This window comes from Miniopterus schreibersii (assembly GCF_964146895.1).
Source record: "Miniopterus schreibersii genome assembly, chromosome: X".
In the NCBI taxonomy this organism is placed as follows: domain Eukaryota; kingdom Metazoa; phylum Chordata; class Mammalia; order Chiroptera; family Miniopteridae; genus Miniopterus; species Miniopterus schreibersii.
Genome location: NC_138104.1, coordinates 16,406,061 through 16,548,804, shown reverse-complemented (window position 1 = coordinate 16,548,804; position 142,744 = coordinate 16,406,061). Strand labels below are relative to the sequence as shown.

Here is a 142,744-nt window from a genome sequence, read left to right as displayed (position 1 = left end):
AAGCTTGAAATCATTCCCAAATAAGAAATGAAAAAAAATAATTTAGAACGAATAACTGCCTTCTGGAGACTCCTTCTCTCCTATGAGCATTTCTGGCTGGGAAGGGGAGGGTAACTCTGTGACAAATGGGTAGGGGTGCTTCCTGGGGGCAACTGAAGCCTGAGTCCTCTTTGCTGCTATGAGTTCATCTCCACCGCATACTGTAGGTTTCTAGATAAATCCGATATTAATCAATATAGGTCTTACTGCCAGGTTGGGACAGTGGTTTATAGCCGGGGCAGAAACCTCCCAGATATGTGACTACTCTCTAGAAGTGCCACCCTCTGATTTGCCCCCATCCCCACTGTCTGAGAGAGGTGCACGTCCCTGTACGGGTCCAACTCCAGTCTGTCCTCAACACAGCAGCTGAGGGACCTTTTCAAAGCACAGGTGTGTCACTCCTCTATGAAAAACCCCGCAGTCACCTTATCTCCTCATTGCCTTGCCATGGCATTCCAGCCTCTGTATGATCAGCCCACGCTCACCCTTCTGGTGCTTTCTCCTGGCAATGCCAGCCTTGCCCAGGAGAACAGAACTACCCCAGCTCCCCCACGTTTGGTGCAGTTTCACACATCTGTGCCATTGCTCATGTGCTTTCTTCTACTTTTTGGGGTTTTGTTTTTTGTTTTTTATGCACATGGAGTCTCTGCAGGCTTTGATGCCTGGCCCTGGTCACATGGATATTAGGGTGTCAAACCCACTTTTTCTGACCTCTGTGTCTCCTGCACATCCTGCTCTCTCTCTCTCTCTTTTTAATGTTTTTATTGATTTCCGAGAGAGGAAGGGAGAGGGAGAGGAAGGGAGAGGGAAAGAGATAGAAGCATCAGTGATGAGAGAGAGTCATTGATCGGCTGCCTCCTACACACCCCCTACTAACCAGGAATCCAATCCCAATCTCCTGGTTCATGGATCCACGCCCAACCACTGAGCCACTCTGGCCAGGCTTCCTTCTACTTTGAAAACCCTTTCTTCGTAGTTGCCTACTGCCGATTGCTTGCTTAGGTCCCACTCATTCTTTGGGACTGGGTTCAAGTGCACTTCCCCTCCACCTACAGTCTGTGCCAGGGCCCCTCCTCTGTGCTCCTATGGCACCAGCGCTTATGGCTCTCAGGAGCTCTTCATGTTGCCCTGAATTTCCTATTTGTCTGTCTCCCCTGCTAGAGGGCAAGGATCGCGTCAATCCTAGTCACCATGGGGTCCCCAGAGCCAGCACAGTGCCTGCCACACAGTGCAGGGTGTGCTCAGTAAACAGCCAGTAAACAGAACTAAACTAGTGAGTGTGAAGCAAACTGAGTCTCCCAGTGGACACGTGCGTTTACTCTGACACCGCAACCACTCACTGTCAATATGCAGTTGGCTTTCCTTTTCTTTTTTTTTAAAGTGATTTCAGAGAGAGGAAGGGAGAGGGAGAGAGAGACAGAAGCGTCAATAATGAGAGTCACTGATCGGCTGTCTCCTGCACACCCTCTACTGGGGATCGAGCCTGCAACCCGGGCATGTGCCCTGACTGGGAATCAAACTCATGATCTCCTGGATCCTACTAGGTCAATACTCAACCGCTGAGCCACACTGGCAGGGTATTGGCTTTCTGACCTTACCCCTAATTAAAGTAGACTGGGGCCTGGCCGGGTGTGGCTCAGCGGTTGAGCGTCGACCTAGGATCCAGGCGATCAGGGTTCGATTCCCGGTCAGGGCACATGCCCGGGTTGCGGGCTCGATCAATGACTCTCTCATCATTGATGTTTCTTCTCTCTCTCTCTCCCTCTCCTTTCCTCTCTCTGAAATCAATAAAGATATATTTATAAATAAATAAATAAATAAATAAATAAAGTAGACTGAGGACCTGGGGTATGATTTGAGTCATACCTGAAAGAGTCCCCCATCTCCAACGTAGCTCCCATCTCCCTACATGGCTAAAAGGGGACTGTTTCCACTCCTCTAATGCAAATGCCCCCGGGAGAGGTAACACATTTAACTGGTATTTAGTCCTTGATCCCCATATGTGACTCCATTTACCAACTCAGTTCTTCTTCCTGATAGAAACAGCGCAAAATAGCTTGGCTCCCAGGTGGTAGATGCTATGGTAGAGGTTCCTAAAAAAGAAAGAGATTCATTTTTATTCCTTCATTCTACAGATATTTATCAAGAAGCCGCTATGTAGTCAGCAGTGTGCTGGGAACTGAGGACACAGCTGAGAGAAGGGCTGACACCATCCAGCCCTCATGGAGCTCACAGTCTAATAGAAGTCAAGAGTTAAGAATTGCATATAGCCTGGCTGGTGTGGCTCAGTGGTTGAGCAGCGTCGACCTAGGATCCCGGAGATCGCAGTTTGATCCCTGGTCAGGGCACATGCCTGGGTTGCAGGCTCGATCCCCAGTAGGGGGTGTGCAGGAGGCAGCCGATCAATGACTTTCATTATTGATGCTTCTGTCTCTCTCTCCCTCTCCCTTCCTGTCTCTGAAATCAATATATATTTTTTTTAAAAAAAGAAGAAGAATCACATGCAGCCAGTTTGGCTCAGTGGTTAGATTGTCAGCCCCTGGTTGCAGATTCCCCACCCTGGTCTGGGCGCATGTGTGAGGCAACCAATCCATGTGTCTCTCTCACATCGATGTTTCTCTCTCTCTCTTCCTCCCTCCCTTCCACTCTCTCTAAAATATAGATGGAAAAAATATCCTCTGGTGAGGATTTTAAAAAATTTATTTTTCTCGGGACATTTACAACTAGCCTACTATAGTTGGGCAAAATCATCTGACACAAATATATCATGTAATTTATCATGTGTATTGCTTTCACACCATCGTCAATTTAAAAAATCGTAGGTCGAACCATCATAAGTCGGGGACCGTCTGTATAAATAACCTAAAAAGTGCATTATGATGGGAAAGAGGGGAAGTAGCAGTGGCTGGAAAGGGGTGTAGTGGAGTCGAAGCGGGGATGGTTTGTTTTTTCATGAGAATTCTGAGCAGGCTGTGATGCAAGCTCACTTGGAAGCAGCACTGGATGGTGGAAAAGGCTTGGGCTGAACCTCGGTTTATATCTCATCTCTACCAGATGGAATGAAAGTTAGAGCTTAGGCTTGGAAACTAGACTGCCTCAGCTCTAACCCCAGCTCCATACTTAGACTTCACGCTGGGGCTGTGGGCCAGTTACTTGTTGTGCCTTGGTTTCCCTTTCTGTCAAATGGGCATAATAATAGTACCCACTCCATAGGATTGCTATAAGAAATGAGATAATTCATGTGAAGCGCTTACAGCATGGAGTGCCTGGTACATAGTTAGTGCTTGCTATGCATTAGCTGCTATTTTTGTTGCTATTTGGCAATGGCTATGTCATTTAACCTCTCATCTGTCAATCAACCTCCCATTTAACTTATCAGTCCTCATTTGATTGCTCTAAGAGTTCAAAGTGCCTGGCACATAATAGGCATTTAGTAACAGTCAGTTTCCTTGGTTGTTTTTATACTAATACTAATATTTAACATATGAATGTCTACTATATGCTGAGCATTTAACCTATTACTTTAATTATCTCAATTATCAAGACAACCATAAGAGAAAGGTGTGAAAATGGGAAGCAAGTATCCTTAGTTTACAGATGAGGAACTTAAGGGTCAAATACATTGCAACTGGCCCAAGGGCATTTACTAAGCGGCTAAGCTGAGATTTAAACTCCTGTTTCTTTTTCAAATATTGATGCTGGAGTGGGTGGTGGCCAGTTGTTTGTGAATTCAATGGCTGATCCCTTATTGCTATGTGGCTTAAGACTGATTTTTCCTCACTGGCTGGAAAGGCTTTCTTGGTTTCCTCTAGGAGTAGGAACACTTTGCTGCCCCCTTGTGACCCATCAAGTTCTTACCTCCAGGTTCTACTTTATTGGGGAGAAAACACACAAAACTAACTGTCTTTTCTATTACAATAATTTCACTCTAGGAAAAGGGGTTGCCTTCGGAGAGGCAAGGAAAACAGATGATTAGGCTTGCCTTTTGTTATTTATTTAGCTTTTTTTAATGCAGAGAAGAAAATGTCAGTGTCTCTCAACCAAGCAAGGTGGTGTCCCAGGCATATCTTTCCCCCAGGAAAAAAGCAAGACAGCAGCTAACATTGCTGGAGAGGGACGTTCTGATGGTCAGTTCAGGGTGGATTTCTCCAGGCAGGACTCCCAGTTTCTATCCCTGTGGAAATGTCTTCTCCCTCCATCACCATGTCTCAGCTCCCCGGAAAGCTGATACTGGTGCCCCATCTGCTCTCGACCCTCACAGGCAGGATCTGGGGGATAGATGGGAGGGCTGCCCCAGCTCCTGGTTCTGCCACCATTGCCTTATTTACCTATAGGGGACCCTGGCCTGCTGGGCACATTTGCACTTCTGAGAACCTGCTTGTGGATGGGGGCAGCATGGGGGATTAAGCAGAGCCAAGCTTTCTAGGGTGTCTGGCGTGGGCACCCCACTGTCAGCCATTCATGGAATTAAGACAGTGGGCAGGTGGCTGCTACAGTGTGAAGATCCACTGGTATGAAATGGAAGGAGCAGCATGATTTCATTCATGTATTTTACATATGCACAGTTATATATTATGTTTCATATACACACATGCATGTGTATTGATGACATGTACATACCAGAGGAAATTATGTCAAAACATTAACAGTGTTTAGCATCTAGGATGTAGGATCGTGGATGGGTTTTCTCTGCACTCGCCAGTATAGTATTTTCTAAATATCCTCTAGTAAATATATGTCTGATTCTTGGTCCCATTCACCTTAACAGAAACCTGAGCAGCCAAAGGGCTTACAAGTGATAGATTTAAAAAATTCAGTCCTGTTATCTCTAAAACACATGATTAAACTAATCAGATCATGGCTACTAATTTTGGAGTTTGTGACCAAGAAGTTAGCACCTGTTTCTAGAAAGTATGGATGAGGGGACAAGATGTTGAGGTCAGTCTAGAGAAAAGAGGAACATCCCCAGTGAGGGGCATCCTGAGGACATCTACAGGGAAAGAGATGGTTCCCTCTTTCCCTCCTTTCTACTTCCATCCTTCATCTGCTGGTTCATTTACCCATTCAATCAGCAATCATTTACCAAATACTGTGCAGGCGCTGAGCTAGGCCTTAGGGAAACAGGATGAGAAGACATGGTATCTGTCCTCAGGAAAATCACATAGAGTCAAGCATTAATTGAGGCATGTACAGGATGCTTCAGGGTCACCAAGGGACAACTGGCTAACTCTACCTAGGGACATGGGGGCTTCACAAAGGTGAAGACAGTTGGGACAGGTCTTGAAGGATGAGTAAGAGTTTTCCAGGCAGACTAGGAGGAGGAAGGGCCTTCCAAGCAGAGGGCGTAGCACGGGCAAAGGTACAGAGATGTGAGGGAGCACTGTAGGATTTTTAGCTGGGAGAGCAGCATGATCAGATTGATTCATTCTTTGACCCAACATATGAGTGCTATGCACTACCCTGGGTGGTGGGGATGACAGCAGTGAAAAAACCAAATCCCTTAACTCATGGAGCTTACATTCTAGTTGGAGGATCACAAAGAGCCAAGGGATAAAAATCAAGCAGGGGAAGATAACAGAGAGGGAGCAGAGGGTGGTTTTAGACAAGGGTGGTCAGAGAAGGCCCTCCTGACCAAGTGACATTTGAGCAGGACTTAATGAAGCGAGGGAGCAGGCCTGGCTAATGAGTGGGGAAAGGTAACACCAGGCAGAGGGAACTGCAGGTGCAAAGGCCCTGGGGTGGGAACATGTTTGGTGTGATCGAAGAACAAGCAGGTGGGATTGGGGAGTACTGGAGCAGCATGAAGGGTTTGGGGTGGGGGATGAAGTTGGTAAGAGATGGGATTAGTGAGGTAGAGAAGGACCCGATCATGTAGGGGTATGTGGGCCACAGTGAGGGGTGGACATCTCATTCTAAATGGGGTGGGAAGTGTTTGCTGAGACTGCATGTTATGGTATGAGAGGAAAGTGAGGTGTCGGGATGATGCAAGGGCTTTCACCCAAGCAACTGGAAGGATGGAGATACTGTTAAGCGAGGCAAAGGACACTGGAAGGAAGCTCAGGAGGACTTCAGTTTGGACGTGCTACGTTTGAGAGACCCATTAGATCTCTCATGCTGAGGCTGTTGAGAAAGCAGCTGGATCTGTCTGTATGAAACCCAGAAGAGAGGTCAGGGCAGCAGGTGTCCATGCTGAGGGGCATTTAAAGACCTAAAATGAGATGAGATCCTCGAGAGAGTGACTACATAGAATTGGTCCAAGACCCAAGCCCTGTGACTCTCCAACCTTCACATTCTAGAAGATGATGAAGAGAGGAGGAGCCAGCAGGAGGCACTGAGGACTGACTGACTAGCTAGTGAGATCAAAGGAAAACCAGCAGATCCAAGGAAAGAGAGTTGTAAGGAGCACAGAGTGATCAACTATATAAAATACTGCTGAGAGATCCAGTTAGGTAAGGACTCAGAACTCACCACTGGATTTGACAGCAGGAAGGGAAGACATGGATGACCTTGGCATGCTCCCATTTTATGGGCATGCAACCTGTGCAGTCAAGCAGGGCCCTCGTGTCAGCAGGGTCCTGTGCTGATCTACTGCTCTTCTGTGACCATCTTAAAATTCATTTACTCTCTCTCTCTCTCTCTCTCTCTATATATATATATATATGTGTGTGTGTGTGTGTGTGTGTGTGTGTGTAATAAATGAATTTTATACACACACACATATATATCTCTATTGATTTCAGAGAGAGGAAGGGAGAGAGAGAAAGAGAGATAGAAACATCAGTGATGAGAGAGAAACATCATCGATCAGCTGCCTCCTGCACGGCCCCTGCTGGAGATCAAGCCTGCAACCCAGATATATGCCCTGAACAGGAATCAAACCTCTACCTCCTGGATCATAGGTCGATGCTCAACTGCTGAGCCAGACTGGCCGGGCTTAAAATTCTTAAATAACTTTTTGTAGTGAGTTGAATGATGAGCCTTCTCCTAAAAATATATCCACACAAAATGTGACCTTATTTGTAAAAGGGGTCTTTGAAAATGTAATTAAGGTAAAGATATTAAGATGAGATCGTATTGGATTAGGATAGATCCCAAATTCCAATTACAAGTATCGCAATGAGAGAAGAGTGCAAAAAACTCAAAGAGAAGGTGATGTGAAGATGGAAGCAGAGATAGGAGTGATGTGAGGGGAGCAGAGTTTTGCCACCCCAAAATATGCTTTTTGAGGATATTATTTTCAGCTGGTTATTTTTAAGAAACAAAAGACTCAGAAAAGAACCTTTGACCTTCCCCTAAATGCATAAAAGAATTTAGATAGAGAACCTGCTCCAGGAAGAAAGCTATCTTCGTAAATAACTACCGTTTAATATGAACCAGTGTGTGATAGACAGGAAACAACCCAGCAAAGCTGGTTTGATTAAAGTCACCTCTGTGTCCCATTGTTAAAGATGGCCTAGCAAACGTTCATTTACCAAACATTTGCTTTTTCACCTCCATGCGAATTGCCTTTCTGCCCTTTGAAGTTCCAAACCACTAACCCCCCCCCCTTTCTCCTTAGCTCAAGATGGTATATACGATCTAATTGCCCAATTTGTCCCAGGGTCTCATATTCTTCAAACTATTTTTTTAATTTTTTTTTTTTTTTAATTCATATCCACTGATTTGAGAGAGAGAGAGAGAGAGAAACTTTTGTTGCTCCACTCATCCATGCATTCAATGGTTGCCTCCTGTATGTGCCCCAACCAGGGATCAAACCCACGAGCCTGGCATATTGGGAGGACACTCCAACCAACTGAGCCACTTGACCAGGACCAGGGTTTCATATTCTTATGGAGCCCTGTGTGTACATACGGAATAAATTTGGTCATTTTCTCGTGCTAGCTTGTCTCATGTCAACTTGATTATTAGACCAGCCAGAAGGACTTAAAAGAATAGAAGAAAATTTATTTTTCCTCCCCCACAGATTGCATCTATAAACCAAGAATTGCCTGTGGCCGTGAGAAGTTAGGAGAGAGTCATGGAACAGATTCCTTTTCAAAGCCTCCAGAAGGAACCCACCCTGATGACCCCATGACTTTAGACTTCCAGCCTCCAGAACTGTGAGAGAATAAATTTCTGTTCTTTTTAAGCCACTCAGTTTGTGGTAATTTGTTACAATAACTCTAGGAAACAAATACACTTTTGAACAAGCCCCCCTCCCCCCATTTTCACTTTGCAGTGGGCCCTGCAAATTATGTAGTCAGTCCTGCCTTGGCAAGTGTGGATTTCGAGGCTTGGTGGATGTGAACTTGATTGGAATGTGTTCAAGAAACAATGGGAGGTAAGGAAGTAGAGACTGCCAGAAAAGACAACTTGAATTCCAGGGAGTCTTGCTGCAAAGGAGAGCACAGAAGTGGGTGGTGGATACTTGGGGAGATTGGATCAAGAAGGTTGTGGTCTTCTTAAAGAGAGGAAACATTACAGCATGCTTCAATAGGGATGGCAGTGCTCCGTAGGTGGGGAAAGGGGTTAGTGAAGCAGGAACAGGAGGGAACACTTGCTCAAGCAAAGTTCTTCCAAGGGAAATAATTGACACATTTTATCTTTTTCCCAAAAAATCAGTGTTTTGTGTCTTAGTTGAAATTCTGCACCCACACCTCACACAGCAACAGTAGTATCTCTTGTCAGCAGTATGTTTACCAAGAGTGTTCACATCAGTGATCTCATTTGATCCTAACAAAAGGCCCATGAGGTAATGAAGTAACTCCTTTCATGTCCATTTTTCAGATGAGAAATAGAGACTCAGAGAGGCCTAGAGCTCTAATCACAATAAGGTCTTTCCCTCTCTCCTTGGCTGCCCACTTAAGCCAGTTTTCAAAGTGCAAGGAGTGGTGGAGGCATGTCCACTCATGAGTGTGGAAGCCAGGATCACTATTGCAGGTGTTGGCTGCTTCTCTCACAACAGTGATGCAGGCCAGCCCTTGGCAGGACTCCTTTCCCAGAGTCAGTCTTAGAGTGGGCCAGCGGGCAGGCAGCCAAGCTCATGGAGAGCACCCACTTGGAGCCAAGAGGCCTGTGAAGGGCACTGCAGGGACATGGGGTCCAACAAGCTCAGGCTGTGTGCTTCTGCCCCAGAGAAGACAAGGGCACTGAGAGGGGACAGAGGCCACAGTCAAGGGCCACCTTGAGAACCACTCGAATTCTCCATGTGGCTGCTGAGCAGCTGAGCAGGGACAGGCAACGGCCGCAGATTGAAGAGCGCCCAGGGGCAGTGGCTGTCGAATTGAGGCTGGATCAGGATGGCAGTTTGAGGTGCCCGTTGAAGGAGGGAAGTGACAAGCTGGGCTGAGTGGCAGGAGTGGGTGGGAGGGCAGTCCAGGCTCTGGAGAAAACAGCACATGAACTTTCCGTTGTGACAGTACACTGATCAGAGAAATGTCACTCAAGGGCCTGGAAATGGCGAGGGAGGCACAAAAGTGATTCTTGCTGCAGCCCCTTCTTCACTCCAGAGCTGAGGCTGCAGAGCAAAGTAGGTAGACTTGTGCCATCTCAGCAACGTTGTCACATTCAATGTTTAGTCACCAAAGTCAGGACCCAGATGCTAAGAGGGGGGCCAAAGGATGGGCAGGGCCAGCAGGTGCCCTGCAGGGCACTTGCCACAGCCAGTCAGGCAGGAGCCCAGGGGAGTAAGGGGGCTGAGCGGCTCCATTTGCAGGAGCGGAGGGCCAGATACTGCTCTCTGCATGACCCATAAAGAAAACAAGCTCCAGGAAGAAGAAAAGGGCCCAAGGCCAGTCAGGGAGGCCACAGCCGAATCAGGATCACAAAACAACACTAAATCCAGCTCTCACTCACTGAGGCTTGCCGCTTGCCAGGCATGTGCTACATGCTGTCTTTGGAAGAGCTACTTCAATTCTGAGGACACTACTGGGAGGCAGGTGTAGCTAATATGACCCCCACTTTAGAGATGAAGAAGCTGAGGCTCAGTGCAGTGCCTTCAAAAGTCACATAGTTAACTCTCCAAGCTGGGATTCAAACCAGGTCTTTCTGACTCCAAAGCCCATTCTGTTAAGTCTCCCCTGCAGGGCTGTAATAACCATTCAATGAGATAAAATATGATATCAATAAGAGTAAAAATAATTGTCTCCTATTGAGGACCTACCATGTGTTAGACATTGTTCTAAGCTTTTACAGGCAATAAAGGACCCATCTAATTGTCACTGCAACCTCAAAAGGAGGTGTTATCATTGTTATCACCCCCCTCAACAAATGAGGAAATCTATTTGCATACAATGAGGCAGAGGGCCCAGTTTTTGCAAATTGCCCAAGGGCTTCTGGATGGGGGCTGATCACCAGAAGGACAAAACCATGATTAGAAACTAAATTTTCAGCTTCACCCTTCATTCTCCAGAGAGGGGCTGGAAATGGAGTTAATAATTGATCATGCCTATATGAAGAAGTCTCCATAAAATCCCAATGGTGGGGGGTTTGGAGAGCTTCCAGGCTAGTGAACACGTCCACACCGGATGACACACCTCAACTCCGTGGAGACAGAAGCTCCCGCACTCAGGACCCTCCCAGACCTGGCCCTATGTATCTCTTTGTCTAGTTGTTCATCTGTATCCTTTATCATACCTTTTAATAAACTGGTAAACCTAAATAAGTGTTTCCCTCAGTTCTGTGAGCCGCTCTAGCAAATTAATTCAACCCAAGGAGGGTGTCGTTGGAACCTCTGAGGTAGTCAGAAGGAAGAGTGATAACCTGGGTTTGTAACTGGTGTCTGAACTGGGAGGGATGGCAGTCTTGTGGGACTGAGCCCTTAACCTTTGAGATCTGATGCTATTTCTGGGTAGACAGTGTGAGAATTGAGTTGAATTTTTGAACAGCCTGCTCGTGTCCCAGAATTGCTTGTTGGAGTGGCAGAAAACCTCCACACATTTGGCAACCAGAGCGTCAGAAAGGGAGTGTTCTCTGTAAAGGTAAAGGCAACACACAGGGAAGGAACACACAGTAGAGAAGAACTGGGTTTTTCCCTACATAGGAAGGAAAAAAATAGGTTTTTCTCTACATCAGCTTACATGCTGCCGAATCCAAGGATCAATTTTTTCCCTCCTCCTCTGACTTGTCTCATCTCATAAGTGATAAAGTTAACCTCCCCCTTCTCCTCCAGAACACCACACTCTCTTGGCTTTTCTCCTATCTCACTGGTTCTCCGTCTCCTTGGTTTCTCCTCAGCTCCCAACTCCTAAATGGTGGAATGCCCCAGGGTTGTGTCCTCAGATCTCTTTTCTTTCCTAGTGTTTCTTAGTGGCCTCATCCAGACCTGTGGCTTGAAATACTGGGCATGGCTCTTGTCCCTGTATACTAGACAACTCCCACATTCATATCTCCAGCCAGCACCTCTGTCTTAAACCCACATGTGTATACCCAATGGCCTCCTTGACATCCCCACCTGGATGTCTAATTACCTCGTCAGATTTAGCAGGCTTAACACCAAATCCCAGATGCCTTCCTCCCAAATCTGCTCTGCCCACAATCTCCCTCATTTCAGAAATGGTGACTTCATGCTTTCAGTCACTCAGGCCAAAACCTTGGGGTCATCTCGCACTCCACATTCAATTCATCAGAAAATCCCATCCGTACTCTTTATTTTAATCCTCACTGGAGGACATTTTCATTGATTTTTAGAGAGATGGGAAGGGAAAGAGAGAGATGGAAACACCTAAGTGAGAGAGAAACATCGCTTGCCTCCCACATGTGCCCAGACTGGGCCAGGGATTGAACCCAAAACCTAGGCAGGTGTCCTGACCTGTGATCGAACCAGCCACCTTTCAGTGTTTGGGATGATGCTCCAACCAACTGAACCATGGTGGCCAGGGCTTCAAGCACTCTTTTATAGACCTCCTCTCATTGAATCCTCACAATAGCACAGTGAGGAAGTTATTATCCTCTCCACTGCACTGGTGAAGAAACTGAGGCTCAGGGAGATTGACTTACCAAAGAGAGCAGGCTGAGTAAATTGCAGAACTATGAATTCAGTAAAAGTTCCTGGTTCCATAACCCACACTTTCTACTCCTCCACTCTGCCTCGAGTCCCCTCCCTCTCTCCCACAGGCCAGCCCTTCAGTTTTTAAAAAATATGTTCTTATTGATTTTAGAGTGAGGAAGGGAGAGGGAGAGAGAGAGAGAAACATCGGTCAGCTGCCTCCTGCATGCCCCCTACTAAGGATTGGGCCTGCAAGCTGGGCATGTGCCCCAACTGGGAATCAAACCAGTGACCTGTTGGTGCATGGGACCACACTTAACCATCTGAGCCACACTGACAAGGGCCCCTTCGGTTTTTTAAAGACAACTGTCATTTCCCCATGAACCTTCTCCTCCTCCAGTTAAGCATTCCCACTTCTTTCAGCCATTTCTCATCAGCTGTCCCTTCACTCCTCGTCACTCCTACAGACGGGCACCAAAACCTCAGCACAAGACTCAAGGTGTGGTCTGGCATGTCCTGTCATGCAGAGCAGGCGCCTTGTGCCCTCACTCACTTTGGTCTGAACACTGTCCTGCCATTCCCGTAGCCTCACATCAGATTCCTGTCTTGGTAATGAAGTCTCATCAGTTTGTTGTCTTACTCGTTTTTCACTCATAAATATGAATAATTTCCATATGTGTTTTGGTCTGTTTTATTCCTTTACAAATCTTCAGTCCCCAGGAGCCCTGAGGAAACAAGCATTATACGAACACAGAAGGAGATGCGTGAGGCAGCCCTGACATTTAATTATACTTTAAACAGTGTGGAGAAGTGGGAAACCTACCCGACTGGCTAGATTAGGCATGCGGACCCTATCTGTCTTTGGAAGGAGTGTGTCCTCCCTCTGGATCTCGATGAATGAAACCATGTCGACTTATTGCATCCGTGTGGATTTCCTGCAGCTCAGAGCTTCTGGCAGACAGGAAACTAATCAAATGACTATTCTTCCCAGCCCGCTCTTGCCAAACTGGCTGCCAGGGGACCCTAAGAACAGAACTTCTGATGATGCCAGCTGGCCAACTGGAATGGGTGATTAAACAGGGGCAGATTTTTCCTTGTGACTTCAGGGAGCAACCAAATTTCCAAAAGCATGGAAGTCATCCTGTGATAGGTAATACTGAGCTGTAGACTTCAGGGGCCTAGAGCACCCAGAAGGCAGCTGACCCTGATCCCTTCACTGTCTTGGCAGGGACAGGCAGAATCCTTTTTCTTCAAGGGGTTGATAATCTGAGCAAGATGCCAAAGATGGCACACAAATCCATTAGCAATGGCACTGGGACCAGCTGCAGTGCTCTTTCCCTCTCCCTTTCCCTGTTGTTTGTGGGCACCGCTAGCCACCCATTGGAAGAGCGGACCTAGGCACACTGTCTTCTCTTGAGAGCCTGTGCCCAGCTTGAGGTCCTCCTTGCCCCCTCTACTAACCTGGACCAAACCTCCAGCACATCAAAGGGATCATGCTTGTCCCGGCCGATGTGGCTCAGTTGGTTGGGCATCATTCTGTGCACCAAAAGGTGGTTCGACTCCCTGTCAGGACACATGCCCAGGTTGCAGGCTCAATCCCCAATTGGGGGGCATGCAGGAGGCAGCCAATCGATGTTTCTCTCTCTCCCTCTTGCTTCCTTTCCCTCTAAAAATCAATTTAAAAATCTTTAAAAGGTGGGGGGGAGTTCCTGCTCTTAGAGATCAATTGTGAGTCACTTCCCACTCTTGCCCTGACAGATGAAAGCAAAGAAAGAGTGTGATTTCCCCAAGGCCACAGAATGCACAGATGACAATGACAGACAGCATCAGTAAAGTCACAGGTCCTAGTTTTTTGATCTCCAAAAACAGAATGAATGACAATGAGGTGCAATACAAAATACCACCAAAAATTCTTCAAGTTGCCGGGCCAGCATGGCTCAGTTGTTGAGCGTTGACCCGTGAACCAGGAGATCGAGGTTTGATTCCCAGTCAGGGCACATGCTCAATCTCCAGTAGGGGGTGTGTAGGAGGCAGCTAATCAATGACTCTCATCATTGATGTTTCTATCTTTCTCTCCCTCTCCCTTCCTTTCTCCGAAATTAATGAAAACATGTTTTTAAAAAAATGCTTCAAGTTGAGATCTCACCAGGTTCTGCTCATTCTAGTTGGAACAATGTTCAAATGAACTCAACCCATATAAGGACCACTGAAACACTAAAGCCAAGGCCTGGAGGCTTGGATCATTTACAAAGATGCTGAAAACACAAGCAGGGGACTATCTTCTCTCATTTATTTCATACAAGTGGCAGGACGAGCTGCTGTGAAACAAGGCTCGGATGGCAGAGTTGAGTATGCCTCCAGGAAAGAGCTCCAAGACCAGAATTCTTTCCTCTCTCATGCTCCCCCTTGTCTGAAATCTCCACCTTTAGAGCCACTCCTCCAGGTTAAGGCATTTAAGGTCCCTATCACAAGGCAAATACAGGGTTGGGAAACGTAGGTTTACAGTTATGAGTACGTGAAACACAGAGTTTATTCTTGTATTATTTATTAATTATTGTATTATTTTCCATATGAACAACTGTAAACTTACGTTTGCCCCACTCTGTATTTCAGAGTATAGGCTACTGGCTAAACATCTGCCCCTTTGAGCCACACTGCCTGGGTTTGAATCCCAACTCCACCACATATTAGCTGTGCAATCTTGGATGAGTCAGTTAAGCTCATAATTGCTCTGTACCTCAATTTCCTCATCTATAAAATGGGGGTAATACTGAAACTCATAAGGTTAGTTTGAGGATTCAATGAGTTAATACACATAAACTTGGAGCCGTGGCTGGCACATAAAAAGTGCTCACCAGATGTTAACTGTTGTCATTATGATGGGGTCAGATTGTGAAAGGCTTTGGATTCCAGGTGAACGAACTTTGAGGGCTCAGGTCCTGCCTGGTTCCGAGCCTCTGCTCCTCCTCCGTCCATGGCTGGAGCCACTTTCTGAGTATCAACAAATCCTCTTGCTACAAACTCAGCCCTGCCCAAGGCTCTAGGCCAGAGAGACATCAGCATCTCTAGCCAATCACTCTGGGATTCTGCCTGGGGTCACCCTTGATGCCTCAGTTCTGACTGCTAAATCCTTGCCTTTTCCCCTGTGTTTCCTTTGGGGACCTTTAACCTAGATGGGAAATTGAGACATCATCATCTGAGAGCCACTCAGGATACTATATGATAGTGTTGAGTTGGGTGTTACAGACTACAAGGATTCTGTGGAGAGAATGATTGGGTTTAGAGGAGTCAGGCAGACCTGCCTGGAGGAAACAAAGCTGGAATAAGTAGCATTTGCTTTGGTAGAAGGTGGGAGGGAAAAAGTAGAGTCTGGTCACCTGCCTAGACCTTTAGCTTAGCCTTCTGAAACTCATAACCTAGTTCCACTTCCCACTCCTCACTGTCTATCCTGTCCCACAGCAGTTAGCTAGGTCATGTCCCAATGTATCTGGGAAGATGGCAATGCGTGCCGAAACCGAGGACAGCAGTGGCATCTCTGGATGGATGGAACAGCAAGCACATCGATGTCCTCTGTTGATGGGCGGTTGGGGTTCCTTGATGAAGCCCTTGAAATAAAACTGGCGCTGGGTCTTTAAAGCCAGTATCATTATCATTTAAAGCCAACTGCATCATTCTTCTCAGGGACTCCCAAGAGGAACAAGATGAGGCCTTTATTGTCTTTCACAAACCCTCAGCATCAAGTTCAACTTGGAGTGAATCAAGTTGTTCCCATAATCCTCCGGAAACCAGCTCACCACTCCTCTAGCTTGGAGTTGACCACTCCTGCCCTCAGACGACAGGTCATGGGTGACAGATCATGGGCATGGATAATAGACAGAATTCGTCTGTACCAGTGCTTCTCAAACTATCTGCAGTGGATGATAGGTTCCTTTTTTTTTTTTTTTACAGTGAAACATTTTTATATTTAGAATTAGCCAGCTGGACTCAGCTTAGATGATCCCAATTTTGTTGGCAACGTCCAAAGCATCATAGTCGGGAGCCAGTCGAACATATGCCTTCTTCTCTCCATCAGGCCTGATCAGGGTGTTGACCTTGGCCACGTTAATGTCATAGAGCTTCTTTTTTCTGAAAAATGTGTTTTTATTAATTTCAGAGAGAGGGAGAGAGAGATAGAAACATCAATGATGAGAGAGAGTCATTGATCGGCTGCCTCCTACACGCCCCTCACTGGGGATTGAGCCTGCAATCTGGGTATGTGCCCTGACGGGGAATCAAACCATGACCTCCTGGTTCATAGGTTGATGCTCAACCACTGAGCCACACCGGCTGGGCTCATAGAGCTTCTTCACAGCCTGTTTGATCTGGTGCTGTTGGCCTTGACATCCACAGTGAACACAGGTGTATTGTTGTCTTCTGTCTTCTCATGGCTGACTTGGTGGTGAGGGGAACTTGACGATGGCATAGTGGTCAAGCTTGTTTCTCCTGGGTGCACTAGTATATTTAGGCTGCCTTCGAAGCCTCAGTGTCTTTGGCCACCGGAAGGTGGGTGACGTGTTGATCTTCATTTTTGTGGCTGTGGATGCCTTTCTGCTCTGCTTTCTCTGCCTTCAAAGCCTTTGCTTTGGCTTCAGCTTTGGGAGGGGCAGGGGCTTCCATCTTTGCTTTGGGTGCCATCTTCCTGAAAAGGAGGCTATTTCTTTTTGAAATTTACAATCTGGCCGATTGAGAGAAACAAGATGGCGGCGCAGGTAACAGCTGCACCCGCCGCCTCCCGCAACCACATCAGAATTACAACTAAAATACAGAACCACCAGCATTCAGAGCCTCCTGAGATCTGGCTGAACAGGAGCCCCACAACCAGGGACCTGAAGAAGCACCGAAACCGGTAGGAGGGGCGGAGATGCGGGCAGATCGGGGCTGAATCGGAGACGTGGCTGCGGGCCTACACCCGGTGCCGCGGGGTAAACCCGGGAGGGAATCTCGGCGGTGGGGGTTTCCTGGAGGAGCAGGGCCCCCAGCTCAAGGTCCCAGGGCCGGGAAGAGACGTCCCCACAACTCCAGGCTGTGAAACCAGCGGGGACTGTCCCTGAGGGTCGCAGAGGCTGCGGGAGCCCCAGCAGCTCCTCTAAAGGGCCCGGCACGGACTCACTCGGACGCTCCCTCTGAGCCCAGCACCGGGCAGCAGCCTGAAAGGACCCGGGACACTCGGGGAGGAACTAACCTGCCTGAGATCCCGGCGAGAGGCGGAGGGCGGCTTCCTCCCAGGCAGAGGGGCTGGCAGAGGCCATGGCTCCTGTGGCGAGTTCTCCCTGCACACAGCCGGCAGGCAGGCGCCATGTTTGAATGGCCAGCATCTGACTCCCACCTTTGGCCCCGCCCCGTGATTCCCGGAGGCCCCGCCCCTCCCCACCTGCAGGCTCACCCAGGCCATTTCCAGGGGCTTTTCTGTGCAAGTGGCCTCTCCAGCCCCATGCTTAGGACTTTCCTAAAATCTCTCAAACAAGCAGCAGCTGCCCCATGCGGCTTGATAAGTGCCCCAGGCCTGGCACTAGCGGCAGCTGCATTGGCTCATAGCTTGGCCTCTCCTGGGCACCACCAAGCCCAGCACAAGTAGCAGGCAACTACGGTTTGCTGTGTAGCTCATGCTGGGTGTCCCTGGGCAAGGCACTGGCACAGGCTGACTTTGCACCTCCAGGGAGGCCCCAGAGACAGTGCACCTGGTGGTCGGACTGGACCACGCCGGATTACAACCCTACCACATCCAAGAGCGACACACTCAAGGGGCGCACTTGGTGAACACCAAAGCTCCACTGAAGTAAATCCTGCTCCATAGGGATGTCTCCAGCACAGCAGCTCTTTGGCTGTAGTTGCAGCTGGTCCTCACAGCTGATTGGCCTGGCGTCCTCCCAGTGATGCCAACAGCAACCAAGGCTCAACTACAACAGGACAGTGCACACAGCCCACACAGGGGAGCACCTAGAAGGCCCACCTCAGGTGACTGGGGAGGCTGAGCCATTGGACCCTACAGGACACCTACTACACAAAGCCACTCTACAAATTCCAGGAGTCATAGCAGCTCTACCTACTACATAAAAACAAACACCTGGAAGCAGCCAAAATGTGGAGGCAAATAAACATGTCACAAAGGAAAGAACAGAAGAAATCTCTAGAAGAGGAACTAAATGAAATAGATCCAAGCAAGCTAACATATAGGGAGTTCAGAATTTTGGTTATAAGGATGTTTAAGCAGACTATTAGGGAAATAACTGAGAAAATCGATAACATAATAAAGTACCAATTTGAAATGAAGGCTACAGGAATTGAAATGAAGAATAATTTGCAGGGAATCAACAGTAGAGTAGAGGACTCTGAGAATCAAATCAGCAATTTGGAACATGAGGAAACAAAAAACACCCAACCAGAAGAGCAAAAAGAAAAACGAATCCAGAAATATGAAGATAGCATAAGGAGCCTCTGGGACAACTTCAAGAGGCCCAACATTCATATTATTGGAGTGCCAGAAGGGGCAGAAAGAGACCAAGGAATTGAAAACCTATTTGAAAAAATAATTACAGAAAACTTCCCCTACCTGGGGAAAGAAATCGACTTACAAGCAGAGAGGGTCCCAAACAAGAGGAACCCAAAGAGGCTCACAGCAAGACACATCATAATTAAAATGCCAAAGGTTAAAGATAAAGAGAGAATCTTAAAAGCAGCAAGAGAAAAGCAATTAGTTACAAGGGAGCACCCATATGACTGTCAGCTGATTTCTCAAAAGAAATTTTGCAAGCCAGAAGGGAGTGGCAAGAAATATTCAAAGTGGCGAAAAACATGGAACTACAACCAAGATTGCTCTACCCAGCAAAGCTGTCATTTAGAATTGAAGGTCAAATAAAGAGCTTCACAGATAAGAAAAAGCTAAAGGAGTTCATCACCACCAGACCAGCACTACAGGAAAAGTTGAAGGGTCTTCTTTAAAAAGAAGCTAATGAACAAAAGAATCTGACCAACTAAATAGATCCAGAGACATTGACGCATGCAACAGACGATCATATTTCAGAGGAAAGAGGGAAGGGGGGTGGAGGGTGGGAAGGGATTAACCAAAGAAATTATATGCATATATACATAACCCATGGACATAGTCAATAAGGGGGTGAAGGTCTGGGAAGGGGGTGGGAGCGAAGTGGAGGGGGTCATTTGGGGAGGGGAAATGGGATACCTGTAATACTCTCAACAATAAAGATAAATTTAAAAAAATTAAAAATAAGAAAGACAACAGCTAACAAACAACAAAAAAAGAAATTTACAATCTGTCATGAACATATACTTTTGTAAAATTTAAAAGTCATACACTTGGATGCTGCAGCAATATCAAAATACTATGAACATTTCTAAACACTCAATTTCTTTTCTTACTTCATTGGACTGGCACTAGTCCACAGGCTGGCACCATTCTAGGCCTCTCTGGTCTCCATCTGCTCAGTGAGGAGAGGCTGACAGCATGGAGAGTGGTCTCCATGAGAAAGGCTGGCTCTGCTGAGATTCTGTCCATTTCCTTCCCAATGCAATGATGGAAGAGATGTCAGACTGGTGGAAGATCTGCCACTTGCTAGCAGCCAGGTGACCTTGAATAAGTTACCTGACCTCTCTGAGCCTAAGCTTCTTCATCTATAAAAAGAGGATAATGTCTAATATAATAGCCCCCCCTTCTTCACTGGGGATACATTCCAAGACCCTCTGTGGATGCCTGAAACTGTGCATAGTACCGAACCCTATATATACTATGTTTTTTCCTATATATCCATATCTATGATAAAGCTTAATTTATAATTAAGCACAGTAAGAGATCAAAAACAATAATAGCCCACCCAGCATGGCTCAGTGGTTGAGCATCGACCTATGAACCAGTAGATCACGGTTTGATTCCCAGTCAGGGCACATGCCCACGTTGCAGGCTCAATCCCCAGTAGGGGGGTGTGCAGGAGGCAGCCCATCGATGATGTTTCTCTCTTGTCATTGATATTTCTATCTCTCTCTCCCTCTCCCTTCCTCTCTCTGAAATCAATAAAAAAGATATAAAAATATTGTCTTTTCTATTTACCTCACAGGCTTGCTACCTGGGTCAAAGAGATAATTTAAAAATATAAAAGCACTTTGAAAACCATAAGCGCCCTAGCCGGTTTGGCTCTGTGGTTAGAGCGCTGGCTCTCAGACTGAAGGGTCCCGGGTTCGATCCCAGCCAAGGTCATGTACCTCCGTTGCAGGCTTGATCCCAAGCCCCGGTCAGGGTACATGTGGGAAGCAACCAATCGATGTCTCTCTCTCACATCCATGTTTTTTTCTCTCTCTCTCTCCTCCCCCTCCCTCCCTTCCATTCTCTCTGAAAAGCAATGGAAAAAATATCCTCAGGTGAGGATTAAAAAAAAACCAAAAAATACCCAAGGGATTATTATTCCCGGCCTTACATATTACAGACTCCAACTCCTCTTGACTAAAGTAAGGAAACACGTTCTGCTCACCATCCTCCTTCTCTCTCCAGATTGCCCACATTCTCTTCAAGATGACACCCTGGATGGCCAGCGTGGCTCAGCAGTTGAGCATCGACCTAGGATCCAGGAAATCAGGGTTCGATTCCCGGTCAGGGCACATGCCCGGGTTGTGGGCTCCATCTCCAGCGTGGGACATGCAGGAGGCAGCCGATCAATGACTCATCCTCATTGATGTTTCTATCTCTCTCCCTCTCCCTTCCTCTCTCTGAAATCAATAAAGATAGATTAAAAAAAAGAAAAAAAGAAATGACACCTTGGCCTTATCACCGCAGCCCCTGATGCTAGTACCTCCTTCCTTGCATCTACTTATGGACCAAGGGTGAGCAGCCCCATCTTGGCTAAAAACCTGAATTCATACCAACAAAGGGTCTGCAATGGCTTTCCTCCCACCTTGAAATCTGTATGCCTTCTGGTTTTCTCATTCTCTAGTTGTTTGGAGCGCCCTCGTGTGTCTCCTCATGGTAATACTTGAGGTCTTTTCCAGGACGTGACATTCTTTTCATCACAGTATCAATAAAAAGTGTAATGGAAATTTTTGTTCTTGTCACACTTCAGGGCCCATGCTTGACACTCGGACTCCAGTTAAGCCATTGCATCTCGAGCTTTTGGCAGGTTTCCTGCTTGCACTCAGGCCTGAAGATTTTTTTCTGCTCCATGCACACCCCTTTCTCCTTAGTCGTTTTGAGAAACCTTCGTCTTGTGGTTCACAGATGCCCACTTGTTCCTGCCACCGCTATTATTCCAAGCTTACCCAGTTCCCAAAGTAAGATCATAACTTTTTTTCTAAAAAGTACATCACGCTTTACTGAAGGGCTGGGAGAAAAAGTAATTCCAAAGTATTAGGAAGTAATTTTTTTAAGTGTTTACTAAACATGAAAGGTATTCAGAATGGTAACCCTTTCACAGGGCTCTTCTCGTGTAAAGCCCTGGCACTTGGAAAGGCGAAAATGACAACCAGAGTCAGTGACATCTGGCAGTGTCATCTGGCGCATGCACACACACTCAGACATACACTCTCTCACACACATTTACACACTCTCACAGCCAAACACTTGCTCGGTGGGAAAGGAGCTCTCTCACTGAGAATCATGTCATGCTATCAGAGCAGGTTTTGGAAGAAGGAAAATTTCTATTTTACATCTGGAACCTCAAGAAATGTTCCTTCCATCAGCAAGGGTTATGGAAGCCTGAGGGACTTTTCTTCCCATATTCCCCCTCCCCCTTATCTGTTTGCATTCCTGGAATTTTCTGGATCTGTAAGGCCCACTGGCAAACTCCACTGAAAGCCAAAGACACATGTGCCTTTTGGCATCCCCCCCAACCCAGGAGCATGTTCCTGAAAAGCTGTGTGTAAAGTAAATTAATTTTTTACAGGAAAATTATGATTCATCACGGAATTACAGTAAGAATCCTGAGCTGCTCCCTCTTCATCGAGATTGATTTTCAATGTACTCCCAACACTCCAGTTTTAAGTTCCTCTGCCTCCTGCCAGCCTCTCTGACAGTTTCTTAAACCTCATCTGGAAAATGAAGAACCGACCAATGAAGCATTATGATCTCTTCTAAGCCCTGGCCGGGTAGCTCAGTTGGTTAGTGTCGTCCTGTTTTGCCAAGGTTGCGGGTTCGATCCCCAGTCAGGGCACATACAAGAAGCAACCAGTGAATGCATAAATAAGTGGAACAACAAAAACTGATGTTTCTCTCTCTTCCTCTCTCTCTCAAATCAATAAATTAAAACCAAACAAACAAAAATTTCTTCTAGTTCAAATAGTCCGGGGTCCGTAATCAAACCTGTAAATACATGAGAGAGTCTGCTATTTGGAAAAGATACCAGGTATCTCCATTTCAAAAGCAAAATACCCTACATCTAACTTTTGGGGAGCCTGCTTCCCAGGGCTTGAGGGGTTTTCACCCCACTCCCTTGGAGGGGAGCAGCAGCCTCAGGTGACTGGCATCTTTGTTTTAGGAGGGTTAGAAGGATTCCTTCTGCTTTTTGCTCCCTCTATCCCACTCCCAGGTATCAAATTCCAGAGGCCCTCTGTGCTGAAATCGAGATGAGTGCGGGGATTCTGGGGGACCTTGTGTGCAGCTGGTGACCCTGAGTAGGAAGCACTTGCTAGGGAAAGATGAAATGAGTTGCTAGGGAGGCACTGTGGCTTCGGTCTCTGGCAGGAGAGTTTAGCAAGGGCACGTGCGTCACGGGCCTGTGGTGCTGGTCAGGCAACTGCCTTTGCAGTCTTTGAACCGGAGATATTATTAGTGCTGATAGTGAAGGGAAATGCCTGCTTAGTGGTGAGGAAAATTAATAGTCCAAGCATTCTTCCATCCTGCATTCTCCATGCTGGCATTTTTGATTTAAAAAAAATATTGCTGCAGCTGCTGTTTGCATATTCTGGAAGTGTGTGTGCATGTGTGTGGTTTGGTGTTTACAGATTTGGGGTTGTGGAGGGGAGTTTCCAGAGCAACGGAAGTAACTGCTTGTCAGTCAGGGTTCATTTTGAAAATGAAAGCCTGAAAGCTTGGGGCCCACTCTGGGCCTGGGCCTGGTCTCTGGGGAGTCAGCAAAGGTCAGGAGGTGGCTTTGGCTGGTGGGCTCAGCGAATGAACCACTGATCACTATGACTTTATTAATGAATTGACGGAATCTGAGTTGCTTTTGGGGTACTGCAGATTCAGTCCAAGGCAGGAATGTGGGAGTGGGAGGTCAAGGTTCTGGCTGCAGACGCACCCTACCAACACACACACATACAATGTCCCCCACCACACACACACAATCACATTTTCCCAGGCTGCCAAACCAGAAAAAGGTAACAAATATTTCTGGCACACCTACTAGGTGCACAAGGATAGTATGACATAGTCATCAAAGAGTTTAGAGGTTGTTTTTTGTTTGTTTTTTTAATATCTTTATTGATTTCAGAGAGAGGAAGGGAGAGGGAGAGAAAGAGAGAAACATCAATGATGAGAGAGTCATTGATCGGCTGCCTCCTGCACGCCCCCTGCTGGGGATCGAGCCCGAAACTCTGGCATGTGCCCTGACCAGGAATCCAACCTCGATCTCCTGGATCCTAGGTCGATGCTCAACATCTGAGCCACGCTCCGCTGGGCGAGGTTGTTTTTTTTTTAAAGGTTTCTTTTTTAAAATTTTAAAATAGATTTATAGAGGAGAGACAGAGGAGGAAACATAGATTGTTGTTTTACTTATTGATGCATTCACTGGTTGGTTCTTTTTTTTTTTTAATCCTCACTTGAGGATATTTTTTCCATTGCTTTTCAGAGAGAGTGGAAGGGGAAGAGAGAGAGAGAGAGAGAGATCAGTTGGTTGCCTCCTGCACGCACCCCGACCAGGGCAGGGGATGAGCCTGCAACCGAGGTACGTGCCCTTGGCTGGGATCGAACCCGGGACCCTTCAATCCACAGGTCGATGCTCTAACCTCTGAGCCAAACTGGCCAGGGCCACTGGTTGATTCTTATATGTGCCCTGACCAGAGATCAAACCCACAACCTTGGCATATCGGGATGATGCTCTAACCAACTGAGCTTCCTCGCCAGGGCCAAAGAGTTTAGTTTAATTGGCATGTGAGAGTAAGGGGAGAGAAATACAATATAGGACAGTCTGTGCCGAGTGCCAACGCAGTAATACAAACAGACGATTGGGGGAGGGAGAGGGATCACTCTGGGCAGGGGTAATCGGAGGCAGCTGACTGGAGGAGGTGGAAACTGAGGCCAACCTTGAAGGACAGGGAGGAGAACTTCACTAGATAAAAGCTGTTAGGGAGGACATCCTAAGTAAAGGAGACAAGTTCAAAATGTACTCAGATTAGGACAAGTTCATCCCTTTGACTGAAACTTGGGGCTTGTGGGAGTGGTTTGCAGCCAATAAGCCTGGCTTGAATACCAGTAGGCCTGTTCTAGAACAAAGGCTATGGTGTCATGCAGACCTGCTCTGCCACTTCCTGCTGGGCGACCTTGGGCAAGTGGCCTAACGTCTCTGCAAACTGAGGGTAACAAGGATGCTTAGCTCTTGAGGTCCCTGAGAAGATTAATAGTGTTGCATCTAGCACACTGTCTGGTACATAGTAAATGTTCAAAAATGGGTTACAAATGCACAGGCTGTCATGAAGGAAAGCTCAAGATATTTAGGGCTGATCCCAAATATGTGAGGGTCAAGGAGGAAAAGCCTCTGATACCTTCCATCACTGTGGGGCTCAGTGGACTGAGCTCCCATCCCCTCTGGCCTACAGTGTCGGAACAGCCTCCTGCCTTCCTGCCTCTACTTCTCCCATAATCATTTTTCTAAATGCCACCTTAATCATAGCTGTGTCCCTCTCTGGCTTAAGAACCTTCTGTGGCTCCCAGTTGCTCACTTACTGAACATGGGGTGGGGAGGGCAGGAGGCCAGAGCTACCATTTATTGAGGGAAGGAAAGAGCAAAAAGGAGGCCAGTGTTAGGAGTAAAAAGGTAAAATATCCTCCTCTTTTAAAAGCCCTTAAGCTCTGAATTCGCACAAATCAGCAGGCCCCTGAGGAAGAGAGCGGGACACATCTCTGAAGAGGGCAGGGCGTTTCCCTGGCCGCTGCCTGAGATTCACCCGCACCTGCGTCTTCAGGCCAACCCGGGAGGGAGCGGTTAAAGAGAGGTGAGGAGAGGGTAGACACTGGGGGTGGGGTGCGGGACAGCGGAATACCCCTCGTCCGTTCTCCCGAAAGGCTTTGCCTGGGCCCCTCTCGGGTTTCTCTGCAGGAATCTCGCATATTTCGGGGCGCTGCGGGAAGGGTCTAGTCCGCACAAAGGGCAGAGCAGGCGAGCCCGCGTCACATGGGGCGGCCAGGCCGCCTCCGTGAATGCTGGGCGCGGGACAAAGGCGGCTCGGGGACAAAGTACAAGGAGACTCTTGAGGAGATAAGAAGGACTGTCCAAGGAAGGGGGCGGGGAGCGAGGGCCCAGGAGCCTTGGCTGGCAGCCGAGCTCAGCCAGCCAGGGAGGGGGCGCCCTCGAACATCTTCATCTCAGCAGCTGCTGGGATGCCAAGAACGGCTGAAGGGGCAGCTGGGCTGCTGGGGGCAACGTTGGGGGCCGCTTGCAGCCCTCCCGGGTGCACTACCCCCCACCCCCCTCCGACCGCTGCCAGCCCGGGCCGGGAGGCGGGGCTGCCCGGCTCACCTGGCCATTTGGGGCGGGGCCGCCCGGATCCGGGCTGCGGAGGTGGCGGCGGTACCCGGTGTGCCGGGACACCGCTCGGCGCCCCCACGTCCGCGCGGGGGCCCTCCCTCGGTTCATTAGCTCTCTGCCTCTCTCCCCCTCTCCTCTCCCCTCATTTGCTCCCTCCCTCCCTCCCTCTGAGCCCATTGCTCAAGCCGCTTCCTTCCCCAGCGCCAGTTCCTCTCCTAGTGGGGCCCGGGAAGGGCTGCGAACGCTAGAAGCCCGGACGGCGGCGGCGGAGCTACGGGACCATGGCCGAGCCCGGAGAAGCCGCGACCCAGGCGCCCAGAGCCTCGCCGGCTCGGGGCGCACTCAGCCTGCGGAACGTCCCGCAGCCCCGCCTCTCGAGAGTGGACGCCTGCAGCCTCGGCAGGTACCGGGGCAGAGCCGCCGCCTCCCGGGAGGCCTCCTTGCACGGCTCGCTGATGCTCTCCGGAGCGGGCTCGTGGCGCCGGCGGGGAGTGCTGCGGGAGCTGTTGGGACTGCAGGGGGCAGCTCCCGCCGGGTGGCAGTCGGAGGAGCGCCCCGAGGAACAGTCCCCCGGCGGGCCGGGCGGCAGCAGGATGTGCATGGAGCCCCGCGAGCACGCGTGGATGCTGGCGGCCGCCGAGGGCCGCTTTGAGGTGCTGCGGGAGCTGCTGGAAGTCGAGCCGGGGCTGCTCCTACGGGGCGACCCGATCACCGGCTACTCGGTGCTGCACTGGCTGGCCAAGCACGGGCGCCACGAGGAGCTCATCCTGGTGCACGACTTCGCCCAGCGCCGGGGGCTGCCGCTGGACGTGAGCGCCCCGGGGAGCGGCGGCTTCACGCCCCTCCACCTGGCGGCCCTGCAGGGCCATTACCTGGTCATCAAGGTGCTGGTGGGCGCCTTGGGAGCCGACCCCACGCGCCGTGACCACAGCGGCCACCGGCCTTGTTTCTACCTGCGGCCCGACGCGCCCTGGAGCCTGCGGGAGCTGTCGGGGGCTGAGGAGTGGGAGACGCCGAGCGGCTCTGAGCGGAACAACGCCAACAACAACAGCAGCGGCGGCGCCTCCGCGTGGACGCTGCGAAGGACTCTGAGCGCGTTGGGTGCGACGGCCTCCGAGACGACGAGAGCGGCGAGGGTGCCCCGCAAGGAGAAGGACTCCACCGGCAGCCGGGTGGCGCAAATTCAAGGCTTTTTCCGCCAGATATTCCCCTTCTTCCAGGACCGTTGAGGGTCACGTAGGTGAGAGCGCGGAGGGACCGCACCGCTGTGGCCAGGCCTCGGTCCTGGGTTGTCGAGTGTGCTGGGCCTGCAAGGAGCAGACCACCTCGGGTCTTTCTCGGGTACCTGTCACAAGTCTCCTGCAGCCACCGGCCAGGAGACTCGGGGACCGGGCGCCCCCATCCCCACCCCCAACCGAGAGAGCAAAGACCAAGCTGTCCTGGGGCCGAATCCCAGGAATTGGAGTTAGGAGCAGGAGCGTGGTCCTGCTTGGGAGAGGGCAAGTTAAGCTTCAGTAGACATTTCTGATGTGGCAGAAGTTCTGGTGTATTGCCAGGAGAATGAGTTAAGACTGTAAACCACTGATGCAGAGTAAGCGCCTAACTGCAGGCTTGACTGGGCTGTTAAAGGGTCAGTTTGTGCCGCCAGACTCAGCCCCTGGCTACCTGTTCCTGAGACAACCAGGCCTTACTGGTCCCTTTTCAAATGTATCACGGATGACTTCTTAAGCATATTAAAGCGGAACTGTTTTCCCTTCACATGACAAAGCTGTCCTTCGAGTTATTTTTTCCCCCCATTAACCACCGAGGGAGAGCTTCCTACATTTGCAGGGAAGAGGTCACCCACCCATGGCCAGGAGCCAGGGATGCAGGGCAGGCTCTGGACCTCATTCTCAGAGCAAATGGCGGAGCCCTGCACTGAAAGAGCTACTTTCACCTTGACTCTGAGTAGAAACCCAGACTCTACCTGTTGATTGGGCTCTTGAGCATCTAGGTATGGGCTCTGGTCCAGTCTCCTCCTAGAGGAGTTGTGTGTAGGGGGAAGAAGGGTGGTAAAAGGGAAAAGCCCCCAGATGGACATTTCTGATATTTTGTGGTGAGTCATGTCATTTACCTGGACTTCTGCCTTCCAGTGAGACACACCCACTGGCACTTTTTTTCTGAGATAGGGCTTTAATCATCATCATGTGCTTTTTTTCTTTTTGAATCCTCACCCGAGGATATTTTTTCCATTGATTTTTTTAGAGAGAGTGGAAAGGAGGGATGGAGGGGGAGAGAGAAAGAGAGAGAGAAACATCGATGTGAGAGAGACACATCCATTGGTTGCCTCCCCGACACTCCCCAACCAGGGCCAGGGATGGAACCTACAACCCAGGTGTGTGCCCTGACTGGGAATCGAACCTGAGACCCTTTGGTGCGAGGGCTGACCCTCTAACCACTGAGCCACACCAGCCAGGACATCATTTGCTTTTTTAAAAAATTACACTTAATATATAAATTGCAGTTTGGATAACCATTCCCATTTAGAAGTAGTATGAACTGAGCAGAACACAGAATGGCTAACTCGAACTGAAAGGAGGGGAAAGCATTTGGAGGCTAGAGTTAATGTGTAGGGGAAGGAGGGTGGTAAAAGGGAAGGGCTTCCAAATGTACATGCTGTCTTAGAGGACAGTGTATTTTTAAAAATAATGCAGTATCTCTGGAGGCTTGGGTAGCCCTTGCAATGGACTGTTGTGTCCCCAGCCCTCCCATCTCAGTCCTTGAAAGTGAGTCATCACAGAATACAGAAATACTACCCACCCTTGAGCCCATCCATCCAGATTTCCATCTCTGCCTGGTGGGCCTATTTATTACCCACTCTGTGTCCCCACACAACCCCACCTTCCCTTAGTAACCCATTAGACTGCTTTCATCCATGAAATGATCCAACCCCTTCCTATTGATGTTTTTAGCCTGTTCCATGTCTCTAGGATCTGCACCTTAAACATCCTTATACAGTGTAACAGCATTTCCTTTCTTTCCTTCTTTGTTTTAAATATTTATTTTTCAAACATTTGTACTGATTTTAGAGAAAGAGGAAGGGAGAAGGAGAGAGAGAAACATCAACTGGCCACCTCCCACTACTAGGGATCGAACCGGTGCCCTTTGAGTTCATGGGACCACACTCAACCAACTGAGCCACTCTGGCTGCACCTTTTTTCTTCTTAATTAACTATAATGTTTTAAGCAGAGGCGGTGAGCAGTTCCTGGCTTCTGGCATTTGGCATTAGCAGCTGGCATAACCTCCCTGTACCTTTTTTGCCCATTTTATAGATGCAAATTGACTAATTGATGCAAGATTGTGGTTTCTGCTCCACAACCTCCCCCTTGACAGCTGCCAAGGTGGGTTAGACTTGGCGAAGGCTGCCAGGGCAGGGTTCTTCCTGCCACATGGCTGAGTCTGTGGGTTCCTGGCTCGGAGGGAACATTGGCATGTGTCTTTGCCCAACATTCAAAGGACACTTATGACAGTGGTCCCCTCTTCATAGGCTAAGTTTGAACCTAAGTGTGTTAACTGTTAGCAAATTTGGGGACCTGAGACCAGCTTACGCCTTGCTCTTTCCAAAATGAAAACCAAGTCAGCTAGAAGATTTGAAAGCGGCTTTCTATCATTTTTCCTGTAGTCAGCTATTCTTCCCCGCAGATTTTTCTCATCATGTGATATTGCCTAGCCTACCTCCTCCATGTAAAATTGAGGTTTGGCTGCAGGGGACATACTCCCATTCTGAAAACTCTCCATGCCTAACATCAAGCCATTGGCATTCCTGGTATGCTTTTCGAGGCAAGACTGGTATGCTTACCCCAAGAGAAAACAGATTCCCTGAGAAACTTCTTTCCGGGAGAGCAAAACGGAGTTAAGCAGATGATGCAGATCTGCATTCTAGTGGGGCTTGCAGACAAGAAAAGGAGACGGAAGCAGGGCTGTGAGGTATAAACATTGGGGGAGGGGTACTGCTTGGAGGGCCAGGCCTGGTGCAGGCTGAAAGGTGCTGGAGAGGCTTTCAGGGAGGAAGGTAATTCCTGATCTGAGGTCTGGGTGAGTGGGAGATGGTCAGTGAAGGGGGAGGGGCCTCCTGGCGAGGCACTGGAGTGTGTATGGGCCAGTACAGCGAGTACCGGGAAATGTAAGTCAGCCTGTTTGGCAGGAAGATGGGAGCTAGAGAGTAATTAATGGCAAAGCTGGAGAAGTGGGTGGGGGTCCAGATCACTGAGGGTCTCATAGGTCATGCTAAAAGAGAAACATCGATCTTCACCTAAAGGTAGCTGGGAGCCATAGAAGGTTTCCAAGCAGGGGAGTAACATGAGGTTTTAGAAAAATTCCTCTGCCAGTCACATTGAGGATGGATGTGCCAGGGGAGACAACTTGGGGAAAAGGCATCACACAAGCAGTGTTTTTGGAGAAAGCCTTCAAGAAAAGTCATGCTTCAGCTGAGAAGTTCAATGACCCCTATGGAGCTCAGTGGCTTTCAAACATTTTTTCTTCTCCATGGCCTTTGATCTAATGAAGCTTACTTCGAAGCCCCCTGTGTCAAACTGACAAATGCAATGCTGCTCAAATTGAGGCTAGGTTCTGAGCTCCCCCCCCCAGGGCCTCTGTCTTGAATAGTCTCACAGAGGGTGCCTGGAGCAAAATTCAAAACCACTGGTGAGCGAAAGCTCTCAGCTTAACCTGGGTTCCATCCTGACTGCTGACTAGTGGCCTTGAGCAAATCACTCACTTCTCTGAGTTGCAATTTTCTTATCAGCAAAATGGGAACAATACAATCTCCCTTGAGGTTTGTTCTGAGGATTGGAGATAAGTGTAACGCCTAGTGTTGCAGGACACACAGGAAATAGGAGATGATAGCTGTTGTTTGGAAGAATTGAAAGGTGCACAGCAGGCGGGCTCTTGTGGTGAAACTATTTTATTCTTATTTTTAATATGTTTTTATTGATTTCCGAGAGAGGAAGGGAGAGGGCAAGAGAGAGAAACATCAATGATGAGAGAGTCATTGATCGGCTGCCTCCTGCACACCCTGAAACCCGGGCACGTGCCCTAAACCATGACCTTCAGGTTCGTGGGTCGATGCTCAACCACTGGACAATACCAGCTGGGCATGGTGAGACTATTTTACCTGTTGGCCTAGTCCAGGAGGAATCTTGTGGTCACCTGTATTATCCCATCTGTAAAACGTATCTGCTTGGATTACAAGTTATTTTCTCTCTGTGCCAGTTGAGTGGCTGTTCCTCAAAGGAGATACGGGTTCCTTTGCTGACGTTCTTCATGACCTACATTCTTTTACTTTAGACATAATTGTAACCAGCTGCCTTACCTTGTTCTTGGCCCACAGAAGTAAAAGCAGCAGCTTAATTAGTGCCCATCAAATATTAAATAGGTTAGCTACACTTTCCAGATGAAATCATAAACTGGAGTCAGAGCTAAACCTGAAATCCTCTGAAGGGAATAAAAGCATTCTCGTCCCTTATCTCCTGACCCTGTTATCTGTGGGAAGGCCTTCCTCCCATTCCAGCCATCATACCCTACATTCCACACCCAGCCTCCATGTCTTCCCGATTTCCGCTTATTTTAGTGAAGGAGCACGCCTGGCTACTTTCAAGCCGTAACTCATGCTGTCAGCCCTGTCTTGTCTCCTCCAAGGGCCTTACTCCCTCAATCCCTTTCCTGTATCTTCAAGCTCACCCTCAGTTCAGTCCCGTGTAATAACATTTATTGGGAGCCTGCTAGAAGCCAGGCTCTTTGGGTGGCAAACAGGCTTAAGTCTCCCCCAGCCTTCTGGCTCAATCTTGTGACTTCTCTTCACAGCCAAGCCTCTCGAAGAGGTCTCCTCCCCTCTTTCCTCACCTATTTTTTTTTTTTCTTCTTCTTTTTTTTAATCTTCAACCCAAGGATATTTTTTTCCATTGCTTTTTTAGAGAGAGTGCAAGAGAGAGAAAGAGGGGAGAGGGACAGGGACAGGGACAGGGAGACAGAGAAACATCGATGTGAGAGAGACACATCAGTTAGTTGCCTCCCACACACCCCCCAACTGGGGCAGGGATTGAGCCTGTAACTGAGGTACGTGCCCTTGACCAGAATCGAACCCAAGACCATTCAGTACATGCGCTCTAACCACTGAGCAACTGGCTAGGGCCTCACGTCTTTTTTTCTAATTCATTTTTATTGATTTATTTGAGAGAGAGAGAGAGTGAAAGAAAGAGGAAGGGAGAGAGAAACCTCGATTTGTCGTTCCACTTATTTATGCATTCATTGATTGTTCCTTATATGTGCTCTGACCAGGGATTGAACCCGCAACCTTGGCTTATCGGGACAATACGCTAACCAACTGAGCTACCTGGCTAGGGCTTTCCTCACCTCTTAATCACTCCTCAACTCTATGCATTCTGGTTTCTGCCTCCACCATCCCAGCACAATTGCTTCCTTGAAGGTCTCCCATGATGAACTCCCATCTGCCAAATGCAAGTCCTTATCTTAGTTCACTTCTTGGCCTCACTGGCCAATGTTGGCTACTTCTTCTTCCCTGAAACCCTCTTCTCTAGTCTTCCATGACCTCCAATGGCTTTAATTCCTGGTGTTTATCAAGCTGAAGTCCCAGAAACTTTTCTCTTCACTCTATGTTCTCTCCCTAAGTCATTTTATCCCTTCCCTACTCACCCTTCCTCACTCTGCTCCAGCCACACAGTCCTCCTTGCTGTTCCTCTAAAGAGCCATGTTCTTCTGAACTCTGGGATTCCTACATGCTGTTCCCCCTCTAGAAACACTGTTCCCTCTATTCCTTGCCCCCCCCCTTCACCTGGCTCACTCCCACTTATCCTTCAGATGTCAGTTTAAGTGTCACCTCCTTGGGGAAGTCTTCCCTGCCCCCCAGGCTAGGCTAGCACCTCATCCATTCTGCTCTTCATAGTCTTTAACACACTTGAGAAATTATTCAAGCAGTTATTAGATTCGTATCTCCCCTGCCCCCACTAGACTTAAAATGAGGACAGGAAACACGTCTGTTCTGTTCACCACAGTATCCTTAGTTCCTGGTAGATGAGAGGTGCTCAATAAATAGGTACTGATTGGCAAAGGAATCACAGATTTGACCTCAAAAGCACATAAATAAAAGATATGTCAGCTTGGCTGGGTTAGTCCCACCTGTGGACTGCCCATGCCTGTGGGGTCCAGTATGCCCCTCCTGAAAGCCCACCCTATGAATTCCCAATTTGCCTAGTCTGGCCTCACCATTGCAGAAGCCAATTCCTTGCAATAAATCACTTAATATATATCTCCTACTGGCCCTGCCTCTCTGACTGAACCCTGACTCATACAAAAAGCAACTATATTACTCCAAGATGATAAGTTTGTGATCAGATTAAAGTTTATTCAGATGGAACACACCTAGTGCCCAGATCTTGGTTCCTAATACGATTCCCCAATAAAAGAAACCAAGGTTCCTTGGCTCCTTGGAGAAGTGGCTGATTCTAGGGCCAGGGAAGTATTGAATTAGAACAGGAAGTATAAAATAAATATCCTTAAGTCCATTTTCATATAAAGAAATGACAGGATAAACAAATAAATAAATAGAGAAGAAGAGACAAATCCTCCAAGCAAAAAAATTCCAAATAATTTATGGAGCTACTCCTCCATTAAAGAGAAAGCTACATGACTTGGGGTGGTGAACACACAATACAATATACAGATGATGTATTCTAGAATTGTATACCTGAAACCTATATAGCTTTATTAACCAAAGTCACCCCAATAAATTCAATAAATTAAAAAAAAAGAGAGAGACAGCTACAAAGAGTACAGTGGGAAGGGAGTAACTTTACAGTGGAGAAACCTGACCAACCTACCAAAGCCAGGTGAGCAAGGCCAATGTCAATGGTAATAAATCATGTTGATCATATGTACCCTTGATATGATAGAAGAATGGCACTTTCCCTCTGTGATCTCCCTCCCTAAAACTTATAACCTTGCCCTGTCTGGTGTGGCTTAGTTGGTTGGGCATCAACCTGTGCACCAAAAGATTGCTGGTTTGACTCCCAGTCAGGGCACATGCCTGGGTTGTGAGCTCCATCCCCAGCAGGGGGCGTGCAGGAGGCAGCCAATCAATGACTCTCCCATCATGGATATTTCTATTTCTCTTTTCCTCTTGCTTCCTCTCTAAAAATCAGTAAAAAACAAACAAACGACAACAACAAAAACCATAAGGAAAGTCTGAGACATACCATAAGGAAAGTTGGGCTGATTGATTGATTTTAGAGAGAGTAAGGGAGAGAGAGGAGGGGAGAGAGAGGGGAAGAGAGAAAAAGAAACATCCATTTGTTGTTTCCTTTTTTATTTATGCATTCATTGGTTGATTCTTGTATGTGCCCTGACTAGGGATTGAACACGCAACCTGGTGTATCGGGACAATGCTCTAACCAACTGAGCTACCCAGCCAGGGCATAGTTTCCCCATTTTATAGTCAAAAAAACTGAGAGTGACGGAAAGTAAGTGACTTGCCTAAGATCTCACAGCTGGAAGGTGATGGAATCAAGCGTTCTGTCTCAGATAGTCTGACTCCAGAGCCTTAACTCCTTTGCTCTTCTCTATAAGACAAATCCCTGGTCATGTTCTGACTCATGCCTTCCCAGCCCTAGGGACCTCTGATCCACTGACTATTTGAATGTGTCTGTCTTCCTACCTGTCCCTCTCTTCTCTGTACTTCAAGTCATTATACAAACAATCTGTCACTCCCAGGTGAAAATAAAACCCCTCCCTTAACCCACAGCTACCTCCAGCTCTCTCTTGACTTGCATATCCACAACCCAACTGTGTATTGGATATCTTCACCTGGAAGGAAGTCTCACAGCCATTTCAAACTAAATACAACTGATCCTTGAACAACGAGGGGGTTAGGGGGACCTACCCCAGCACAGCTGAAAATCCACATATAATTTTTGACTCCCCCAAAACTTAACTACTAATAGCCTGCTGTTGACTGGAAGCCTTACCGATAACATAAAGTCGATTAATACATATTTTGAATATTGTATGCATTACATATTGTATTCTTACAATGAACTAAGCTAGAGAAAAGAATATGTTAAGAAAATCATAAGGAAGAGAAAAAACATCTACAGTATTTTTTTTAAGAATCTGAAAATAGCCTGGCCGAGCGTGGCTCAGCGGTTGAGCATCGACCTGGGATCCAGGCGATAGGGGTTCGGTTCCTGGTCAGGGCACATGCCCGGGTTGTGGGCTCGATCAATGACTCTCTCATCATTGATGTTTCTATCTCTCTCTCCCTCTCCTTTCCTCTCTCTGAAATCAATAAAGATATATTAAAAAAAAAAAAAAGAATCTGAAAATAAATGGACCCCCACAGTTCAAACCCATGATGTTCAATGGTCAATCACACATCCCAAACCGAAACCTTGATCCCTGTGCCCTCTCACCAGAAAACTATTTATCTCACAGTCTTTCCCTCTCACTAAATGACACCACTATCCACACTGTCGCTCAAGTCAGAAACTTGGGCATCATCTTTGCAGACTCCCTCTTTCTCCTCCCCTACTCAGTCAATAGTAAGTCTTGTTGATTCTACTAAATCTCTTATCTGACTATTACACTCCATCTCCACTACCTCTGCCCTAGCTCTGGTCACCATCATTTCTCACGCGGACTACAAACCACAGCCTCTTACTAGTCTCTACTTCCAGCCTACCACGCCCCACCCCCAACCAGCCCCATCTCAGCAGTCCACTGCTAACCTCAGTGATTTCTTACACCCAAACTGGAAAGGCCAATGTCCAATTCTGAGCCTTTCAATGTTTCCCTGGGTCTCAGGGTAGAATCCAAGCTCCCTTTCAAGGCTTGGAGGCTCCCCAGGATCTGGCCCCAGCTTATCCCTCCAGCCTCATCCTCTCCACCCTCATCACTAGTTTCCTGTAGGCATCTTCTCCACCCCCCCGCCCCACATGTTCCCTTTCTACACTGCCAGCTCACAGAGTGACTTTCAGTTCCCTAAGTCTCTCAGCTTTCTCTTGACTGGGATTTTTTGCAGGCAGTTTCCTCTATATAGGTCACAGGGGTGGGGAACTTCTGGCCCGTGGGCCATATATGGCCCGGGAAATCATTTCGTCTGGCCCTGCCAAGGCAACCACAGGCGGGACTGAAAATTCAATGAATCTAGCTTTTTTCATAGCTAATTTTTAAGCTGATAATTTTGTATGGCCCGCAAATGTTATAAATATCCAAGTAGGCCTTGGCAGAAAAAAGGTTCCTCACCCCTGGATAGGATATGATATATGCCATGCTCCACCCCCAACACCCCCAGACCAAACTCCTCTTCAGCCTTCAGAGCTCAGCTCGCTCTTCCTCAGCTCCCACCCCCTGCCCTTGCATGTTCAGGGCAGCTTCCCAAGGACCTATGACTTCTTTACCAGAGCTCTCAATCCTGGGGGTGCAACTGTCTGCATGCTCACCTGCCCACTGTAGACTGTGAGAGGTGAAGATGAGGGCCTCCTGACGTGGCTCAGTGCTGCAGCCCAGCACTCCGCACCGTGTGTCTGCCCTGCAGTCCGGAATGGGTGTTTTCGGCATGAACAAGTAGGAGATGGAGGCAGCTGACCTTGAATTTATATCCACAGGCCAGGCTCTCTGATTAAACTAATCACTGCTGTTCTGTAGCTCATTCACCTCCTGTTCCTGTGTCCTCCCGTTGGCAAGCCCTGTGAATCACTTTTTCTAATGAATACCATATCAGACATACATTTAGAGAATTATAAATGGGGCATTAGAGGTTCATGATTTTAGAAGCAACTTCCTCATTTCAAATGGAAGAAAACTGAAGTCCCAAAAGCTGAAGTGGTTTGTTAGTAGCAGGCTCACTGTATCTAGAAATTTGTGAATTCAGAATACTTCCCATTGGGCCCTATGAATACTTCTCTCATTGTGCTTATAATACTGTATGACAATGGTCTGTGTGTCTATGTGTAAAACTGGGACTCAGCCTCGGATTTCTTGATTCCAGTAATCTTTCCCCTCTTTTATACCATGCTGTGACAGATTAAAGATGACCACAAGTTCTTTGACACTTTTCCCAATGACTGTGGGATCTATATCCCCTTCCCTTGAATGTTGGTGGGTTCTGTAACTTTTTGGATCAATAAAATACAGCGAAAGATATGTATTTGGCAGCCTATGTACTAAAATTAAAACAATACAGTTCAGCCAGTTTTGCTCAGTGGTTGCAGATCGACCCATGAACCTGTAGGTCATGATTTGATTGCCGGTCAGGGCACATGTCTGGGTTGCAGGCTCAATCCCCAGCAGGGGGCATGCAGGAGGCAGCTGATCGATGATTCTCTCTCATCATTGATGTTTCTATCTCTCTCCCTCTCCCTTCCTCTCTTTAAAATCAATAAAAACATTAAACAGTGACAACGAGAAGAAACAATACAGATAAATGATTCTTTTTAATCATTGATGTTTCTCTCTCACTCCCTCTCCCTTCCTCTCTCTGAAATCAATAAAAACATTAAACAACAACAAGAAATGATACAGAGAAGATTAGCATGGCGCAAGGATGATGTACAAATTCATGAAGTGTTCCATATTTTTAAGCCATGGAGATGTAGTTTACAGCACAGGGAATATAGACCATAATATTGTAATAATTTGTATGATGACAGATGATTACTAGACTTAGTGCGGTGATCACATCATAAGATATATATTACCATGTTGTACACCTGAAACTATACATTATACCAACTATACTGTTAATAAAAAATTTTTAATGTCAAGATGGCAAAATCAGGGCATCAAACCAAGCTCAGGGCCCTGTGTGACTGCACAAGTCGCACGCCCATGAAACTGGTCCTGGTGCCAGTTTCAGGGCCCAGGTTTTAAGAGACTGGCAGCTTTCAGTTCCTGTCTCTTGGAAACATCAGTCAAGCCAGCTACCAAGTAAGCACTCAACTATCCTGAGGTCACCACACTGTGAGAAGCCCAAGCCACATGGAGATGCCCTGAAAGATGAGGTACCATGTGGAGAGAGGACAAGGAGCACCAAAGTGAGTGAAGAAGCCGTCTTGGGAGTGGGTCCTCTGGTCCCTACCATCCAGCCAAGGCCTGCCCAAGTTCTTAACCCACAACAATTTGATGGAAACAAAATGTTTGTTTTAGGCCACTAAGTTCTGGGATAGTTTGCTACCCAGCAATAGATGATGGAAACATATGCCATCTCTAGTGTTCTTCAAAATGTCAGTTACTAAGTCCTGATAAAAGACCAAGCACTTTTGACACACTGTATTATTTAATTGTCACAGCCAGTCTGTAGCAAAATATTATTGCCCCCCCCCATTTCACAAATACTCAAGGAGGTTAAGTAACTCCCCTAAAGTCACCCAGCTAGTAAGTGAAGGGAATGTGATGTCCATGTCACTCTGCTGCCCCCATGCAGTTACCAAAGTAGCCTACAGAGGGTTGTGCTAAGACCAGACAACATAGAAATAGTACATTTTCTCTGTCAACCTATGAGGAACCAACCTATGTAGACACACCTTAAGATTGGTGTTTATGATATAGACGTCATAGGTAGAGCTCAACAGCTTTTGGTGATTTGTAAACATACCAGGAACTCACTCTACCATGAGCATGCCTCCATGAGTGCCACACTTAAAAATGCATATGTTGATATTATACACAGAGAAGGCTAAAGATTCCACCAAAGAACTATTAGAATAAATAAATTCAGTAAAGAAGCAGGACACAAAATTAATATTCAGAAATCAGTTGCATTTTATTTTATTTATTTATTTTTAAATATATCTCTATTGATTTCAGAGAGAGGAAAGGAGAGGGAGAGAGAGAGAGAGAAACATCAATGATCAGAGAATCATTGATCGAGCCCACAACCCGGGCATGTGCCCTGACCGGGACTCGAACCCTGATCACCTGGATCCTAGGTCGATGCTCAACCGCTGAGCCACACCCAGCCAGGCAGAAATCAGTTGCATTTTATACAAGAACAAACTATCAGAAATAGAAATTAAGAAAACAATCTCATTTACAAGCATTAAAAAAAATAAAATACCTAGGAATAAATTTAACCATGGAGGTAAAAGACCTGGACTTGGATAATTAAAAGATACTGAAGAAAAAAATCGAAGATACAAATAAATGGAAGCATATACCATACTCATGGATAGGCAGAATTAACATCATTAAAATGTCCATACTGCCCAGCCAGCATGGCTCAGTGGCTGAGCATCGACCTATGATCCAGGGGATCGCAGTTCGATTCCCAGTCAAGGCCCCAGTGAGGGGCGTGCAGGAGGCAGCCAATCAATGACTCTCTCATCGCTGATGTTTCTATCTCTCCCTCTCCCGTCCACTCTCTGAAATCAATAGAGATATATTTTAAAAAGACAAAAAAAAAAAATTCTTTAAAAACAAAATGTCCATACTATCCAAAGCAATCTACAGATTCAATGCAATCCCTATCAAAATACTAATAGTATTTTCCATAGAACTAGAACAAATAATCCTAAAATTTATATGGAACTGCAGAAGACCCCAAATAGCCAAAGCAATACTGAGAAAGATAAACAAAGTTGGAGGTATTATGCTACCTGATATCAAACTATACTACAAGGCCATAGTAATCAAAACAGCATGGTACTGCTATAAAAACAGACATATAGATCCATGGAACAGAAGAGAGAGCCCAGAAATAAACCCACAACTATATGGTCAATTAATCTATGACAAAGGAGACAAGAATATACAATAGGGTAAAGACAGTCTATTCAATAAATGGTGTTGGGAAAATTGGACAGATACATGCAAAAAAATGAAACTTAGATCACTTTCTTACACCATATACAAAAATAAACTCAAAATGAAATAAAGACTTAAATGTAAGACTCAAAACCATAAAACTCCTAGAAGAAAACATAGGCAGTAAACTCTTTGACATTGCCCTTAGTTATATTTTTTGGATATGTCTCTTTGCGCAAGGGAAACAAAAGAAAAAAATAAACAAATGGGACTACATCAAATTAAATAATGTTTACTCAGCAAAGGAAACCACCAACAAAATGAAAAGACAACCTACTGAATGGGAGAACATATTTGCCAATGATACATCTGGTAAGGGGTTAATACCCAAAATATATACAGAACTCATACAACTTAACACACACACACACATACACACACACAAACCCCACAAAAAACAAAGCTGAATCCAATTAAAAAATGGGCAGAACATTTCTCCAAATGAGTAAACATTTCTCCAAAGAGGACACACAGATGGCCAACAGACATATGAAAGATACTCAATATCACTAATCATCAGAGAAATGCAAATTAAAACCACAATGAGATATCATCTCACACGGGTCAGAATGGCTACTATCAATAAATCAACAAATAAGTGTTGGCCAGGATGTGGAGAAAAAGGAACCCTCATGCACTGTTGGTGGGAATTCAGATTGGTGCAGCCACTGTGGAAAACAGTATGGAGACTCCTCAAAAAATTAAAAATACAACTACCATATGACCCAGCAATCCCACCTCTGGGTACTTATCTGAAGAAAACAAAAACACTAATTTGAAATGATACATGCATCCCTATGTTCATTGCAACATTATGATAGTCAAGATAGGGATGCAACCTAAGTGTCCATCAGTAGACAACTGGATAAAAAAAGGTGGTACATATATATAATGGAATATTATTCAGCCATAAAAATGAATGAAATCTGCCAGGCCAGAGTGGCTCCGTTGGTTGAGCATCATCCTGTGCACCGAAAGGTTGCTGGTTCGATTCCTAGTCGGGGCACATACCTGGGCTGCAGGTTTTTTGATCCCCAGTCGGGGAGATCGATGTTTCTCTCTCTCTCTCCTCTCTCTCTCTCCTCTCTCTCTCTCTCCTCTCTCTCTCTCCTCTCTCTCTCTCTCTCTCCCCTTCCTACATCCCTCCCCTCCTCTCTCCAAACATATCCTCAGGTGAGGATTTTTAAAAAAAAGAATGAAATCTTACCATTTGCAACAACATGGATGGACCTAGAGGGTATTATGCTGAGTGAAATAGGCCAGACAAAAAGACAAATGCCATATAATTTCACTTATATGTACAACCAGAAAGAAAAAAATGAACAAACAAAACAGAAACAAACTCATAGATAGAGAGAACAAACTGATGGTTGCCAGATGAAAGGGGGGTGGGTCTGGGTGAAAAAAGTAAAGGCATTAAGAAGTACAAATTAGTAGTTACAAAATAGTCACAGGGATGTAAAATACAGCATAGGGAATATAGTGAACAATATTGTAATAACTGTGTATGGTGCTCGGTGGGCACTATAACTATATATGGTGTCAGGTAAGTACTATACTTATTGGGTGGGATCACTTTGTTAAGTGATACAAATGTCTAACCACTATACCGTACACCTGAAAATAATATTGAATGTCAGCTGTAATTGGAAAACAATTTAAGATTTTTTATTGATTTTTAGAGAGAGGAAGAGAGAAACATCGATGTGAGATGTGAGAACATAACATTGATCTGCTGCCTCCTGCACACCCCGTACGAGGGATGGAGCCTGCAACCCAGGCACCTGCTGTTGACCAGGGATCGAACAGGCAACCTCTCAGTGCATGGGATGACACCCAACCAACCGAGCCACATCCGCCAGGGCACAAATTTTAAATTAAAAAAAAAAAAAGTATATGTAATCAATTTCACCCTTAGGCTAGATGTTTGGTTGGTTATTTTGTTTTATTTTTAAGTAAACACTTTGTTTTAGATTTACAGAAAAGTTGCATGAACATTACAGAGAGTTCCTACATACCCTGTACTCAGTTTCCCCTATGGTAACTTTATTTTTTAAATGCTTTCAATCACAACCACAATAATGAATTGTAAACAGTACAGTAAGTTACCTCTACCTTGCGCTATTTGGAACTCAACAAAATACACGTCTCAGAGAACACTCAGAGAGACAGGTGCTGGGCCATAGTGTGTAAGGCTTACAAGGGCTCCCTCCAGAAGGAGTGGCTCCAGGTAAGAACATGGGACTTGTCCCTGAGTCTCTGGAGAGAACATCTGATTCTAGCTTGGACTCCTGTCTTTGCAGTCTAAATCTAAGAATTTAGTTTTAAATTCTTAAAGGGTATGCAATTTAGTTTTAAATTCTTAAAGGGTCAAAAGGGTATGTCTTTTTCAAATCCCACAGCTCATAAGCCTGTTTGATTTGTTTCAGGATTCTCTCTTGTTTATTTGGCATGTTATCTTTCCCACGTCTTGGTGTTCTTGGAAGTCTCTGAAAATACCCACAGAAAAGCAAACTTAAACAAAAACCAACAGAAAGGCCTGGAGAAAGCACTGGGTGAACGCTAGCAGACAGAAGTGGATAAAGACCCAGAGATGGAAGGGATTTCTTGAGGCAACACCAGGACTAACACAGGCCTTATTTCCAGCTCAGAGCTCCCTGGAGTAAATGCTCTTGGGGGTGTCTGCTCAGCACATACTGCTCTCTCTGGGGGCCACACAGCCCACCACAGGGCAGTCATGGTTATACAGGACCCTGGCCCCTCACCCACAGCTGACTGACTCTTGGCTGGGCCACTCAGGCTCGCCCTGTCAAGATCATGCTATTGGGATTCAGCGATTCTCACCCGCTTCCTCGGGCCCCCTAACCTGAGACAGAGAGAAGGCCATGTTTGGCCTTGTGCTAAGAGAAGCAGAGGAAGCAGATCTGCCCAGAGGGACAAGAGTAAAGCGATCACGCAGAAAGAAGCTGTAAGAAGGGTCCTAAGAGGGAGAGCAGGCTGCCTGGCTTTTCAATGCCTTCAAATCCCTCATTCTGGTTCTTTTTGAAGCCTGGCTGTCCCCTGCCCTGGGTTCCATATGAGACATCTTTGAAGGCTTGTATTAGATTCCCTTCTTCTGCCTTAAAAAAAAGCAACATATTTGAGTGGCTCTATTCTAACCCTGAAAGTTATGCTTAATTTTCCTGTTCTTTAAAAAACATTTTTTCAGATTATAAAGCATTCATTGTAGAAATTTTAATTACTTTTTATTTTCGTTATAAAAGCATTTTTGTTGTATCTATACAACCTAAGAAATATAAAAACGAAGACTAAATCACCTGTAATGAGATGCATATGTTTGACAAAGGATATGTACAAAGATGTTCACAGCAGCACTAGTGGTAAAGCCCCAAACTGGAAACTATATAAATGCCCATCAACAGGAAAATGGGGAAGTAAATTGTAGTGCACGCACACACTGGAACACTATGCAGCAATGAAAACAATGAACAACTGCACACAATAACTCGGGTCAATATGACGTGATGGTGAGTGAGCAAAAGCAAGAAACAAAAGTGCAGCTTATTATTCCATTTACATACAATGCAAAAGGAGGCAAGGCTAATCTATGCTGTTAGATGTTAGGACAGTGGTTACACTTGGGGATGATGGTGACTGTAAGGGGGCCCAAGGAAGGGCTTCTGGGATACTAATCATGTCCTGTCTCCTGATCTGGGTGGTAATGACATGACTGGATTTACCCTGTGAAAACTTATCATGCTATACACTTTTTTTTTTTTTTAATGCTCACCCAAGGACATTTTTTCCATTGCTTTTCAGAGAGTGTGGAAGGGGGAGATAGAAACATCGATGTGACAGAGACACATCAATTGCTTGCCTCCCATCAGGGCGGGGTGATTGAGCCTGCAATCGAGGTACACACTCTTGTCTGAAATCGAACCCAGGACCCTTCAACCCACAGGCCAACACTCTAACCCCTGAGCCAAACCGGCCAGGGCAATACAATTATAAGTACATTTTTCTTTATGTATGCTATAATTCAAAAGAACTTAAAAAAACAGCTTATAATTCCAGTATTGATAGTACTGAGGTTTCTAATTACAAAAGCATGTTAACTTTTTAACTTTCCCTTTTCCTTTGCTTTTTCTAAAAAATTACTCTGGCCTGGCCTATGTGGCTGGTGTTTGCTTTTTCGGTGTTTTGGTATCATTTCCCTTACTATTTTTGTTGTTGTTAATCCTTACCCAATGATATTTTTTTCATTGATTTTTAGAGTGGAAGAGGGGGTGGAAGGAGAGACATCAATGTGAGAGACACTTCGATTGGTTGCCTTCTGCACATCCCAAACAGGCTTGGGGCTGGGAATCAAACCTGCAACCCAGGTACATGCCGTTGACCAGGAATTTGAACTGCAGCAGCCCTTGGGTGCGCAGGCCGACGCTCTAACTACTGAGCCACATCGGCCAGGGCCCCTTACTATTATATGCATATCTTTATGAAACATCTCCAAAACATCTGAATTATCAGCTCCTGTGGAATCTAAATTCTTCAAGTTGACCAAGAGAAGTTTCACTTAGGGTCAGGCTGAGACTACATCCTGTCCTGCTGCTCCTGCCACAGTCCCATCAAGATTCGGACAAGCACCCCAAGTAGCCTGTCCGTGAGCACCATCTCCGCCTGACTTCTCCCATGAGGAGCTGCCCCATCCCGTTGTCTTTTTCCTTATATATCTTTATATATTTCAGAAACATCAATGATGAGAGTCACTGATCGGCTGCCTCCTGCACACCCCCGACTGGGGATGGAGCCTGCAACCCGGGCATGTGCCCTGACCCAGAATCGAACCGCAATCTCCTGGATCCTAGGTCGATGCTCAACCGCTGAGCCACGCCCGGCCAGGCCCGCTGTCTTATTTTAGCTTCCTCCAGCATATAGCACATGTATGCTGGGGAGGGATCCACATCAAAACTTTCCTCCTGCTCACTCCCCATTCCGCTTTTCCTAGCCAGGCACTGAACCAAGTGCTTTAGTGCATTATTACACTCTATCCTCACAGCCCTCTGTGGGAGGTCCCACTGGCCTCAGGCTGCAGATAACACTGAGGCTTACAGATGGTGAATAACAAGATTTGAATCTTAACTCCTGACCACTGCTCTGCTGCTGCCTGCTTCTCAGTAGGCCATCAAGGGAATCACCAGTTAACTGCGTTATCTTGCAAAAGCTGACATCTTAGACTGTACTTCTTGTGGGTAAACATAAATCCTGTTCCCATCCTGCTCTTTAGGAAGCACAGATCTAGTCCTTCAGATGAGGAAAACTACTAGTAATTGTACAACCTAGTGAGGGGCCACTGGAACCAGAACCTGTGTCTGGCTGCCAGACTCAAAAGAAACCAACAAACATTGGTGCCCGTGTCACTTTTGGCATTAGTGACCTTGACCTTGTTACAAACTCCCTAGGCCCAGTAGACATCCCAACCTACTCTGAATAGTGACGTTGAGGTATCTTTTGTTTAAATGTTTGACTTTAAAACAGTAAATGTAAATAGGTTTCTAGTCAAGATGGCGAAGCGCTGTACTTGCCTCCTCCCATGACATCAAAATTACAACTACAGAATCATCATCGAAAACTGCCTGAAGTCTAACTGAAGTCCTATAACTAAGGATATACAGAAGCCACATGGAGACTGGTAGGAGGGGTGGAGATGCAGATCGGGCTGGTCCCACACCCATGTGTGGCATTTAAAATCAGGTATTTTATCAGCTTCAGAGGTGCCCGGTGAGGAGCAAGGGGTCCCAGCTCCACTCATCATTGATGTTTCTCTCTATCCCTCTCCTTTCCTCTCCATGAAATCAATAAAGATATATTTAAAAAAAAAGAAAATCAATGGAAAAAGTACCATCTGGTTGAGGATTAATAACATAAAAAACAAAGGCTGTAACAAGACACAAAGGACCCAGCAATTCCACTTCTGGGTATTTACCTGAAGAAACACAAAATAATTAGAAAAGATGTATATATTCATACATTCATTGCAGCATTATTTAAAATAGCCAAGACATGGAAGCAACCTAAGTGTTCATCAACAGATAAATGGATAAAATGGTGTCTATATACAATGGAATATGACTCTGATAAAAGAGCATTGTCCCAACACACCAAGGTTGCAGGTTTGATACCTGGTCAGGGCACATACAAGAATCAACCAATGAATGCAAAAATAAATGGAACAAATCAGTGCTTCTCTAAAAAACAGTCAATAACATTGTAATAACTACGTGTGAGGTCAGATGGGTACTGGACTTATCAAAGTGAATACTTGGTAAACTATATAAATGTGTAATCACTATGTTGTATACCTGAAACTAGTATTTTTATTTTTAATGAGATGTGTTCTATGTTTTTTTGCAATCTCTAATATCTGGTGTAATAGTAGACAACTAAATTCTCTTGCAGTTTGCTGTGATGTCACATAGCCCTAAAACTGGTATCATTTCATGCCATGTAAGTCAAATTCAAATTAGGAGAAACCACATGCCAGTAATTTAAACAAGAAAAACTTAATAGTATCATTGAAAGCAGTTACTACCTCTGGACCGGAGGGAAAAGTGAACGAGCCCTTCTCCCAGCTGAGATTCAGACCTTTAGAACTCCTTCCCTTGCTTCAGTTTTATCGTAATTCCACAGGTAATAAGGACACTTGTTACTTAACACCTTTTCCAGACATTTGATATGATTTGTATAATGGCCCATTATTAGCCTAACATACGACGTATTTGTATACTGACTGATTAATCCAAAGTACTTAGAATAGTGCCTACCACATAAATATCCAGTAAATTTTAATTGTCAAAATATTCTTTTGATTTTTTCAACCATTTAAAATTGCAGAGCACAGCCGGTGTAGCTCAGTGGTTGAGTGTTGACCCATGAACCAGGATGTCAGGGCACAAACTGGTTTCGGGCTGGATCCCCAGCAGGGGGTGTACAGGAGGCAGCTGATCAATGACTATCATTGCTTCTCTCTCCCCTCCTCTCTCTGAAATCAATAAACATATTTTATAAAATAGCAGAAACTTAGTTCATAGACCATACGAAAACAGGCAGACCAGTTTGTCAATCTCTGGTTCAATCATGAGTTCGATTCTTGGTCAGGGTGTGTATGAGAAGCAACTGATTGATGTTTCTCTCTTAAAAATTAAAAAATCAGTTCCTTACTCACACTAGCTATACTTAAGTACTTACTAGCTAGAGAACATTTGTATCATTGAATACTCACAAACCAGAATACAAAGCAGTTTCAAAGGTCTCACATTTATTACTGAACCAAGCTATTACAGGAGGAAAAAAAAAAAGAGAAATCATTCTTCCAATAATTCTACAAGATGCTCAACTGTCCAGACAGTAGTGATCTTTTCAGTCATTTAAAGATGCAGGCAACCTGGATACAGCATAAATGTGAGCCATTTCTCATGTGTGATTCCTTATAGACCCAGTTTGGTTCTTCTCCAATGTCTCCTCTTGGAGTTGTACCTACACAGAAGGAAAATGCAAGTTACAAAGACAGCCTGACCTCAATTCAGCTGCTCTCATTCACCACAAACTTTGCCTTTTAAGTACCACAATATCCTTGAAAGGCAAAGGGTCCGGCTTCTTTCCGTTCATGTTTGGAGCTCTTTTTGGAGAGTAAAAAATGATTTGCTAGATGTTTAAGAACTAGTCAAATCAAATTTTTACCTCTCAAAATGATTCCAGGGTAGGAAAACACTGGTTCTTAACTGGTACTGGAGCGGTGGCGAAGGTCTCTTCCCTCCCCAAGTGTATACTCACCTAACTTTGATTCAACAGACTTAGGGCAGACCTAGAGACATATCTATTTTGAACTACATCAAAAACAGCCATTCCTACATAATAATGGGAGACACACACACACACACACACACACACACAGTTCCTGCATAATTTTTATAATACATTAACACTTGCACTCACTTTAATATCAAACAAGTGATTTGCAGAGCTAAGGTCATCTCTGAATTGTGCATGTCAATCTGTCATGATTTTACCCTCATAAAGGCAAAAATCAAATATGACTGACACAAGATTTTCTTTCAGCAGGATAATGGCAGTACTTCCACAAAATGAAGCACTGTAATTGCAACCTGCTTTTAATACTTTTCAAAAGCTGGACGACTGCTGAGTCGATAGAAAGGCTAATATTGATAATTGCAGGCACCAAGCTTCACATACATTTCTTTCATTCCTTAGAACAACCCAAAGGCAGGTCCCACCATCACCAGAGAAACTGATATTCATGTCGCTATATTAAAAAAAAAAAAAAAAAAGGGGGTGGTGGTGGTAGTGGTGGCTTTACTATGGATGCCTGATGTTCTCAACAGAAATCCATCAAACTTGTAGAAGGGCTGAGCTGCCAAACAAACCATTTCACCAAGTGACTCAATGCTCTTTTCTCAGTACTGTATGATGGCAACACCATGTGCTTTAAATTCTAGTTGCACCTGTAACAATGAGACATTCCCCATACACATTAATATGCATAAATAAAAAAGACTAGTGTTTAGTACCCAATAAACCAAAAGTGGCAAACAAGTGGCATATAAAGCTATAGTGGGCAGTGATTGTCACATGTTGCTTGCTGTTAAACACACCAGGGTTGTCACTGGCTGTGAGCCTTTGGGCAAATTTCACACATTTTCCATGCTTACTTTCCCTCCCTTCAAGACTTATATCAAGGTCCACCTGGTCTCCTAAGAGCAGTGGGACGAAAGGCATGGAGTTGGCCTAGATGACCTTGGATTGGAGGTACTTTGTAGCAATTCTAATGTCTTTCTTCCAAAGCCATCAATTCAACTACTTCTGCAGTGGAGGGCACTATTCTGATCTTTAACAAGGTAAAAACACTCGAGATGGATTGGGTGAGCATCATGGTCTTCCCTGCTGGGATGTGTAATGAGACATACTTTCATCTTACATTCTGGCCCAGAAGGAAGACAACCAGAAAATTAACAAATACTGGAGGAGTATCTAAGCCCAGCTGCGGGCTGGGTACTGTCCAGAAATCCAGAGGAAACACATTAAGAAAAAAAATCAGAGTGGTGGTACAGGATAAATTGAATTAAGTATAACTTTTAATTGTATATTTATGCCCCCAAAGCAATCTTAAATTGAAAAACAACAACAGGAAAGTGGTATCCTTACCTGATTTTATTACCAGTTTTCATCCGAATCCATTGTGGAATGGGCCGATTCTGCTTTTGTTTCTTGGCCAGGAACCTCTTGATCCTGAAAGTCTTGTGGGAAGACTGGGAAGGATATGCAATCAATTTAGACAGTAATATCAGAACTTGCTCACGAGATTAAAAGTTAAGAACTCCCTCGATCCAACAAACACGTGAATGCTTACTAATACCAAAAACAACCCTCTAAACTCCAAACCCCTCACACGCCCTTGTTTTGTTCCTTGCCAACTTCTCTGGAGGCAGATACCGTAATTCACATTGTTCATATAAAAAAACGGAGTCAGGGAGGTATGCAACCTGCTCCCAAAGGAAGCATACTAATGTGCAGAGCTGGGATTCAAATCCTGATGATCCTCGATGCTCCGGGATCTAGGGCACCTTCCCACCTTCCCTAGTAGGACACCACATGGGGGGGGGGGCGAGAGCCGGGGGGACTGTTTTCAGTAAAGGACACAGCTACAACTTGGTCACAGGAAAAACCCACGGCAGTGACTTCTGCAGGAACGCCCAAATGGCAAATAGGTTCACATCACAGTATTCCTTGTTCCAGGAGCTTTCATGGGCTGCTCAAATCCCTGAAAGAGCTAAAAAATTCCTGTAATCTCATAACGTGATAGGCTCCTGGCCGCCAAGTTAAAAAAACTTTACAAAAACCAGCAGCCCACATTCCGTTCTCGATGCCACATATGTGTCGCAGGCAGCTAGCAGTTGGGCCACGACTGCCCCACCCCCCGACTTCTCTCTCTGCCCCAGAATCACAGCTCGCTCTGGGAGAAGGAAATCGGACCCCTGAGCACCTGGAGGCCTCGAGCACAGAGCATCCTGGCAGACCTTGTAGCACCAGCGCAGCCCGCCCCTTCCCAGGTGCTTGATCGCTCACTAGCTTCCCGCCAGGCCCGCCAACTGGCGCAGCGACCAAACTCGACCTTCCCTACAAAAAGCCTGCAAAAGGGGCCCCGCATCTCGGCCAAGCCCGCGGCGCAGGCCAACCCGCGGGAAATCTCTGACCTCGGGAAGCCACCCCCGTGCGGATGGCAAAGGATGGACTTACCATGGCACAGCTCAGCCAAACGCCAGCACCACGATGTCGGAGAAAGAGAGAGGAGGAAGCGGAAGGACGTATTTAGTGGCGCTGCCGGGGTGTGGCTTTGGGGACTGACGCGAAGCACTCACCGCGTCCTCCCCCAGGCTCCACCCCTCACGCGCTCCCATGGAGCTGTGGGAATCCGGGCTCGTTCCTGAGAAATGGAATTCGCTTTGCGCATCTTCTGTAGGTGGGTTCCTTGGAGCCCGTCAGTGTGCCAGGGGCACCTGCTTCGTGGGTGAGGACGACCGCCATTATAAACGCCAAAGCAGAAGCCCTTCCGGAGGTGGAGGGAGGAAGCGGAGGGAGCGCAGTGGGCGGGTCTAACTCCAAGCGGAGGGGGAGGGACGTCGTGTGAGCGCGAAGGATTTGCGCGTGCGCGAAGGATTTTGCGCCTGCGCGTGCGCCAGCGCGTGCGCCGGGAACGCCTTTTCTGCGCAGCTTGAAGTATGGTTTGACTGTGGAACAATAGGATTTGGAGCTGCGTGTGCTCATTTACACGCGGGTTGTTTTTTTTTTCTTCAAACAACATACAGCCGGCCCTCTGTATCCCAGGTTCCACTTCCGTAGGTTCAACTGACACAGTATTTTCGGTCCGCGGTTTGGAATCGTGGGGTGCGGATGTGGAGGGCCAGCCGTATGCATTGGTCTGGGACTGGATGCATTGTTCTACGCCATTTTATATAAGGGACTTGAGCATCTGTGGGTTTTGGTATGGGGCCAGGGGTCCTAGAACCAATCCCCTGGCGGATACCAAAGGAGGACTGACTGACTGGGGAGTCAAAAGTTATACGTGGATATTTGACTGCGTTGGGGTCGGCCTAACACTGCCCCACCCCCGTGTTGTTGGTCGACCGTAGCAATCTGCTGGCTCGGCAGTGTGGGACTGGAAGGAACAGTGCTATTGGAGGAAGCAGGACAGCTGGCAGGGGCGGGACCAGGTGTGCTCTGTAAGCCTACCAACAGCCCTAGAGCTGTCTGAGTAACAGGTTGTTAATCAAGGTTTTAAGCTGAGGAAGTTCTGTATAGAACCTTTCCCTTGGCTGCTAGGAAGCCCAGACTTGCTTTGTAGTCTACCTTTGGCAAAATGTAGAGGAATTAATGGCAACGTTTTGGATGTTAATGTTTTCATTGTCATCTTTTTCTTCCCATTGAAAAACAAAGAAGTCTAGCCCTAGCTGGTTTGGCTCAGTGATTAGACCCTGAGCCTGTGGACTAAAGGGTCCTGGTTAGACTGTGGTCAAGCGCACCTACCTCAGTTGCAGGCTCAATCCTGACCCTGGTCTGTGCTCGTGAGGGAGGCAACCAATTGATGTGTCTCTCTCACATCCTGTTTCTGTCTCTCCCTTCCACTCTCTCTGAAAAGCAATGAAAAAAATATCTTTGGGTGAGGATTAAAAAAATAAAATAAAAACTAAAGAAAGTCTATCCCTAGTTCTGGCCAGCTCAGTTGCTTCGAGTATTATCCCGATATGGCAAGGTTGCCTGGTCCATCCCTGGTCAGGGCACATATGTGAATAAACCAAAGAATACATAAATAAATGGAACAACAAATCGATGTTTCTTTCAAAATCTATAAATTAATTTTTGTTCTTAACTCATAGTGCTGTGGTGAGGATTCAGTCACTGGTAAGCCATGAGTTAATATATACCCGCCACCAAGCTCAGTAAACCTCAGCCTTCTTTTCATTCCTTGTATTATAGCAGGGCAGATAGTGCAAGGACCCATTAAAAAAAGGTGCAAATAAACTATTACAAGAATGTTGAAGGGGTGATGATTGACAGTTAAGGGGAGGAGGTAATATTTGAATTCAGCCTTACAAGGTGAGTGGTGGTGTTATGGGCTGAATTGTGTTTCCCTAAAATTCATATGTTGAAGCCCCAACCCCCAGTACCTCAGAATGTGCCCTTATTTTGGAGGTAGTGTGTTTACTGAGGTGATTAAGTTGAGGCTTGTTAGTGTGGGCCCTACTTGAATCTGACTGGGGTCCTTATCAGAAGAGATTAGGACATACAAGCAGATACCAGGGATGCATGTAAATGTGGAAAAACCATGTGAGGACACGAGGAGAAGGTGGTCAGCCATCTGCAAGTGAAGGAGAGAGGCCTTAGGAGAAACCAAACCTGCAGATCCTTTGATCTTGGGCTTCCAGCTTCCAGAACTGTGAGAAGTTTCTGTGTGTAAGAACAGAAACTGTGTACCCCCCAGTCTGTGGTGTTGTTATGGCAGCTCTAGCAGACTAATACAGGTGGGGAGATTAAGGGAAGGGTATTCTAGCTAAAAGGAACAGCCTGCTACTGATCACAAGAGTCTATGTGCAGTACATTCTAATTGGCTGGCTCCAAGGCAGGCCAGTTTCAGCAACTGGAATTCAACAGACCTGGGTCTCACTGGGTCAGAAACGACAAGGGCTGTGAAGAGGGTCCAGGATTTGACATAAGGTGCTTCTTGGTGCCCAGAAAAGTTGGGCAGTATATGTGGGAGGTGGGGAAAGTGGCAAGAAGGAGAAATAGTGAGTGGTGAGGTGGGGCAGGGCTTGAAGGAGGATGTTTTTAGGACGTTTGGGTGTGAAGGGAAGGAGACAAAAGGAGAGCAATGACAGAGGGTGGTGAGCTGAAGAGTTGGTAGTTTTTGGTAGGTCAGGAGAAGACGGGCAGAAGAGAGAATGAAGATGTAAGATAACCTTGATATAATGGATAGTGTGGGGGTCTTGGAGGACAGGGGGGAGGTGGCTGAAGAGCATCAGGAGAGGAGTTTGCCTTGAAAAGGAGAACAGTCACTTACCTCACTGGGAGGGGAAGGAGAAGGGATGAAGAGAGACTTTTTTCATGTGAATTTAATTTTGTTGTTTTAATTATGTAAATATTTTACATGGTCCATTTACATCCTATATGACCCTGCATTTCCTCTCCTAGGTGTTTCCCCAACAAAAAGGTGAACGAATGTGCATCCAAAGGTATGTACTGAATTGCTGTAGCAGAATTATCTCTAATAGCCCCAAACTGGAAACTGTCCTAATCTGTCACCAGGTGAATGGATAAATTGTGGTATGTTTACCAAGGGCTGATACACAGCAGCAGTTCTCAAAGTGTGATCCAGGGAACTCTGGCTGGATCAATTTGCTTCTTTCACTTTCATCCTCTCATAGGTATACTGTGGAGTTCTCAAAAGGCTTGTAATGATTGTTGCTCTGACAGACAATAGAATGTGTGCTTGTGCATTCTTGGGTTTTAAATATTTCTCGGTTTTAATTTCTAATACCACACATTTCAATAGATGTAATCCACACAAACAAAGGCCCTTTGAGGTCCTCAATAATTTTGAAGTTTAAAGGGGTCTTAAGAATAAAATGTTTGCAAACTACTATACAGCAATGAAAATGAACAAATTATAACTGCCCACAATGGCATAGATGGACCTCATAGACATTCACAAAAATGTGGCACAAAGGAAGCCAGACACAAAAGAATGCATACTGTATGAGTCTATTTACGTAAAGACTAAAACCAGGCAAAACGAATCTGTGCCATTAGAAGTCAGGATAGTCGTTATCCTTGTGGGGAGCAGGCTCTGGTCATATTCTGTTTCTTGACCTGGGTGCTGGGTCAATGAGTGGACTCCCTTTGTGAAAATGCATCTAATTGCTCACTTCAGGTTTGTGCACTTTTCTGTATGGGTGTTATATTTCAGTATAAAGTTAAAAACACATTTATATGGGTCTACATACAAAACCAGAGATGAAACATTTACAGAGATCTTGCTGCTATCCCAGTCTCTGCCCCTGCTCTCCCTCCCTCATAGGCTATTTTTCCCCATAGATAATTTTTATTAGTCGCTGATTTCTCCTTCCGTTGTTTCTTTTTGGAAAATATCTAAATCTTTTCATTTTCATTTAATTTCAAATCTTCATATATTTGTTAGAATAGCCCCCCTTCCTACAACAGAAGTAGTGTGTTATATATGGAAGAGAACTTTTGAGGAGGCTGAGAAGCCTTCTGCAGAGAATAAAGGCATTTGGAGAAAGAGGAAAGGATTGGGATAGATATGTGCATTCACTTGAGAAGGTGAGTACCCTTACTATGCGCAGTATTGGGATAGATTGAGCGGTAGATGGTTGGGGGGGGGAGGTCCTCAGAGAAGGGGCTGCTTGGGGGAAATCTTGACAGAGGAATAGGAGAAAGCAGAGAAGGAGAGTGAGAGGTGGCTTTCCGGGAAGAGGGAACTATGTTTGCAAAAGTGTTGAGGCCGAGAGCACGTATCCACGGCCTCCCAGAGTAGGCCCAGGAGTCTGAACTTTATCCTGGAAGTGAACAATTGGAAACTTCTTTAGCAGAACAATTTTTTATTTTAAAGCCATCTTAGATACCCACCCTTGACTCTTTTTCTCTTACACGCCTATTTCAATCTTATACCCTGTAGCAACGATTTTCAGCCTTTTTCATCTCATGGCACACATAAACTAATTACTAAAATTCTGCAGCACACCAAAAAAAATTTTTTTTGCTGATCTGACAAAAAATAGGTATAATTTTGATTCATTCACACCAGATGGTTATTGTTGTGTTGGTTGTTGCCATTTTTTTTTATTTGACAATCTAAGGGAAAAGGGGTCAGTGCCCCTGACTAAATAGTCAGGTGTTGCGTGTTTTAAAAATTCTTGCGGTTCACCGGTTGAGAATCACTGCCCTAGAGCAAATCCTGTTGCACTCTCTTCAAAATATAACTAGATTCCAAATGCTCCTCATTGCCCCCACCCTGCCTCAAGACTCCACCATCTGTCTCTTAGATTATTACAAAACCTCCTAACTCTTCTCCCTTCTTTTGACTTTCCCCACACAGTCTCTTCTAAACACAGCAGCCAGAATGATCCTGTTAAAACCAGTCCAATTGTGTCACTTGCTTGATCATTATCCGAGTCCCTACAGTGACCTACAAAGTGCAAACACCATCAGACTCTTACACACACACACACACACACACACACACACACACCCGCCTCTGTGACCTCATCTCCAGCTGCTTTCATATTCAGTTCACTCTGCTTCAGTCGGTCACGCTGGCCAGTTACATTCTCATTCAGGGCCTTTGCACTTGTTCCCTCTATCTGGAGGCTTCTTCCATCAGTCTCTTTAGGTCTTTATTTATATGTCACCTTCTCAGTGAGGCTTTCTCTGATCACCTTATCTATCTAAAATTGCAACCTCTGGCTCAGCTGGTTGGGCATTGTCCCTTGTACCAGAATGTTGCTGGTTCGATTACTGGTCAGGGCATGTGCCCAGGTGTCAGGCTCGATCCCCAGTAGGAGGCATGCAGGAGGCAGCTGACCGATGTTCTGCTCTCACATCCATGTTTTGCTCTCACATTGATGGTCCTTTCCCTCTCCCTTCCTCTCTTTCTAAAAATCAAATAAATAAAATTGCAACCTCTGCCTTCCACTCAGCATTCCCTAACCACACTCCTGCTTTACTTTTCTCCAAAGAACTTATCTGACTTATTATTTTTTCTTTATTGTCTGACTCCCTCCCTACAATGTAAACCCCATGAGGGCCTGAATTGTGTGTTTTGTTTACTGCTGTATTCCCTGAGCCCGGAATAGTGCCTCACACATAGTAGGTGCTCAATAAGTGCTTTTAAAGATTAAAAATATATATATTGATTTTGAGAGAGCGAGAGGAGGAAACATCAATTTGTTCCACTTGTTTTTTAAATGTTTTTATTGATTTTTTAGAGAGAGAGAGGAAGGGAGAGGGAGAGATAGAAACATTGATGAAAGAGAAACATCCATCTGCCTCCTGCATGCCCCCCATTGGGGATCAACCCCACAACCTGGGCATGTTCCCTGACCCAGAATTGAACTGTGACCTCTTGGTTCATGGGTCGACACTCAACCACTGAACCACACCGGCCTGCTGTTCCACTTATTTATGCATTCATTAGTTGGCATATTGGGATGTCGCTCTAAACCAACTGAGCTACTCGGCTAGGGCCAGTGCTCAATAAATATTTGATGAGTGAATGAATGAACTCTAATATATCAAACAGACAAAGTAGAACAGGGCAGTTTCCATCTTCACTGTTTGGCCTGAACACTTCTTTTTTTTTTTTAATTTTATTGTTGGAAGTATTACAGATATCCCCCCCTTTTTTCCTCATTGATCCCCTCCACCCCGCTGGCCTGAACACTTCTTGTTTGAGAAAGCGCTGAAGTGCTTCTGCTCAGCCAAGAGGGTTCCTCAGTATAGTTTCAGAGTGACAGATGAAGGCTAATGGGAGCCATTGAAAGCATTTGAAGTGTAAATGGCAATTATATAAGTATTTTAGAAAGATCCTTTGAGTAGCATCACACTGCACCCACACTCTCCCCTGCCATACCTTCAACCTTGGCATTATCCCACTCTGCTTCCTTGCTGCTCAGGACCCTTCCACCTCACCAGGACCATCAACCCATTGAACCTATCACCTTTTCCCTTCTCTCCATCATCCCTCCATATCTCCTCTTCCTTCCTTAGCTTAAATTGTATCAACTGCTCACTCGTACACATCTTGCCCTTTCTTGTACTCGCCCGGTGAAACCATAACCCTGGTAAATCCAGTTCTTCACCTACTCACCAACCTGCCCCTCTGGCAGCTGAGTGAGGTGGGAGGAAACCGACTGGCCTCACTTCATGTTCATGACCATTGATTTCAAGTAGGCGCTCAATGCTGCCTCAAAACCCTACATTTCTTGAGTCCAGCCCCTCTCCCATTCTGGAGCAGTGCTTCTCAAGCCTTAATGTGCATACAACTTATCTGGGGATCTTTTTAGAATACCAATTCTGCGTAACTTCCCAGGTATGTGCCTGGTGCTGACTGGAACGTGGACCCACACTTTGAGTAGCAAGGGCCTGGTCCAGAGGCCGAAAACCTTTACCTGATAGTAAATATTTCAGACTTTGCAGGCAACATATGGTGTCTGTTGCAACTGTTCAACTGCCTGTGCAGCTAGACAATACAGAAATGAATGGGTATGGCTGGGTTCCAATACAATTTTAGTTACAGATACTAAAATTTTTAATTCCACAGAATTTTCATGTGTCACAGAATATTCTTTTGATTTTTTTCAATCATTAAAAATACAGAAACCATCCTCAGCTTGCAGGCTGTACACAAATAGGCAGCGGCTGGGTTTGCTCCGGTTTCCAAACCTCTCCTCTCTCCTCACACTTGCAACCCTTCCTCCTCCATTCTCACTCTCAGTGGCCTTGCTTCCTAGTCACTGAGAAAATTTAAGCCGTCACAGAATTTCCATAACTTACCTACCATATTCCAGCTAACCAGCACCTTGCACTCAAATCTCCTACCTTCCTCCTGTTCCTACAGATGAAGTGCATGGGCTACAGCCAGCCTTCTTACTTGCTTGTGCCCTCCATCCTAACCTGTCTCCTATTCAGGAACCATGCTCTGTCCTGCTTTTCACTGGGTTGTTCCCATCAACATACAAATAAATAGCTGATCATCTCTCCCATCTTAAAACTCTGCTCTTTACCCCAGCTCCCTTTCCAACTACTGCTCCTTTCCCTCCTTCCCTTTACAACAAAACTCTGAAAGACCTGTCTGTATTTACTGTTTCCAATTTCTCTCGTCCCATTCTTCTTTTGAGATATAATTCACATACCATAAAAGCCATCATTTCAAAGTATGCAATTCAGCCCTAGCCGGTTTGGTTCAGTGGTTGGAGCATCAGCCTGTGGGTTGATGGGTCCCGGGTTTGATTCCAGCCAAGGGCATGTATCTTGGTTGCAGGTTGGATCCCCGGCCCCCAGTAGGGGCGCATGCAGGAGTCAACCAATTGCTATGTCTCTCACATCGATGTTTCGCTCTCTTTCCCTCCCTCTCTCTCCCTCTCTCCCCTCCCCCCCATTCCACTCTCTGAAAAGCAATGGAAAAAATATCCTCGGGTGAGGATTAAAAAAATAATGCAATTCAGTGGTTTTTAGTATGTGAACATACTGTATCTAATTCCAGAACTCTTTTATCACCTCAGAAAGAAACCTGTATCCATCAGCAGTCCCTCTCTATTCTCCTCCCACCAGCCTAAGCAACCAATATTTCTGTCTATGGGTTTGCATATTCTGGGCATTTCATATAAATGGAGTCATACATTATGTCATTTGTGTCTGGCTTTTTCACAGAGCATAATCTTTTCAGGGTCTCTTCATGTCGTAGCATGTGCCAGTACTTCATTCCTTTTCCTGACTGATGTTCCACTGTGTGGACATGTTTTGTTTATCCATTTATCAGTTGATGGACACTAGGGTTGCTTCCACTTTTTGGCAGTAGTAAGTACTATAAACACTAGTGTTGCCTAACTTCTCACAGTCCTTTCCTGCTTTGGTCTGTTTTCAATACAGCAGCCAGAGTGATCCTTTTATTTTAAAATAATGTCAGATTATATCGTACCTCTGCTCAAAACTTTGCAGTGGTTCCTACATCATTTGGAATAAAAAGCCCAAGTCTTAACTGTGACTTGTTGGATCTTGCCCATTAGCTCTATGACTTTATTCCATCCCTTTAGACTACTATCCCCCTTGCTCACTACTCCAGCCATAATGACTTCTTTGCCATTCCTGAACAGGCCAGGCACACTCCGAATCCCAGGGCCTTTTCACACACTTTTCACAATAGGAGCTTAATAAATATTTGTGAATGAATAAATGAGCTCTGTGAGATTTCTAAGGATGGCTAATCCTATGTATGTAGCTATCCGTATATATTTTCCAAGAATTCACCAAGTATGAGCCTATCTTTGCTACCTTACCTTCTTTAATGATATAAATGATCATAATAAATTTTTGTGGTGTATAGGACAACCCTGGAGACAGTAAAGAAAATTGTGGGCATAAAAACATATAACATATAGAGCCTCTATATACCAACAAAAGGCTATAAAACTCCTCTAACCTTTCTCCTAATGAGTTAAAGATAACATCTGTGACTACCATAGAAAGTTAGGTCATAGTTTGCCTCTTGAATTTTTCCTGCTTATCCCTTAGCATCACTTCTTTGACCAGAACATCAAACTCCCCATGGCTGTGAGAATCATGGGGGCAAGGCTGTGTTCACGACCACAGTCTTTGTGCTAACACATAGGAGGTGCTCAATGAATGTTTAGGTATCCAGGTCTGAGCTGTCCCCATCCTGTCTTTATTTACAGAGAAATCAAAACCTGTGTCTGAAGAAAAGTGAGCAAAAATGAAATGAATGCTAACTTTTCTGTTGTTTACCGCATAGTTTTTTTTATTAAGAACATGAAATTATGAGTTATGAGGCAGTGGTCCTCACCCTACTCCCCCTGACACAAGAAAGCAAGCTAGACAAAGGAAAGCGGCACTGTGGAAAAGGAAGGCAAGATGGACTTCAAAAACTATTTAGCAGGAGGGAGGGCCCTCCTGTAGTTTCACCAGTTGATCTGGTTTAGGGGTTTTCTCCAGCAACACTTGGCAGCTCGGGCAGGACTCCCGCACCAGGCCATGCCACCACTGCCCTTCTCACATGGTGCGCTGTTCTCTGGTTATTTCTAGCTGTCTCCTGCCACCACTGGGCCATGGTTCAAGGACAAGGACTTGTTTGCATCCTTGACCCCCCAGGGTCTGGCACTGTCAGTGATTAGTAAATGTTTGCTAAATGAGTAAATAAACGAGAAGAAATTTAAGGGGTGTGGGGAAGTGTGGTTTACTGAGTTGGACAGGCAAGGCAAGTAGAACAAAAGAGGGAGGTGCTGACATGAAAACAGCCTTAAGGGGGATGGCAATAGGCCGTAGACTGGGTAAGCAGGCAAGTGATGCCAACTCACAAATGACAGGTCCCAGAGCATCGCTTCTCCTAAGACCAACTCTAACCTCTGCGCTAAGGGGGTCTGCATTTCACTAATGACCTCAATACTTTCAAATGCAATGGCCACTTCGGATTTCTTATCTTCCTTAACCTCTCTGTGGCATGGGACACTGCCAGCCATTCTCCTTAAAATTCTCCCTTCCCTTCTTGATGTGTCTGTCTCTCCCCCCATCCCTTCCTCTCTCTTTCTAAAATCAATCCCTTCTTTTAGTGCTTTCTCCCCCAGTTGAGGACCATTTTCTTTCAGTCATCTTTGATGGCTCTTCTTTCCCTGCCTCTTGGGATACTGGTTTCTAAAAGCTGAGGAAAACACAAAGCAGTGACTTATTAAGTAAAGGCAATTGACACCATGTTCACGTTAGGAGGAGCTGGCAGGATGAAAGTTAAGCAACAGCTCAAGGATGTTGTCCCAACATTTTGATTGTTATGGAACAAGAGTAGGGAACCATGATTTGATCTTCTTGGTGGGCAAAATAAAGGCAGACACTAGTGAAGGCAGAACGAATATCATTCCTCCCGTCTCAAAATTCCCAAGAGGTTAATTCAGTATCAAATTTAATTTTTTAATTTTTTACAAATCTTCACTTGATATTTTTTCCATTGCTTTTCAGAGACAGTAGAAGGGAGAAAGAGATAACATCAATGTGAGAGAGACACATGGATTGGTTGCCTCCTGCATGCACCCTACAGGAATCGAACCTGCAACCGAGGTATGTGCCCTTGGCTGGAATCGAACCCACGACCCTTCAGTCTGCAGGCTGATGCTTTAACCACTGAGCCAAAACGGCTAGGGCTCAAATTTAATTTTTAAAAACTAGTAGCTGTTTAGTAAAGTTAAGCCCGGCTGGCATGGCTCAGCAGCTGAGCATTGACCTATGATCCAGGAGATCGTGGTTCAGTCCCCGGTGGGGGGAGTGCAGGAAGCAGGTGATCATTGACTCTCTCATCATTGATGTTTCTCTCTCTCCCTCTCTCTCTCTCCCTGCCTCTCTCTGAAATCAATAAAGACATTTTTTTTAAAAAAAAGTTAATAAACACATTTAGCTTCATACTTGAATGATGTTGATATTTATTGACACCAATACAAAACAAGCTAAGACTGAAAGTTGCTATTTCAACAGGAACAAATATTGGTGCAGTTTCCTTCCAGGACAGGTCATGCACTCAGATCATGAGACCTAAGGTAAAACAAAGACTGGATTGTCAAGAACCAAACAAGGGTTAAATTTTACATATTAATATAAAAATTGCTATAGGCCAAAGGAGATGTTTAAAAATATTCTTTACGCTAAGCTCACATAAGCAAACAAAAATATGAAACTAATCCTAAAATTTTAGGACACAGGATACAGACATGGCATGACTATTCCAATTTTGCATAAGCGAACACTTGTTATATCCTTTACTGTACTTGTACTATAATTATATGCTTGTTGTTTCTATGCTACACAAAGTCAACAGTTATCACCAACAATGAATATAACTAGATCTGAACAAGACTTCAAAGTGACTCTGCTCCACTAAATTAAGAAAATTCAACCCAGGATTAACAAAACCTTTTGATTTTAGAGCTGGCTCTCTTTTCTTCTTCTCATGTCATAGCTAATTAAGTCCCCACTTGACATTTCCCACCTGCAAAATGCAATGCATGTCCTCTCTCTGATCTTTGTCTGACACTTTAAAGTTAATTGTAGGAACTGCAAAAAAATGAAATTGTACTTCCAATCTGCACCCACCATCAGGTTCCTGCTTTGATGCAAAACATACTCCTCTGCAGTGTACCCCACCAGCACAGCGACCCCCTTTCTCTCTCTATTCCTTTGCCCTGAGGCACTTCTGGATTGCTTAATACATGCTCTTTGGCTGCCTACACAGTCAGGAGGACACCTACGGCCATTTGGACTTATCACTCCTCTCCTCCTTCTTTTCTATGGCTAATACCACTTTCCTGCTTTTTTTCTATCGCTGAATCTCCAGACTTGGTGCTGTCATCAGGGGGACAGAGTCGATTTCGGCTTCGAGCTCCTGGTTGGTAAAGCTGCATTGCTGGGCGATCCTAAAGTAAAATGAAATGTTAATGTTAAAACATTGCTGCTCAGTGTTTACAGGAGATTTTCAGAGTCATAAGTTATATATTAATGTATACCAAAACCAACTCATACAAGACCAAAAATGTGAGGGCACAGTACATGATAGTAGGTGTTGATGGTTAATTTGCTTCTAACAGCCTGCTTCCTTTCCCCTATCTCCAAACAAAAGCAACCATTTCATAATTATTATTTTATATGCCTAGGGTAAATTTTCAACAAAGCTACTAATTTTCTTAACGATCTCAAGAGAAACTGAATTAGTTTTTTGTTTTTTTACTTAGAAAAACCTCAGCCATTGCCTATTTCTCCTCCCTATCAGTAAATTGACTTTTAAGTGCACCACCATATAAGAAAATATTAGAAGTAAAAACAACAATAACAAAGAATGCAGTCTTGCCCAGACTCCGTGGCTCAGCAGTTGAGCGTGGACCTATGATCCAGGTGGATCGTGGTTCAATTATCAATCAAGGCACGTGCCGGGTTGCGGGCTCCATCCCCAGTAAGGGGCGTGCAGGAGGCAGCCAATTGATGATTCTCTCTTATCACTGATGTTTCTCTCTCTCTCTCCTTTCCTCTCTCTGAAATCAATAAAACATATTAAAAAAAAAAAGAATGCAGTCTTAAGTGAAGACCTCTCTGAACCTGTGAACTCAGACCCCATGTAACTTGGCACAACATGATTCTTCCCCCCCCCCAATTGATTTATAGAGAGAGGGGAAGGGAGAAGGAGAGATAGAAACATCAATGAGAGAGAAACACCACCGGGGATCGAGTCCACAACCCAGGCATGTGCCCTGACTAGGAATCAAACTGTGACCTCTTGGTTCTAAGGTCCATGCTCAACCACTGAGCCACACCAGCTGGGCAACATGATTATTTCTTAATTCAGGTCTAACAATTTAATACCCCAGCTTGAAACTAGGTGGCACTTTAGATCTCAGATTCTTAAATAAGCCTCAATAAAGTCATCATGTAGCTCTCAGTTCAAGTAATGTGTTTGGTTTAATGACAGTATGATCCTGGAAAACTTAATTGTGTAGGCCTTTAGAATTCACAAAAAATTACATGAGCCTTCCTTGTCCTTTCTCCCTGATGTATGAAAGTTAGCCTTAAAGCATTACTCTCAATTGAATAATTTCAGCAAAATATTTCACTATTTTCACAAGATGAAATGTTAAAACAGATGAGCCTGGCTTGTGTGACTCAGTGGATTGAGCGTCGTCCCATGCACCAAGAGGGAGGTCATGGGTTCGATTCCCAGTTAGGGCACATGCTCATATTTCCCGCTCTATCCCCAGTGGGGGGGCATGCAAGAGGCAGCCAATTGATGTTTCTCTCTCATTGATGTTTCTGTCTCTCTCCCTCTCCCTTCCCCTCTCTCTAAAAAATCAATAAAAACATATTTTAAAAAAACAGATGAGACTCCTGTATGGTATTTAAAGAATGGACAAAGGGGCTCCCACTGTGCGAAGATGGAACAATTTAAACATCAACAAGGATAGTAACTGATGACAACAAGTTGGAATACACCAAGTATTTCTAAATCCACGAGTTCTTAAAAACTAAAGTCAATGATAACCCCTAGAAGTTGCCCAGAACACCAACTCATTACTCCTAATACTGGTAAATAACGGGAAAGAATCAAATTATCTTGCCTTTCCTGTGTAAACGGAATTTCAAGCTAACTAAACAGCTGATGAGGGAAATTCCTCTTTATAGAAGAACATCAGATAATAAATACAACAGGAAAGGCGGAATTCACATATCACCATTTTCTACTACCACCTCCCCCCTTCCCTATGAAATAATTAAGCTAAACAAAATTGTGAGGAAAAAGGCTGATAAAAAATTTTATAATGGATCAGGCTTATAATACCTTAAATTATTGATTAGGTGTTTTTTCAACTTTTTATCTTGAAGTTTTATATCTATAGAAATGTTGTAAAACTTAAACAATGAATACCTGATACCTTTCATCTAGAGTCACAATTTTAACATTTTGTCACATGTGCTGCTTCTGTGTCTAGTATGTGAATGCACGCATATATATACACATTATTATTTTTGCAGAACCACTCGAGAGTAAGTTATAGGACATCATGACCCTTCAATCCCTAAATATTTAAGAGTGTATATCCTAAGGACAAGGACATCCTTTTACACCAACACAATACAACTATTGATCAATCATAGCATCACACTAAAAGGACACCCAGACATTATATGCTTCCTAACATGATGCATAGGAAGTGCACAACGCTGTCTATGAAGTATTCTTGCCAAAAACTGAGCCTGAATATATTCAGGTCTCTAGGTGAGGGGCTGCCTGTTTTTGTGAGTAAAATATGATTGGCACCCGGCCACGCTCATTTTATATATGTCTATGCCTACAGAGCTTAGTGGTGGTGATAGAGACCATATCGCCCACAAAGCTTAAAATATTTACTTACCATCTGGCCCTTTACAGAAAAAATGTGCTGACCGCTGCCCTAGATATAACCATGAGTTTTCAAGGAAACAAAGATTAAGGAACATGTTAAATGATACCACAGGAATGTAATTAGCCAATCTGGACTGGTAGAAGCTCTACAGAACTTGGTTTCTGCAATAAATGTAGGAAAACAAAAAGAAGGGGATTGTTTAGAAGAAATTTAAGGAGAGAAATCAAGCAAATACAATTTGTGGACCTTGTTTGGAGCCTATAAAAAAGATATAAATGAGACAGTTGGGAAAATCTGAATAGTGAGTAGGTAGGATGTTAAGGAATTATTGTGTTTTTTAATGTGAAAATGCTATTTGGGTTATATTTATTAAGAAAAAGGCTTGATCCCTAATATTGATGTATTTTAAGAAGAAATTGTATGTCTAGGACTTGCTTGAAAATCATCCATTAGTGGGTAGGGATGGGGTAGAGTAGAAAGAAGGTTGGCTACCAGTTGATAATTACTGAACCTGAGTGATGGGTACATGGTATTCTGTTCTACTTCTGTGTGTTTGAAATGTCTACAATAAGTTAATAAAAGGACCCAAACAAGACTGAAAAAAGTTGCAGAGTTAAAGTTCCTATAATAAAATTTTCTATAATAGAATGTCTTTAAAAATTCTATAATAAACAATGAGCTAGCCCTTTCCTTTACACTTATAGGAAAAGAAAAAAAAATCCCCATGAAAATAAACAAGTGTAACAAAAAGCAGCACCTTGTTTCTAATGCGATCTCTCTTAACCACTTCCTCTTTCTTTTCAGTTTTTTCTGAGCTGCCTAGTGATTCTGTACTTTCAGTCTTCTTTCCTTTATCCCGAAGTGCTTCTTTCTCTTTTTTAATTTCTTCTTCCTTCCTTTTATAAGCCTTCTCTTTCTCATAGCGCTCCCTCTGCCTCCGGCGCTCTTCTTCTTGACGCTTCAGTCTCTCTCTTTCCCGGAGTATGCGCTCTTGATCTCGTTCATAATCCCGCTCCCTCTCCCGGTAGTCTCTGCCACTCTCATCTTCAGGTCTGCATGAAAAACAAATCTGAGAATGTACCCTCAAAGATCTTCTCATTGCAAATGCAGGAACACTCTGATTCTGACTTGGCCACGGCAATGAGGCTGCACTTTTGGAACAGAGTGAAAAAATACTAGTGGTGCCCTAGCCTGTTTGCTCAGTGGTTAGAGCATCGGCCTCTGGGCTTAAGGGTCTCAGGTTTGATTCTGGTCAAGGGCACATACCTCGGTTGTAGGCTGGATGCCTGGCCCCAGTAGGGAGGCAACCAATGGATGTGTCTCTTTCACATTAATGTTTCTCTCTCTCTCTCTGTCTCTGTCTCTCTTTCTCTCTCTAACCCTTCCACTCCCTCTGAAAAACAATGAAAAATCCTCTGGTGAGGATTAAAAAAAAACTAATTTTTTGAAAAACAGTAACAAAACAAAACAAAAGTCATCCACCTAGATTAAGATATTAGAATATTTGAAACCTTTCCTACTCATCCCCCTGCCCCTGGTAAAACAGCTTATTTAATTCAGGTATAAGTCCAGGAAATAGCAGTAAAACTGGCATCTAGAAATACATTGAAAACAAGTGTACCAAGAGCCCTTGCCTACTGACCTCTTAGGCTTTTCATCTTTAAGAAGTTCACCATCACGTTTGGGTAATGTACAACTTTGCCCACTGGCTCTTTCATCATTCAGATTCTCTTTGTCCAATTTCTTGGCTTTTTCTCTTTTGTCCAATTCTTTTTCATCTCCTTTTTCTGGTTTCTTGAGCAGCTTTAAAGAAAACAAATTTATTTTTATTTTGAAGGATGGGACACTGTCTTCTAAGCCTATCAAAGAAAACAATATACTAAATATTTAAAATTCTGACTACAGAAGGCCCCCTTTTCTGCAGGTACGCAAACTTTTGCATGAACAACTAGTGCACAAGAGCAGTCATTTACTAAAAGGTAAATTGCTATTAATGTGAAAGTGTTATCCACTCAAATGAAGTGGTTTAATCACTTGTGGCAATAGGATCAAGACTCCTTTGGCTTTAAATGGGTCAGCCTTTAAGTGAACCAATGCACACTTCCAAGTATGCCTTTTGTAGCAAACCAGCATGTCAATACAACTTGATGGGAAAATATACCACAAATTTAAAATGCGAGGTAGATCATTACTATTGGAGTGTTTCTATGTAGTACTTGGAATGACAAATACCTTGGTCACCAAAGGAGTGATCTATTGTGAGAATAATTTTGCCTTGAGCCTGAGAGTAACATACATATATGATGGTACAATCATATTATCATTAGAGATGAATAGTAAAATCATTTGGCATTGGGTTTAAAAATCCAAATACCTCATACAACAGAACAATGAAGTTCCATCTCTACTGAGTAGGAACTCTGCACAATGTCATGTACATGACAGAATGCAATTCTAAAAAGTGGTTTATAAAGTCCAAATTTCTAACAAGTTTCTTTTTCATACCACTGCTACAAATCTCTCTAGAATACCCTCAAGTGTTGGACATTCAGAGAGATTCTGAGGCAAAATAGAAGAATTCCAGTCTCAGGGTGAAGGCATCATACAGGTCACCAAGCAAAGGCCAAGCACCAAAAGATTTAAGCGAAGTATTTCAGCGCACGGACAGCCACTACAAATGGTGAGTCCAAACTGGACACTAAGAAGGTACCCATGTAAAGTGAGGATGCCATGTACAGGTTTCATTGGAAGTGTTCTTATTTCTCAGATGAACATCTCTGTTAGAAGCCAAGATGTTCATTACTCTACTAAGAACATTAATGGATGTCTCCAGCATGGATGGCTCTACCTTCTGCCTTGCTGATAGTTAGGAATAGCAAGTCAAGTCACTTGTGGCATGGCAGACATTGCTGGAAAGAATTAAGACAGGAACTTTCCCACCCTGTGGCCAGGCCCCTTATCAACAATAATGAGCCCTGGAGAGCCTAGGGGAACCACACAAACTACTGAATTTTGAGGAGGTAAAAGGAGACCCTGCTACTATCTCTGAGATTTTCTCTTACTTTCTCTGAAGTACTAGTACTTCCCCAAGAAGTTTGTTGGAGCAAGGGCTGCCCAAGCCATGCCCTCAGAAGGGAAGCAGAAAGGCCGGGGATCTTTCTATAGATTTTCCTTTTCCTATATGCTATGTGTTCAACAGAATCTGCTGCTCACAGACTCCCAGGGAGATGCAAGAAGGTAATGTGGGAATCATGTGAGAGGGGAAAGCTCGTAGTGCATGATATTATCTCTAGTACTTGCACAAGACAGTTATGAAAAGCAGCTAAAAAAGAGAAAGAGCTATTTAGGCAGGGTAGTCCTTTGGCTGTATATTGTTGAAGCTTCTGGGGACACAGCAGAGCATCAGGAAGTCATCTGGGCTTCCTTTTAAAGTAGGAATTTAAAATAGCTTGCTTTTAAGAAGACTGGTCAGTCTGAAGGGGTTTTCTACAGGTATCACTACCACCACCACCAAAAGGATTTATTAACTAAGACCTGTGTGTGTGACATGATACTAGGTGTTCGGTATCATGTACTTAGTCCTTACATTTTTCTGATTCACAGCTTGTAACAGAAACCTGTGTACCTGAAGACAGTGGAAAACAAACAGATGAGGCGACTTCATGTATCAAATATGAAGGAAAAGCTGAATAAAAACCGTAATTCATGCCAGCCAGCCCTATTTTATGAAGAATTGACAGAATAATCATCCAAAAATTGAACATTGTCAATGATAAAAATAACACAGATTTGCACTGAATAAATATCATGTAAACTACTTAGTTCTTTTAAATTATCTTAAAATTTTAAAATCATACTATTAGTATTATAGAAAGATTTCAACTGGTTCACTTGCCCCCCCCCAACCAAAAAGGACAAAAACAAAACTGAAAAACTATATTTACACCACACAATTTGCATGCATGTTTATAAAGAAGTAGATACATGCAATTTTCAGCAACATGCAGCCAGTTTTAGTTATTTTCATACCTTAATCTTTGGTTCTTCCTTTAACTTGTCCCTTTCTGGAACTCTTTCTATCTTCTTTAGCTTTTCTATATCTTTCCTTTTTCGTTTCTCCTCTTCTTTCCATTTTCTCCTCTCTTCTTCTCTTTGTCTTTTTCTTTCTATTTCTCGCCGCCTTCTTTCTTCTCTTTTTTCTTCTCTCATCCTCTAGAGAGAAACATCAACATACACCTTCAAACACTAAAGTCATCACCAAAAACTTCAACCAATCCCAAAGGCATGGTGGGCACCCACTAAACGGGATCATCTTTCCTTCCAACTTTCTAGTTCCTTAATCCCCTCCCCACCCCACTCAGAATATGAGCGAATGAAGACCAGGGCTTGCTAGTATCAGAGTCTCCCACTGCTGCCTTGCTCTGTTTCCAGAGACTTTCAGAAAAATCAAGAGGACTCTCTGGGTTTGCAGAATGATTCCTTGTCCCAACAACCAGAGAAAAGGAGAGGGCCAATAAGCCAAATCTTTAGAGAATAATGGTACCTGAAACCTATATGTTCATATTAACCATTGTCACCCCAATAAATTTAACAAAGTATTTAAAAAAAAGAATAATGGTAAGAAGAAGCAGCTGTTTCTCCTATGGGATCCCAATGCTCTTAAAACGTTTAACAGAATGTGAACCAATGAAATAAAAGTATTGAGAAAACTATAAAAACAAAGGTTTACCTGCTTGTTTTTCAGGAAGCTCAATAGTGGGGTTGTCTTTTTAGCTACATAAATGTAAACAGATTATTAATAATACTTATCAACCCCTAGAAAGGATTCCATTTTCTGACATTCCCTGCCAACCGCCCAAGGTCGGAAGAACTATGCCCCTTAAACAGAGCTCATAACTGTATTATCGGAAAGAAGTCTTTACAGTATTCCAATTCTGCGCATTTAAAATACCTTTTAAAAATTGAAGAAATACAAAATAAAACAATAAACTTTTTAAAAAGTGTCATTTCTACTGTCAGTGAGAATTAAGTGCAAAGGACATTCTCTTGTTCTACAGACAGGAGCACAAATTTGTCCAACTGGGAAGAAACGGGGAAGGGGCTAACAGTGTCCTTTTGACCCCATCATTTCACTTCTGGGAATTTATTCTAAGGAAATTGTCAGAGATGGGCTTATGCTATGCATCCGTTAACAAAAAACAACTTTTAGAAGAATATTTAATTCATTTTTCAGTATTCTGAACAATGCTATCTAGCCACGTAGCTAGCTTTTGAAAATATACTTCCTTTGGATAAATTCCTTGGAGTGGACATCCTGAGTCAGAGGCTACGCTTATGTTTAGAGCTGATACAGCAGTGACAGCTTACTACTAGAACCAATAGCCAAGCTAGAATTTCTCAAGAGGTTTTCAGTTTTGCAGTAACTAAATCCATTTTTTGATATTTCAGGTCAAATTTTTTTTTAGGAATATTAGCTTCTTATTACTAGAAAACATCAACTGATCTTCAAATGCTTACCAACATCTAAAGGTGCCATGAGCCTTCAAACGTTTTATACTTATTTCTGTGGCACTAAATAGGTCATAGAGAATTTTCCCCATCTAATCAATGCATTCTCATAATCCTCTGACATAGGTATTATCATCTGCTTACTACAGTAGAAGAATCAGAGTCTCAGAGAAGTTAGTGCTTTCCCCATGATCACACAGCTATCAAGTGACAGAAGTGGGAGTCAGACAGGTCTTCTGATGAAAAAGCTGTTGCCCTTAATTCCTTTTGTCCACTTACCTATTAGTTCTCTATTTTTAGCTTCTATTTCCTCTAGCAGAGTCTCTGGAGTAGATGTCATTTTCTCATTATCAGCAGCATAACTTTCCAAAAATTTTCTATATTCTGGATCTGAATAATTGTTTAAGTAAACAGAAAATGTAGTAGAGTTTAAACAAACAGGAAATCATTATCTAGGGTATTTATCAAAGATAATTTCCTACTTTATGGAAGATAAAAAATAAACCTATACCCACAAGATAGACTTTAGGGCTTTATTGGTTACTCTCAGAACTCCTATTAGAGATACCCACAAAGGGAGTCTGGTGTAACATGGAGTCAGGGAAAATGAGATAGCACACATTATAACAGAACTTCTAGGGATGATAGTTTGCTTTTGAAAGTCACTGCTCCTACTAATCCAGAGTCACATTTGTGAGAGAACTGTTGTGTATATAGTTATGTATATAGTAAGAGTATATGTTTATTACATATACAGAATGTAAGCAATTCCTGTATGGGTATACCTCACTTTAAGTAAACTCAACATATGAAAATGAGATGATCCAAAAAGATACATCAGGGGGATGTCCTAGATGGGGCACTGGAGGTGATGGTAATTCCAGGAGTTCTTTCCTAGATGCCTCTGACATCAGACTGGGAAACACATCTGAGTCATTATACTCCTTGTATTTGGAGTTTCTATGCAGTGTGGAACATGTCCCTTGATCTAGTCTTCCAGGTCTGAATCTATGATATAATCAATAAGCAGTTGCATGTTGACTCTTTTCTGTGTTCTTTATAAAATACCCACTATAGTAATAAATAATGGAAATCAAACTGGATGATTCTAAAATATCAATCTGATAGAAAATATTGCAGCTGAGCCCTTATGCAACATAAGTTATAGAGATCTCAAAATCTGGATCCAGTTTACCTTAAGTGGCAATTATTCCAGTTTTTTACTTCCTGTCTTTTGGTTCAATGTAATTACTATGTGTATGGTTAACTTCACATTTCAAAGCCTAGAAAATAGGACTGGCCACTTCAGTTACTTGATATTAAGTTACTTGAATACATAATTTTTCCAATATAGCTCTCAATGATAAGTCTCTCTCTTTATAAAAATGGAAACCCAAAAGTTAAATAAATAATCATAACAATGGTAAAAAGCCTCAAGTAGTTGTATACTCAGGAGTCAACAATGTATTGCTTAATGGAGGAGGAATGAAATGCCACTAGCCAAAGAGTGAAAACTCTATAGGAAACCTACCTCCATTTTAACAGTTAAGCAAAGCTTCCATCAATGAATTATATTTTGTATGAACTTTATCCCATATGTTCTCTTATTTAAAAGCTTAGAGTCCAATTAATTCTCACAAAGGTAATGTTTTTAAAAAACCCATGGCAATAGCATTACATAACTAGAGCTATACTGTACCATCATCGATAGTCCCAACTTTGGTATCCCTTTTCTTAGTTTTCTTTTTTGCAGCTTTTTGAAAAGGAGCAAATTCTACTATTGCAGGATATTCCTGACCTGTTTTGAAAAAAATATCACACTTGTTATAACAAAGAAAATGTCAAGTGGATACAAGAGAGTCAACCCACTGCTCTCTAGGCATTGTTTTTTCTTTTTGGCTTTGTCTGTATTTTTTTTTTAATTAAAAAATTCTAATGTTGACATTATTGCAGGTGCTCCCCCTTTCCCCCCCTTTGCCTAGGCTTCCTTTGATGGCAGTCATCTGAGAAGTGTCTTAAAACAGGCATCAATCACACTGCCACAACTAAAATCAACATGCTATCAAAGGAGCCCCTAATGGAAAAAATGAAATGAATAGAACATTCATTTAAATTTCACTTTTAAAGTGTGATGTTTTGATATGTGGCGAGTAATAAGCTAACTTTTATTTAAAAAAAATCAGAAATCTCTAGAATAAGCAAATCTATAGAGAAAAATAAGATTAGTGATTGTCTAGAGCTGGGGGAGTGATGGGGAGAACAGGGAGTGGGAGATAATGGGTATGGGGTTTCTCTTTAGAGTGATGAACATGTCTTAAAATAAGATTGCGGTGATAGCTGCACAACTTTGTGAATACACTAAAAACATTTTTAAAATAAACTTTAATTTTTTTATTGAGAGAGAGAGAAACATTGATTTGTTGTTCCACTCATTTATGCATTCATTGGTTTATTCTTGTGTGTGCCCTGACAAGGGACCGAACCCGCAACCTTGGCATATCGGGTTGATGCTCTAACCAACTGAGATACCCGGCACTAAAAAACATTTTTAAAGGGTGAATTTTGTGGTATGTGAATTATATCGCATAAAGCTGTTATTTAAAAAATATACCAGGGCATCAAAAGCAAGGCAACAAAAGTAAAAATCAATAAATTGGACACCAAATGAAAAACTTCTGTGCATTTAATAACACAATCAACATAGTGGAAAAGCAACCTATAAAATAGGAGAAAATATTTGCAAATCATACATCTGATAAGGAATCAATATACAGAACATATAAAGAACTCCTACAACTCGACAACAAAAACCCCACAACCCAATTTTTAAAAGTTCAAAGGACTTGAATACACTTATTCACAGGTGATATAAAAAAGGCCAAAAAGCATATGAAAAGATGCTCATATGCTCAAGCATATGAAAATGTTAAAATATTATCTCACTAATCATTAGGGAAATGCAAACCACAGTGAGCTATCACCTCACACCAGTTAGAATGGTTACTATTAAAGGGAAAAAAAACACAGAAAATAGCCCGGCTCGCGTGGCTCAGAGGTTGAGCATCAACCTATGATCCATGAGATTGTGGTTTGATTCCTGGTCAGGGCACATGCCCAGGTTGCAGGCTCGATCCCCAGTAGGGGGCATGCAGGAGGCAGTGGATCAATGACTCATCATTGATGTTTCTATCTCTCTCTCTCTCTCTCCCTCTCTCTGAAATCAATAAAGATACATTTTTTTAAAAACCACAGAAAATAGTAAGTGTTGGTGAGGACATGGAAAAATTAGAACGCTTGTGCTTTACTGGTGGGAATGTAAAATGGTGTAGCTTCTATGGAAAACAATATGGTGGCTCCTCCAAAAAAATTTATGACCTAACCATTCCACTTTGGGATATATATTCAAAAGAAATGAAAGCAGAGACTTGAACAGATTATTTTTACACCCACATTCATAGAAGCACTATTTATAGTAGTTAAGAGTTCATATAAGCAACCCAAATGTCCCTTGATAGAGGAATGGATAAACAAAATGTAATATATACATACAATGGAATATTACTCTGCCTTAAAAGGGAAATTCTGACATATGCGACAACATGGATAAACCTTGAGGACATTATGCTAAGTGAAATAAGCCAATCATAAGAAGTTAAATACCATATGATTCCACTTATTGGAGGTACCTAGAATGGTCAACTTCATAGAGATAGAATGGTATTTGTCAGGGGCTGGGGAAGGGGGAAATGGGGAGTAGATGTTTAATCAGTATAGAGTTTCAGTCTTAAAAGATGAAAAAGTTCTAAAGATTGGTTGCACAACAATGTGAATGTATAATGTCAACACAACTGAACTGTACACTTAAAAACGGTTAAGACAGCAAATTTTATTGTGTATTTTACCACAATTAAAAAAATGCAAACAAAAATAAAGGAATGAGGTAATGATACATGCTGTAACATGGATGAACCTTGAAAACATGCTAAGTAAAAGAAGCCAGTCACAAAAGGCCACATATTGTATGATTGTGTTTATATGAAATGTCTAAAATAGGGAAATCCATTGTTAGATTAGTGGTTTCCAGGACAGGAAGGGAGAATGGGAGAATGGGAGATGACTGCTAATAGGATACAGGATACTTTTTGGAGTGATAAAAACATTCTGTACTTACATAGTGGTGATGATTGCATAACTTTGTGAATATACTAAAAATACTGAATTTTATGGTATGTGAGTTATAACTCAATTTAATAAAAAACAAGTGCCCTGGCCAGTGTTGCTCAGTTGGTCACCAGTCGGGGTGTGTACAGGAGGCAACTGATTGATGTTTTCTCACATCGATGTTTCTCTCTCTCTCCCTCTCCCTTACTCTCTCTTAAAAAAAAAAAATCAGTGAAACATATTTTTTAAAGAAAACAAGTGACTACTGGAAAAAAAAAAAAAATACCAGGTCCCTGCTACAGAATAATGTCACACAAAGTATAAAAATCACTGACATGTAGACATAAGTCAGAATAAAATAACTAGAATTGACCAGAAGGTATCACAAAGCAGTCATGGAGGAAACATGATTTTGGAAATCCTGGTGAATGCAGAGTCAGATTAACTTAAAAACTGATATATCTGAAAAGGAATAGATAGACTGAAGCAGAAGGAAATTGTGGAAGATAGGCTGAAAAAACAGAAGTGAGGCCAGACTATGGAGGGCTTTGACTATGAGGCTAAGGAGTTTGGACTTTTTCATAACTGTTCTCTTAAATCACTATTTTCAAAAAGATTAATTTCATGGCAATATAACAGACTGAATTATACAGAAATAGAAAAAAATGAAAAACCCTATAAGTTCAGAGACAGTGGTTGTCTAAGAATTAGGTGACTGCCCTGGCTGGTGTGGCTCTGTGGTTAGAGTGTCGGCCTGCGCACCGGAGGGTCACAGGTTTGATTCCTGGTCAAGGGTATATACCTGGGTTTCAGGTCCGATCCCCTGCCCTCAGCCAGGGTGCATGTGGGAGGCAACCAATTGATGTGTTTCTGTCACATCGATGTTTCTCTCTCTGTCTCCCCTACTCCCCTCCCTTCCACTTTCTCTGAAATCAATGGAAAAAATATCCTCACTCCTTGGGCGAGGATTAAAAAAAGAATTAGATGGCAAGAGCATAAAGTAGGAAAGTATTAGTAAGGACAGGCAAGATGTTAAAAAACAAATTTAAAACATTCATCACTTGCCCGGCTGGGGCGGCTCAGCAGCTGAGCATCGACCTAGGATCCAGGAGACTGAGGTTCGATTCCTGGTCAGGGCACATGCTCGGGTTTCGGGCTCGATCCCCAGCAGGGGGCGTGCAGGAGGCAGCCGAACAATGACTTTCATCATTGATGTTTCTATCTCTCCCTCTCCCTTCCTCTCTCTGAAATCAATAAAGACATATTTTTTTAAAAAATCATCACTTGATGTTCCTCTCTCCCTTCCTCTCTCTAAAATCAAATCAAATTTTTAAAAAATGATTCATCACTTGTTTATATGTAAGGTATAAAACAAGAGAGTAAAAGGTTAAACACAACTCAGATTTTCAGGCCAAGTGACTAGGAAATCATTGCTACTTCCTGGAATAATTGGAGTGGAAAAGTCACTAGTTTGTGGGGATTAATAAAGTTGGACAAACAGTGGCAATCCTTCAATCCTTCTACTTTTACAGGTATATTCCTTGACAAAGATTACATTTTCACTAACTTTGAAGTAATGCTGAAAAAACAAAGCTCAACAAAAAACACATCATTCACTATGATTGCAAAGTGAAAGGAAAGTGGCAAATGGCAGCTGGGACATTGTCTGGCTAACTGTTGCAAGCAGGAGAAAATAAAAAGAGAGTTAAGGTAGAAGTTGTTCTTCCCTATAGACTCCTGGATACAAAGTAGGAAATCACCAAGTTCAATGTTTTAATTACATACAACTTAAAATGTTAAACAGTATTGCAACAAATAACTATTGGCTTAAAGGATCTGAATAAATAAACGTTGGTCCTTGAAGCAAGATGAGAAGTAAATGTTTAAAGCTTGTCATACAAGTTTAAAGAGTTATTTATCCATGTTACTGCTGAAACTAGTCGTCAAAATATCAGATATTCTAATCTAGGGCAAAAAAATTGTCACAGGATAAAACAAGCAATTTCATTCAGTTGATCAAACTACAGATATAACAGGTTAACAAAAATACCCGAGGCTGAGAAAAGTCACATATCTATAAGATTGTAATAGGCTTATCAAATGTGTGAAACTCTTTAAATGGTGCACATTTTATCACCCAGGATTTTAGAAAAACTATCAAGGCATTCAGAAAGCACTGTGATACACACATTGTCCTAGACAAATGACAAAGAAACCTCTTGTTACTAGGACTCACCTTTATTGTCAAGGAATACATAACCATCAAAGCGATCCCTGAACAAAATAATGTCCTCTTGGTTTTTAAAGTTGATGTATGCTCTGGCATACATATGAGGATACAGACTGCAGAGAGGAAAGCAATTATGTAAATGTGCTTGCAGGTGTCTGGCTGAATTATAAGAATGTATATATTAAAGAGACAGGCTCAAAAATCAAATAGAAAACATTGGTAGCGTAAAATGGAACGGAAGAAACCTTTTTCATTTACCCCCTCCCTCCTTTTATTTATTTTACCTAGTATCATTAGAAAAAAACTCAAAATAATCATGCTCAGGCATAGGCTGAAGATGTTCCTGAAGCTGCTCCTTGGTCAAAGTGGGAGGTAATCTCCGAATTACCACCTTCAGAAATGAATAAGTAAAAATAAAATTAGTACAAATCAATTTTCTGTCACACCTGAAAGAACCACCATCCCTGAAGAAAGCTGGGCTTTAAAAGAGGAGATCACTTATAAAAACCCAGGAGAAAAAGTCCCCTAATGTTTAGAATTAATCGAACATAATAGTAACGAGGTTTTAAAAAATCTCTTAGAAATAACTGTCTGCAGCAAGGAAAATCTCAGGTTCTGTTAATCCGAAGCCCCGCAATTTACTAGGTTTGCGTACCATTTTCCATCACCCATTTTTTGATAGACGTAGTGGTAAGAAATTAGTAGGCCAACCCTGGTCTTTTGTGGGTGCCACGAACTCTTGAGTTACTGATATTTCCCTACCACATCCAACATATCCTAAAACAAAACCCTTTCTCATTCAGCATAAAGAATTCAAACCTCTGAGGAATACCAAAAATTCCCTCATTGTTCCCCCAACAGGATGAACCTGAGGTGCCCCAAGACCATTAATCCTAACACTCCCTCAACTCGCCTCCATTAATACTTCCATCGCAAACTACTCCCACGCTTGATAGCCCCTTCCCTGTTTAATAATTCCCCCAATTAACATTTTAAGCCCTCATTCTCTTTATCATCACTGCCCCCCCCCTCGCATTATCACTTCACAGCTCTGATCTAAACCCTTCTCGTCTAGGAACCTCCCCCCTCTTTCCCTCACTTTCACCCCAGGGCTCAGCCGGGAGCGACTCCCCCCCATTTCGGTCCAGTGGGTGACCCAATGATGCGATTTTAACTCAGGTGAAGAAACAGAAGGGGAGACTGGGAGAGGGAGAGGGCAGCCCCATTCCCACCCATCCTCCATGGGTGGCGGACGCGTCCGGCCCTCTCACGGGCCAACGGCCCGCCAGGCACCTTGCTCAGCGCCTCTTTCTTCTCCTTGTTCCGATCCTGCTTATCTTCCCCTTTGGTGCTGTCCCCGGAAGCCCCAGCGCCACTGCCTGTGGCCCCCGGGGGAGTCAAGAGGGTTACTCGCTTCTCCTTCGGCCTGTGCTCCTTCTCTTCCTTCATGGCCACGGCTTTGCTTCTCACAGTCGAAGCTCGGCCCAAATGCCCCTACCGGGCACCTACGACTCCCGGCCCACTGCCGTCACGGCTCCGCCCCCAACAAGCGCCCTTAGTGATGTGACAACCCCGCGTTCCGTTGGGCCCCGTCAGCATCTCGCGAGACTTCGAGGCGCCCCACTTCCTTGGGTGAAGAGGTTTTAACACCTTGTCTTAGGTTCCAACTGCCACCCAGTCCCTTCTCGGTCCAGACTCCCCTGGGGCGGGCCGCTCTCTACACGTCATTAGCAGATTCGCCATCTTGACTAGAACGACTCTTTGGCGGACTACAAATCCCAGCATGCAAAGCAGTTAGCCGCTTCTGGCCGGGCGTTCTAGAACATACACAGGTACTTCAGGGTCCGTATTTTTTTTTTAATTAATTTTTTTCTTTTTATGTCTTTATTGATTGCAAAGAGAGGAAGGGAGAGAGATCGAAACATCAATGAGGAGAGTCATTGATCAGCTGCCTCCTGCACGCCCCCAGTGGGGATCCAGCCCGCAACCTGGGCCTGTGCCCTGACCAGGAATGGATCCTGGGATCGCCTGGATCATGGGTCAGTGCTCAACCACTGAGCCACGCTGGCCAGGCTAACCATGTTTTAAACAAGATAAAAGTTTATTTCTTTCTGGTATAAATAAAATCAGAAGGCATGAAGTCCAAGGTGAGCATGGTGGCTTCACGCTCATCAGGGCCACAGACTTGTTCTCCATTGTTCTTTTGCAATTTAAAAAAATTTCATTTTTGGGGGGAGGGAGGGAAAGAGAGAGAGAGAGAGAGACTGATTTGTTGTTCCACTTATCCCTGCAGACATTGGCTGATTCTTGTATGTACCTTGACCGGAGATCAAACCTGCAACCTTGGTGTATAGGGAAGATGCTCTAACCCACTGAGCTACCCAGCCAGGACTCTTCTGCCATTCTTAGCATGAGGCTTTGCCTCCTAGTCCAAAATAGCTGCTTGAGCTCCAGCCATTTAATCAGCATTCCAGCCAATAGGAAGGAGGAAGTCAAGAAGAGCATGCCACCCCTTTTAAAGGATACACTTCCACTTACATCAGGTGGCTAGGACTTAGTCTGTAGGGAGGCTGGGAAGTATTTTTTGCTAGACAGCCATCAGAGCTTCTTTTATTCAAGACAAAGGAGAGAAAGGGTAATAGGGGATAATTAACAATATTTTATCACACCCATTAATTTGTAAACCATTCTAGAGTGAGAATCTTGCTTTATACCTTTTATAAAATACAGTGCTGACAAGGACCTCAATAAAAATCTCAATAATTATGATTAATCTTTTCAGCAAACATTTATTTAGCACCTATTTTATGCCAGGGATTGTGTTAGGGATGGTTACAAAAATGAAATGAACACAGGAAACAAAGACTTCACCCAAGAAGTGTTGCTCTAAGCAGGTATTTGAACTATTAACAAAACTTGTCAGGAAGAGGAGGGGAAAAACATATTAAGCAAAGGGAATAGTTTGTACAAATTATCAGAGATATTAAACAGCATATCATGTTAGGAACTGTGGACCATCTGGTATACTTAGACCAGTTGTCTCAACCAGGGGCAACTTTGCCCCCTAGGGAACAGTTGACAAAGTCTGGAGAATTATTTTGGTTGTCACAACCAGATGAGTGCTACTGGCATCTAGTGGGTAGAAGACAGATGCTGCTAAAAATCTCCTGCCCCAAGGAATTATTGGAACCAAAATCACAATAGTATTGAGGCTGAGAAATCCTACAGTATAGAATGCAAGAGGGGCTGGGGTGAGAGGGCTTAAAATATGAAGCCAGAGAAATCGGCCTGATCCTACAAAATCTTGTTTTCCTGGTAAAAAATATTGGTACTTTTCCCTGGCATTTTAGATGGGGAAATAATTGGGGGAAAAATTTAAAACCTTTTTATTATGGAAATGTTCAAGTATGCCTAAAAGTAGAGAGAATAGTATAATGAACTCCCATTAAGCAGTTGCTCGGTTTCAATAATTACCAACATTTTGTATGTACTGTAATCTTGAAGAGTGTGTTTATTTAAAACAGTAAGACTTGCCCAGCTGGGTGTGGCTCAGTGGTGGAGCATGGACCTAGGGTCCAGGAGATCAAGGTTCGATTCCCGGTCAGGGCACATGCCCCGGTTTCAGGCTTGATCCCCAGTGGGGGGGAGGGTACAGGAGGCAGCTGATCAATGAGTCACCATTGATGTTTCTATTTCCCTCTCTCTCCCTCTCCTTTCCTCTCTCTGAAATCAATAAAGATATATTTTTTTTTAAAAAAAAGAACACTTAACATGAGACCTACCTTCTTAACAAATTTTTTTAAAGTGTGCATTACAGCATTGATTTTCAAGTGTACAATTCAGTATTATCTACTGTAGACACAATGTTGTGCAACAGATTTCTATTCATTTTGCATTATTGAAACTTTATACCCATTGATTAGCAACTCCTCATTTCCCCCTACCTCCAGCCCCTTAACAACCATCATTCTATTCTGTGTTTCTATGAGTCTGACTATTTTAGATACCTCATCTAAGTGGAATCATACAGTATTTGTCCTTCTGTGACTGGCTTATTTCACCTACCATAATGTCCTGAAGGTTAACCCATGCTGGCACATATGGCAGAATTTCCTTGTTTTTAAAGATTGAATAATATTGCATTGTCTTTATATACCACACTTTCTTTATCTATTCATCTGTGGATGGACATTTAGGTTGTTTTCACATCTTGGCTGTTGTGAATAATGCTACAGTGAACATAGGAGTGCTAATATCTGTTGCAGAGCCAGATTTCAATTCTCTTGGCTAAACAGCCAGATTGCTAGACCATATGTAATTTTATTTTTATTTTATTTTATTTTTTAAATATATTTTTATTGATTTCAGAGAGAGGAAAGGAGAGGGAGAGAGAGAGATAGAAACATCAATGATGAGAGAGTCATTGATCGAGCCCACAACCGGGCATGTGCCCTGACTGGGAATCGAACCCCAATCGCCTGGATCCTAGGTTGACGCTCAACCGCTGAGCCATGCCCGGCCGGGCTATTTTTATTTTTTTAAAAGAACCTCTATACTGTTTTCCTTAGCTGCACCAGCAGTATACAGGGGTTCCAATTTCTCCACATCCTCACTGCTTGTCATCTTTTGTTATTGTTATTGTTGCTGTTGTTAATAGCCATCCTAACAGGTTTGAGGTGATATCGTGGTTTTGATTTACAGTTACCCAATGATTAGTGACATTGAGTATCTTTTCATATATATGTTGGCCACTTGTATATGTCTGGGAAATGTCTAATCAAATCTTTAGATCATTTTTTAAACTGGGTTATTACTTTTTTTTTTTTTTTTACTGTTGAGTTATAGGAATTCTTTATATATTTTGGAGACTAATCCCTTATCTGATGTATATTTTGTAAATATTGTCTCCTGTCCCATATATTGCCTTTTTACTGTTGATTGTTTCCTTTGCTATACAGAAGCCTTTTAGTTTGATGTAGTTCCACTTGTTTACTTGTGCTTTTTGTGTCATTTCCATGAAATCAATGTCAAGACCAAAGTTATGAAAATTTTCCCTTACCTTTCTTCTAGAAGTTTTATACTTTCAAGTCTTATGTTTGAGTTTTTCATTTATTTTGAGTTAATTTTTTTATATAGTGCATGATAAGGGTCCAATTTCTTTCTCTTTTTTTGCATGTGGATATCTAATTTTCTATGTCCTCCCTTCCTGCTATCAAATCCAGTGGTGAGCCCTTACCTTACTGGGCCTCTCGGGAGCATCTGACATAGTCAATTACCTTGTTTTCCCTGAACCTCTTCCTTCCCTTGGATTCTGGGACACCAAACTCCATTGGCTTCCCTTTGATCTCCCTAACCAGTCAGTCAGTGCCTTCTGCTGATTCCTACTCTCTTTGTCTCCTAGAGTCTGGAGGTTGGAGAGCCACAGGGCTTGGGCCTTGGACCACTTCTGTCTGTGTACTCACATCCCGTCTCAGACCTTTAAATGCCCCCTGTGCACCCGACCCCCTGCTCAGGTTTCATACAGACAGATCCAGATACCTCTTTGACAGCTCCCCTTGGAGATCTAATGGGGATCTCCTCCTCTCAAACGTAGCATGTCCAAACTGAAGTCCTCCTGAGCTTCCTTCCAGTGTCCTTTGCCTCACTTAACAGTATCTCCATCCTTCCAGTTGCTTGGGTGAAAGCCCTTGCATTATCTTGACACCTCACTTTCCTCTCATACCATAACATGCAGTCTCAGCAAACACTTCCCACCCCATTTAGAATGAGATGTCCACCCCTTGCTGTGGCCCACATACCCCTACATGATCGGGTCCTTCTCTGCCTCACTAATCCCATCATTTACCAACTTCATCCCCCACCCCAAACCCCTCATGCTGCTCCAGTACTCCCCAATCCCACCTGCTCATTCCTCGATCACACCAAACACGTTCCCACCCCAGGGCCTTTGCACCTGCAGTTCCCTCTGCCTGGTGTTACCTTTCCCCACTCATTAGCCAGGCCTGCTCCCTCACTTCATTAAGTCCTGCTCAAATGTCACTTGGTCAGGAGGGCCTTCTGTGACCACCCTTGTCTAAAACCACCCTCTGCTCCCTCTCTGTTATCATCCCCTGCTTGATTTTTATCCCTTGGCTCTTTGTGATCCTCCAACTAGAATGTAAGCTCCATGAGTTAAGGGATTTGGTTTTTTCACTGCTGTCATCCCCACCACCCAGGGTAGTGCATAGCACTCATATGTTGGGTCAAAGAATGAATCAATCTGATCATGCTGCTCTCCCAGCTAAAAATCCTACAGTGCTCCCTCACATCTCTGTACCTTTGCCCGTGCTACGCCCTCTGCTTGGAAGGCCCTTCCTCCTCCTAGTCTGCCTGGAAAACTCTTACTCATCCTTCAAGACCTGTCCCAACTGTCTTCACCTTTGTGAAGCCCCCATGTCCCTAGGTAGAGTTAGCCAGTTGTCCCTTGGTGACCCTGAAGCATCCTGTACATGCCTCAATTAATGCTTGACTCTCACGTGATTTTTCTGTCTTCTCCAGTAAACTGTGATCTTCCAGAGATCAGATACCCTGACTCAGACTACAATTAGATTGAGAGAACGTAAAAATGTATGGTTAATAAGATTATGAAAGTTGGATTGTTTAAGCAGGTATTATGTAAAGAAGTTATGTCAACCTTACCTGAATATTTAAATAGGAATCAATATTATATCTAGCTGGGGAACATTTCCCCTACCCAGTACTGTAAAACCAAAACTTGTTGAATAAATCTTAATGGAAGCTATAAATAAGAGAGTTCATTCACCTGGCACACAGCAAATTCAAACACTGAACACCAAGAATCGCAGTGGAGGAATTAGGGTAGCTTTATTGCAGGGCACCACACAAGGAGAACTGGAAGCTATCACTTAAAAACCCAGATCACCGATGGCTTACAATTGGGGGGGTTTAAAGGCAAAATATTGCAAGTAAGCATGAGTAAGGAGTTCAGGATCTCTGGCTGTGTTGGTCAGTTCTCGTGCAAGCTTCAGCAATTTTCTTACTCTCATTTTAGTTCTTGGTGGCATCCTGTCCAGGATCTTCGTGACGCCAGGTGGTCTTTTCTGCGTACAGATTTCTGCAAGACACCTTGGGATTGTGAGTCAGTGATGTTATCTTAAGAGCAGGAAAATAAGCAGAGCTATACATCCTATGCTTAACAGGTGACATTCTTCTATTATCTTAAGCAAAGTATACTTTTATATTCTTCCTGAAACTTGCCTTACATGCAGGCCTCCAGGTCCCAGGACATGACAACATTCCACTTAAAAAGAGTTAATGATTTCAGCTAGGAGCTAAATTCTAGTATACTCATTCTGTTATGATTTGCTGTCAGTTTCAACAGTTCACAGTTACTTAGTTTTTATTAGAAATTGAGGTTTTTAGAGGTTAAAAAGTCAAATATATATAATTGAAACTACTAGGAATAATAAGTGAATCAACTTAGAATGCAAGGAAAATAGGATATGTGTGGAAGATATAAGGTATAGAGATACATTTTTTGAGGGAAATTATAAGAAAATAAGTTTGTCCTAAAATAAGTTGATTATTTCTGAACAGGTAAGAGAGCAAGAGACAAATTAGATGGGACAAAGAAAGTTGTATAAGGTTTCTGAAAAGGATTCTCAAAAAAGGAAATTTTATGTGTGGTCAAGTAAGACTGGAATGAATTTAAATATTAAAAGTAAGCTGATGCAAAATTAGAGTTTGGAGGAAGTTTTTATGGATTATTGGTCTGCTCTTGCTAAGATACAGTACTGTGAAAAGTTTTCTGCCAAGAAAACAGACTCTATTTTATATCAATATCATATTCTGTGCTTTATGTTGCTTAATCACGTTCTTGACTACTTAAGAAAACTGAATCATCTCAATAATAAGAACAAAGTTTTGCTAACAATTATGTAACCTTTTGTGTGTTTTTGAACTCTTTTATTGTCACTGGTTAAATGAATAAGTATTGTTTCGTAATGACCTATGGTCCTATTTAGTCAAGTATTTTAGAACCTTCTGATACTTTGACAAACTTCCCCAAATTCAAATTTTATATAGTCTTTTTCTTGACCTGGAAGTAACTTTGAGGTTTGCCAGGGGGCCCCTGGAAAATCTCAAAATTTTTTGGTTCTCTCTCTTTATAAAATAGATATTAAACCGATTAGGCTTATTAGGTATGTTAAATTGCAATGGGAAGCGCTGTGAATCAAACCGTGACCTCCAGGTTCATGGGTTGATGCTCAACCACTGAGCCACACCGGCCGAGCAAAATCCATCAACTTTTTGTCTAATTGGGAAAGGACTTTTATTAGGTTAACATATAATAGGCCCTGTTTGTGATTTTATTTTTTATATTAAGCTAAAAATAGAACCTGGGTATGATACATCTTTTGTTTTGCTCATTACCTCACTCAATACTATGTGTTTTTGTCTTTAAAAAAAAATTTTGTCTAAATTATGGTTGATAGGCAATATTATATTAGTTTCAGGTGTACAGCATAGTGGTTAGACATTTATTTAACTTACAGTGACCAGCCTGATAAATCTAGTACCCACCCCCCATCCCATACGGTTATTACAATATTATTGACTATATTCCTTATGCTGTACTCTACATCCCCGTGATTACTTTGTAAGTGCCGATTTGTACATCTTAATCCCTTCACCTTTTTCGCCCAGCCCCTTAACCCCACTCTCATCTGGCAACCATCAAAATATTCTCTGTATCTATGAGTCTGTTTCTGTTTTGACTGTTCATTCATTGTTTTTTAGATTCCAAATATAAGTGAGATCATATGGTATTTGTCTTTCTCTAAATTATTTCACTTAGCGTAACACCTTCTAGGTCCATCCATCTTATTGCAAATTTCAAGATTCCACTCTTTTTATGGCTGAGTAATATTCCATTGCATATTCTGTCATCTATCAATGGACACTTAGGTTGCTTCTACATCTTTATCTGTTGTTACAGACTTTGTTTTAAAGTCTATTTTGTCTGATATAAGTATTGCTACCCCAACTTTTTTTTTCATTTCCATTTGCCAGAAATATCTTCTTCTATCCTTTTATTTTCAGTCTGTGTATATCTTTTGATCTGAACTGGTCCTCTTGTAGGCAGCATATGTATGGGTCTTATTTTCTTCTCCACTCAACCACCCTGTCTTTTGATTAGAGCATTTAATCCATTTACATTTAAAGTAACTATTGATAGGTATGTAGTTATTGCCATTATATTATTCATATTTTTATCCTTTCTTTCTTCTTCTTAAAGAAGTCCCTTTACCATTTCTTGTGCTACTGGTTTGGTGGTGATGAACTCCTTTAGCTTTTTCTTCTCTGGGACAGTTTGTGTTTCTTCACCTGGGTGGTGGTTATTGCAGGTGTTCCTATATAATTATTGTTATACGGCAAAGTTGCGCTTTACACACTTTTCTGGATGTGCATCTTTTCATCTCAGTAAGTGGTACCACCTTCCACCTGGTTGCTCAGGTGAAAAATCTTGAAGTCACCCTGACTTTTCTCTTTATCTTATACCCCATATCTAACTCACCAGGAGTGCCTGTCGGTTTTCCCTGCACCCTTTCTCACCACCATTTGGTTTGAGCTACTAACAGCTCTCACCTTGAGAGGCAGCAGCCTTCTGACTAATCTGTCCTCTTCATCCTTTGACCCTTCTGGCTCAGTTTATTTTCTCTCTAGCAACAAGATTCCCCCCCCCTCCTTTAACTTGAAAATATTTCTTAATGACATATAATCACATACGATGAAACACAAATTAGTGTAAATTCCAATGAGTTTGGACAAATGTAGACACCTGTGTAACAGATACCCTAATTAAGATAGAAAACATTTCATCTATCCCCTAAAGGTTCCAGAAGGATCCTTTTATAAAGCCAATATCAGATCATGTCATTCCTCTGCTCAGCACCTCCTGACGGCTCCATCTCACTGAGAATAAGACTGTAAACAGTCTGCCCCCTCCCTCCATTACTTCTGTTACAGAACCGTAGGAGGTCTTTCCTCTTTCTTAATATTTTTTTGAGGTTTTGTCATTATTAATTTATAAAGTTAAAATGAGTGATAAAAAGTAAAAACTGCCATACAACTTTTTGTTGTTGTTGTTCTCAATTTGTTTTGCTTCAGTGTCCTCTTGAACAGATGAAACATGACAGACCAGTCCTGGGAGAGGAAGAGGGGAGGAGCTTCGAGAAGTGAGCTAGGGCAGAGGGAGGAGTGAGAGGAGCAGAGGCTGACCGGCTTGACCAATGCAGGGCAGGGTGTGTGTGTGTGTGTGTGGGGGGTATCTTTCCTCTTTCTTGAGTCCACTCCAATTATATTTCTTCCTCACTGTTTCTAGGACATGCCTGGTACTTTCCTGCCTCAGGGCCTTTGCACAGGGGTGTTTTTTGGAATGCTCTTCTGCCGGATACCTGTTTTGTTTAGGTTTCTGCTCAAATGTCACCTTATCAGAAGAGGCCCTCCCTCACCACCCTATATAAAATAGCATTCCCATACCACTGCACTCTTACCCCTTACACTGCTTTATTATTCTTCATAGTACTTATCTCAATCTGATCTTATGTATCTGTACATATAAATCTGTTACTGTCTCTCATGTAAGTTCTATGAGAGGAGGAACTTGAGTGCTTTTGTCATGGCTCTATCTCCAGTGCTTAAATCAATCAATACTTAACCATACAGTGGGTGCTCAAAACTATTTATTAAATGATTATCCACAGCTTCCAGTCTTGTTTACCATCATGTCTCCTGGACTAGCGCACTAGCCTAACCCATCTCCCTGTCTCATGTCTGGTTCCTTCAATCCATTTCCCACACTGCAGAATTATCTTTATAAAATTCATGTCTGATCATTTCACTTTCTTTTTTTTTAATCCTTGCTCGAGGACATTTTTTCCATTGCTTTTCAGAGAGAGTGGGAGAGACAGAGAGAGAAACATCGATGTGGGAGAGACACATCGATTGGTCCTCCTGCATGAGCCCCTACCAGGGCTGGGGATCAAGCCTGCAAATGAGGTACATGCCTTTGGCCAGAATTGAAGCTGGGACCCTTCAGTCTGTAGGCTGACGCTCTAACCACTGAGCCAAACCAGCTAGGGCTCACTTTCTTTCTTAAAACTCTTTGAAGGTATCCTTGTGCCCTTCATATAAAGTCCAAAGTCCTTAACATGATTTTCAAGGTGTCTGTTTTTTGGACCTGACTACCTGGCCACCTTGTGTTTTTCCTCCAGCCATCCTGGACTGCTTTGAGTTCTGAGCTGAAACCAGTCTCTCACTTCAGGTCCTTGGTATATACTTAACTCTCTGCCTGGGATATTCTCATTCCCACCAGGGTCATTTCCTAGGGGAGACTCCTCTGACCTCAGACTAGGTTTGCTCCTTCAGAGTCCAGCTGCAATCTCATCTCTGCTGGCATACTTTTTTTTTTTTTTCAAATTAAAAAAAAAACTTTATTTGTAAGAACAACTATTTTGTTTTCACCTATGAAGAAGTACTATTTGATTAAAGGTGATAAATGGTTCTGACTTTTAAAATATGTAATCATAAACTTGTAAACATGAAAAATACTTTGAGTACACCATTGATTTATGCCCTTTTGTGGATTCATGATCCCTTTAAGAATCTGCTGAATGCTCTGGATCCTAAGAATAATGATCATTTGTATATATTTTGTATATTCTTTTTTTAAAAACACACACATATCTTTATTGATTCCAGAGAGAGGAAGGGAGAGGGAGAGAGAGAGAGAGAAACATCAATGATGAGAGTCATCGATCGGCTGCCTCCTGCAGGCCCCCTGCTGGGGATGGAGCCCACAACCCCGGGCGTGTGCCTTGACCAGGAATCGAACCCCGATCGCCTGGATCCTAGGTCGACGCTCAACCGCTGAGCCACACTTGGCCGGGCTGTATATTCTAAGATTCAGACAGGTATTAAAAAACGTGTAGTAGTAGACATATGCTATCTTTCTCTTCTGTCAGCTCTTTAAGACTAACTTCTTGTGCTGGGGAGCATGACAGGGCCTTTCCCATCCCTCTCCTTCCCCTCAAGCAGTTACCTTTGCCTTTCCCTCTCCTAAGCTTTAATGGTCCCTCTTTTGCTTCTGTAGCTTGTTTCCTGAGCCTACGTAGCCCAGCTGGCTCACTTCTACCACCTTTGTAACTTTCTAAATAAACTTCCTCTTATAATTTGGAAGAAAAAAAAAAGAACTTTCTTTTTAAAAATCCTCACCTGAGGATATTTTTTCCATTGCTTTTGAGAGAGTGGAAGGGAGAGAGAGAAACATCGATGTGAGGGAGACACATTGATTGGTTGCCTCCCACCCGGGGCCAGGGATTGAGCCTGCAACAGAGGCATGGGCCCTGGACCAGAATTGAACCCAAGACCCTTCAGTTCAAGGGCCGACGCTTTAAACACTGAGCCAAATCGGCTAGGGCAAGACTAACTTTTTTTTTTTTTTTAACTTCTAAATGTAAAACTTTCTTACATTTCTAGTAATGTCCTTTTATGTGATATACTTAAGACCAAGGACTTAATAGAGAAGTCCTAATTATACCCTTGGGCAAGACTAACTTCTTGACATAAGCTTTTAATTCCATCCCTTCTCAGTTCTAGCTACCTCCTAGAATTTAGTCATCAGCAGCATTCTCTTCCTTTCATCTTGTTTTCTCCTGAACCCTTTCTCTCAGCTTATGTAACATATAACAATTCAATGTATATCTTTTAATTTCCCCCCCAGAAATATAACTTTACTATTTAAACATAGTGTAAACATCTAAAAAAAAAAATTCAAGCAAGACAGAAAAGTCCAAAGATTACAGTAACCAATTCCCTAGACTCAAAAATAATCAATGTTCCCATTAGATAACTATTACTTTAGATATTTTTCTATTCATTGTATATATATATATTTTTTTTCCATAAAACTTTATTCTACTTTTGAATAACTTTTTTAGTATAAATTCTCAGGAATATTTTTTTTAATGAACCAGTTTGATGATTATTTTGTTACTCATTGCCACATTTCTTTCCATGATACTTTTTAAAAAATCGAACTTACTGGGGTGACATTGGTTAATAAAATTATATATAGGTTTTGGTATACAATTCTACAATACATCATCTGTATATTGTATCGTGTGTTTACCACCCAAGTCTCGTTCCATCACTATTTATCTCCCCTTTATGCTCTCCCACCTCCCCCACCTCTCCATACTTTTTAAGAACACTCTCTTCTTTTGCCTTCTATGGCAGTGTATGCTCCTGTTTCTCCATCTGCCTCTACAACATCTTTTTTCTGGTTTTCTGTTCGGCTCTCTCTGTCTCATCCCTTAAATGCTGTTTCCTATGTGATGCTCTCTTAAGCCCCTCTCCCAGTAGGCTTCTCAAGTGTTTCAGGTATCCCCACTGTACTTTATACATTGTGGTATAGAATGTTTCACTTTAATACACTGAGAAGAGTACAGCATCTCTCCTATGGTTTTCCTTCTAAAAATGAATAACCTGAATTTAATCATAAGGAAACATCACACAAACCAAAACTGGGAGGTAGCTACAAAATAACTGGCCAGTACTCTTCAGATGTGTCAAGGGCATGAATGACAGAGAAAGGCTAAGAGTTCTTCCAGAATAAGAGGGACTAAGGAGACATTACAACTAACTGCAATGTGTGATCCTGGATAGCAATGTGGTCCAGAAAGAGGACATTAGTAGACCAATTGATGAAATTTGAATAAGGTCTGTAAATTAGTTAATAGTATTATACCAATGTGATTTTCCTAATAGAATGCAGTTATATGTGTAGAAGAGATCTGTTTACTCCAAATTTATAATTTCAATGCTATCCCAATCAAAATTCCAGCATGTTTTTGCAGTAGTTGACATGATGAATCTAAATTTTTATGGGATTGCAAGTAAACAAGAATAAACAAAAGTTTCACATTGTGAGTTTATGATTCTGAACTCCTCCAAAGCTGGGATTAGGTTTATCCTGAGATCAACCCAGTGGACTTTTTTTTTTTCTTGTACTCATCACGCCTGTCATTGTTTGATGTCTAGTTCCATGAGTACAGGGGCTGTGTCCATTGTTTGCTAATATCCCTTATGCCAAGCACAGTGCCTGACACAGAATAGCTGCTCAAAGAGTATCTTTAAATGGATTCATCATGTGAATTAAAAAAAACAAACCTAACCCACATTTCTTTCCTGGCATCAGTCCAAATTCTAGCCAGATCAATAAAAATTTACTAATCATTTGGCCTAACTGGCCTCCTTATCTCTTGTCATCCATCTCCCTGCAATCTGATAGCCTGCAACCACAAAATTTTTAAAAAGTCTGATTGTGTTCCCTTCCCCAAAACTCTGCTATCTCCCCATTACCTACAGAATATAGTCAAACTTCTTGACTTGGACTCAAGGCTTTGGCCCCAATCCCCCTTTTGAAACCTCTCTGGCTTTATTAAGGGCGTCAAGCACTGGGCTAGTCACAGTTGACAAATTGGTTAGGAAGACCGGTACCTAGATTAACTTTAATAGGGCGTGATCAGCTATGTTACAGGGTCTGTCAGGACACAGTTTCAGACAGTGCATTATAAAATATTAGGTTTTTGCCCTCTGCAGGTTCCCAAGTTCAGTCGAGGACTGCAATGTCTAATATAGTGGCCACCAGCCACATTTCAAGTGTTCAACAGCCACACGAAGCCAGCAGCTATCATATTGGACCGCATAGCATAGATTATTTCAATCATCCATGGAAGGAGGGTTAGTGTAGGTGCTTCAAAGACAGCAAGGACCATTTCCCATACATGCATTCTGTGGTGCTAGCCACCAGTCCCCAACCCACTTCTCCCACTCACCTGTTTCCCCCCACACACACCTTGGCTAGGGTGTATTATGAAGTAGCACAGGCTCCCAATAGAGATAATGCATGGAAGTACTTCTGTAAACCATTAAGTGATACAGAAATGTGATATAATAAATAGGTTCGGTTCTTCCTTTCATCACAGCTTTGGTTTTTTCAAGCAAATTCTAGCTCTTTTCCAAACTTCTCCCATCCTTGTAATTTATGCCAAAGAGTTCTGAAAAGTTGCACACAGGCAGCATTTTATACCAGGTAAAAATACAGATTATACCTACCTTGCTGCTTTCACAAGCCATCTATCCAGGAACCTACTTCACCACCTGCCTTTTCCTCTGTCACTTTCCCTAGAAAGGAAGGACACAAATTAAGATTTCCAAAATACTTATTTTGAAATTGGAATATAATGGGAAAACTAAGTAATGAGACTTGGACCCTCATCAGGGTTTTCCGGAAAATCATAAGTACCATCCTCTTCTGCAGCCTGATGCTTATCCAGTTTAGCAATCAATTCCTTCGCTGGATTGAAGACGCCATTGGTCTGCTGGTCACACACATAGCAGCGCGGGGTGGTGCGGAAATGCTGCAGTGCACAGCTCTCGCAGAAATAATGCCTGCACTTGGTGACAACTGGGTTTTGGAAGGACTGGCGACAGATGAAACACTTGAATGGTATTTCCTCACTATCACTTCCCACTTCATAGTTTTCATCTTCATAGACACCATAGCGACCCTCATCAAGCTCACGTTCGATCTGCCACCCATGCTTGTAATCTGATCGGTCATGGAGGAATTTGCAGCTGTCTCCGAAGCCGCAAAAGCCAGTCTCCTTGTAGTCCTTACAAATGTCCGGCTGGTAATCCCAGCGCACGGTGGCACGCAGATGCTCGGGAGCTCGGATGGGGCCTTTCCGCACCATTCCGGAGGAAGCATTGCCCATAGATGTATCCTTGGGCTTCATGTACTGCGGATAGTTATTGATTCCCCGATAGATCTTGTCATCTTCCTTGCCTCTCAGCTCCTCCTGAATCTTCTGGCTGCGCTCAAAGATGGCTTGTGCGTCACGCTCCTTTTCTGTGTCTAGCTCATAGACAGCAGTCGCCCCCATATCCTCTGGCCCCACGGGTTTCGCCGAGCGGGTGGACTTGTAGACCACACGGAGAGTCTCGGGCTCATTCCCGTTCACGTTCCCCTCCTCCTCCTCCTCCTCGCTACTCAAGTCGCAGTAAACCACCTTCTGTTTACCACTGCCACGGGTCTTCTGGATCATCGGATTGTGGGTCGCCCGCTTCTTTTCGCGGCGAACCACAGTGCTGCCTTCGTCGCTGCTGCTGCAGCTGCTGTCTCCGTGCTCTTGCTCGCAGACCGGACGCTTCCTGCGACCTACAGCCCCCTTTCGCCCAGGCTTTTTGAACAGGAAGGTGCACACCTGGTCTGTCGCCTTTCCTGGAGAAAGTTGCTCTGCCATTTTCCAGTCCCGAGCTCCAAAACGGCTGCGGCGTTCGGGATCTCGTGGGGCAGCTTCACCTTACTGCGCGCCGCGGGCTCCACGGAGCACCCGGAGCAAAGCGCGCTGCGGAAGCTGGAGCACCCGGGAGCGAAGGCACCACCCTAGAGCCCTGCGGGCCACCGTCGTTTCTTCCGCCGCGTACGTGTCCCCGCCCCGCCGCGGGGCTTTGTGGGAAGGGGTTGCTGCCGGTCACTTTTAAGGACTTGGAAGGTGTTTGGCCTTGGTCACCTTGCCGCGATGTGGTTCGAGATTCTCCCCGGGCTCGCCATCATGGGGACGTGCATACTCATCCCCGGAGTCGCCACTGCGCGCATCCATAGGTTCAGTAACGGGGGCAAGGTAAGGCGGCCCCTCCGCCCGGCGGCCCACTCCGCCACCGACGTTACGTCACGGGCGGCGGGTCAGCGAGGCCGTTAGCATCGCGACCCTCTGTCCGAGACAAGGAATTCCAAGGTCGCCCCCCCTTTTTTTTTTTCGTATTGCCTAAACGTGGAGGTTTGCGGCATGTAGCCCGACGGAAACAACATTCTACTCTAGCAAAAAACAGCTGGTTGCTGGGTGGAGAAGAGTGGGTCAGAGTGCCGAGTAGAGATTCGGGCCATGGGAAAGCAGAGGAGCAGCGGTTAGGTCCAAGCTCCTCGGCAGAGGAGGGAGGTGTCAGGCTTGCCCCCACTCCTTCCCACTTATCTTTCGTGCTCGATTTTGATTTTAACTCCTCGTATTCACATGTTGGTAGCTTCTCATTCTTTACATCTTCCCCAACCTTAATTAGGGTTTTACCTTGACATTTTTTTATTCCCCATTTTCTCTTGCAAGCCTTTAAGAATGTACCGCAAGACCCTGTTTTTCCATATTGTCATTTCCTCCTCTTCCTAGTCCTTTACATCATCTCTAGAGTACAGGGTGTAAATGTATTTGCTTTTTGGTTTTGTGATTGCCCTTCACAAAACCGCTGTTTTCTTTCCCTTAGGTCCCAAAAAGAAACGAGTAGTCATGTCTTTAAAAGGGCGTAGGGACAGGGAGGAAAGAAAAAAATGATGCAGGTTAAAAGAGGAAGTGTAAGTTACCATCTGAAGTTTGGTGGTCCGATTTTTTTTTTGGGGGGGGAGGGAGCGAGGGCTAGCGTCGATTGGTTGCCTCCCCAGCGCACCCCAATCCCGGTGGGGGATGGAACCTGCAAGCCAGGGTCGAACCTGGGACCCTTTGTTGCTGCTCGGGCTACGCTCTAACCAGTGAGCCACATCGGCCAGGGCAGTGTTCCGATTTTACTTAGGATTCTGGTCTTACATTGTTAATTTGGTTTTTATTTCAGTGATGATTCCATTATTATAGAATGTCACTTATTAAAGTTCTGATATTCCTTTGTTGGGTCACTCATCTTAAAACTGCAGTAATGATTTATTTTAATTGTAGGAAAAAAGGGTTGCCTATTATTCATATCCGTGGACTTTGATGGAAAGAGATAGGCGCATCTCTGGAGTTAATCGTTACTATGTGTCAAAGGTAAGATGGCTCTGATCCTACTAGGCATCTGTCAGGGGGGAGGTGGATAATGTTTTGCCAAAGGTCTTACAGTGCTAATTGAATTTGCAGTTTTTTGTCTACTAGTAAGGTTGAGCAGCCTTTCAAACATTTAATGATTGTATTTCTTGTTCTGTGGATTATTTGCCTATATACTTGCTCTGTTCTTGCTCTCTTTTATTTATAGGGTTTCTTTGTATATTATGGATGCTAATCTTGTCTTTTCTATATGTACAGATATTTTCCCCAATCTTCTGCTTGTCTTTATCACTTTATGATAGTAGTTTTTAATTTTGATGTTCAGTTTGTATTTTATCATTCTTAATGTTGGGTTTTATGTTTTGCTTACAAATGAGCTTCCTATTCAAGATTATAAAATATATTCTTCCAATTTGTACAAATACTGTTACAATTTTTTTCTTTTCTTTTTTTTACATTTAGTGCTTTGACCCATCTACTGGTCATTTTGGGATATAATGTGGAGCCGGGATTTAACTTTCCTTTTTTCCTAAGAGATATGCAGTTTTCATAATTATCCATTTATAGAACAGTGCATTTTTATTTGAAATACCACTCTAATAAACTAAATTTCCATGTACACATGGGCCTGTTTCACAAATGTGCTCTTCTAAACTCTATTGATTCGCCAATTCCTGCACCAATACCATACATATGTAGAGAGTCACTATAATTTTATATTTGAGTGAATCATATGAAATTGCTGTTTATGTAGGTCAAAAATGGCCAAGTAGCATCTTCATATGGTTCAACCTAATAGTATGTCCTAATGTCTTGTAGGAGTTCATCTTTATTATTCTTTTAAAAAATTTTAGTTACATTTGTATATTTTCTCTTTGCTCATTTATTCCTCACATTGAATCTAGGTAAATATTAATTGCATTTTATAGAGAACACAGGCTCACTAGTTAACTAACAGTATGAGGACTCAACAGGTGATCTGTCTCATGTAGTGCTATTTGAGAATCTCGTCTAAAGAACATGATGATAGGTATCTACTTATCTAGAGCAATATTTCTTAAAGTATGGTCCAAAAATTAACCTTCATCATCTGGCATATGAGATAAAATGCAGATTCCTAGGCCCCTGGCTAGACTAGACAAATTTGGATTTCTATAAGGTGGCTTCTAGGATTATGCAAATTTAATTTCTTTCAAGGTGATTCTTCCTGCAATAGTAAACAAAGTACCTGGATTGTGTTATTTTAACACCTGGAAGAAATCTCATCACTGATGAATCTTCTACTTTATAATTTCAGAAGTATTTGGTTTTGAACAGATTTAGAAAGAGTAGGTCTTCTGAATAACTGGTGTCATGCTGTCCTTATACAGGGCAAGAGTTCTGGAGTTAGGGGGTCTTGAACTTGAGTTCTGGCTCTGCTACTTCCTTACTGACTTAAGTGACTTTTAACCTGGCCAAGCCTTCTGTTTTCATCTGTAAAAAAATGTGGAATGAGGCTAATAGGATCTTCTCGTGTTGGCTGTTATTTTATAAAAACAGTTTTACCTTAGTGTTCTTTCACTCTCTGAGGGTGCTTTATAGAAGGATCCAGATAGTAAATAGTTGTTTGACTTTAGTTCTGATTTGGGGGGGGGGGAGTGTCTTTTTATATAAAGTGGTATGTTTGCTGCTGTCAGAAAATGAAAATTATAAGTCATTATAAGTTATTCTTTCTTACTTTAGTGATTATAGAATTCAGTCCAATTTATTGTTTTAGCTAGAGAAATGTGGGATGTGAAAGTACTTGCCAACAGAGAATGCCGTTTGGTGACACTAGAAATAAGAGCACATGTACATATTTGACGGGAACAGAACTCTCACATTTTCCTTTTCAAATTATCTTTCAGGGTTTGGAGAACATTGACTAAGGAAGCATTTTCCTGACTGATGAAAAAATAACTCAGTTGTGCTCATCTATCCCTCCTAGAAGGTTATGCAGTGTATTATGTAATACATAATAAAAATTAAAAAGTAAAATTAAAGACTTTCTTTATTTTTTAAAATATACCTACACAAGATCAAGCAGTCTACCTAAGGTAGCTTTATCACTTTAAAAAAAAACTAGAAGGTAGCTGAGCCTTGTAAAATTATAGATATAATGTATACAAGCACCTATCACTGTGCCCAGTGCCTAATGGGTCATGAATGGTAGTTGTTGCTATTGTAATAGATATTTAAAAATTTTTTTTCCTCGTTCCTTTTCTGGGTGAATCAAATAGTGTTTAAAATTCCAGTTAGGCCTGGCTTGGCGTGGCTCAGTGATTGAGCATCGACCTAGGATCTAGGGGATCGTGGTTCGATTCCTGGTCAGGGCACATGCCCAGGTTGTGACCTCGATCCCCGTTCAGGGGCATGCAGGAGGCAGTCGATCAATGACTCTCTCATCATTGATGTTTCTGTCTCTCTCTTCCTCTCTCTCTGAAATCTGTAAAGATATATTTTTTAAAAATTCCAGGTAGGATGCTTTTAAAACAGACTGCACCTTCAGCTTTCATGCATTCTGTATCTAACACATAGTATTCGCTTAAGTGTTGATTTTTGTTTTAGTGGTAGAGCAGCAGCACTCATGTTTATTAAAGTGAATATACTGAGTGCTTGAAATAAAGCATTGCATGTTCACTGCTAAAAGTAACCACACAGTATGAAGATCTGAAAAGGCAAAAGTACTGTAAACATAGCCATACTCAATGTGTATAGATCAACACCCCAGGTGACCATCGGGACGTCTAAGTGAGAAAAGGAAATTGTTTTTTATCTCCATTCTTTATCTACTTGGATGTTTGTTCTGCTGATGACCTTAAACACCTGCACTGTGTGGTTTTCATCGACCTCATCTTACTGGGCAAGGCTTACGGAGCAAGGAGGCGGCATTCACATTCACACTCTATACTGTGCTATCCTGTGATGATGAAAGTCTTCAAGGAAAGCATGGTCATGACTACAAAGTTAATATAACCTCTGGTCTACATTTAGTGCTGCACAGGCCTCACTTAGTTGATAGTTATGAGAACTATCTGGAAAGGAAGAAAGAGGGCAGGTAGTACAGACAGAGATACAGGAGACTTATTGACAACATTACTACATTTGTCATTCAATCTACTGAGTTTTAGGTCTGTCTCTCTACTGTTCCCCTAGGCAGAGACCATCCACTGTTTATCTCCTTAGGTGGGTGTCAGGGCTGTATAGTGAAGGGCTACAAAATGACAGAAGTTGGTTGGTCAAGTTCAACATTAGGGTCTGAGTTCTTCACATCCCTTTTGTGGCACCTGCTATGAAATGTAGCCTTATTTTTACACTCGACTGCCCAGGAATGAACTAGATTAAAGCACTTTGAAGCTAGATTACCGTGGTGTTTGTAGCCTGCATTACTCTTGATTGTTTGCAAGGGCGATTAGCCAGAAGGGTTTTCATACAGCAACTCTGACAGATGTCATCCAGCCACTGACCTTGGCCCATCAGCCACCTGCTCTTAAGGCCAGTTGAAATGGGAAACAATGCCATTCATTTGGTTGTATTCACTATTTTTAAAAAATATATATCTATTGATTTGAGAGAGAGGAAGGGAGAGGGAGAGGATAGAAACAGCAATGATGAGAGTCATTGATCGGCTGCCTCCTGCATGCCCCTGACCGGGGATCGAAGTCACAACCCAGGCATGTGCCCTGACCAGGAATCAAACTGCGATCTCCTGGATCCTAGGTCAATGCTCAACCACTGAGCCACGCCCAGTGGGGCTCACTATTTTTAAATCGATACCAAATTCACATAGTTCAAAAGTCTAACAATAAGATACTCAGTGAAAAGACTTGCTCCAATCCCCTACCCAGCACCTGCCCAATTGTCACACCACCAGGGAAAGGTCTCTTTATGCATGTGTAAATACTCATATTCTTTAGTTTTCCATAATGCAGAACGGTCCTGTTTGAAATTACATTTACCAGGCTGCCATAATTATTTCTAGGACCAAGTGAAATAGTCAATAGGAAAAGACTTTGAAAAAGGTTAGAGGAGGCTTTGTGCATTCAGAAGGGGGAGGAAGAAGATGGCCCTGCCCTTTGGGAAACATTTTTAAGTGAAACATTTATGAAAAAAAGGGAACATTTTACTATCAGCAATTCCAACTTATAAAGACCCTTTGACAGTCCAAATTCTGATGCCTCAGATGAGGAAACAGAAGTTCAGGGGTGGGAAGCGATCACTTAGCTAGTGGCAGAACTGGGACTAGAATCCTAGTGTTTTGACATAACCTAGTGTGCTTTCAACTGTTCTTTGTCATTCACCTCAATAAACACTGCTGAGTAAAGGCTACATGCCAGGCACTGTGCTGCAGATTTTAATACGACGCAGCCTTGCCCTTCAGGAGCTCACAGAGTGAAAGACAATTACAGGACTGGGTGATGAGTGCCAGGACAGAGATTTCCAGAAGTTGCTCTGGGAGCAAAAGTGGAGCTTGACTCAGTCTTCCAGTTGGGGGAGGGAAAGGGCTTAGGATAGGTTTCCATGTGACACCCATACCAAGCCAAATCTTGAAGGTTGGGTAGAATTTACGAGATAAACAACTGACAGGAAGACATCACACAGAGAAAACAGCATGGGTGGGGACAAACTAGCATGGCTGTGGGAACGATCTACAAACAGCTGTGCAGAGCTAGAGCAGAGATTGTGAGGCAGGAAGTAGAGGGACAAGGGACTGGAGAGATTGGCAGCCTCTGCAGAGGAAGCAGGAGGGTTGAGATGGTAGTGACTTGCCTCCATCTGTCCAGCTGCTTTAAAGGGGATGGACTGAAGCTGTGGTTTTAAAACAGGGTGAGTTTGTCCCCTAAGACACATTTGGAAAGTTTGGAGACTTATTTTTTCATTGTCACAACATGGGGAGTTGGGTGAGGCATTCCTGACATCTAGTGGTTAGAGGCCAGTAATGCTAAACGTCCTACAATGCAAAGGGCAGCCCTTCCCCAGGACAGTTTTAGGTAGCCCAAAGTGCCAATAGTACTGAGACAGAAACCCTGAAAACAGTAGCAGGGCCTCCATCAAGGAAGAAACTAGGAAGTGGTTTTTAAAATTCTTACTTATTCAGGAATCTAGGGGAGCAATCCCCTTTCTTCCTCCCACTCCTAGTTCTTTTTTTTTATTAAAGTTCAGATCCCAGGTTCTCCCTTGGCTCCTCTGTAAATCTGAACTTTGCCTCTTACCTGGAGGCATTTGTTTCCCCAAGGATGTATCCCAAACTCAATGCAGTGATGTGCCTCAGGCTGAGAAAGCAAAGAAGAAACCTTTTCCTTTCTGAGGAGTTGATGTGCAATGTTGGGAGGGTTGGGAGGACCATCACATCAGGAGGCTCCACCACCTGTCAGCTGTGTGACCTTAGGCAAGTCACTTCACTGCTCTGAGCCTCAGGTCTCCCATCTCTCAAGTGAAGATAGTATGTTCTCTCCATACTTCCCTGGGCATCCGAGACTGTCATGAAGTCACATATATGAAATAGTTTATAACTGTACAGCCCTGTGCATGTGGAAAGGATCATGGCTGGTGTTGTAAGCACCCCATAAACAGCTGTCCAGTCCACCCCCAAGCCCCCCAAAAGCACTTATCCAAATGTGATGTCAGGGGGATGCTTGGGCCCAGTGCATAGTTAAGCTGTCTTGGGTTCCCACCTAGAATAAGTGATCACAATTAAAGTACTGCATTCCCAGAGCACTGCAAACAAAGACAGCAGACAACACTAACCTCAATTGCTCTGAAGGTATTTTCCGAAAACAGAAAGGAAAAGCCTGCCTAATGCCACCGTGAGAACCGAGTGCCTGGTTACCCTTCTCAGCAGTGACCACTTGTTTTAAGGGAAGGTGGTGAATAGATGGGATTGAAGCCGGCCACCATACTCAACAGGAAGCTTCTGGATAAGGGTGGGGAGTGGGGTGAGAGTTAAACATCACTTGGTTTTTAAGATTTCATGTCACTCTGATTCTTCTGTGACCTGAGAACTCAGATTAACCTACTATACTCTTGTGAGACACAAGACACATGGAAAAATTAAAGTTTTTTCCTTTGCCAAGTATCGATGCAGATTTTAAAAAACTGAAGAGACTGGTGCCCTAGCCGGTTTGGCTCACTGGTTAGAGCATCGGCCCATGAACTGAAGGGTCTCAGGTTTGATTCTGGTCAAGGGCACGTACCTTGGTTGCAGGATCAATCCCTGGCCCCAGTCAGGGTGAGTGCAGGAGGCAACCAATCGATGTGTCTCTCACATCCATGTTCCTCCTCCCTCTTTCCCTCTCTCCCCCTCCCCTCTCCCTCCCCCCCTTCCACTCTCTGAAGAGCAATGGGAAAAATATCCTCGGGTGAGGATTAAAAAAAAAAAAGACTGGCACTCAGCTTCCTGGTTTGGGCCTGCGTGCTTGTATAATGCTCCCCTCCTCCCCCACCTCATCCATATCCCCTAACCAAATATTTCACCTGAGGTGTGTACACTCTGGAATATTCTTTTGGGATGTGCTCTTCCTTGCTTTCCAGACAAAGCTGGAGCAAACCCTACAGCGCACTGACTAGGGTTGAGACTATTCTTACAACCTACATATTTTGGTGCATTGTTGATAAAAGGCAAGTGAAGGAAATGTCTGTAGAGAATAAATCCAGCCCAGCTGGTGTGGCTCAGCGGTTGAGCATCGACCTAGGATCCAGGAGATTGTGGTTCGATTCCCGGTCAGGGCATATGCCCAGGTTGTGGGCTCGATCCCCATTGGGGCTGTGCAGGACAGCCGATCAGTGACTCTCTTTCATCATTGATGTTTCTATCACTCTCTCTCCCTTTCCCTTCCTCTCTCTGAAATCAATAAAGATATATATTAATAATAATAATAATAATAAAATCCAGAGCTCCGTTTGCATAATGTCTACTTGTCAAGGGTTTCTTTGGCATATCTGCGTATGCTCTGTGTCTGCTGCCGTGGCTGTAATAGACCTTCCTTACACCCCAGAGGCTCTTTTGCAATGAAGAGCCAAATCACTGCTTTTGGGATTTCCACACAATTTGATTTAGGGTTAGAGACCTAATTGTTCTTTTCAAGGCATCACTCAGAAAATGGCCTAGCCGATTCTTCCCTGTGTAAACCCATATAACTGCTGCTTTATTAGCTGCTTTATTAATTTGAACACACTTTAAAATCTGCTGTTTTGTTCCTTGGAAGGTATCTTCCTCAGTTCCAGAAAACATGGAGAAACCAATGATTACATATGGGCTAGAGAGTGGTCAGGTGATAAAATCTACAAACAAGTATGCGATTTCAATTATGACCCCGAAGAACTGTAATTCCCAAAGCAGTAGAAGAAATGTAGGAAAGACAGTGGAAACGCTGAGCATAATGCCCCAACAAGACAAAAATCTTTCCCATGTGTTTAAGATTTTCTTTGGTGTACCTCACCTGTCCGCCTGTGTGCCACCTACCACACAGCTGGGGAGTGTCAGTTTCATTCAGCAGATAAGAGTTTTCCTTTTAAGCCTAATACCCTTTGTTTCTACAGGCCAGAAAACAGCACAGCCCGCAGAAGCCTGCTCTGCTTTCTTATCTCTAAGAGCCTCTCTATCTTTACGAGATAAGGGGTAGGGTAGGTTAGGTCTCCGGGGCAACCCTGGAGTTTTCAGCCAGTGCCTGTAAGAGCAGCCCACTGTGGTTATGACTGTGGATCAGAACAACAAGGCATCACCATCAGAAGTCCAGGCATCCAGGAACAGCTCTGCCATAGTACTTGTATTCTAAGCAAGGCACTGTTCAGTGATGCGCTCACCCTGTGGCAGCTCCGCATGCTCAAGGATGGCTGGAATGTTCTGAGAGGTCTTTGTGACATCACAACTCTCAGGGGTCTGCCCATCTGGGACTGACTAGTACTGTATTTAGGGTCTGTGGCTTTTACTGTTGGAGGTGGGCCTCAGCTTTAAGAAAGGCCCTGGGCTCCTACTGCTTCCCTCCCATTCCTGGTACAGTCTGGTAGCCCTTTAGATTTGAAGCAAGGTCACTCAGCCACAATTACTTAGAACCTGCCCAAATCCAGGATGGCTTGCTATATCTGACTTGCTGGTTACCTTTTCACGTGAGCGCGCCTATCTTCCCCACTGACTGGAAGTGCATTGAGGGTAGGAATCTTGTCTTATTGGACTTCACTTCCCCACAGTGCCTGCCAGCCCTGCACTTTGCAGGTTAAAAGATATGTGCTGCCGGGCCAGTGTGGCTCAGCGGTTGAGCATCGACCTAGGATCCAGGAGACCCAGTTCAATTCCCCCTCAGGGCACATGCCCGGGGTTGTGGGCTCCATCCCCAGCAGGGGGCGTGCAGGAGGCAGCGATCAATGACTCTCATCAATGTTTCTCTCTCTCTCTCTCTCTCCCTTCCTCTCTCTGAAATCAATAAAAACATAAAAAAAAAAAAACCACCCGAAAAGATATGTGCTAACTAACTGGGTTCACCTGACAAGAGAATGTCCGCATTTAGCCAGAGCTTCATCCCCAAGAGCTGACACCCTTGCCAGACACAGGCAGGGAGGAGGAAGAGCAGGCAGAGGGAGAGGGATAGGAAGAGAAGGGAAGGGGATGGTGGGGTGAGTTGAGGGTATAAAGGCGGAGAGGGCAGAAACTGAGAGGGAATGAACATGACTGAAGGGACGCGGGTGGGAAAGAATATAATCAAGGCCCAGGGTGTGGAGTCCTGAGGAGATGAACCCCAATTCCCGGGCTCTGATGTCAGCCACCCGTGCTTAGACGCCTCTTCCCCAATTGTCCTCAATTCAGGAAGAAGGCAACAGCGTGGAGACCAGAAAAGGTCTCCAAAACAATTCTTTCTAGTGAGCACCAAATCCATCCTACAAAATTGCCCCCATCCCCCAGCAGGTGGGGCAAGTAAGGCCCAGCCCCCTCCTCCCCCATCCCCCCACCCTCCGGGGCTGTTCCTCGGGGCAGCCTCGGCCCCTGCGGGCAGGCCCAGCCCCCCGTCTCCCAGGACCAGGACACTCACCTGGACGGCCTGCGGTCTAGAAGGGGACTGTCCCTGAGCATTGTCTGGAAGGCCCGCGGCGTTCGGCAGTGGCTCATATTCGTGCACAGGCTCCACGTTCTCTCCGTTCTGTCCGGTGGACGGCGGGCGCAGGGGGGAGGCAGGGGTCCCCAAGGATAGGGGAGGCTCAGGGCCGGGCAGGGGCATCAAGATGGGGACTGGGGCTTGGGGCTTGCCAGCCTGCAGTCTGTTCCTTCCTGAGGAATAAGAGGCTGGGCTGGGCGAGCCTCTGGCCAGTTCCTCCTCCCTGGCCCCACCTGCGCGTCGTATCTCTCCCCTCCTTCTTGGGGTCTTCCAAGTCACGTCTCCACACTTACCTGCACCCGGAGGAGCAGGGCGAGGTTTGGAAGAACCTGTCCTCGGTGCTGCCGGAGAGTTCAAAAGGCCTCTAATCTGGAGCGCCCGAGGCCAGAATTCCTCGCTTCAGTGAGGGCTTTGGCTGGGTGGTCAAGTTCTGATCCAGGGGAGTTTAAGCTCCTACTTCAAAGAGGAGCCTCTCTAATCGGCTGGGAAATCTCTCCTGGCTCCCGCATGAAAGCAGTTTGCCCACAAGGAGTTTCTCATCCCTCACCTGCATCTCTCTATCCCCTGGGCAATTAAGAATTCCACTGCCAGCCCTCCCAGGCCATGTCCTTACCCTGGGCCTCTTACCAGTGGCCTCAGGCCTTTTTCAGAGAGATCTTACTGCCCTTGCCCACAAAAGCTTGACACAAAAGAAGCTAGAGCTCTGCCTTTTTGGAAGGAAGTTACTGTTGGGTCTAGTGTTTCCAGCTTCCCCCCACTACCCCAAGGAACCCAGGGGAGGGTCAGGGCTGTGGATCAAGGCACGCTGTGGCACTAGAAGGTTCCTAGCAGTTGATTTGGCTAAACATTCTTGCTGAGCCATCCAGGAACAGTGGGGCACAGAGGGGAGTCTGACATCTGACAGACATTGCAGGTTCCTCCCTGTCTGCCACACTTAGTTCATTTATTCTAAGGTGGCTATGCAGAGGCTCCCTTCCTGAAGTAGTCTTTCTTTATGAATTCCCTCAAGCAGGTAAGGAGGAAGTAAAAATAAAAAAACAACTCTTCTTGAGTTTGTTGAGTTTTACTTTCAGCTCAAAATAATCTGCATGCCAGGGGGGCACACTCTGGGGAGACTTGTTCTGGACCCCTACAAAACCCTCTGGGATCAGAGATTGAGTTCCTCCAACTAAGCCATACTCACTTCCACCCTTCTCCTTTCCCAATCCCAGTCCCCGACCTCACTGTGATTTTGGATGAAGTGGCGGGGTCCTCTTCCCACTGGGTGCTGCTGGGGAGTGGAGTTCTTACCATATCCTAAGAAAAAGAATTTTCTCAGACTTGCGCAAGAGAACAAGTGATTTTTATTTGCGTGGAATTAAGTCCCTGTGTTTCTAAAGTCCCATTTCCTTTAGTCCAGTCATAGAAGATGTATAGCCATGTTTCAGTAAAACTAGAAGCAAAGCCAGTGTCCAGAGTTTCCTTTCCATGTTGGAGACAGGTCCAGTACAGCATCAGGCTAGTTGCAGTCCATTAGTCCATTGTGTGTGAGGGTCTGCATGGCCGTGGGCCACACAGGAGAATGCCAGGGGATTATATATTCCAGATTTCCTTGAACTTGCAGTTGCCACAGCCATTCTGACCAATGACCTTTGTTCCTTGGTGTAACTGACAACAAACATCTTCCCTAGTCATCCCAACTTTACTGGGCATGCATTTATCTTCCTTTTGTCCAGTCCCCTTCCCCCCATGTTTTGCAGGGAACATGCCTGTAATGTCCGGCCTTCCTTTTGTTCCTTTCCTGTTATTAATAATTATCTAATTACAATGGTATCAACTACACCATCTCAGCAACAGGCTCCCTGTGTATGGGACCTTGATGTATGTGGTGTCTCCAGGCAGCAGACCCAGCATTTCTTCCTGGCTAAAGAGGACACTAAGCAAAACACTTTCCTTTCTTTGTTGGGCTTGAGACCAATTGTTTTAGGGTGAGAAGCCCACCACTCCATGTGCAGAGCACAGTGGTTAAGGGCAGGGCTCCCAGCCCTGAAGACTTCATGGATTAATAAAATTCACAAAATAAAACTGAGTCTTAACACAAGGCCAACAACTTTTGATTTCACCATTTAAAATAACACTTTATAGTACTACAGCTATTAATAATAATACTGGAAATAATATCTAACCATTATAGAGAGACTTTATGATGTATCAGGCACTGTTCTCAGTCTTTACATTAATTTTCTGATCCTCATAAGAAACTTAGAAATGTTAAGTGAATTATTCCTGGGTCTATACTGATAACCATTATAGTATAAGCTCATCCTGGATTCACATAAGATATTCAGTAAATGAGTGGGGTGCACCAAATATGATGTATGTTCCCTCAAAAACCCAAGAAGACCACCAAATACCATATTTCAACTAATCTAAGACACCATCATCTGAAAGGTGCACCTTCATTTATATTCCACTATGAAGAATTTTTAAAAACACTATCAATTAAACCATAATATATCATTGATTGTATGATGAATCCCCATTTCAGAGATGTTAAAATGTGGTGGAAAAAACACTGTGAATGTGCTAAGTGCCACTGAGTTGTTTGCTTTAAAATGGTTAATTTTATGTAATGTCAATTTTACCTCAATAAATTATTTTTTAAAATGTGAATCAATGAAAAAAAGACATCTTTGAAAATAAGCACACAGGGGAGGTTCTAACCTCAAAATTTGGGAATAAATAAGTAAAAAGCTCAGTCAAGAAATTGGACAGCTCTGGGTTTGAGTTTTTGGCAACTTTAATACTGTGCCTCAGTTTGTTCACTTGTAATGAAAATACTAATACTTACCTCACAGGGCTGCTGTGAGGAGGAAATGACCTCACACAGTGACTGGCACACAATGAGGACCCTGGTACCTAGCAACTGTGAGACTCATTGTTGCTCTCCCCCCTGGCACTGCCCTGCCAGCTCATCTCCTGCTTGGGAGAAGCTGGGCATGGACACTACAGCTCGGTCCTGCTTTGGAAGTCAGATTGTTGCTGTGACTGACTAGCCCCCTCCTTTACTAACAAAAGTAGTGGGAGTTCTCCTTTGGACTTTGTTTCCCATTGGTTGAAACGGGTGTTGCCCTGGCAGCGCTTGTAAACATTCCTTCTGGGAATCTTGGGGAAAAGCTGCTGAGAGACTCCTAAGGCTTCCCTGGCTACCACTTTTCCATACAAGGATCTGCTCACTCAGGTATTAGGGGTTGTGAAGGGTGGGAGTGGCTCCACAGAAAGGACCTGCAGTGGTTCTCCCTGTTCATCACCCAGACCCCAAACTTGACCACACCCCTGACCCTTCACACCCATTCTGCCCGCCTCTTAGGAAAGGAAGGGGAGAAAAAGAATTAGGAGAGGCCAGGCACAGGGACATTTAAGAGTGGTTTGTGCCCACCGATGTGTGAGGATAAGATCAGAACTGCTTCCTGAGCCCTGCTTCCCCCTTTCCTTCTCCTGTTGTAGCACAGGGCTACCCTGGGGGAAGGTCTTAAGGAGGTGCTTCTGTGGATAAAGCTCCCTCCTCATTTGCTTGGTGTTGAAAGTCATACATTTGGCTTCCAGTCAATTCATCAACAAGTAATTTGCTGAAAGCCAAGTCACTGACTGACCAAGTCACCTAATGGGCCATTTTCTGAAGGAGCGGGTTATTGTATGGACTCACCAAAACACACCGAATTTACCAGTTTACCAAAAACACTCTATTGTCCTTTAACTATGGAGTTTCCAGCAAATTGCTTTGGCCAAATCGGGCTGGGGAAAGTCACTTCTCCAAGGTTAAGGGCCTTTAGACTCCCTCACTCCCAGTTCTGGAATGGGTAGCCTGGGAAGATTCCATTTCCCCCTAGCAGGTGGCCCTGGTCACCACCCAGCTGCAGCAATAGGGAACTGAGGCAGAGGCAAATTGAGCTTAAAATGCTCATATGAAGACCCAAATGAACACGAGTCAGCATTTGTTACCAGAATGTTTAAAGGCTGTTCAGTACCCACCACACCCTAGGACCAATGATGATGTCCAGAAAGGGAACAAAGGGTGAGCCTTTTTGAAAGAGGCTCACACAAAGAGAATCAGAACACTGGACATTTCCAGGTGGAAATATGAGAACAGGTCCCCACGACTCTTTGTGAATCTTGGAGGGAGGAAAGCAGTGTAGTTAAGAGCACAGGCTGTGGTGGAGCTGGACAGTCTGGGTGTGAGCTTCGCTTCCTCATTTCATGAACGTGGTAAGAAAAATTGGCATACTAAAAGTAGGATAGGTAGGGAAGGGTTAAGGGGATCTTTACAAAGCATGGGCTGACAGTGGGGAATCAAGGGCAAGCACGGCTCCCTAGGGCTAGTCACAGTGGGGCCATAGGGCTGAAGGGAGAGAATGGTTACCCTTACCAGACTGGGAAGTTGTGAGGAAACTGCCCTGGAAGAAGTGGGGACCTACCTTCTCCATACAGCCAGCCTAGGTGATCCTGCAGGGGGACAGCCCCCTGGGGAATATATACCTCAACTCACTCTCCTCTGTTCAGCCTGGTCTCCCCATTGTGTGGAACCTCCTGGAAGATAGAGGGCCAGGGAGAGCCAGATCAGCCTTCCAGGGGAGAGAGCAGGGGAGATGAGGGAGAGTGGATCTGGAAGGGCCAGTGAAAGGCAGCCAGTGCACAATATCACAGGGCCGTTAAACACCGAAAACTGGGAGTTGCTATTTATAGACAAATAAATAGCTCCCTTTGGAGAGAAATACCCACTTTCTTGCAGCACCCCCAAATGCAAGGACTGCCTGCAAGGAATTTAAAACTGTGCTAGAAGTAAGTGACTTCTCCAAAGTGAAGAGAGTTAAGTATAGCAGAGAAAGATTCTATGACTCAAGAGAAAAGATGGAAAAAAAGATGGAAAAGGTACAAAGACTCCTAGCTCTGTGATGAACCCTTCACAGCCCTGATAACTCTAATTTTCACAATCTCAATAGATGTAAAAGGAATTTGGAAATATTAGCTACCATTTACGATGAACACCTTACTAAAACAAGCAGGCAAATATTTTCTTTTCTTTTTTTAAAAATCCTCACCCAAGGATATTTTTCCCATTGGTTTTTCAGAGAGAGGGGAAGGGAGAGGGAGAGAGAGAAATGTGAAAGAGCCACATAGATTGGTTGCCTCCCACAGGTGCCGGTGTGCGGGATCGAGCCTGCAACGGAGGTATGTACCCTTGGCTGGAATCAAACCCGGGACCCTTCAGTCCATGGGCCAATGCTCTAACCACTGAGTAAGACTGGCCAGGGCCAAATATTTTCTTGATGTGATGAATCTCAAGCCATAAACCAGCATGGCCCTTAATGGTGTAATGCCAGAAAGCATGCCCATTAAAATCAGACACAAAGGAAGGATGCTCTTTATCTCTACTTTCACTTAACATTTTTTCTAGAAGTATTAACCAATGTTAATACTTATATATTTCAGGAAAGGAGATGGTAAAAAATGATAGTTTCTGGCAGATGACATAATTGTATATCTGGAAAATCCTAGAGAAAAACCTGAAACACCAACTCCTCCTATACTGTCTTTCCTCCAATCATTTAAATTCACTTTATCTTTAAAAAGTCATGGGCTCTTAGATGCCTAAAGCAGGGTTTGAGGCTGTATTAAAGACTCAGCTAGAAATCAATATTGTTAGAACTCCAAAGAAGTTAGGAATCATTCTACTACATCTTAAGTCTTCATGGTTATGTGAATCTGAAAATCCTTGGTTTTTAGGAAAAGCAGATCTCAGTGGCCAGGCACAAAGAATAAACAGTGAGGCCTCACTCCTACCCCAACCCCTAATCCTCTCCCTAGAGGAAACAACGGTTCCTGGTCTCTTGTGATTCTTCAAGAGATAGTCTGTACTTCTACCAGTGTGTACGCATGTGTATGTGTGTGCGAGTGTGCATATACACACACGGACATGCACACGCACATGCACACACACGCACATACACGCACGGTAACTTCTTGAGTTTCTTTTTCTAGCCAAAAGAAAATGAAGAAGACTAAATCTGTCAGATTTAAGGATATAGTAGATGTATATAAAAATCCTCCCATCCAATTGATTGATAAAGAAGATAGCAATGTGACTGAGCCAGCAGTGGATAAAGAAGACAGCAGGGTGACAGAACCAGCAGTGGATAAAGAAGACAGCAGGGTGACTAAGCCAGCAACAGATAAAGAAGACAGTGAGGTGACAGAACTAGCAGTGGATAAAGAAGACAGCAGGGTAACAGATCCAGCAGTGGATAAAGAAGACAGCGAGGTGACTGAACCAGCGGTGGATAAAGAAGACAGTGAAGTGACTGAACCAGCAATGGATAAAGAAGACAGCGAGGTGACAGACCCAGCAGTGGATAAAGAAGACAGCGAGGTGACAGACCCAGCAGTGGATAAAGAAGACAGCGAGGTGACAGACCCAGCAGTGGATAAAGAAGACAGTGAGGTGACTGAACCAGCAATGGATACAGACAGCAATGTGACTGAACCAGCAGCCATGGATACAACCAGCAATGTGACTGAACCAACAGCAATGGATCCAGACAGCAATGTGTCTGAATCAGCAGTAGATAGAGAGATCAATGTGACTGAACCAGCAAAGGATACAGAAGACAGCAGTGTGACCGAACTAGCGCTAGCTTTAGCTAAGAGTGCCATCACCGCTGCTGTTAATACTGTGGAAGGTAAGTAATCCTGTTTGGGTTCCTAAAGGACTGTCTTGTTATATAATGTCACACTACCAGGCAACTAACAAATTCACATCTTTTTTGCAGAAGATGATGAATACACCATCCAAAACATCGACTGGCTCACACACGGTGAATTCACACCAGAAAAGGGTCGTGAACAAATTGAGGAGTTTGTTTTGGTAAGTTAGTTGACCACTCCAGCTTGGTGTACAAGGGTAAAGAACAATAAAAAGGCTCTTCTTCTTCTTCTTTTTTTACTTTTTAAAAATTGGTTTCAGAGAGAGGAAAGGAGAGGGAGAGAGAGATAGAAACATCAATGATGAGTCACTGATCCGCTGGCCCATGTACACCTCCTACTGGGGATCGAGCCTGAAACCCGGACATGTGCCCCAACAGGGAATCAAACAGTGACCTCCTGGTTCATGGGTCAATGCTCAACCACTGAGCCACGCCCGCCGGGCAAAAAGGCTCTTCTTTGATGAAAACTTCAAAGTCCAGAATCCCTAGATGATATCAAAGGCAACTAAATGTCTTCATGTGGATTCCAAAATCAAGACGTGATAGTCTTTGAAGGTGAAAAGCACAATCGTATTTCCCTGTGCTTGTATCATCCTAACCTCACATTTTCCTAGGAAAATCTAATATTCCCAGTTAAGCAATTTTTCCACCTGGTGCTCTAAATGGGGTCCTATTGGCCTAAGGAGGAAGTTGCTTCTCTCAAACAAGATTTCTCCAACACCAACTTTATTTTATTGATTGATTGATTTAATCCTCACATGAGGATATTTTTTCCATTGATTAAAAAAAAATACTGATTTCAGAGGGAGGAAAGGAGAGGGAGAGAGAGAGATAGAAACATCAATCATGAGAGAGTCATTGATCGGCTGCCTCCTGCACGCCCCCGACTGGGAATTAAGCCTGCAACCCAGGCATGTGCCCTGACCAGGAATCGAACCCTGATCGCCTGGATCCTAGGTTAACGCTCAACCGCTGAGCCATGCTTGGCCAGGCTTTTCATTGATTTTTAAAGAGAGTGGAAGGGAGGGAGGGTGAGGGGGAGAGAGAGAGGGAGAGAAACATTGATGTGAGAGAGACACATTGATTGGTTGCCTCCTGCAGGTGCTCCCAACCGGGGTGGGGGTAGAACCTGCAACCCAAGTATGTGCCCTTGACCAGGAATCAAACCTGCTACCCTTCAGTGTGTGGGCCGATGCTCTAACCACTGAACCACATCAGCCAGGGCGCCAACACCAACTTTAGAATGCTCAGATTAACAGAGGGGATGGACATGGATCAAAAGTCCCTTTGCTGGACCCTTGGGACATATTATCCACGCACTCAGATGCATGGGCCTGTGAATTCCTTTTTCTTTTCCTCCTGTGCCTGGCTCTAACCCATTTGTGTGGCTTAACCTGGCAGCTCTGGTGAAAAGGCCCTGGGTTGCTTTGCAAAACTGGCCGCTGGATAAAGAAGAATCACTTGAAATCCCCACTCACTGTATTTCCTCGGAAAAGAGACCAGTTGAAATTGGTTGAGGCGAAACTCCCAGCCCTGTTGTCTCTTTTACTGTGTTCCTAAGCCCTATGCAGCTCTGGTCAGGTGAGAATGAAGAAAGGTCGTATTTCTGGCTCCATACCTTTTGTTTATACTCCAGTGGGCACAACTCACCATTCCCATTAGAAGGGGTCAAACCTGTGACCCTTCAGTGCATGAGCCGACACTCTAACCACTGAGCACACCGGCCAGGGCTCCAACACCAACTTTAGAATGCTCATATTAACAGAGGGGGTGTGCATGGATCTAGGGCATAGTGAAGATGAATGGTGCAGAATGCTAATTTTCCTTGGGCCTTCTTGTTCTGAAGTACACCTCCATTTGGAGTTGGACAAAAGTCTACCTGCTGTATCAAAGGTTTGTGAATCAGACTGGAATGGGACACAAAACAAGCAAGAAAAATTTCCCCTGCAAGTCTCACTGGTTATTCTGAATAAAAGGCAAAAGTAAGTCCTGACAATGGCCTACAGGGTTCAACATGATCCGAGTCCCCTCCTCCCCCCCCAATTTACTGCTCAGACTCCATCATCTACTACCCTCTCCCTTTTCACCTTCCTTACTCCAGTTACACCTGCTTCTTTGCTATTCAAGTGCCAGGAATGTCCCCATATCAGGGCCTTTGCACTTGCTGTTCCCTCTCTCTGGAGCACTCTCTCCTGAGATCTGTTCTCATGGTTCATGCCTTACCTCTCTTCAGATCTTTGTTAAGATGCCACTTGCTCATTGAGGCCTTTCCTAGCCACCTCATTGAAAATTACAACTCTCCTTCTCTGATTTATTTTTTCTTTAGCACTTAGATCTACTTATTAGATTTTACTTATTTACCCTATTGCTTTCCTTCCACCACCAGATCATATGGTCTATGAGGGCAGAGGCTTTTGTTCATTTCTCTGTTCCCAGCCCCTAGACATGTCAGGTACACATAGGTGCTCTATAAATGTTAAATACACGAACAGGTTTATTCTCTCTCTACCATTATTTCTTCACAGATGAAGGGCTTACCCACTTTGTAGGGCTGTTGTGCAGATAGAGACACTTAGAAAGTAGAAGGTGACTCTAAAGCTAAAAGCTCTATATAACTCATGACATCAGATCACCCTGTTCCCAGCCCCACTGATGCAGCGAGCCCTAGAAGTGAAGTCTATCATCTGAGTGCCAGGCGTTTCTGATGGAGAGCTTTCTCTAGCTTAGTGCAGATTTCCCAGAGTCTACCATACATCAGGGGATGGCAAATAAGGAGTCACCATTTACTGAGCGTTGCTGTGTGCCAAGCCTGCTAAACACTTCATGTGCATTATTTCATTTAATCTTCAGAACAAACCTGAATGCAGGTACATCAGCGTACCCATTTGACCAATGAGGAATCTTGAGGCTCAGAGAAGTTGGGCAATAGGCCCAAAGTCTTTATGTTTAAGCAGAAAAATGAAGTTTTGATCATAGGTCTGTCTGATGTACTTTTTTCACCATAATAGGAAACAACAGTAAAAAAAATATATAGCCCAGCCGGGCTCAGCGGTTGAGCGTCAACCTAGGATCCAGTCGATCGGGGTTCGATTCCCGGTCAGGGCACATGCCCGGGTTGCGGGCTGCAGCCTATCAATGACTCTCTCATCATTGATGTTTCTCTCTCTCTCTCTCCCTCTCTTTTCTTCTCTCTGAAATCAATAAAGATATATTTAAAAAATAATAATAATAAATAAAAAAATATGTATATGTATTTCTATTGATTTCAGAGAGAGGAATGGAGAGGGAGAGAGAGAGAAACATCAATGATGAGAGAGAATCATCAATTGGCTGCCTCCTGCACGCCCCCCACTGGGGTTCAAGCCCGAAACCTGGGCATGTGCCTTGACTGGGAATCAAATCATGATCTCCTGGATCATAGGTCAATGCTCAACCACTGAGCCATGCTGGCTGGGTGGAAATGGACTTTTTGATGACAAAAAAACATGCAGAGTTTTACTATCAATGAAAAATGCATATTCAAAAGATTTTAAGGTAATGTAGTGTGAATAAGAATGATTAAAGCTGGTGTCAGAAGGCTTATGTGCTTGTTAGGCAGGGATACATACACTTCTACATTGACAATGGGCCCAATAATTGGTTTATTCTCTTCAGAAATGTAATCTGGCAACAAGAACAGACACAAGTTCTTTGTAGGAGAAAAACTGGAAAACCTCCAATGCCTAACACGCAGTTTAAATTATTCTTATAATAAAAATAAAGCATCATTATAAAAATCACCAGTGAGCAAAAAGGCACAAAGTAGAAAACGAAAGTTACTCCTTTACCCCCACAATACCCAGTTCTACTCGCTCAAAGGTCACTTACCATTGGTAACAGTTTTGTGCATATACTTTCAGTGCCTGTTGATTTTGAGTGTCCAGTAATATGTAATGGGCTAAGCCACCCATGGTAGAATAGCACAATGAGATACTGTTTCCTGGAAGTGAGTATATGAAGCAAGGTCATGTAAAAATTACAAAACACAAGGATAACACACACTCATTGGAGCTACATGAAAGTCAGCTGCCTGCACAGTGATAAAAATGGGAAGAGATTGGCCTGATGGAGATAGTTGTATTCAATGTGCCAAAGCTGCCTTAGTTCCCAAAAGGGGAAAAAACACACTAACACACCAAGTTGAGAGGAAGAAAATCTTAGAACTGAGGCATCTGGTGGGGTAGAGAGAGAACTGGAGTGGGTGCTTAGGAGCCCTGTGTCCCCATCCCAGCTGTTGTGTTGGACTGTCCTTCCCCATTTCTAGGCCCCAGTATCCTCATCTGTAAAGTAAGGGGCTTCATTAGATGATCTCTAAGGACCATTCCAATGCTACAAAGTGCATGATTATGTGACAGATCAAACATTAGGGCTGAAAAATAGTGTGGAGAAGGTCTTGTGGGGGAGGGTGGATGTGGGGTGGAGGGGCTCAATGGAGGGAAAAAGAGACATCTGTAATACTTTCAACAGTAAAGATAAATTAAAAATATATATCAAATACTATAGAAAGGTTAAAAAAGGGGCACGCTTCTATGGGCTTCAAGGGGTTGACTGTTGAACTTCATTAAGAGGAATGATCTCTGAAGGAAGACAGTCCCTAATCTAAAGGAATTTGGAGTCTGGTGCTCCTCTCTGGCTGACTGATATAGTCAGTTTGGTAGAAACTTGAAATAAAGTATGCTGAGGCAGAAGTTCAGCCTACTGCTTTTTTTTTTTTTTTTTAATAGGAGAGCCTGGAATCATTTTACCATTTCCTACCACATTCCTTCCACACATCATTGGGATTGTCCCACTTCCTTCCTTCTGTGGACCTTCATCTTTTTTTAAAAAAATATGTTTTTATTGATTTCAGAGAGGAAGGGAGAGGGAGAGAGAGGTAGAAACACTGATGAGAGAGAAACATCAATTGGCTGCCTCCTGAACACCCCCTACCGGAGATCGAGCCTGCAATCCAGAAATGTGCCTTGACCCGGAATCGAACCAGTGACTTCCTGGTATGTGGGAGACGATGCTCATCCTACTGAGCCACGCTGGCCAGGCTGTGGACCTTCATCTTAATTCAGGATCTTTTTTGATTTGGAAGTTTCCTGTGCCCTGATAGCCAGCCCAAGGGGGTTCGGTTGACTTGAACTTGTTAAGTACCTATAGCATTCAAGGCCCTGTGATAAGAATCAGGGCTGTGTTATGACTTCTGTGGACTCTAGGTGCTGGTAAGATTTGTGCTTTGGAGGGGAGGCTCTTCCAAGGGTGTAGACAGGGATCTGAGGGATCTGGAAGATCCTATTCCCCAACTCATTCCTTTTCTGACTTTATTTTATATACTACCTATGACTGCAATGAAGTGAGTCTGATTTTCAAAAACTGCAAAATCAGCCTCGTTACTTTCTAGTCACACCTTTAGGTCTCCCTGAGGAAAGTGAGCAGACCACATATTCTAGTCACTTTCTAATTATTTTCCAATTAACCAAACTTGCTGCCCGAGAAAGGGTCTGGAAGAAAATGAGTGTGTACATATGTGTGGTGTGTATGTACACACCCACATCTGAGCATGTGAATCTACAGTCCAAAGCCCAATGTCAAGTGATCTTTGCATTAGTCACTCATTTCACTTCAGCTCCACCTTTTCTCTCCTCCACTTGTGGAGATAATGGGGAGTTGACTAGTTTGAATCCCAATAAAAAACGTTAGAGGACTCCAGAAACAGGGCCATAACCCCTACTATTGTGCTCTGCCTTTATCTAGAGGCCTTGGACAGAAGTCTGCTTGTCTTCTCTGTGTGCTCTTTCTTTTTTTCTATGAAACAGACTTGGGAGTATCAAGACCGCTGGGTGCACTACACAAAGTTGATAGAGACGAGAGACCTGGTTCACAGCTTCCACTACATCTACTCTGTACGCTGGAGTGTCCCAACTTCTCAGACACCCACAGCCTTCGGCTCTGCCTTTGCCTTCTTCACCATCAAGTTCAACAAAAACAAACCTCCGGTAAGCTCTTCCTTTTCTGCCCTGTTTCCTTTGATGAGACTTCAATGCAAATGGAGACTTCTCTTGTCAAGGTCATTGACGACCTCTTCTTTGTAAAACTTAATAGTCGTACTTCTGTCCTCATCCTGTTTGGCCCATCTGCAGCACTTGCCACAGCTGATCCCTCCCTCCTTCATGGAACATTACACTTGGCTCCTAGACCAACATACTCCCTGGTTTTCCTCCTGCCTCACTGATCATTCCTTCTCCGTCTCTACCAGTTTCTCCTCCTCCCACCAACCTCTTCATATTGAAAAGTCCCAAAGCTTAGGCCTTGGACCTCTTCTCTATACTCACTGCCTTGATGATCATACCCAGTCTCCTGGCTTTAAATGGGCCACCTCTAGCTTATGATTCCCAAATTTATATCTCCAGCCCAGACTTCGACCAGTTGGATGTTTAAGAAACATCTCACTTATTGTAACCAGAAATGAACTTCCAATTTTCCCTTCCAAACCTTACCTGCAGTTTTCCTCATCTCAGATGATGGCCAAAATCCTTGGCATCATCCTTGACAACCTCAGCTCCCTCATTCAATCCATTAGGAAATTCTGTTGGCCCTACCTTCAAAAATAGGTGCTGAATCCAACAATTCCTTTCCATTCCACTTCTACCACCCTGGTCCAAGAAATCATCACCTCTCATCAAGATGATTTCAATAGCCTTTTTTCTTTTTAAATATATCTATTGATTTCAGAGAGGAAGGGAGAGGGAGAGAGATGGAAACATCAACAATGAGAGAGTCATGGATCCGCTGCCTCTTGCACGCCCCCGACTGGGGATCGAGTCCACAACCCAGGCAGGTGCCCTGACTGGGAATCGGACTACGATCTCCTGGACCTTAGGTCGATGCTCAACTGCTGAGCCATATTCGGCCAGGCTCAATAGCCTTTTATTTTTTTATTTTATTTTATTTTTTATTTATTTTATTATTTATTTATTTAATTTTATTTTTTAATATATCGTTATTGATTTCAGAGAGAGGAAAGGAGAGGGAGAGAGAGAGATAGAAACATCAATGATGAGAGAGTCATTGATCAGCCGCCTCCTACATGCCCCCCAACTGGGGATCGAGCCCACAACCTGGGCATGTGCCCTGACCAGGAATCTAACCCCGATCGTCTGGATCCTAGGTCGATGCTCAACTGCTGAGCCACACCCGGCCGGGCTCAATAGCCTTTTAACTGGTACCTCTGCCTCCACCCTTGCCCTCATCATGTCTCTTTTCAATTTAGCAGTCCGCCAGAGTGACCCTTATAAAATGAATTTATGTCACTCCTCTGTTTAAACACATTGCAAGGTGTTTCTCAAACTTCAAAGTGCATGCAGATTATTTGGGAATCTTGTTAAAAGGAAGATTCTGATTCAGGAGGTCTGAGGTGGGGCTTGAGATTCTGCATTACTTAGAAGCTCCTAGGCAAGGCTGATACTGCAGGTCCACAGACTATGCTTTGAGTAGTAAGGGCCTACAAGGCCTTGCATTATCTGGTCCCTGTTATTTCTGCTTTCCCACTATTCCTTCTCCCTCACTCTCTCCAGCCACTCTGATCTTGCTACTCTTTGATAATATAGTCCTGCCTCAGGGCCTTTGCACTTGCTGTTCCTACTGATGGGAACACTCTCCCCTAGGCACTGCATGGCCTGCTCTGTCACCTTTTCTACTGCACTTTCTACTCGCAGTCCCCCACCTGCCAAAGCTTTTGCTTTTTATCCATAACACTTTTACCACCTTCTGATATTCTATATAATTTATCTTGTTTTTGTCGGCTCCTACTGCCAGAATGTAAGTTCCATGAAGGCAGAGATTTTTGTCTTCCTGTAAAACAAGGCCTGGCAAATCGTAGACAATAAATACTTGAAAGAATGACTGATTGTAGCCATTAGGTAGACCATGAATCTGAGCTATGTTGATAGCTGGTGTGAAAAGAGTAAAAATAACATGAATCCAGGCATAGGGTTCTTAGAGGAGCAGGGTTGATACCAAGCATAATGCTTGGAACAGAGCAGACATTAAAATGTTATAGCCCCTTTGCTTTCCATCCTTTCACAAAAGTTATTTGAATCCTTGTCTGACTCTAAGGCTTTATATGTGACTGCATAGTGAGCTAATTATATCCTATATTCATCCTATCCTAGTACAAACTTATCTAGTCAGAGAGTTTGGAACCTGAATTGAAAGAGGTAAAATATGTGGAGCTCTTGCTTTTCCTAGTCATATATCCTACCATCAGCAGTCTTGCTAAGTGGCAAGTTTAGAGATCAGAAAGTAATGCTGGTGGAAGTAAACAGGACCATAAACCACAGAGAGAGGGCTTGGGAGAAGGGCCCTTGCTCAGAATTCCGAGTATAATTTTGGAGGGGAGAATCGGTGGGGGCCACGGAAACAATATTACAACCTACGTTTTTATGCTGCTTTAAACATGTTTTCAAACTTTGTTCATCTATATTATTTTATTCTAGTGCCATTCCTAAGAGGTAAAGTAGCTACTGTCAGTTGAATAAACTGGAACATGTAAAGAAGGTAAATGACTTACTCAAGCTCCTATCAATGAGCATAAGCCTCTCCTGATTTGTTTCCAAGATTGTGGCGATGTTTAAGGTATCTGTTGCCCAAAAGATCTTTTGGAGAACCGAGGTTTGACGTGACAAAGAACTACTGCCTACAGACTCCCAATTCACAAGGGAGATGAAGTCTAGAGATTTAGGAGTGTATGTATGGACAAGTATAGAGATGGAAGGAATCATGACTTGGTATGATTGGTCTAGGCTGACAACTGTCTTTTTCTCTCTTAGGATGCACCCATTGAAGTCTCTTATACCTTTGAAGGCCAGTCACTACTTCACAGGTAATGAACATTTGGAGACTTATTTTAAATAGGTGGCAGATAAAGGTCATCACACCCCAGGAACCCAGCAGGCCCACAGCCACAGATAATTCACGTAATGGTCACCTTTCCCATTTGGACCACCTACCCCATTAGGATGGGCTGAAAGTAAGACACTGCCATTGTTCTAGAAATTGTGCTTTTGTTTGCTTTTTAAAAATATTTTTTTATTGATTTCAGAGAGGGAGAGGAAGAGATAGATAGAAACATTAATGAGAGCCATTATCAGCTGCCTCCTGTACACCCCTGACTGGGGATTGAGCCCACGACCCAGGCATGTGCCCTGACTGGGAACTGAATCGTGACCTCCAGGTTCATGGGTTGATGCTCAACCACTGAGCAACACTGGCCAGGCTGTTTTTGTTTGCTTTTTAATGTCTTGTTTTTTAGTGATTAGAAACTTGAGGATTAGTTGCTGGAGTAGGGTGGTGGTAAAGTGGGTCATGTCTATTGTTTCTATGGCAAACTTCACAATTACATGGAATTAACTCATGTATAATATTCCCTTTTATTTGTATAGCAGCTCTCTTAAAGAATCTTTACATATGAGCTCATTAATTCTTTTATCGATTGGGCCTAAGGAATAGAGACAGTGATCGCCCCTCCCCCCCCCAAAGGCTTTTTGCTCACCAGGAATGAAACAGAGTAAACAGGGAATCAATCTTTGTCTCAATGTTTTATTTTTAAAAGTTTTTGGTGTATTTGCTTTTCTTCCTCTGCAGACCAGGAACGACTCGTTTTCGAGAAAATTGGGTGAGGGACATGGTTGAGGCCAAACATATTTTAATGAAGTCATTTCCCTTCTAATTCAATTGTGTCCGATTCTTACAGAATGTTTTTTGATTTGATTTCTAATCAGAATGTATTAAAAACACCATACTGCACATCAAACCACATAATATTTATTGAACAATAAACTCGTGGCACATAATCAGCTGTATTTTGTTTGCATTCATTCATTTTCCATTTGGCAACTTCCATCATGCTAACAGAGTAACTGGTACGTTGTTTTCTATTTCCTAAAAGGGTTTTCCCATGATTCTCTGCATCATTCAGAGTCATACAGGTATAGAAGCTGAGTTTAGAGAGTTGCTAAAATTCACCTATCAGACCAACTGAGATTGATACTTGACTGCCTATTTCCCCATTTGAGCTAAGTGTCCAGCCCAGACATACCTCTTTTTTTGTTGTTGTTAATCCTCATCTGAGGATATTTTTTCCATTGATTTTTAGAGAGAGAGAGAGGAAGAGAGGGAGGGGAGGGAGAGAGAGAGACATAGAGATAAAGAGATAGATAGAGAAACATCCATGTGAGAGAGACACATCAATTGGTTGCCTCCCGTATGCACCCTAGTGGGGCTAGGGATTGAACCCATGACCCTTGGGTGTGCAGGCCGACACTCTAACTCCTGTGCCACACCAGCCAGGGCCAGACACACCTCTTTATGGGCACAACTGCGGAACAGAAAAAATGGCAACAGTTCTACAGCTCATACTATAACCAGTCTGAAGGGTTTCTCTACTCACAGACCCCTTCATTTATTATGAGTTAAGCCTCATATTAAATACATTCTGAAGGCTCAGTCTCCACCCTTATTTATTTCATGTCTTCTTCCCATCCTCAAGCCAGATTATCACTTGTTCCTACCATCCCTGTGAGGTTGTCTTGCCTGGTTGCAAAATTTTAAAACACCAAAGACAAACTACATTAGGAGTGATTACTTATAGGTACATTAGAATACATATTTACAGAGACAAGCACTGGAAGTAAACACAGACCCCTAAAGACAATTGCTGTAGAAAGGCTGTGGGTAATTTTAAAAATATTTTTAACTGTTATATTTGTACAATAAATAAAAAAGGAGGGAACAATCTTAGAGCAAAAGGTAAGGAGGTAGGAAACTAGATAAGTCTCCTTGGAAAACAAAAAATACAAAAAATACAGTATTTCAAATACAATAGCCTTCTTATTAGACATATGGCTCAGGTGACTAAACATAGTTTGAAGCAGTAACTCTTATGAGCTGAAAATAAAATACTCTTAGTCCTTTTATTCTTTCCTCCCTTCTCCAAAAATATGCTACTGAAGCTGTTCTTGGTACATCTTTCCTGAACAAACCCTGATGAAAGAAATGGTAAAGTTCTGAAATAAATGAATATATTTTCTTCCATTTACTCAACAAGCATTTGTTGAGTATCTACTCTGTGGAGGAGACAGGAGAATACAATGAAAATCCACAGTATTCATATATCACAAAATTGTTGCACTTGAACTATCTTGCCTACTGAAAATAAGGGAACAAAACTCATTCAGTCTCTAGAAGTCAGTGACAAAAAATAATGTTCTTAGAGAACAAAATATTTAGATGGGCATTTAAAGTTTAGGTTTTATTATACAGGGAAGTAGATGGATTAGGACTCACAAATTTGTGACCTAGTTAGTTTTCTTTTAACTTTTGGAAAAAATAGATTTCTTAGGCTAGGCAGCAGTGATGATAAATAGAAATAACTTCAAATTCAGGGGTCATAAATGTTGCTACAAGCCAAGTGGCTGTTCAGTTCACTAGTTGTGGGTTAAAGGTAGGCATTTTCCTAGGACATATGCTAAACAGTAAAACTTCTGATCTATGCTTTGAAATATGATTGCCGTATTTGAAAACTTTGAAAAAACGACTTTAAACTATTCTGAGGAGAGGAGAGGGCATTTTATAACAGCAGGGTCAGAATTTTCTTATCACCCAGGTAACTTAAATTTATCCTAGGCCCATAATAATAACATAGCTCAAAACAACCTTAACAAAACAACCCGAACTCCCACTGTCCCCTCCCCCTTCACTCTTGTGACCTAAGGACTAAAACTGAACAAAATAGAGAAGAAAAATACTGTAATCTCATAGTCCCAGAAATTTCCATTTCTCCCACACTTAAAAGTCAATAGGAGCCATAAAAAAGTGATAAATTGAGGGGGTTCTATATAAAAATAAACTGCATGAGGTAAAAAATAAACTGAAAGGTTTATGTTTAAAATGAAATCTGCCTATTACATGGACAGACAAAAATGTTTAATACAATTTTAGCTTCATCCTTATAAAACAACTAAGTTAAAATAATAATTCATTATAACTTTCCCTATTAAACTCCTGACCACAGTTGACTCCCATTCATGTCTAGTATTTAAATTATGATCCAAGTACAGCTTAGATGGAAATAATGGACTTACACTGGCACAGCAGTAGACTTCCCAATATTTTACATTTGGAAAAAATACAAAACATTTTTAAGTAACCTGTTAAGAATCTTTAAAACTAATGTTCACATTTTCAAATCAACAAGTGTGTGGGTTAGTTTGCTTTTTGGTTGGTTTGTGGGTTTGGGGGTGAGGGTAGGGACTAAAACCAAAGAAATACAGGATTTCCAAGGCAGACTATATATTGTACAATAAAAGTCAATCTTCAAATTCCAGATTTGCTTTTTTTCAGCACTGCCTTCATTTTGTTAACAAAACTGGCCTCTTGTATGTTTCTATCAAGTCCATTTATAACACATTCAACACAGAGAAATAATAATTTCCCACAAGTTCAGTTGGGGGGGGCAAGCATCATGTAGAGCTAAGAGTGGCCATCCCATGGCGTAAGAGTTAAGTTTCTCATCTCACTGACATCTTCTCTCAATGTCACCTCCCCCAATACAGTAGGATTTCATTCATAATTTGGATTTTTCAACCAGAAAGTTTTATGGTCAATCCAAAATATCCCAAAGAACTTGCTAACGTGTTATCAATGAGCAGCTTTTTATTGAAGGACTGAAAGAATTAAATAGAAGGCACAGTAGCACTGTAAAGCTTTTCCGATCACAACAATCTTTTTGTATTGATATACGAAACTCAGACTTTCTGTTGAAAATGTCTGCTGCACAATCTGAAAATCCTTATTTGTCATCTTTCCCTTTAGTTTTTCTGTATACCATCTCTCGAAAACTGGCCAGAATCTTGTTTTCTCTCTTTCGTCTTTCTTCTTGGTTAAATGATGCAAGTGCTCTCTTCTCATCAGCACTATAGATCTGGTTCTCTTTTCGTAGTCGCACGGCCTCCATTCGGCGATGCCTGGAGATAATTTTATTTTTGGCTTAATTTCTCAGTAATTATTCTCATAGTACTTTCTCACTAATCCTTTCTTAATACAGAGTGGTTTACTTAAAAAAACTGACAAATAGAAACTGTTTCTGTAATGGGTAATATTTTCAAAAGACCATTTTATCTGCCAACGTGTCCTTTGATTTATTTTTAGTATTTAAATAATGATCTCCGATGTCCTGTCAACATCATGAATGTTATTAATTTCAAATGCTAAGGGCATACATCTGGTTCTGCTGTTTCCAGTAAAACAACCAGAAAGGGCAAACTATTAAACTTGCTAGGTAATACATGGAATTTGCTTTTGTGGAATTAATAACAGGATAGGTGAAAGATTTACGCTGTCATCAATTAGGTGGAACTTCTTCAAGGTTCAAATTTATCATACAACCAAAAGAACCAAGCCTAAATCTACAATTGAATTTAACTTAGACTCTAGTAGCAGCTCAAAGAAAACAAAGAAGGGATTTAGCACAAGATACAAATCAGGAAAGTATAGGGGCAGGGGCAGAGGGAAACTATTACATCATCTTCAAAATTTTTTTTAGGTCACTTATTTAGAAGGAAAACTTCGTGAAAACCTGACTCTTTTACATGCATATACCCAATCCTATACAATCAGTTCAAGATGAAGCTTGAGCTGTCTTAAAAAAAATAGAGAAAACTGAGTGAGTAAAAGGGAGAATCACTTTAGGTTAGTATGACAGTGGGGGAGTGGCAGGATGGAGAGTCAAGGAGATGACAATGTATTTAGATTGCTGAGGGTAGAGATAGTAGATTATCTGGAATAGGAAGTGCTATGTGAACAATGCTGTAATAAACCTCTATGTGTCTCCTAGTACATGGGAAAGAGCTTCTCTTGGGTATCTAGGTATGCAGTTGCTGGGTCATAAAAGTATATGAACGCTCAACTTTCCAAAATAATGTCAGACTGTTTTCCAAAGCGGTTGTGCCAATTTACACCATCACTAATAATATTTAAGAGATCCTGTAGATCCACATCCTCTCAAATGCTTGGTATTGTTATAACTATGAAATTTTGTTTATCAAATGCATGCAAAATGGTATTCCAGTACGTTCTTAATTTCCATTTCCAATGATAATGAACACTTTTTTATGTATGTATAAGCCATACATATTTCTTCTCCTGACAAATGCTTCTTTGTGTCATTTTCCTACTTTTCTTTCAGGTCATTTATAGGTATTCTTTTTTTAAAAAAATATATCTTTTATTGATTTCAGAGAGAGGAAGGGAGAAGGGGAGAGAGAGAGAGAGAAACATCAATGATGAGAGTCATTGATCGGCTGCCTCCTGCAGGCCCCCTACTGGGGATAGAGCCCGCAACCCGTGCATGTGCCCTGACCAGGAATTGAACCATGCTGACCAGGCTAACGTATAAAATTTAAAACCAACTTATTAAGCTTCATGAAAAACTCTGTTGTGATTTTGTTGTTGTGATTTTGATTGAAACTGCACTGAATCTACAGATCAATTTGGGAAGAACTGACAACTTTACAATATTGCCTTTCTGTATATGAACATGGTATTTCTCCATTTATTTCTGTCTTTTTTAATGTTTCTTAATAATGTTTCATAGTTTTCCATGTAGAGGTCCTGGACATTTTTTATTAAGATTAATTTCTAACTCCTTCATGTTCTCTGATACTGTTATAAATGGTGTTTTCTTTTTATTTAATTACATTTTCTAGCTGTGCTGGTGCATAGAGATGCAACTGATTTTTGGGTATTAACCTTATATCCAACCATTTGTTAAACCCTCCTATTATTTATAATTTATCTATAGATTCTTTAGGATTTTCTATATAAACAATCCATATCATTGCCAAAAAATGACAGTGTTATATCCTTCTTTCCAGTCCTTATGCCTGTATTTTCTTTTTCTTATCTTATTGTGCTGATCATCAGATATAATGTTTTCAAATGTTGGTCCTCAGAATTCTAAGATTCTGGAGGTGCTTCAGAGGTACTGCAGATATCTGCCTACAATTTTATTTTAAAATATTTAACTACTTTTAAAAGTTTATAGTTTTTAAAAATCCAAACTTATTTGATCTTGGTACAGATGCCCTATTTACTCTCCTTGTTCTTCCTGGTACTTTGATTTCTCTTTCCTAATTTTATATTCATTTCCCCATGATGAACCTGTCTGTCATAATCCTTTTCTGCTCTTCATTCTCAGAGTCCACAGAGAACTAGAGGCAAACTCAGAAACCAGGAAACATTGTCTTATGAAAATGCTTTCCTCATGGGGTAGAAAAAAATAGCTGAATTTAACTATATCCTCCAGAGGATAAACTATCTATACAAAATATGAAACAAGAAAGGACACTGGAAAGAAAGATTCTTTGACATAGCTGAGTATGAGGCTCAGCTGCATACGTACTTAGAATTTTAGGCAACTACATTTATACCAATAAAACCAATATTAAAACAGTACTTATACTTTACTTTTCATTAGGAATGGTCACTTAATGAAAATCAATCACCAAATATAATTCTGGTAGTGAGAAAGAAGGAAATGATCTAATCACAGAAACTGACTTCGATGCCAAGAACATACCTGCTACCACTCATTACATAACCCGAACATTCAAATGATGCAATTTCTTCACTTGTCAAACCAATTTCACCTCTTCGTGGGATACGTTTTCCAGCTTTTACATATTCAGCCATAGCTGCACCTTCACCAGGTAACAGAGCATGGCCATAGCTACAAAGAAATTCAGAATTCAGGAAAGGTTCATTATAAAAATCTCCTCATCTAAAGAGAGCACAAAAATTCATTTACTCTCAGCAAATAGCAGGAATAACATTTGCTGAGTGGCAGCATGCTAGGAAGCCCAAAATGAATTACTTTAATTAGTAAACAATGCACTGTAACCTATGTAACTAATCCAGAAGTGGGGAGATACTTTGGAAGAACAAAAGAATTGGTGTTAGTATGCACAGATTCATGTTTTACAATTATGGATCAATTTATCCCTACAGGTGTTGCCTTTCCTGCTGCTGCTTTCAGCAAATTCCTTTTCCCCTTTTCCTTTAAAATATATATATATATATATATATATCTCAAATTTAACATATTGTTTAGCCTTATAACCAGTAATAACATGCACAGTAACAATTATCTATTACCTTTCATTCAAGGGGACTTTGCAAACTATCATCCCTTCATTTAATGCATTGAATGCTTCTTAAATACCTATTAAACAAAAATAAACTCTGATCTTGTGGAATTTGCATATTAGTAAGGATATAACTGAATATAATGTAGAATATATAATACATTTCACAAAAGAAATAGAAAATGCTATGAGGGTTTGAGGATGAAAGAGGGGCAGGGTAGGAATCACACCTATTTGTGGAGGGAAGGTACTAGGAATCAGCACACGCCTCTCCTTTTGAAAAGGGCTTTGGAGGATGGTATGGATTTTAACAGGAAGAAATTGGAGGTAGTGAAGGAAACAGGGCTGGGAAAAGGGAAAGCATGTTGGGGGAAGAAATAAGGGAAACAGGGCACAGTGTGGGAAAGTGCACAGTAAACAGGGAAATTTAGTTCAGTTCAGCTGGCACCTGGGGTATAAATGGGGGAGCAGAGGGCAAGAAGCTTGGAAAGGTAAGTTAGGGCCCCACTTTTGGGAAGGTACTTTAGATATTGTAAATGCACTGTTAACTTACTTCAGAGGTTTATCATCTTGAGAGGCAAGTGTTTTTGGAGCCTCTGGGCCAATTAAATCTGAGGGTTCTTCAGGCTCTGCATGAAAAATGTTCAGGAAAATAATTCACATTTTGACTAATTGGTTAATTTAATGTTTTATCTGTTCTGAGTCAAAGTGTATCAGAAGAACCTACTTGATCGATCCTTCCAGGGGTTCTCCAGAAACTCTTCTTGGGAATCTTTAGAGCTTGAATCACTGGAATCTTTTCTGCTCTTCTTAGACTTCTTTTTCTTGTATTTCTTCCTGTAATTATAATTTGATACAAACTGACTTAATATTCCCATGTTAAAGGGCATATTATTTTTTCAAGGCAATGAAAAGACTGATTAAAATGATGTGAACTCTCAGCTTATTCAAACTTCTTAGAGAATTTTAATTTAAAAAGCTTCTAACTTATTTAACCAAATCATGTTTCACTATAAAAAAAAGATCCCTAAAGGGAACCAATGAAATAAAATTCTCATGTTGCAGAAAGATAATAGAAATAAAGCAGTTTAAAAAACAGCTCTTACCAATTTGAGCATCAATAATTTTAAGTGTAATGGATTAAAAAACATTAAACATGTATGAGTATTTTGAAAACTCATAAAACAAAAAAAGTAAGCAATTATCCTGCCCTTCCTATACAAACTGTACTTTGAGGTAACCAAATGGTTGGTGAGGGTAGGTTTCTCTTATAAATACAGAGAACAGAACACGTTAAAAGGAACAATAAGAATACAGTCAACAAAATCCCTACTGCAGGAAACTCTATAGGACAAACGATTTGGCTTCTTCAACAATTTGCAAAAACAAAAAGAGGATCTAGAGATGTGAGAGACAATACCAGTTAATGGCAATTTATGGCATTACTTGGATCCTGATTTGAAGACACTGCACAAAAACTGCCAAGAACTGAGAAACTACTGCTAAATATTTTAGGTGTGATAACAGTACTGTAGTTATGATGTGTTGTTGTTTTTTTTTGTTTTAAAGAATGCCTATCTTTTAGAGAAACATGCTGGTTTATGGATGAAATGATATCTGGGACTGGTTTCAAAATAATGGGGGGGGGCAGTGGAGGCTGCCTGTGAGTTGGTAATTGTGCAAGCTGGGCGATGGTTACATGGGGGATCATTTCACTGTTTTATGTAATTTTATATATATTTGAACTTTTCCATAATAAAAATTAAAGAAAAGAACTGACGATCTGCGTTTCTTCTTCTTTTCCTTTTTCTTGGCTTTCTTTGATCTCCTTTTTGTGTCTTCATCTGCAAATTAAAGCACATTAGAAATTTTTTACAAATTTAACTCTAAACCCCCAATACTTTTGAGTGAATATTCCATTGCTGTTCTATTTGTTGTTACTCAGAAATTCATTCATTCATTTATTGCTACTTGTCAGGAAGTGTGCTAGGCCCTGGGGACACAGAAATTAAAGTCACACGAAGTATTTGGTGATATGGGGTATTATCACTAATTTTATTACATGAAATATTAGTATTGTGATTAAATAGGAAAATGTCATAAAAGAAATCCTTGGGGTGGCAGTGTGATATGTGTAATTTACATTGACTATCAGAAAAAAAAAACACCCAAAAACACTTGAAGCAAATATTTCAAAATACCAACAACTGTTAAAATCTAGGTGATATGTATATGGTATTATACTATTCTCTTTACTTTTCTGAATGTTTGGGTATTTTCATGATGGAAAGAGAGAAAACCCTATAGGTGTGCTTGGGGGGGATGCTTTCCAGGAGCTCAGTCTAACAGAGGAGACAGGAGTAGAGAGAGAAGTAGAATCCAGAGTGATAGGGGGAAGCCTGAGGCGCTCCAGGCCTATAGAGGACTCTCAAAATCAGGCTGATCTGGAGAGGGTGGCTGAGGAATGGCCGACTAGGCAAAGGTGACTCTTAACCTACTTCTTTTAAAATCAGTTTTATTACAAAAGTAATGCACACCCACTGTTGAAGTGAGTAAGCCAAGCCGCAGGAGGGGGAGACTGGCATTGCAGGCAGGCGAACTCTCTGTATCAAGTGACAAAATTAAGAGAAAGAACATGAAATATTGAGGAGACAGAAAGTAGTTCTCAGGCTACAGAGGATGCTACAAGAGAAAGTGAGAGGATATATGTGATTAGAGCAGATCGATCAGGGTCTGAACTTTACCCAGAAGGCTGTGGGGAGCTACTGAAGGATTTTAAGTAGGTGGCTGACATGCTCAGATTTGGGTTTTAAGAAAGTCCAGTCTTGCCCTGACCGATTTTGCTCAGTGCTTAGACCATCAGCCCACAGCCTGAAGGGTCCTGGGTTCAATTGTGGCCAAGGGAATGTACCTCGGTTGCAGGCTCGTTCCCTGGCCCCGGTCGGGGTGCGTGCGGAAGGCAACCAAATGATGTGTCTCTCTCATATCGGTTTCTTTCTTTCTCTTTCCCCTCCCTCCCTCCCTCCCTCCCTCCCTCCCTCCCTCCCTCCCTCCCTCCCTCCCTCCCTCCCTCCCTCCCTCCCTCCCTCCCTCCCTGCCTCCCTTCTACTTTCTCTGAGAAGCAATGGAAAAAACTCTCCGGTGAGGATTAAAAAAACAAAAAAGTCCAGTCTTCCAGCAACGAGGAAGAAAAGTGACAATGGGGGTCTGGAAACCCAGGTGACACAAGAGGAAGGGACACCTTTGTGTAAGGTCCCCAGAGGAGGCACCCTCTGTCAATCATCAGCCAGGACTGAGCACAAAAAAAGTGTTTGATGTACCACCCCACAGGGGGTGTTTGCCTTCCTTAAATCAGCTGCCAGCCTGAAGGGGGTCCTTTATGGTGTGCCTTTTTGAAAACTGCACAAAGGTGCCCACTGACTGTGAGAATTACACAAAAGAGCTGCTCCACTGGGCTGATACAGCCCTGTATGGCTTGGTTTGGCACCACACACCTCGCAGCCCAACCCTGCCTTGGTTCAGTGCCACAGGCCTTGTACAACTACAAGCAAACAATCTAGAGTCACACTGCTTAGGTTTGAATCCCAAAGGTGTGACCTTGAGGGTGGTACTTCAAGCTGCTCTGTGCCTCCCTTTCCCCACCTCTAAGATGTTACCTATAGTTACTGTGTGGATTAAATAGCAAGCACTTAGCAGGGTGCTCCGCACAAAGTCAGTAAGTGTTCAAAAACTCGTGACTATTATTATTGTTTTTAAGAATCTACTTCTGAAATAAACTTTAGGAAGTAAAGCAGTTTTGAAGCGAGGCTGGCAGAATGATGCTGGCTTTCTTACCACTGGAGTCTGATTCAGAATCAGAGTCACTGTCGCTATCGTCAGAATACTTCTTGTGTTTTCTTTTAGATGATTTTTTCTTTCTCCTCTTCTTGGACCTTTCTTTTGAATGACTGGACTTCTTCTTCTTCTTCTTTTCTTCTACATAAAATAGAAAGAAAAACTAACTTGTAAAGAAGTATTTCTGAGTATCAATTTTACTGTATTTGAAATACTGAAAAGGAATGGGATAGACAATTTGAACAAAAGCACAGAGCCTAATATTCAACTATTTATAAACTGATTTTTAAACTTCTAAATAGAATGTTCTGTGTTTAAAATAATACCTTCTGAAGTGGAAGCTGAAGTGGTGCTTTTCTTTGGCTCTTCATCCTCTACTGGTGTGTGTTCATCAGAGCTGAAATGAAAGAACATGGTTATAAGAATCAGAAAAATGGGGGGGCCAGTCAGGATGATGGCGTAGGTAAGTGCGGTACTTGGAACCTCCCACCACCACACCAAAATTACAACTGAACTACAGAACAACCAACATTCAAAATCACCTGAAATCTAGCTGAACAGAAGCCCTACAACTAAAAATTACAGAAGAAGCCACACTGAGGAGGCGCAGAGACAGCAACGGGCTAGTTACACACCCACATATGGCAGTTAAAAATCAGGAAGGAGCCCTAGCCGGTTTGGCTCAGTGCTTAGAGCATCAGCCCTGGGACAGAAGGGGCCCGGATTTGATTCTGACCAAGGGCACATACCTCGGTTGCAGGCCTGATCCCTGGCCCCAGTAGGGGTGCGTGTGGGAGGCAACCAATTGATGTGTCTTTCCCACATCCATGTTTCTCTTTTTCTTTCTATTTCTTTCTTTCTATTTCTTTCTTTCTATTTCTTTCTTTCTTTCTTTCTTTCTTTCTTTCTTTCTTTCTTTCTTTCTTTCTTTCTTTCTTTCTTTCTTTCTTTCTTTCTTTCTTTCTTTCTCTCTTTCTTTCTTTCTTTCTTTCTTCTCTCTCTCTCTCTCTCTTTCTTTTTCTTTCTTTCTTTCTTTCTTTCTTTCTTTCTTTCTTTCTTTCTTTCTTTCTTTCTTTCTTTCTTTCTTTCTTTCTTTCTTTCTTTCTTTCTTCTTTCTCTCTCTCTCTCTCTCTCTCTCTCCTCTCTCTCTCTCTCTCTCTCTCTCTCTCTTCTCTCCCTCTCCCTCCCTCCCTCCCTCCCCCTCCCTCCCTCCCTCTCTCCCTCCCTCTCTCTCTCTCTCTCTCTCCCCCTCCCTCCCTCTCCCTCTCTCCCCCCCCCTCCCTGCCTCTCCCTCTCTCCCCCCCTCCCCTTTCCACTCTCCCTGAAAAGCAATGGAAAAAATATCCTCTGGTGAGGATTAAAAAAAAATCAGGAGGGATACCTCGGCTGCAGAGGTCCCCTCTGAGGACTGAGGGGTCCCAGTCCATCAGAACCCCCAGCCCAGGGTTCCAGTGCCAGGGAGAGAAGGCACCATAACTTCTGGCTAAGCCAGCGGGGATTGTGGTTGAGAAGGCAGAGGGCTGCTCGAGTCCCAGGTGTTCCTCATAAAGGGCCTCCGCATGGACTCATTTAGACTCAGTCACTCTGAGCTCCAGCACTGGGGCAGCAGCTCAAAAGGCATCAGTGCATGAAGGAACTGATTGGCCTCAGAGTGAGAGCTGGAGGGGCAGCTTTCTCCCAGACAGAAGTGCTGGCAGAGGCCACTATTCCTTTGCTGAGCCCTCCCCACAGAGATCCAGCAGGTGGGTGCCATATCTGAGTCTCCGTGAAGGTGGCTAACACTGTCGGCCTGGCCCTGGTGATTCCCTGAGACCCTGCCCCACCCAACTTGCGGGCACACCCAAGGCGTTTCCAGTGGCTTTTGCATACAAAGGATCTCTCTTGCCTCATGCTTCGGATTTTGCTAAAATCTCCCAAACAAGCAGTATATGGCCTCTGTGTACCCTGTACCTCTTGCTAAGTGGCTCCAGGCCTGGAACTAATGGCAGCTGGAGTTGGTTTGCAGCTTGGCCTCTCCCAGGCACCTCCAAGCCCAGCAGAGGTAGCAGCTACCTGCAGTAGTTCATGCCGGGTGGACCCAGGCAGTGGCTGACCTTGCACCTCCCAGGAGGCCCCAGAGCCAGCACACCTCTGGTGGGCAGATTCAGACCACGCCGGATTACAACCCAACCACCTCCACAAGCGACAAACTCAAAGGATGGATTCAGTGGGCATCAAAGCCCCACTGAATCGAGTCCTGTTCTGTGGGGTTGGCCCCTGAACAGCAGCTTCTCTGCTGTAGTTGCAGCTGGTCCTTGCAGCCGATTGCCTGAGGGGGAGCAGTGCCCTGCCAACAGCAATCAAGGCTCAACTGCAACAGGACAGTGCACACAGCCCACACAGGGGAGCACCTGGAATGCCCAGCTCAGGTGACCAGGAATGCTGTGCCACTGGCCCTACAGGACACCTATTACATAAGGCCACTCTACCAAGACTGGGGGATGTAGTAGCTCTACTTAATACATAAAAACAAACACAGGGAGGCTGCCAAAATGAGGAGACAAAGAAACATGTCCCAAATGAAAGACAGAACAAAACTCCAGAAAAAGAACTAAATAAAATGGAGACAAGCAATCTACAAGAAGCAACTGATTCATGTTTCTCTCTCTCTCTCTCTCAAATCAATAAACACATATCCTTGGGTGAGGATTTAAAAAAAAAAAAGGTATGCAGTAACTGAATGGATAAGAAAACGAGACCCTTACATATGCTGTCTACAAGAGACTCACTTCAGATTGAAAGACACACACAGACTGAAAATAAAGGGATGGAAAAAGATATTTTATGAAAATGGAACCAAAACAAAACAAAAAGCTGGGGTAGCAATACTTATACCAGACAAAATAGACTTTAAAGCAAAGGCTCTAACAAGAGACAAAGAAGAACCCAGCAACTCCACTTCTGGGTATTTATCCAAAGAAACTCAAAACACTAAATCGAAAGGACATATAGCCCTGGTTAGGTAGCTCAGTTGGTTAGAGCATCGTCCCAATACCTCAAGGTTGCAGGTTCAATCCCCGGTCAGGGCACGTACAAGAAGCAACCAATGAATGCATAAATGAGCAGAACAACAAAAACTGATGTCTCTCTTTCTCTCTCTAAAATCAATAAATAAAAATTTACAAAAAAGAAAAGACATGTACATCCATATGTTCATTGCAGCATTATTTACAACAGCCAAGATATGGAAGCAACTTAAGTGTCCATCAACAGATGACTGGATAAAGAAGTGGTGTATATATACAATGGAATATTACTCAGCTATAAAAATTAATGAAACCTTGCCATCTGCAACAACATGGATGCACCTAGAGAGTATTATGCTAAGTGAAATAAGTTAGATTAAAAAAAAAAGCCAGGTGATTTCACTTATATGTGGAATCTAAAAAACAAATAAGCAGAACAGAAACAGACTCGTAGATACAGAGAACATTTTGATGGTTGCCAGATAGGAGAGGGGTTGAGGGGATGGGTGAAAGAGGTGAAGGGATTAAGAAGTACATATTGGTAGCTACAGAATATTCAGGGGGATATAAAGTAAGGCATAGGAAATATACTCAATAATATTGTAATAACTGTATATGGTGCCAGATGGGTACTAGATTTATCTAGTAAGTCATATAAATGTCTAATCATGAGGTTGTACACCTGAAACTAATATAATATTGTATGTTGACTGTAAATGAAAAAAAAAAAAAACAATCAGAAAAGTGATGAAATATGGACCACAGAGTATAAAAATATGGAGTTAAAAATTTTCAGTAACAAACAATTTCCAAGAACCATTAAAAGCAAGCATGACTACTTTGCTAAGAGTACAGTTTAAGGATTTACCACCTTCATAATAATATAATAATCACTGACACTTGCATAATGCTTTAGTTTACAAAGGGATGTTCAAATTGAAATAAGTGTGTAAGATTTAAATTTCAGAAGAAACCACAGGGCAAAAGTAAGGAAATGGGAGCTGTAAGGAAAGATGAAAGAAAGTGGAAATAGGAAGGCTGAAGGAAGACGTCATAGTTTTATTCTACGTGTGTAAAGGACACATGGCAGAGCAGCAACCGTTCTGTCTCCCCAGAGCAAGAAGAATATCGCGCACTACAGTATAAATATGTTTAATTCTGTTAGAGAATTCTGAAAATGAGTATTATAAAAATTCCATAATAGTTTAGAAAAGGAATTCCTATATCATATCTTTTCTTTGAAAATCACATCTAGAATAATTTAGGTACAGCCCCCCAAATTATTTATCTTTCCAACTTTAATTCTTTGAGGTCAGATTCTTCAAGCATTTTCCAAAAGTATTTGTAAGAACAATGCTTTATCATCCTTTCACAAATGACAAGTTTATCTGTCAAGCCCATGGTTTCAACTCAACCTACAGTAGACACAGAAACAGAGGAGAGGGAAGAAGAAACTTATGAACAGAATCAGAGAGAAAAAATAAGAAAAATGAAAAAGAATTAAGCCGTCAGATACTATCTGACACAGGAAAACAAAACAAAACCATGTCAGTATATTCATTGTAAAAAAAACTCATTTGGGAACAGAATAGAGAGCCCAGAAATAAACCTACACATATATGGTCAATTAATTTACAACAAAGGAGCCAAGAATACACAGGGTGGGGCAAAAGTAGGTTTACAATTGTGAGTATGGGAAACAAGAGTTTATTCTTTTTTTAAAAAATGAAGTTTATTTTCTTTTTTTAAAAACATGTATCTTTATTGATTTCAGAGAGAGAAAGGGAGAGGGAGAGAGAGTGATAGAAACATCAATGATGAGAGAGAGTCATTGATCGGCTGCCTCCTGCACGCCCCCAATGGGGATCGAGCCCGCAATCCGGGCCTGTGCCCTGACCGGGAATCGAACCTCGATCTCCTGGATCCTAGGTCGATGCTCAACCCCTGAGCCACACGCGGCTGGGCCAGAGTTTATTCTTGTATTATTATTTATTAACTATTATACTCTTTTCCTGTAAACTTACTTTTGCCCACCCCTGTATACACACATCAAATCATTATGTTGTACACCTGAAAGTAATATAATGTTGTATGTCAATTATATCTCAAAATGTCCCTCTGTAATGCTAACATCTGACATGGAATCTGCTATTTGATTGAGAAAAAATAATTAGAAATAATATGAATGTATTTGTTTAAACATTGTACCCTCCTATGAATAGGAAATTAGCACCCCGTGAATAACAATTTAAGAAAACTATTAGCATGCTAAAATCTACTAGCAACATGTTTTAAACTTTAGGTATGTTCACTCTTTTTAAAACTTAAGGGGTAGAATAGCATAAATGACAAGAAAAGAGAAAAATGTGAGCTGTACTTAAAGTTCTTAACTTAACAAAACATTTGACAAGACTGTGGGTTTAAACAAATGTTAAATTTTGAAAAATATTTTTAAATCACTTACTCTGGTTCTGGATTCTTTGGAGAAAGTCCCCATACTTCAGGAGCTCCCAATTCTCCAATCCTCTCTCTCTCACTTAATCTCCTAGAAGATACAGGCATATAAATTATAACTCCATAAATAAATTGTTTCCTAAATATGTAACCAAACTCAAAGGAGTCCAGTTAAGTCCTATTTTCACTTTACATTTTAAACTTTAAATTAATAAAAACTTGCCTTAAGTGTAAACTCAACAATTATGATCTGATGTTTTGATAGTACTATCAAATAGTACAGACTATAGACAGCCTGAGAGGCTGGGCCAGAAATGCAGCCTGGTGCATTTCAAGTGCATGCTTTCTGCTGCATACATGACATAGCTCCCAGCTGCTCATTTCATCTTCTGCAATATGTGACAGAAACAGTTTTACATTTGGAAATACTTCTTTTGTTTACACACATTTATGAAAATAAAGAGAAGTCATTACTTTTGTTTGGTCAAACTTTCCATTTGCTGAAACTCAAGAATTAATGAAGAAAATAAAAACGAAGCATTGGAGGTAGAAAATAAAGGAAGCTGGGGGGGGGTGGAGGGTGTGTGGGAGTGGGATAGAAGGGGTCAAGGGGGGAAAGGGGGGACATCTGTCATACTTTCAACAATAAAGATAAATAAAAAATAAAGAAATAAAAAATAAAGGAAGCTCTGAAAGCAAAAGTTTTATTTGACAAAAACTGTACTCAATGAAATACAGGGTCTGTTTTCTTTCAGTTTTCCCTTTAGTTCTTTAGAAAAGGAGTACATCTCTATCTACTCTTGGAGACACAAAATTTTTTTCTTGTTTTATGTTTGTGATGTCTTCTCTTAAGTTTTGTTATTACTCATAAACAAACAAAATACAAAAAACCTAAGGCTCAATTCCTCAAAGTTTAGCTGCTTGTGATTCCTTTTTTTTTTTTTTTAAATCTTACAAAATAAATATAATTGGTTAGATTGTTTGAATAAATTATTTTTTACTTCTTTATTCAGGGGAAAAGGTATTATAATCATGGAGTTAGAGTCGGGTTCCCCACTTGAAGAAATAGTCTCAAAAAGGGACATACTGCACGGCCGGCATGGCTCAGCGGTTGAGCACTGACCTATGATCCTGGAGACTGAGGTTCAATCCCCAGTGAGGGGTAAGCAGGAAGCAGCGGATCAATGACTCTCATCATTGATGTTTCTCTCCTTCCTTCTCCCTCTCCCTTCCTCTCTCTGAAACCAAGACATATTAAAAAAAATAAAAATAAAATAAAAAGGGACATACTAATATTCCAACTGAACTTGGAATATTATGCACACAGGGGGAAAATGCCTGACAGGCTGTAAAGAGCAAGGCAAGCAGTTAAATTCTCATCCCTGCTGCCACCTGCCCTCTTAAGATAAATTATTTATCTTCTAAATGTACAAATGCAAATTTCATCCAAGAAGTTCCAACATCTTTTAGTGAGGACTGTCTAGTAAGAAGCTGGGTGCTTTTCGATTGACACAGTCTTAGGATAACTTTCTGAAAAACTTAATTGGAGAGGAGGTCTCCAACTTAACTGTTTCTTTTCCCATGTGGGAAAACCTAATAGCTAACACTTAAGGACTATTTATGTTCTGAGCACTAAATCATTACAACTCTAAAAGCAATTGTTAATTTTATCCCCTTTTAAGCAGTGAAGAAATGAAGCTCATAGAGGTTAAGTAACTTGCCAAGGTCACACAGCTATTAAGTAGCAAAGCTGTGCTTCAAATTCAGGCAAGTCTGATTCTGGAGCCTGTCCTTTTCATCACTGTGCTTTATGGACTTCCCACTCCTGGAAGAAAACAATTCATGGGGACTTCTCCCAGATGTTATAACCATAACCTTAATGCCTGTAATACTTTTTTAACACCCAGTGCATGTAAAGCACTTAGTACAGTGCCTGACATAATTTAACACTCAATAAGCATTCGATATTAAGACTTAGCAATAATTATAATAACCCTTTTCCTTTCTACTTTTTAAACTATCCATTTTCCTACTCCAATACTCTAATTACAGACCTGATCTCACCCTGACCTTACTTTTCATGGTAAGATTGAGAACACTTAACAACCTTTCTCAGTGTAGCCTAATCTACAGTTTAGCAGCCCACTTTTCCTACATTCATTCAATTATCTTGTCTCAGAGGTTTTTCTCCTCTCCAATTTAAACCCTTCATTTCAACCCTTCCCAGTTCGCTTTAGAACATTTTCTTCCACTTACACATCCTGTGACCATCTCAAACCTGTCTGATCATTCAACAAGCAATGGTTGAGTTCCTACAAAGTACTGTGAATTTTGTAATCAATAAAATAGGGCTCCTCCTTTCCATGAGACCAGTCTAGTGGGGAATAAAAACATGCTCATGAATGATAACCATGCAATCAAGAAAATGCTATATAATTCCGGTAGGTCTGAGGCTCTTGGCCATGCCCGCTACAAGCTAGGAGGCAGAAGCGGGTAGCGGGAGACCAGGGCACTGTAAAAATGGGCCTGAGGATGAGTGAAAACCTAAAGAAAGGAAAGAGCGAAAAAGGCGTTGTGCGTGGGCTGAAGGGATGAAAATGGGCGCAAAGCACACAGAAAGAGCGAAATGCGAATAGTCAGTAGGGATGAACTATAAATCGACTCGGAAGGCAGGTGGGCGCAGGAGAGGTTGCGTCCATCTCACTCACTTCTGCCGCAGGCTTTCCTCCCTCTCCTTGTCCAGGAGGCTAGGCCATGGCTTGTCGCTCCCGTAGGGGCGTGAGTAGCCGCCATAATAGGCGGACGCGGAGGCAGAAGCGAAGGGGGTGCCCCGCGTCGCAGAGGGCCGCTCTCGAGAGCGTGACCGCGAGCGGGAGCGGTAGGGCTGATTTCGGGAGCCTTGGCTGAGGCCACTCGACTGATGGCTGAGGCCATTCCGATCCCCAGACCGAGAGCAAGAGCGCGAGCGCGAGCGGCGGCGCCGCGGGGAGCGGGCGGATTTGCTGGGTTTAGGGCTCTTCGACGAACTGCGGTACTTCGCCCTGGAGCCCGAGGCCTCCCTCTCCGGACTGCGCGAACCAGACACCGGAGCCATCGCTGCCGCTGGGTCCCCGAAGCCGGAGGGGAAGGGGGCGATCTAGTTAACCTGGGAAGATATCGGCAGCCTTGGCACCCAGAAACTGTCACCGCGCGACAACCTGAACCTGAGAAAACCTTGGAAACAGTTCCGGGTACGTTGGCAAATACCTTCCCCGGACCTAGCTAGTCCTGCCGACGGGAGGCGATGTGTGTATCCGCATAACGAAGCCGGTGGGGCAACCGGGCCGGTGCATCTTTCCGGTTCCGAGCGAGGTTGCTCAAGTCTAAACTGGACTGGGGACCTTGTCCTTTCTTCATCCTCGAATTGAAATAGCTGAAGGGAAAGACGGGACGACAGGCCACAGGCCACTTTTTACTGAGCGACCGTATGAACAACAAGCGCATGTAATTTAACATACATGTTTGTGTACATGTGTGTACACATGCGCGTGCACATACACGAATACACACACACACACAGGCAAAATTTTCTTTCCAATTCCAAGCAAAATAAGTAACGTTTATCTTAATTGGCGGTCAGCAATGATTCCTAAGCCCCATATTTCCCAATTAGCTTAGAGGGCACACATTCTATATTAATGACTTGAGCCTCATACACTCCAATTAAATTTGCAGCCTACAGAAAATTTGCACATTCTCCCCCCCCCCCCCCCCCCCCCGCCCATCCATCTCCACCAATGTACTCCAGCAAAAGGAATTTGTAACCCCTCTCCTTGTCTGGGCCCTTAAAATAGTCCCATCATATACTAGCTTAGCAACACATGGTTAATGATCATTATTTTTATTCATTTTACACTGTTTTTAAAATGAAAGAGCATTGAAACACTAATTCTACAGACTTTAATTTTTGAATACACAGTGAGTTTTCTGTGGAAATTCTGGATCCATTCTATTAGTAGCTAGATGGCCTCTGGGCCTTTGCTTCTAAGAAGTAACTTATCAGACCTTGAAAACTAATGCCATTAATTATTGGAAACCTCCTTTTTTGGAATTTAAAGGTCTATGACATAATGCTAAATGGAAAAGTTGACCATGCTATTGGATATCTTTTTCCCCCCAATTGGTGAATAGAGGTAATATCTTATTTGAAGATAAAATACACCATGAATTATTCACATTTGTACTTCCATTCAGGACCACAGAGATTTTATTTAACCTCAATAATCTTATATCTGTATTTCCTTTTTTTTCTGAATAAAAATTCCATCTCTCAATGTCCCCAGTATAATTACTGATTTATTTTATCCCACAATACACATATAGCAGTGTCAGTGTAAAAATGCCAACATTACCACCAACGAAAGAATTACTGAAAAGAGTTGAAGATTTTTTATCCCTAGGGCATACCCCTACTAGGGATGCTTGATGAAATTACTATCTTAAACAGACATGAAACTGTTTCTCTCTGTATGGTGATGCCACTAATTAATGAAGTGCTTTAATTAATGAAGCATTTGATTAATGAAGTGCTTGTTTCCCTCTGTGTGGTTGGTTATGCCACTAATTTAATACACAGGTTCATTTGTTTAATTTTACTTTCAATATTTAGGGACTAATTTTTATTTTTGTTGTACAACTATGTTGGATATCTTTTATGTAAAAACAATTGGTCATGGGTGAGGACCAAGAAATGAAGTAATAGAAGTTATATGATTTGGGATGGAGATTTGAGGAAATTTCTAATAAGAAAGTTTTGAATAGAAAACCTACACCTAACTTTTGTGACACCAGGCTCTACACTTTCACATCAATTGCCTTTTGTCGTGAGCATTCTGGCTGCAAGTATAGCCTTTCCTATGTCACTGGATGTCCTGATCCCATGCCAGTATCAGGGGTGCCTGATAGAGCCTGGGACCCTAGGTAGTCACTTGGCCCTCTAGGTTCCCCACACCAAGTAACAACAGTGAGCCAACACAGGTGACTATGCTGTCAACTTAGCTTTTATTACTTGCAGGATTAATCCAAATCACAAACACATCAGAGTAAACACACAAGTATTGGGGGTTAACAGACTGAAAGTCCAACGGTCCCAAATGTCCTATGGTCCAGGCTGCTTGCAGAGTGGTGATCGCTGGTCGCTTGGAGCCCTCCCCACAGGCAAGTCACAGAAGCCTTGGTGTCCAGGGGTTCCATGTCTTGCAAGGAAGACTGCCAGACCAGCTTGAGAAAGCAAGGCCCCAGAATACTCAATGGCCACCAAGACAGGTACACCAGAGGTCAGCACGGCTCATTCACAGGAGGGCGAATAGCAAGTGTCACTGTTCTAGTTTAATTTTTATCCTTCTTGTGGAGGTGTATCCCTTTACCTGCACTTGTTAGATTTGCTTGTGACCTCCTGAGATTAGTTCCCAAAGTCCTAAATCAAAGTATTTGGCAACATCTGTGGAGGTGCCTAGTCAACCTTATTGTTTGCACCTGTTGGTTGCCTCCCTTGGGCTGGCAGCCCAAAATTTGGCTGTTGGCCCAAACTTCTATGTCTTCAGACAATACGATTCAATCTCAAGATGGAGTTAGTTATGCTAAGTCTCAAATTCAAGATGGAGTCAGTAATGCTAACTTTGCTCTCCACAGATCCTCTTCCACGTCTCCTGCTGTTGCAATTACTGAGGTCACTATAGGCTTGGTATCTGCAAATGAAAAAGAGAGAGCAATCAGTGCATTGGAGCTTGGGGTGCGTGGGTCAATGGGAATTATCCCCAGAACCTGAGAGCAGCAACAGTGGCCACACAGCAGGGGCGTCTGGTCTACTCGCCACTCCTAGGGAAAGTTCGTTTCTTGGAGTTCGCCAAAGCACCTGCCCCAGTCCAGGCACTGACCATGCAGCTCTTCTAGGAGCTCATCAACTCCCAGGCTGCAGTAACCGGGGTCTTCACGGCTGCACCTGGGCGAAGGCTGCATGTCTTGAGTGCTTACTCTGTACTCTGACCTGCGGCGATCCCTGGCTCGGGTCCTCTTTCTGGCGCGTGGTTCAAGCGGTGCTGGTGGTGGTGGGACCTGCTGGGATGCGCACGCAACCAGGGCGTGACCATAACGGGGGTGGGTGTTTGCCAGAAGGGTGTGGGTATGGGGCGAGCATGCGTGGGCTCCAACGTGCAGTTTAGCTGACTACTTCGATTTGGGTGCGGGTACTGCCCGGAGCAAAGAACTTTGCTGGATAGTGCAAGCGGACCTGGGGTGGGCAAGGGGCGGGGCCCAGGGGCCCACAGTGGCCCCTGGAGCCCTTGGAGGAGTATCTGGAGAAGCCTCTTGCCTAGCCCTGGATGACCGCCAGGGGGCGCAGGTCTTGCTGACCTTAGGTCAGAGGTAGGGGTGGAGAAAGTGCGGAGCTCACTCTAGCAGCCCCAGCATGCTGGAGCGATGGCAGTCTATTTTGTCCTGTGGACTCTGAGCACGAATCTCACCTCTGGGAAGTCAGTAACTAATGGATGGGACTCTCTGGTTCTGTTCCCTTCTCCCCCAAAGTCCATGAATCAGGCTAGTGATTCAGATGAAATGATAAGCTAGGAGATTACTTGAGGACAGACTGCGGGAGCCTGCATCCCTACTTTGCTTTTTTTAAAAAAAATAAAAATATTTTTATTGGTTTGAGAGAGAGGAGGGGAGAGGGAGAGAAAGGCAGAAACATCAATGATGTGAGAGAGTCATGGATAGGCTGCCTCCTGCAAGCTATCTACTGGGGATGGAGCCCAAAACCCAGGCATGTGCTCTGACTGGGAATTGAACCTCGATCTCCATGGGTTGACGCTCAACCACTGAGCAACACCAGCTGGCGGGAGTGCAGTTTAGGTCTTGATGTTACTCATCCCTTACTTTGACATTGATCTTCTCTCAGAAAAAGGACTTGCAAGCACCATTTTTATTTCTTTTTATAGGGATGGATCTTAGATGACTGGAGCAACTTTTGAATTCCAGGAACTTTTGTGATTTGGGTACTGCTTTTTCTTAATGGAGGAAAGAAGGAAAGAAATAGGGCATGAATGGCTATAGGACACTTCTATGCCAGGCAGGTTCTTCAGGTGTACTATTGTGTTGAAGAGTCAGACAACCTGAGGAGATGGGTATGATCCTGGGAGACAGTGTAAAGTGGTTGAGAAATATAAGCCCCAGAGACAGGTTGTCCATGTTCCAGACCCCTGACCCTGAACAAG

General features: G+C 43.3%; 7 protein-coding genes, 2 long non-coding RNA genes and 1 pseudogene across 14 annotated transcripts; 5 read left to right on the top strand and 5 right to left on the bottom strand.

Moving 5' to 3' along the window:
• Positions 1–15,993: 15,993 nt before the first annotated feature.
• LOC308551779 (large ribosomal subunit protein uL23-like) lies at positions 15,994–16,684 on the bottom strand (annotated as a pseudogene). Its single transcript has 2 exons — positions 16,345–16,684; positions 15,994–16,119 (listed from the first exon to the last, which is right to left on the bottom strand). The product of its transcript is annotated as a large ribosomal subunit protein uL23-like (transcript).
• A 9,074-nt stretch (positions 16,685–25,758) lies between these two features.
• Positions 25,759–27,481, top strand: SOWAHD (sosondowah ankyrin repeat domain family member D). The gene has a single exon (XM_081126417.1). The coding sequence runs from the start codon at positions 26,007–26,009 to the stop codon at positions 26,952–26,954; it is 948 nt and encodes a 315-aa protein (XP_080982543.1). The 5' UTR covers positions 25,759–26,006; the 3' UTR covers positions 26,955–27,481.
• A 19,390-nt stretch (positions 27,482–46,871) lies between these two features.
• Positions 46,872–49,989, bottom strand: RPL39 (ribosomal protein L39). The gene is made up of 3 exons (XM_081126425.1): positions 49,889–49,989; positions 48,797–48,900; positions 46,872–47,110 (listed from the first exon to the last, which is right to left on the bottom strand). Exons 1-3 carry the CDS (start codon positions 49,889–49,891, stop codon positions 47,062–47,064), a joined length of 156 nt encoding a protein of 51 aa, XP_080982551.1. The 5' UTR covers positions 49,892–49,989; the 3' UTR covers positions 46,872–47,061.
• Positions 49,990–50,075: 86 nt separating this feature from the next.
• LOC308551780 lies at positions 50,076–68,359 on the top strand. The gene is made up of 4 exons (XR_013998068.1): positions 50,076–50,159; positions 52,838–52,878; positions 66,853–67,006; positions 67,930–68,359. It is a non-coding gene; the product is annotated as an uncharacterized lncRNA (long non-coding RNA).
• UPF3B (UPF3B regulator of nonsense mediated mRNA decay) lies at positions 60,841–77,922 on the bottom strand. Of its 3 annotated transcripts, XM_081126379.1 has the most exons (11): positions 77,519–77,921; positions 76,510–76,616; positions 76,232–76,338; positions 71,534–71,632; positions 70,114–70,224; positions 69,056–69,099; positions 68,356–68,538; positions 67,913–67,951; positions 65,969–66,129; positions 65,084–65,378; positions 60,841–61,851 (listed from the first exon to the last, which is right to left on the bottom strand). In XM_081126379.1, the coding sequence occupies exons 1-11, from the start codon at positions 77,672–77,674 to the stop codon at positions 61,702–61,704; spliced, it is 1,452 nt and encodes a 483-aa protein (XP_080982505.1). In that variant the 5' UTR covers positions 77,675–77,921; the 3' UTR covers positions 60,841–61,701. The 3 variants fall into 3 exon arrangements, with proteins under 3 accessions (XP_080982505.1, XP_080982506.1, XP_080982507.1); XM_081126380.1 differs by lacking the exon at positions 67,913–67,951 and having other exon boundaries at positions 77,519–77,922; XM_081126381.1 differs by lacking the exon at positions 71,534–71,632 and having other exon boundaries at positions 77,519–77,912.
• Positions 77,923–77,986: 64 nt separating this feature from the next.
• On the top strand, positions 77,987–83,425 carry LOC308551782. Its single transcript, XR_013998070.1, has 2 exons — positions 77,987–78,057; positions 83,277–83,425. It is a non-coding gene; the product is annotated as an uncharacterized lncRNA (long non-coding RNA).
• RNF113A (ring finger protein 113A) lies at positions 83,065–92,755 on the bottom strand. Of its 3 annotated transcripts, none has more exons than XM_081126409.1 (3): positions 91,596–92,755; positions 91,406–91,474; positions 83,065–83,350 (listed from the first exon to the last, which is right to left on the bottom strand). In XM_081126409.1, the coding sequence occupies exons 1-2, from the start codon at positions 92,593–92,595 to the stop codon at positions 91,416–91,418; spliced, it is 1,059 nt and encodes a 352-aa protein (XP_080982535.1). In that variant the 5' UTR covers positions 92,596–92,755; the 3' UTR covers positions 83,065–83,350; positions 91,406–91,415. The 3 variants fall into 3 exon arrangements, with proteins under 3 accessions (XP_080982535.1, XP_080982534.1, XP_080982536.1); XM_081126408.1 differs by having other exon boundaries at positions 83,065–83,339; positions 91,596–92,748; XM_081126410.1 differs by lacking the exon at positions 83,065–83,350 and adding an exon at positions 87,958–88,185 and having other exon boundaries at positions 91,596–92,748.
• A 119-nt stretch (positions 92,756–92,874) lies between these two features.
• Positions 92,875–96,158, top strand: NDUFA1 (NADH:ubiquinone oxidoreductase subunit A1; the record flags this gene model as incomplete). The annotated part of the gene is made up of 3 exons (XM_081126424.1): positions 92,875–92,976; positions 94,051–94,140; positions 96,024–96,158. 3 exons carry the CDS (start codon positions 92,875–92,877, stop codon positions 96,042–96,044), a joined length of 213 nt encoding a protein of 70 aa, XP_080982550.1. The 3' UTR covers positions 96,045–96,158.
• Positions 96,159–106,384: 10,226 nt separating this feature from the next.
• AKAP14 (A-kinase anchoring protein 14) lies at positions 106,385–119,864 on the top strand. Its single transcript, XM_081126398.1, has 6 exons — positions 106,385–106,461; positions 109,260–109,957; positions 110,048–110,142; positions 115,822–116,001; positions 118,834–118,886; positions 119,648–119,864. The coding sequence occupies exons 2-6, from the start codon at positions 109,270–109,272 to the stop codon at positions 119,730–119,732; spliced, it is 1,101 nt and encodes a 366-aa protein (XP_080982524.1). The 5' UTR covers positions 106,385–106,461; positions 109,260–109,269; the 3' UTR covers positions 119,733–119,864.
• NKAP (NFKB activating protein) lies at positions 119,812–138,720 on the bottom strand. The gene is made up of 9 exons (XM_081126394.1): positions 138,206–138,720; positions 135,508–135,588; positions 130,365–130,435; positions 130,039–130,179; positions 127,985–128,048; positions 126,932–127,041; positions 126,758–126,833; positions 125,640–125,789; positions 119,812–123,027 (listed from the first exon to the last, which is right to left on the bottom strand). Exons 1-9 carry the CDS (start codon positions 138,589–138,591, stop codon positions 122,853–122,855), a joined length of 1,254 nt encoding a protein of 417 aa, XP_080982520.1. The 5' UTR covers positions 138,592–138,720; the 3' UTR covers positions 119,812–122,852.
• Between the last annotated feature and the right edge of the window lie 4,024 nt (positions 138,721–142,744).

Coding starts and splice junctions, on each gene's coding strand:
- RPL39 (XM_081126425.1), bottom strand. Junction 47,111..48,796: donor AAAACTGGTAATAAAATCAG/GTAAGGATACCA, acceptor CCTTCTGTGTAG/GTACAACTCCAAGAGGAGAC.
- NKAP (XM_081126394.1), bottom strand. CDS start 138,591: ATGGCTCCGGTGTCTGGTTCGCGCAGTCCGGAGAGGGAGGCCTCGGGC. Junction 130,436..135,507: donor CCAAAGAATCCAGAACCAGA/GTAAGTGATTTA, acceptor CTTTCATTTCAG/CTCTGATGAACACACACCAG. Junction 128,049..130,038: donor TTCTGAATCAGACTCCAGTG/GTAAGAAAGCCA, acceptor TTTAATTTGCAG/ATGAAGACACAAAAAGGAGA.
- SOWAHD (XM_081126417.1), top strand. CDS start 26,007: ATGGCCGAGCCCGGAGAAGCCGCGACCCAGGCGCCCAGAGCCTCGCCG.
- AKAP14 (XM_081126398.1), top strand. CDS start 109,270: ATGAAGAAGACTAAATCTGTCAGATTTAAGGATATAGTAGATGTATAT. Junction 109,958..110,047: donor TGCTGTTAATACTGTGGAAG/GTAAGTAATCCT, acceptor TCTTTTTTGCAG/AAGATGATGAATACACCATC. Junction 118,887..119,647: donor GGCCAGTCACTACTTCACAG/GTAATGAACATT, acceptor CTTCCTCTGCAG/ACCAGGAACGACTCGTTTTC.
- RNF113A (XM_081126409.1), bottom strand. CDS start 92,595: ATGGCAGAGCAACTTTCTCCAGGAAAGGCGACAGACCAGGTGTGCACC. Junction 91,475..91,595: donor TCAGGCTGCAGAAGAGGATG/GTACTTATGATT, acceptor CTTCCTTTCTAG/GGAAAGTGACAGAGGAAAAG.
- UPF3B (XM_081126379.1), bottom strand. CDS start 77,674: ATGAAGGAAGAGAAGGAGCACAGGCCGAAGGAGAAGCGAGTAACCCTC. Junction 69,100..70,113: donor TAAAAATAGAGAACTAATAG/GTAAGTGGACAA, acceptor ACATTTATGTAG/CTAAAAAGACAACCCCACTA. Junction 61,852..65,083: donor GAGATCGCATTAGAAACAAG/GTGCTGCTTTTT, acceptor ATTTTACTTTAG/GATCGCCCAGCAATGCAGCT.